At 40.5% G+C, this 109,622-nt stretch overlaps 2 protein-coding genes across 3 annotated transcripts; one reads left to right on the top strand and one right to left on the bottom strand.

Annotated features, from left to right (window-relative positions):
- Positions 1 to 20,246: 20,246 nt before the first annotated feature.
- c20h16orf89 (chromosome 20 C16orf89 homolog) lies at positions 20,247 to 46,485 on the top strand. The gene is made up of 7 exons (XM_055651901.1): positions 20,247 to 21,574; positions 22,717 to 22,979; positions 33,635 to 33,775; positions 36,822 to 36,969; positions 42,027 to 42,128; positions 42,966 to 43,055; positions 45,601 to 46,485. The coding sequence occupies exons 1-7, from the start codon at positions 21,412 to 21,414 to the stop codon at positions 45,702 to 45,704; spliced, it is 1,011 nt and encodes a 336-aa protein (XP_055507876.1). The 5' UTR covers positions 20,247 to 21,411; the 3' UTR covers positions 45,705 to 46,485.
- A 119-nt stretch (positions 46,486 to 46,604) lies between these two features.
- ift70 (intraflagellar transport 70) lies at positions 46,605 to 96,482 on the bottom strand. Of its 2 annotated transcripts, XM_055651224.1 has the most exons (19): positions 96,285 to 96,482; positions 92,651 to 92,716; positions 90,485 to 90,694; positions 88,439 to 88,495; positions 87,030 to 87,165; positions 85,880 to 85,984; positions 84,874 to 85,002; positions 84,329 to 84,378; positions 81,933 to 82,085; positions 78,470 to 78,535; positions 76,784 to 76,837; positions 74,100 to 74,165; positions 71,939 to 72,015; positions 69,742 to 69,952; positions 58,406 to 58,477; positions 57,117 to 57,220; positions 56,174 to 56,252; positions 50,379 to 50,508; positions 46,605 to 47,242 (listed from the first exon to the last, which is right to left on the bottom strand). In XM_055651224.1, the coding sequence occupies exons 1-19, from the start codon at positions 96,336 to 96,338 to the stop codon at positions 47,106 to 47,108; spliced, it is 1,956 nt and encodes a 651-aa protein (XP_055507199.1). In that variant the 5' UTR covers positions 96,339 to 96,482; the 3' UTR covers positions 46,605 to 47,105. The 2 variants fall into 2 exon arrangements, with proteins under 2 accessions (XP_055507199.1, XP_055507200.1); XM_055651225.1 differs by lacking the exon at positions 50,379 to 50,508.
- Positions 96,483 to 109,622: the final 13,140 nt, after the last annotated feature.

Here is a 109,622-nt window from a genome sequence, read left to right as displayed (position 1 = left end):
AAAATTACATCCAGTGCAAATCACTAAAGATGCGAAACAAATCAATCCAATATGTGTGAGGTTTAAACACCAAAAGTCTAGGTTTTGGCTCGAATGCACAGCCAGCAACCTTAATATGTTAGAAGTGCTGAATTTTTGGAGAAATCTTAGGGGAACCCTGCTAGATCCTTGCATAATCATAACTCAAAATAAATACATTATTACAATCATGTTTGTAATTAAGTACCTCAAATTAAAGAAAGTGGTCTTGGGTTTGCTCAAAGCGTTTCCCCTCACTTAGTCAAATACAAGGCATTTGATTGATTTAATTGTATGATTAACTAGACTAAGTGGGACCCGTTGGGTCCCATGTTCACACGGGAGGGCTGGTCCCCCGACACAATATTCCACCTCTCCACCAATTCCAATATTGGTGGCCAGTGGGGGGGCTTTCTGGAGTGCTGGTATGGGTTCTTGGGGTGGCAGCTCAGTCCCTCAAGCCTGATCTGCTGGCAGCTCACACACGGCTGGTGGGCTGGCAGTTGACTCATGATTATTCCTTGAAATTCCATTTCAAGCAGGGTGCAAGGCCACCAAATTCAAATCCATGTTCCTACCATTTCAAGCAGGGTGCAAGGCCACCAAATTCAAGTGCAGTTTCATACCACTTCAAGCTGGATCCAAGGCCGCCAAATTCAAGTGCAGTTTCATTCCATTTCAAGCAGGGTCGAAGGCCACCAAATTCAAATGCAGCTTCATACCATTTCATGCAGGGTGAAACCACCATAAAACCACGCAAAACACCAAACTCACAGTTCAGTAGACATTCAGTGTGTTCAGTTGATTCACAGCTCAGACAATGTCATGACCTCTCCCTCCCCCATCATGCTGAGACTGAGCCACACCCACACTTCCGGGTTTTATAACACCTCCCCCTCCCACCGGAAAAGGTGTGGCTTTCAGGGCGTGATTGACAGGAGAGAGATTCTCAACATTTTTTAAACACTAATAACACTTTTATTTTTCTTTGATGGGAAGAATTCTCTGCACCTGCTCAGCGGAGGGGGGACTGAGTAAGATGGCCAAAGATAACAGCCGTAAGTGGTAGCGTTTTATCTAAAATCAATATACAGTGCAAACAGGAAGTAAGTGCATTTGCAGTAGTGCCTCTTAACTTCAAGCCAAAGCACCCAAGCTGCCATTTGCAGTAAGTAGTGCCTTTCAACTTCAAGCCAAAGCACCCGTCACCATTTGCAGTTAGTGCCCTTTCAACTTCAAGCCAAAGCACCCAAGCCACCATTTGCAGTAAGTAGTGCCTTTCAACTTCAAGCAAATCACCCACCACCATTTAAGTAGTGCCTTTCAACTTCAAGCCAAAGCTCCCAAGCCACCATTTGCAGTAAGTAGCCTTTCAACTTCAAGCAATGCACCCAAGCCACCATTTGCAGTAAGTAGTGCCTTTCAACCTCAAGCCAAAGCACCCAAGCCACCATTTGCAGTAAGTAGTGCCTTTCAACTTCAAGCCAAAGCACCCAAGCCACCATTTGCAGTAGGTAGTGCCTTTCAACTTCAAGCCAAAGCACCCAAGCCACCATTTGCAGTAAGTAGTGCCTTTCAACTTCAAGCCAAATCACCCAAGCCATCATTTGCAGTAAGTAGTGCCTTTCAACTTCAAGCCAAAGCACCCAAGTCATCATTTGCAGTAAATAGTGCCTTTCAACTTCAAGCAAAGCACCCAAGCCACCATTTGCAGTAAGTAGTGCCTTTCAACCTCAAGCCAAAGCACCGAAGCCACCATTTGCAGTAAGTAGTGCCTTTCAACTTCATGCAAAGCATCCAAGCCACCATTTGCAGTAGGTAGTGCCTTTCAACTTCAAGCCAAAACACCCAAGCCACCCTTTGCAGTAAGTAGTGCCTTTCAACTTTAAACCAAAGCTCACAAGCCACCATGTGCAGTAAGTAGTGCCTTTTTACTTCAAACAAACCATATTTTCATTTTCAAACCACATTAAGGGTACTCACAGTTGTGTAGACATTTGTTCAGTGTTATTCAGAGCTCATAGAGACGTGACCCTTGGCTTCATCCATCTTGCAGAGACTGATTGAGGCACGCCACTTCCTGGTTTTATAGTCCCTCGCCCTCCCTCCAGCAGGGGCAGCAGAGAGAATGGTGAATTTTTAAAAAACATTAATATCTCTCTGTTTTGTCATCAATGGGAAAAATCCTCCACACCCGTAAGGCGGAGGGGGGCTCTGAGCGAGGTGGCCAAAAATGACGGCCGTAGGTCGCGGCGTTCTGTCGGAAATCGCAGCACAGTGGGCCAAAAGCGGTCAAGATCAGAGATTTAGTAATTTAGTAATACAGATTGTTTAGGAAGGAAGACCTTGATTAGGTCTGAAGAAGGGTCTCTACCTGAAACGTCACCCATTCCTTCTCACCCGAGATGCTGCCTGTCTTGCTGAGTCACTCCAGCATTTTGTGTCTGTGATTAATTGTTATTGGCTTTATTTAAATGCGGTTAAATATGTAAGAATTAATTGGAGCACTTTGGTGAGACATCACACTTATAAAAGGCATCACCCTTAAGATGTTGGTGAGGCCACATTTAGTGTATTGTGTTCAGGGAAGGAAAAAGGCAATGTTTCAGTCTGAAGAAGGGTTTCGTCCCGAAACGTTGCCTTTTTCCTTCGCTCCATAGATGCTGCTGCACCCGCTGAGTTCCTCCAGCTTTTTTGTGTACTTTCCAGATAAGGTAGTTGAGGCAGAGACTATCCCAACATTTAACAAGCAGTTAGACAGGTACATGGATAGGACAGGTTTGGATGGGATATGGTCCAAACGCAGGCAGGTGGGACTTGTGAAGCTGGGACATGTTTGGCAGGTGTGGGCAAGATGGACCGAAGGGCCTGTTTCCACGCTGTATCACACTATGACATAAATGGTGGCTAGTTTAGCCTTGGTCTTGAACGCACCGGGATAGCCGACAGCAGTGACACTGAAGGCGTGCCGGGCCAGCGACAGCGTGTGGCACAACATGCGGGGGCTGCGGCCCAGGTCGCCCATCACCAGCACACAGGCGGAGCGGCGGCTGCCTCCTCGGCCTCGCCGCCGGCGACTCCACACGCCCGGCACCAACAACAACAGTAGTAGTAGTAGTAGAGCCACGCTCGCACCTGCGAGGTAAAGACTGTAGAGGGAAACCGCCAGGAATAAAGTGGATAGAAACCATGACGGCAACGGCGGCGGTGGGAGGAGGAGCGGCGCACAGTCAGCGGAGCCGGGGCCCCTAGTGGAACCCCGGACCCTGCATTCACTGCAAAGCCTCTGTGCCAAAGATCCTAGAGGATCTTTGCTCTGTGCTGCTGCTGCTGCTGCTGCTGCTGAACCAGGAACATGCGCGCTGAAAGTCAAGAGCAAAGATACTAGAGGTATATAAAGATACTACTCTATAATCTTTGGTCAAGAGTGCTTTATTGTCATATGGCCCATATAGACCAATGAAATTCTTACTTGCAGCAGCACAACAGAATATGCAAACATAGTATGTAGGAACTGTAAACAATATAATAAACGAGATAAAAAGTTCAGTGTGTGTATATACATATCAATCTATCAGTTTTTATTCATCACATACACAATAAAGGGCAGCAGTACAATCAAAAAAGAACACACAATACACAATAACATGTTATATACATATGTGTGTGTGTGTATATATATATATATATGTGTATATATATATATATATATATATATATATATATATATATATATATATGAAAAAGTTGCTTATATAACTACTAAACAGGTTCGCTTCTTAATAAACAGACACCACACAAACTGTTTGGTAGACCAGTTCAAAACTTTACTTATTATCGGCCGATGGAAGGGAGGGAGAACTCCAGTCAAGTGACCAATACAGACACTTGACCGTCCTCCCCACTTTCCCTGAACAACAGAATTACATCGCATTTTATAGTGTTTCTTTGTCACCTTAGCACATTCCACAGACATTAGTCATGGTCAGAGGTACAGGAAAAGGCATCACATCAAAGGCATTTTGTCACTATCCATTAGATCAGTCTAGCTTCTCCTCTCTTGTCACCTCCTCCCTCATAAACATAGGACACTTGGTTTACGACATCTTACTTCAAAGAGATGACTCTAGCTCTCTCTTCCTCTCTGTCACCTCGTCACTTGGGAGACAATGTTATAGTATTTATTATCTCACACACCGCACCCGAGGCAAGCCTAATTTGAGACTAAATATAAGCTGTAAACTATCCCAGAAGCCAATTTAATATCTTCTTATATTTTTAACTAAAATTCGGCTTCATCATTTATATACACACACACACACATACTCACATATATATTTTTTGTGCATGTGTGAGTGCATATATACATACATATATATGCACTCACACATGCACAGAAAACAAACAAGCAAAATTAGTGCAATAATAACAATTATAGTCCATGTAGTTCAGAGCTCATTTGAAGGTTGTAGTATTGAATAGCCTAATGGTTGTAGGGAAGAAGCTGTTCCTGAACGTTAGTTTTTAGGGTCCTATACCTTACAATCTGTTCAGGTTTTGGCATGAAAGAAAACAACACTGCTGTTGCTCATTGCAAAAGGGAAAATGGCCTTATCATAGTGAATGTAGGAAGGAACTGCAGCTGCTGGTTTAAACTGAAGATAGACGGAAAACGCTGGAGCAACTCAGCGGGTCAGACAGCATCTCTGGAGAAAGGTAATAGGTGACGTTTTGGGTCATAGAAACATAGAAAAACAGGTGCAGGAGTAGGCCATTCAACCCTTTGAGCCAGCACCGCCATTTAATATGATCATGGCCTATCAGCTAAAATCAGTACCCCATTCCTGCTTTTTCCCTATATCCCAAGTCAGCTAACTCTGACTTGAAAACATCCAGTGAATTAGCCTCCACTGCCTTCCACAGATTCACAACTCTCTTGGTGAGACCCATCTTCAGACAGAGCCAGGGGACGGGGAAACAAGAGATAAAGACAGAGATATAAAACACATTAATGAAAGATATGCACAAAAGTAACAATGATAAAGGAAGCAGGCCATTGTTAACTGTGGGCTAGGTGAAAATGAGTTACAAAGTGAATGGCATGCTCTTGGAACAGACCGTGACAAAGACTTTAAAGTACAAACTATTGGAACCAGTTTTACTGTTGGGTAAAGAAAGATTTGTAGAGAGGCGATGGGGGTGTGCCGATGAGAACAAAGAGGGACCCAGTGGTGAGGTCGCTGAGATCAAAGGGGGTAGATGGCTGGAATAACTCAAGTGGGTCAGGCAGCATTTCTGGAGAAAAGGAATAGTTGACGTTTCGGGTCGAGACTCTTCCTCAGACTGTCAGGGGAAAGGGAAACAAGAGATCAAGGAAAGGTGGAGTCCACAATGGTCAAATGTTGACCAATGGGGGACAGTGGGGGAGTGGCTGCTGAGAAGAATGAGGAACCTGGCGCCACTGAGAACAAAGAGTACTTTTGTAACTTCATCGGCGCCAGAAACGTGGCAACTTTTTGCGTACTTTGTACACATGTATAGTCGTCGTTTTGGATCAGTGGAGATGCTGCCTGACCTGCTGAATGCTTTTAAGTAAACCTCATCCTTAATAATGGACTCTAAAATCTTACCTATAACTGAAGTCAGGCTAACTAGCCAATAGTTTCCCCTCTTTTGTCTCCCTCCCTTCTTGACCAATGGAGTAACATTTGCAATAGTTAGTTGGGCCGAAGGGCCTGTTTCCACGCTGCATGACGCTGCATGAATGTAAATAAAACTTCTGTAGAAGAACCAGCCTTGTAGCAGTGATTGCAGGGAACAAGTTACGTGTGAAAGACAGTTCCATAAGAAGCGCCACAAGCAGTTGATGGGCAAACTGCGGGAGAGACGAGTAAGCATGAAATCCATTCTGATCGCAATTACACTACTAAGTTCAGTTTTGGCAGATGAACAGAACATCGCAAATCTTGTTTCCGCACTGGAGGAGGCGACTACCTCTTTAGCAAATTCAACAGATCAACTTAATTTGAATGGAATACTAGGAACTGTTATTTTAAATGGTAAGTCGAATGACAGGTCCTGTCTATGGTGTGGCCAGGGTTGTCACCCTGTCAGTTATCCCTTGGCTGTAAACTAATGCTGGTTCTGAGACCTTGTAGGATTGTTAATGTAGAGTGAAGTACAGAGATGATGCGGTGGAATGGCCCAGATATTTCCACCCTGAACAGTTATGAGATGTCATTAATCCATTCAAGAAAGTTAAACATATTCTGTGTATATTAATTCTTGCACCAAGATAGAAAGAAGGATGTAGAAAGATAATTTAAAAAATATATAAATTTTCGAAATTGCTAAACTTGGAATAAACTAATACGGAAGAGGAAATCAAAGCTTACTCTCAGGTGCAAGCTGCTCACAATAACTTATATCCAGTTATAAAATTGTGAAGATTTTATATTTGGAGCCAAAGAATCAAGCATACAAAAAGTAAAGAGTAAAAAAACTAAAAAAAGTACTTGAAAAAAAGATGGTTTTTAAAAAGGCTGATTGTAAACGAAGACACAAGAACTGCAGATACTGGAATTCTGAGCTAAACACACAACTGGAGGAACTCAAGGGATCAGGCAGCACCAATGGAGGGAATGGACTGACAACTCTTTGGGTCCTTATATATTTATATTAGTTCAAATTTGCATCAGAATTCTTGTTGAATTTAAATGTGATTTTGCCATTTTGATTCTGCAGCTCAACTGCTAGGAGCCCTTAGTATTGATGTGGATAGAGAACTGGCTGGCAAACAGGAAGCAAAGAGTAGGAGTAAACGGGTCCTTTTCACAATGGCAGGCAGTGACTAGTGGGGTACCGCAAGGCTCAGTGCTGGGACCCCAGCTATTTACAATATATATTAATGATCTGGATGAGGGAATTGAAGGCAAGTTTGCGGATGACACTAATCTGGGGGACAGTGTTAGCTGTGAGAAGGATGCTAGGAGACTGCAAGGTGACTTGGATAGGCTGGGTGAGTGGGCAAATGTTTGGCAGATGCAGTATAATGTGGATAAATGTCAGGTTATCCATTTTGGTGGCAAAAACGGGAAAGCAGACTATTATCTAAATGGTGGCCGATTGGGAAAGGGGGAGATGCAGCGAGACCTGGGTGTCATGGTACACCAGTCATTGAAGGTAGGCATGCAGGTGCAGCAGGCAGTGAAGAAAGCGAATGGTATGTTAGCTTTCATTGCAAAAGGATTTGAGTATAGGAGCAGGGAGGTTCTACTGCAGTTGTACAGGGTCTTGGTGAGACCACACCTGGAGTATTGCGTACAGTTTTGGTCTCCAAATCTGAGGAAGGACATTATTGCCATAGAGGGAGTGCAGAGACGGTTCACCAGACTGATTCCTGGGATGTCAGGACTGTCTTATGAAGAAAGACTGGATAGACTTGGTTTATACTCTCTCTAGAATTTAGGAGATTGAGAAGGGATCTTATAGAAACTTACAAAATTCTTAAGGGGTTGGACAGGCTAGATGCAGGAAGATTGTTCCCGATGTTAGGGAAGTCCAGGACAAGGGGTCACAGCTTAAGGATAAGGGGGAAATCCTTTAAAACCGAGATGAGAAGAACTTTTTTCACACAGAGAGTGGTGAATCTCTGGAACTCTCTGCCACAGAGGGTAGTTGAGGCCAGTTCATTGGCTATATTTAAGAAGGAGTTAGATGTGGCCCTTGTGGCTAAGGGGATCAGGGGGTATGGAGAGAAGGCAGGTACGGGATACTGAGTTGGATGATCAGCCATGATCATATTGAATGGCGGTGCAGGCTCGAAGGGCCGAATGGCCTACTCCTGCACCTAATTTCTATGTTTCTATGTTTAGGGGATGGAATATTCCAGGAGCAGGTTCTGTTGCACTGCATGTAAGGCTGAAGGGTGTTGTGAAAAAAGTAAACATCGCAAGAAATGGTATGAAGGGACTAAGAATGAATGCGCCTAAAGATTCCAAAGGTAAACTTTAAGATTATGCAATTAATAAAATACCAATTTTCTGCCATTTTTTGAGTTTGCACTTTGATCTCTCTGTTGTACTTGAGTGACGATTGTATTCATGTATAGTATTATCTGATAGGATAGCATGCAAAATAAAGCTTTTCACTGTACCTTTGTAACTCTGACAATAATAAAACTAAACTTAAAACCTAAGTTTAATTTTCAAATCTGCTCTGCATTCATGGGCAAGGTGAAGCCTCACTCATTACCTGGTGTGTCTTCAATAATTGACAGATCATGACTCTAATGGTGCCAGTGAGTGAAGTCTGTAGTTATTAATATCGTTGAGGGTTAAATTAAAACAAAAGGTACTAGATAACAGGCAGCAACAGTTTGGCACGACAATATGGAGTTAATGTTTTGGGTACAGGTTTACAAACACTCATCTTATGTACAACCAATACACCGGCTGTATGGATTTGTTCGCTGCTGTGGATCTGTACGCATTTTCGGTTGTGTGGGGAGTCTGATTACTAAAACAAAACCCTGTCTTAACCTGGGGTGGACCTGCAATGAATGATGATTCTTCACCTTTACACTACACAGCAGTGACTAAGAAGCATTTAATTGATGGTATTGCACTTTCATAATTTAAATAAGAAATATTTTCTCCTTAGAAATGTTTCTCAGAAACTCATTACTGTGCATGTGTTTGCTGTCCAAATTGCACTGATTATAACTGACACCTAGGACCGTGTTCAAAGGATACCAACATGGAGACAGATTATCTAAGAATAGTTTAGAAGGCTGGTCATAGATTGCAAACAATTCCAAAATGACCATGACTAATGTCCATCCAACACGTCTACAAACTATTCAACAATATCTGTTAGTGCCACGTGTTTTGTTTTCTCCATAGTAAAATCCAAGCTCTCTGTGCAGCTTCCTTCTTATTTTTGTGGCTATCTTCTCTGCTTCCAATGTTTTTTGCTCTCTAATAAAAGTTCAATATCTGTGTACCCATTAGATTGTTTAACAAATTGCATTAACTCTGCCCATAGGAAAACATCACATGATTCTTCACTGGAGAGAATTGATCAAAAGTTTCTTTATTGAGTATTTGAGGAAGTTCTCGGGGGTAACAGATTGTAGAAACTTAGCGAGGGTGATCTTGAGCTTATGGTCTAGGTGGCTGAAGACATGACATCAGTGGTGTAGCAACAAAAAGTAGGGAGATGGCATAGAATTGGAGATAACAGCTTCTTCCCAGCATCCTACCACAACTAGATAGCTGTCCTGTTCTACTATCTACCTCATTGGTGACCCTCGGACTATCTTTGATCTGACTTTACTGACGTTATCTTGCACTAAACGTTATTCCCTTATCATGTATCTGTGCACTGTGAATGGCTCGATTGTAATCATGTGTTGTTTTTCTGCTAACTGGTTAGCCTGCAAAAAAGCTTTTCACTTGACCTGTGACACTGTACACGTGACAATAAAACTAAACTGAATGTTAGGATGCCATAGATTGGAGTTGCGCGTTTTCACACTTCTATACCTTTTGCCTGGTGGGCGAGGAAAGTAGAGGGAGAGGCCTGGGAGCGACTCGTCCTTGATTATGCTGGTAGCCTTGCATCATAATGTGGACAAGTGCTTTTCAATATTTTTACGAGTGCATGATTGGAGATACTATTGATTTTAAATGGTTAAGATTTAAGACATCTTAAAGGAAGGTTACTGTTCAAATTTATTTTTGCTTTCATTCAATTCCTAATTTTATCAACAAGAATTACAGTGAGATCTTGATCAATTGGGCAAATGGGCCAAAGAATTTCAAATAAAGTTTAATTCAGATAAATGTGAAGTTCTGCATTTTGGGAAGATGAATGAGAACAGGACCATTACAGACTCCCGGTAAGTATTGTATAGCATAGTGATTTAGTAGTAAAAATACCTGGTTCATTGAAAGTAGCACCACAGGAAGATTGACTCAAACCTGAGAATCATATTATTGGATAAGGTAATCTGAGATTTTATCACAAGAGTTTGCAGTTTAATATTGATTTTGCTAATAATTATTGATATTGGGATATTTTATTTCTTTGCCTAGTCTATCCAAAATTGCTAAATGTAAAATTGTGGACTCTAAGTGGTCGATGGAAAAAGACAAACAAAGCACAAGTTAAGGTTGAAGGGAAAGGCCCAGAGTGTCCTGACAATCCTTCCATGAAGCCATGCCTCACTCATTTAATGACTGCTTGGTATGTCCTGTCTTTGCTTCTATAAATTGTTTGTACTATACAACAGATAAAGGTCCACTCTAGTAGGGAAAATAAGTATCATAACTCTCCTAATAAAGGTCACAACAATGAAACACTTAACATAACTTTAACAATTCTTCAAACATCATATCAATATCTCTTTTCAATACAAAATGTAAATTTTCTCTAGGCTGAAACCAAGTAAACAATATGTTGTTCTATTAATCAGGGTTCAAGACTTTCAAGAATTTAATCACAGCTTAATGATTTTATGAATATTTTATATGAGGCATCAATTGTAATTTTAGCTTGGTGATGTATTTGTGAGAGATGTTTGAGGCTTAAGTTTTCATCCTGATATCTATCTATATTTAAAACTATGTGTGTGTCTGGCTGTGTGTGTTTCTGACTTGTGTCTGCCTGCCTTTGATTTGTTGCTATGCCAACACCCGACCCAGAAATGCTGAGATTTTTTCCATTTCGGTAGAGATTTCACTTTTCATTCCAAGTATCCACTCCTCATTAAATTTTGTCGTGTTTATGTACACATTTTAAATAAAATCTTTCTCCCCCCCCCCACTCACTCATTTTGTCGCCTCCTGCTGGCCAGCGGCCATAACGGCTGCTGGCGCCCGCATCTCGCCTCAAAGATGCCATTTAAAAACAGCCACACTGCTGATTCCTGAGCCGCTTGAGTTGGAAGACCACGTCTCCCGTGGGGGCTACGGGTAGGGAACGGCTGCGTTGGGGGAGCAGACCCAACGGGTCTGCACTTGGTCTAGTATCTGTTAAAAATGATAAACTGACAGCTCTGCTCTTATTTTACCATTCCTAGTTTCGATGGTTACTTTGTGAGATCAAAGAAAGATTAAAAAGTGGATGCTGGAGAAGGCCAATCAACCCAGTGAGAATTCTATACCATTTATATGTGATGATGGCTGAACATGAAAATTAAGTAACCTGTTCTGCCTTCACTCCCAATCCTTAGCCTTTTGAACCATATCTATCTCCGTCATGAATATATGTTATGAATTGACTTTGGCTTCCTTATGTGGCAGATAATTTCACAGGTGTACAATTCTTTTGGTCAGGAATGTTTTCCTTCAAGTGAATTAATTACTCTGTACCCTTGGGCTGTGGCCCGTGGAACTGAACTTCCCACTGTCCACCTGAGCTGCACAGTCTAGTCAGGACATAATAAGTCTCAACGAAGGTTCCTCTCATTCATCTATTCTAGCAAATATAAGCCCAATTGGCCAGGCTATTATTCATGCCAACATCAGTGGAATCGAACTGGTGATTCTTCAGTGCACTCTCCCCACAGCATGAACATCCTTCCTCAGATAAAGAGACCAAAACTGTACACCGATTAGCACGCAACAAAAGCTTTTCATTGTACCTTGGTACAAGTGGCAAAAAAGTTAATTAAACACTGAGCTCGAGATGTCAGTAAATTATCCCGGTTTTTGCACTCAATTCCACTTCCTATGAAGGCCAGCAACAAAATTTGCCTCGCTGATACCTGGTTTGTTTGCAAGATTGATTTGCATGTTATCCAATCAGATCAGTTACTACTACACATTAATACAATCAAGTTAAACTCAAGTACAATAAATAGGGCAAAGTACAATAGTGCAGAGTACAGTTATTGAGATCAGACAGGAAAATGGAGACGGCTGAATTCATCCATGATCTTACTATTCTAGCAGATTAGAGATGACAGATGGTACACGTGGGATGACAGATGGCACAATGGGCTAAGTGTTCGGCTGGCGACCGGAAGGTAGCCGGTTCGAATCCCGCTTGGAGTGCATACTGTCGTTGTGCCCTTAGGGCAAGACACTTTGCCCACCTTTGCCTGTGTGTAATGTAATGTAATTATGTGAAGCACTTTGGGGTCAATGCAAGTTGACTGAAAATGTGCTATATAAATAATATTATTATTATTATTATTATTACTGAATAGCACAGCAGGTTTAAATGTATGAAAGATGGCTCCTATTCCTATTTCACGTGTTCTTGTAGTTATGATTAAACATTTTTTTCCTACCGCTTCTTTGACAATTTCTCTAATCTGCTAGGGTTATTGCAAATTAATCCCATAATAGCAGTGTTTAAGAGGGAACTGCAGATGCTGGAGAATCGAAGGTTACACAAGAAAGCTGGAGAAACTCAGCGGGTGCAGCAGCATTTATGGAGCGAAGGAAATAGGCAACGTTTCGGGCCGAAACCCTTCTTCAGACCAGGTCTGAAGAAAGGTTTCGGCCCGAAACGTTGCCTATTTCCTTCGCTCCATAGATGCTGCTGCACCCGCTGAGTTTCTCCAGCTTTCTTGTTTAACCCATAATAGCAGGTTTGTTTGTGATCACTACAAATTTTATGAAAAACTGGGCAAGAGCTGGCCCACAATGAAGAATCTACTTCAAATTTCTCAAGGAACTGTACCTAATCTAAACATTTAGCTCCTGATTTTAAATCACTGAATTGCTTTTGGGGGAGGGAAGTATACTAAGTATGTGAATCCATTAAAGTCAGGTAAAATTGTACCTCAAACTATCAGGCAAATGATACAAAAGCTTGAAAGCACACACCTTCAGACTCGGGCACAGTTTCCTTGCCTTTGTTCTCAGGTTAAGAACAGTTCTCACACACTTTAGAGCTAATCCCGATCTTCCAACCATCCTTCGTAGCGACAATGGACTTTTTCTCTATAACGGTAACACTACAATGCTGTAAGGCAATATTTTACACTCTGTTATTGTTCCCTTTGTACTACCTGGCGTAGTTGTATATGATTTGATTGTACTCGTGTATAGTATGACATGATTTAATTGGATAGCACTCAAACAAAAGCTTTTTCACTGTATCTCGGTACACATAACAATAATATACCAATACCAAGAGAACAGCAAACACCGGCAGCTTCACTTGGGGATGACAGAACGGTAGCATTATCACCCCAGATAAATGCAGAAAAGTGTCAGAAACCATTCTTATTTCTATGTCAATCTGCATAGAAAATAAATGGGTGTGGAAACCTGGCTTTGAATGACAGACAGTAATAATTATTTTTACAGGGTAATTAGTTAATAATATAATTTCACATGAGCTGCTATTGACATAATCCACAAAAACATATGATGTGAATATATTTTTATTCTTTAAAAATTAAGGAAGAAATCTGATGCGGAGTGTACGGAAACATTGAAATGTAGGAAGTTGTCGGTAATACTAAGTTGCCCAACACACTCCATGTTACAACAGTTCCTGTACTTTACTGTTGCCGAGATGGTAAGGAAAATCATTGACTCAATAATAGCATTGATTGATAAAACAGTTGCATCTATTACTGTAATAATTCCTTGTATAGTGAATATAATGCCTGCCTCAATTTATAGGGCATTAGTTACGTACAGTCAGAAAAAACGAGTCTATCCCAAGGTTGACTCATGAAAATGAGAATGAAAAGTCTTTGAGCACTTTACTTCACAAACACTGCAATAAATCACCTGGACCAACCATCTTCCTGCCCAATCAGGGTTGAAATGCTGGTGACCAAAGCAAAGCTAATTACCTACTGAGATTCCCTAGAATCAGTCCATATGCTTTTACCTACAATTCCAATCACACAGAAAACGTCTTTGACTATTGCCACGTACTGTGTTTCTCAACTGAATAGCTTTGAGGTTCAGTTTCTGTATAACAGATGAAATCTTGGAAAGTTACTGGGTCAGAATGTACTGTGATACTAAAGTTAATCATCATCTTCCATCCCTTCATCAAATTAAAATATCCTCTATCAAAGGCACCATTATTTATCTGGAATATAGACATAAGGTGGCAGCATTTCTGTTAAGTTTACATTGCAGCAGGATGTTTCTGCATACTTTATCATTTACTTATTAAAAGTCTGATCTTGTTAGTGTGTATATGTGTGTGTATATGTGGTTGTCTTTACATCTTCGCAACAACGCTAGGCGGTAACGATTACATTTTTACATATTTCAATTGACATTTTCCCCGTCGAGGCGGAGATAACCTTATCTGAACATTTCATGTTTAAGAAGGAACTGCAGATGCTGGAAAATCAAAGGTACACAAAAAAATGCTGGAGAAACTCATCTGAGGAAGGGTTTCGGCTCGAAACGTTGCCTATTTCCTTTGCTCCATAGATGCTGCTGCACCCGCTGAGTTTCTCCAGCATTTTTTTTATGTACCTTCTGAACATTTCATGCTTTATTTCTCGACCTGTTCTCAACTCATTAGTGATTAAAAGTCTAAAAAAGGTCAAAAGACTTTGAAATTAAAACCACCAGCTTCAAATGATGACATCACAATGGCTCAGCTAGCAGAGACCAGCCTCAATGAAGATTTCATCCAATATTTGACACGTTATTCGCGATTAAAGTTTTAAAAATGGCAACTTTCACAAGAGTTTTTACATATTCTGATTCACATTTTCCCCCTCGAAGCAGAGATCACTTTCACTGATCATTTAATGCTTTATTTCTCGACTTATTACTGATTATAGTTTAAAAAAATCAATATACACCTAATTTCAAACTGAACAGCTTCAACTGATGACGTCACAATGGCTCGACTAGTGGGGGAGGGTGAATTGCTATTGCAACACACGCAGGACATTGCAATTGGAATTTCTTTTAAAGATCACTGCTGAGGAAGGCAAAGGGAGTGCTGGAATCTTATGTTCGGGATGGCTTGAGTTGGAGGATCAATCTTTTGTCCGTTTCTAAAAGCATGAATTATCCTTTGAAATGATCTATTTTTCAATTCAATTTATAGATGCGTTGCTCAAATGTTCAAGGATTTCAGCAGCCAGTGACAGATGCTCAAATGAGTTATAAGGAAGTCCTCTGCTTGAAAATGATGAAAGTAAACATGGAAATTGATAAGAATGGTTTTCCATCTGATCAACGTAATATATTTCTAGAAAACAGTAAGTGGCTTAAACTTAGGAAGAATTGTTAAGACAAAATTGAAAAATGAAAATGGGTGCATGATCTTATCAATGTTTGCAAAGTCGATCATTTTGTGCATGAGGGTCTCGAAATGTTAGTGCGTTCAACAGATCACGCTACAGTGGCACAGATATTTAGTCTTAAGGCTTGGCTTGCTTGAGGCAAGGGGAAAATGTGCTGCCCAGATTTTGTTTCCCAAGGCAGGATAGGGACATCGGAGTTGTTCTCACTGGAGACCTGCAATATTTCTCGGGGAGACTGGGATGGCAAAGACTGGAATTATTTATTGAGAATCCAGAGTTTGGGGGAAAGACTATTACTATTCGCAAGGGTTCGAAGGGGATGGTCATTAAGTCATATTGATTGAAAACAGATCATTTGGCCCATCACGTCCATACTGATCAGTGGGACCCATCCATCTTCTCTTATCTTTCACCACTTAGCCCAGAGTCTTCTACACCTGGGAGATTCAAGATACCCTCCAGACACTTCTTGAATGTTGTCAGCCACTCTACTGGAACTCTCTCTTGAATTATTTTCTAAGTACTCACTATTCTCTCAGTGACAAATGTCTCTCCCAGATCCCCTCTAACTATTTAAGGTAGACAAAAATGGCAGAGAAACTCAGCGGGTGAGGCAGCATCTATGGAGCGAAGGAATAGGTGACGATTCGGGTCGAGACCCTTCTTCAGACTGATGTGGGGGTGGGGCAGGAAAAAGAAAGGAAGAGGTGGAGAAAGTAGGCTGTGGGAGAGCTGGGAAGGGAAGGGGAAGGTGGGAGAAAGCAAGGACTAACTGAAATTGGAGAAGTCAATGTTCATACCGTTGGGATGTAAACTACCCAAGCGAAATATGAGGCGGTGTTCCTCCAATTTGCGGTGGGAATTGCCATGGAGGAGACCCAGGACAGAAGGGTTGAATTTTGAATGGGAGGGGGAGTTGAAGTGCTGAGCCACCGGGAAATCAGGTTGGTTAATGCGAACTGAGCGGAGGCGTTGGGCGAAGCGATCGCCAAGCCTACACCAATGTAGAGCAGTTGACACCTAGAACAGCGGCTGCAATAGATGAGGTTGGAGGAGGTGCAGGTGAACCTCTGCCTCACCTGGAAAGACTACTTGGGTCTTTGGATGGAGTCAAGGGGGGAGGTAAAGTGACAATGCCCGCTAAATATTTTGTCCCTTACCCTAAATCTATGTTCTCTAGTTTATTTACCTTTGATACGGGGAAAAGTTTCCAGCAGGCTTTTCTATGTGTGCCACTGATCATTTTAGGTACTTTCTTAACCTTCTTCGCTCCAGGGAAAATAGAGATAACCTCTCCAGTCTCTCCTCGTATCAGGATTAAACTTCACATCAAGTTCAAGTTCAAGTGAGTTTATTGTCATGTGTCCCTGTATAGGACAATTCTTGCTTTGCTTCAGCACACAGAACATAGTAGGCATTTACTACAAAACAGATAAGTGTGTCCATATACCATGATATAAATGTATACACACATGAATTAATAAACTGATAAAGTGCAAATAACAGAAAATGGGTTATTAATAATCAGAGTTTTGTCCGAGCCAGGTTTAATAGCCTGATGGCTGTGGGAAGTAGCTATTCCTGAACCTGGTTGTTGTAGTCTTCAGGCTCCTGTACCTTCTACCAGAAGGTAGCAGGGAGATGAGTGTGTGGCCAGGATGGCGTGGGTCTTTGATGATACTGCCAGCCTTTTTGAGGCAGCAACTGTGATAAATCCCCTCGATGGAAGGAAGGTCAGAGCCGATGATGGACTGGGCAGTGTTTACTACTTTTTGTAGTCTTTTCCTCTCCAGGGCGCTCAAATTGCCGAACCAAGCCACGATGCAACGGTCAGCATGCTCTCTGCTATGTACCTGTAGAAGTTAGAGAGAGTCTTCCTTGACAAACCGACTATCTGTAATCTTCTCAGGAAGTAGAGGTGCTGATGAGCTTTCTTGATAATTGCATTAGTGTTCTCGGACCAGGAAAGATCTTCAGAGATGTGCACACCCAGGAATTTGAAGCTCTTGACCCTTTCAACCATCGACCCGTTGATATAAATGAGGCTGTAGGTCCCCCTCCTACTCCTTCCAAAGTCCACAATCAGTTCCTTGGTTTTGCTGGTGTTGAGGGCCAGGTTATTGCGCTGGCACCATATGGACAGTTGTTCGATCTCTCTTCTATACTCTGACTCATCCCCATCAGTGATACGTCCCACAACAGTGGTGTCGTTAGCGAACTTGAAGATGGAGTTCGCACTGTGTCTGGCTACGCAGTCATGAGTATAGAGTGAGTACAGCAGGGGGCTGACCACGCAGCCTTGAGGTGCTCCCGTGCTGATTGTTATCGAGGCTGACACATTTCCACCAATACAAACAGACTGTGGTCTGTGAATGAGGAAGTTGAGGATCCAATTGCAGAGGGATGCGCAGAGACCCAGTTCTGCGAGTTTGGTAACCAGCTTGGAGGGGATGATTGTGTTAAATGCCGAGCTGTAATCGATGAATAACAGCCTGACATATGAGTTTTTGCCTATTGCCAATTCTCCACCCATTTCACTTGCACATCAAGATCATTTGTAGCCCACGACTCCCTTCCACACTGTCAACAACTGAAATAATCTTTGTGTCATCTGACAACTTGCTGATCATACCACCTTCATCCCCATGCTCATCACTTGGGTATGTGACCAATAACAAGGGTCTCAGCACTGATTCCTGCAGAACACTACTTATCATAGTTATAGAGTGATACAGTGTGGAAATAGGCCCTTCGGCCTAACTAGGCCACACTCGCCAACATGTCCCAACTATACTAGTCCCACCTGCCTGCATTTGGTCCATATCACTCTAAACTTGTCCTATCCATGTACCTGTCTAGCTGTTTCTTAAACATTGGGATAGACCCAGCCTTAACTACCTCCTCGGGCAGCTTGTTCCGTACACCCACCATTCAATGTCATTAGCATTCAATCACAATTTTTAAAGTGAAAATGCAGTGGAGATAAAGTCTGAACAGAGGATTCTGCAATGGCCTCGTCTAAAATCTCAAGCATATGTCCTACAAAGCCACACATCTTTGGGATGTGGAAGGAAACCGGAGTACCCAGACATAACCCATGCTGTCACAGGAAGAATGTGTAAACTTTGCAGACAGTACCTGAGGTCACGATTGGAGTTGGATCTTTGGCACAAAGTGGCTGTGCCTCCACCAGCTGCACTATTCAGCTGCACTGTACGTGTTCTTACTGAATACTTTCAGAAATTAGTATCCTTTTTGCTCATCCGAGTGTTCCATTTCACCAATAATGTTTACTATTATGTGAGATTTAAATGTAAAATATTTGTTAATATTTATTTTCACCTAATTGTCAGATGTTTAAAATACATCCTGTTTATACATTCTAGTGTTCCGTTTCACCAATAATGTTTACTATTATGTGAGATTTAAATGTAAAATATTTGTTAATATTTATTTTCACCTAATTGTCAGATGTTTAAAATAAATCCTGTATATACATCCTCATTTAATAAAAACACACACACAATGTGCAGCAGCAGATGGCAGTGTGGGGTCATGCGATAACTTCTTACATGCTAATAGTGATGCATGCTTTTTCTTGATGTGTATCTGATACACAGAAAGTGACACAAGTGGAGTCATAAGAGGCATACAGCGTGGAAACAGGTCCATCGAACCAACTTGCCCACATCGGCCAATATGTCCCATCTACACTTGTCCCACCTGCCTGCATTTGGTCCAAAATGCGTAGGAAAGAACTGCAGATGCTGGTTTAAATCAAAGGTAGACACAAAATGCTGGAATATCTCAGCAGAACAGCAGAACATCTTGGCCCACCTGCCTTGCATTTGGTCCATATCCCTCTAAACCAGTCCTATCCATGTACCTACATAAATGTCCATGTATCTGTCAATAGTAATTTAGTAATAAAATATAACTTGTCAATTTCCTTTATGGAGATGTGAGTATATAAGGGGAATCGAGGACCAGAGGACATAGGTTCAAGGTGAAGGGGAAAAGGTTTGCTAGGAATCCGAGGGGTGGCTTTTTCACACATGTGGGTGTGTGGAGCGTGCTGCCGGGGGAGGTGGTTGAAGCTGGGACTGTCCCATCGTTTGGGAAACAGTTGGACAAGTGCAAGGATGGGACAGGTATTGGAGGGTTATGGACCAGGCGTGGGCAGGTGGGACTGGGGTAGCTGGGACATTGTTTGCCAGTGTGGGCGAGTTGGGCCAAGGGGCCTGTTTCCACACTGTATTACTCTATGACTCAATAGTGAATGTCTAATCATTGATGCATTAGTTCCAAGGAGCTAATTCATCACTCCAGCAACAAACATACTTGCATTTTAGTTTGCAGTTGACATGAAAATTAGTGGAGTGATAATGAAGAAACTTTGTCTAAGGATACAATAGGACATAGATCAGCTGCAAAGTTGGGTGAAGTGGTGGCAGATGGACTTTAATCAAGCAATTGCGAGTTGATGCACATTAGCAAGTGAATTTCTTGCAGAACATATAGAGGAAATAATAGGGACCTAAGGTGCGTTGATGTACAGTAAGTCCTTGGGGTGCAAGTCAATAGGTCCTTGAAAGTAGCAGGTACATAGGGTAATGAGGAAGGTTGAGGTGTGGAGTATGAGGTGGGACATCACGTTGCAGCTTTTCAAAACATAGATTTAACAAAATGGTCTAACAATGATAACTAGGAAACATCACTATTCATCTTCCTTCAGTATGAAAATAAAATCACTGTAATCCTGTGTTCTCTGTTACTCAATGAACTTTGTATCTTTTCAATCAATGTCCCTTTCTTGCCCTGTCCGACTTTGCTGATAAGGCTAACATTTCACAAAAGTTCCCATCGCCCCTCTTAGATTAATTGTTATTGTGATTATTTTGTCATTAGCCTGATACCTACTGTTATTTACAAACCTGTACTTGTTGCATTAATTGTTATTGTGATTATTTTGTCATTAGCCTGATACCTACTGTTATTTACAAACCTGTACTTGTTGCAAGCATCTTGTTCTATTGCTTATTCTCCCTTTCTTTCATCACCAGGGGACCCAAATTTGTTTTTCTTTTTTCTTCTCAAGGGAATGCGCTTCTATTATACCTGAAAAGCAGCTGCCTGTTCTACGGTTTAATTGGGCCAGATTCACTTTCTAGCCATTCACATTAGCTTTCCTCCAGTCAATTATTTTTATCCTGGATTACTCCACTTTTTCTATACCGAATTAAATGCTGATTAAATGAACCCAGCTGGCTAAATTTAGCAAACATCGTGCAAAGCAGTGGTGAGCCTGATTTAATGGCACGGCTCAATAGGATTCAGTACAGTTATCCACTAAATATTAGGGAACTCATCCCTGCAAATATCCATTGCAAGTATAATGTGCACATTAATTCAATCAGAAAATGCTTACTGGGAAGAAAAGCAGAGATAGCATTTCGGGTTAATAACTTTTAATCAGAACTCATTCCCTCTTGGACATAAAGTGCTGGAGTAATTCAGCAGGACAGTCAGCATCTCTGGAGAACGTGGATAGGTGACGTTTCGGGTCCGAAACATCACCAATCCATGTTCTCCACATATGCTGCCAGACCTGCTGAGTTACTCCACCACTTTGTGTCCCTTTGTGCATTAACCAGCATCAGCAGTTCCTTGTTTCCTAATTTCCTTGTGGATACCTGTTGCAATGTTTTTTTCCCCTTATATTTTAACATAATCATTAGAAACTGTTAGCTTTTACTTACAGCACCCATTTGCAGAATCCTCCTAAGATAGACACAAAATGCTGGAGGAACTAACTCAGTGGGACAGGCAGCATCTCTGGAGAGAAGGGATGGGTGACGTTTCGGGTCGAGGCCCTTCTTCAGACTGAGTCAGGGTCTGAGTCTACAGATACGTGGAAGGGTATAGTTTGATAACGACAGATCAAAGCTGAATCCTCCTGATAATTTGTCCAAAAATCCGGTGAACAGATAACATTGTGAGTACAATTATTCTGCAAAACCTGCCCTGTAGCGGTCGCAGCAGGAAGCAAGTCACGTGTAAAGGCACATCTGTTTAATCCAAAGGGAAAGAACGATACACATACATACAAATTGACGGGTAAACAGCGGGAGGGACGAGGAAGCATGAATTTTGCTCTGATCGCGATTACTGTACTAGGTTTAGCTTCAGCAAATGAAGTCGAAACCAACAACATTATTTCCACACTGGAGAAGACAGTTCACTTCTTTGAAATTAATCATGAACAATTTAATCTCGACGGGACGACAGGGTTTTGTATATTACGAGGTAAGTCGAATGACACAAGTCCCAGTGACACAGTGGTTTGGGAGTCTGGAGTCTGAGCTGGAGTCGTGAAGGGGACTTGGAAATAGCCCAGATACATGAGTGGGTTTTGAGATCCCGTTATGCCGTTTAAAAATAATTAAATATATTCTGTGCATTTTAATTCTTGCATCCAGGCGCAAGGTTGTACGTGGAAGGATGATTGTATAGCTTTTTAATGTATTGCCATTCTGACACTGGTTTAACTCGGGGGTGGGGAAGGATTAGTAGGGAAGGCACCAACTGTTGGGAGTAGGATTCCGACCCGAAATGTCGTCTATCTATCGGCCACAGATGCTGCGCGACCTGCCCAGTTACTCCTGCACTTTGTGTCTTTTTTGTGTGTGTGTAAACCGCACCTGCAGTTCCTCGTTTCAAATATTAAAGAGTGCGCACGTCAAATATAAACTGTTCATGAACCACCATCTATCTATGCATTCTGTTGCTGGCTGCCTGTAGACATGGGAGTTTTGCAAGTGGAGACAAATACTCGGGCGTAATAAAAACACAAGTTAAAAAAAAACACTGAAAATTACTTGAAACCTAATAGGCGCAAAAAAACATATGTTTTAGGCGAATTCCACCTCTGATTAACAGTCACCGACCTGATCAAAAGGACACAAAGTGCTGGAATAACTCAGTGGGTCAGACAGCATTTCTGGAGAACATGGATAGGCGACGTTTTGGATCGGGACTCTGCTTTCAATCTAAAACAATGTTATGTTTTAATTTCCCTGGCCAGCATTTCCCCGAGGTAATTGTGGTGTGATTCATTTTCGGCGAATATCTCGACGTTCATGTTTCGCTCTGTAATTCTCAGACACTTCTGGTGAATGTGCTGAACATGAGGAAGTATTTAATTTACAATCACATTCAAGTTATCAGTCTAGAAATGGTAGATCACTTCCTGATGGAAACTCTGAACGCAATTAAATACTTCCTCATGTTCAGTACATTCACCAGAAGTGTCTGAGAATTACAGGTTTACCCATGTGAGAAAAACGTTTGTATCTATCTATATACATGGTTTTGATTATCTAATTGGTTAATATTCTCACCAGAATGGTCGTGGAGTGTGACCGTGGTTTGGTATTTTGTCCCCGCAGCGCTGCTGAAGGACACGTTGACTCGATGGTCTCCCTCAGGCCCTGGCGCCATCTCCCAACAAACAAAGCTGCAGGATCTCGTCGTAAAAACCGACGTCGCAGTAAGAAAAAGCACGAAAGAAATAATACTGCGAGAGCCTTCATATTTTGAAGGTAAATTTATAAAGATTGTACACAAATCCAACTGCATTTTCGGGCCTACTTTCCATTGCAGCCTGATGAAGCCTCACTCGCCACGAGGCGGGAGTTCTGTCATTGAAAGTGCACAGCTCTGATGGCGCCATTGGAGGACGTCTCCTGTTGTTAATTATTATTGTCGGAAGTTATATTTAAAACCAGAAGCGGCTAAATATCACACAACAGATCAGACAACAATAGTGAGGCGGGGCTGAGAGATGGCGTTAATATTTTGGATAATCATGATCCTTCGACGTTTAAACATCACAGCAGACACTACAGTGTAAGACCACACAATAAATGGGTAATAAAAAGATGCTGGCTTATAGGGTGATTTCACGAAAGGTCACTGGAGCGTAGATCCGCACCCACGTGACCGAAAATCTCAACTGGAGTACATGCTATACATCCGGTACATGTTAGTGAATGGGAAAACACGCACTTTCCCACCCGTTAAAAACATCGAAAACGGCCAGTTTTTGAGCTGCAATTTACTGTGCCAGTCGGGGTGACCGTGAGGCACAGCTACCTAGATTTACAGTCCAAAAAAAAGATAGAAACTAAGGTAAATTAAAGAGGGAGCTGAAGGTGCCAATCCAGCGGAAGTGAACGGTGGACATTTGCCGTGGAGATTTAAAGGTCCAAAATATCGGGAATTATCGCGTTTGCTCGCTGAATTTCATCAAAAGTAAGGCATTATTGACTTACTTTTGATGAAATTCAGCGAGCAAACGCTATAATTCCCGATATTTTGGACCTTTAAATCTCCACGGCAAATGTCCGCTGTTCACTTCTGCTGGATTGGCACCTTCAGCTCCCTCTTTAATTTACCTTAGTTTCTATCTTTTTTTTGGACTGTAAATCTAGGTAGCTGTGCCTCACGGTCACCCCGACTGGCACAGTAAATTGCAGCTCAAAAACTGGCCGTTTTCGATGTTTTTAACGGGTGGGAAAGTACGTGTTTTCCCATTCACTAACATGTACCGGATGTATAGCATGTACTCCAGTTGAGATTTTCGGTCACGTGGGTGCGGATCTACGCTCCAGTGACCTTTCGTGAAATCACCCTATACCAAAGCTAGATGCAATGTGTAGGAAGGAACTACAGCTGCTGGTTTGGCCCGAAGATAAACACAAAGTGCTGGAGCAATTTTGCTAGAGATGAAAAGATAGATACAAAATGCTGGAGAAGCTCTGGAGAAAATGGATAGGTGACATTTTTGGATCAGGACCCTCTTCTAAATGGGTACAATTTCTGTGCACCCATTAGAATATTTAGCTTAGTGCATTAACTGCCCATAATATAGGAAAACATAACATGATTCTTCACTGGCAAGAGTTGACCAAAAGCTTGTTTAAAGAGAGTAGTTGAGGACATTTTAGGAGGAAAGAGATAAAGGGTTGTCAAAGTTTAGGGAAGGAAATCTTGGTACAGCAAAAAAAAGACTCAAAGTGTTTTGTCATCTGTGGAGAATATGAATACTCCAGTGCTTTGTGTCTTTTTCTGTAAACCAACATCTGCAGTTCTTTGTGTCTGGGTCGTGCATAATCGTGACTTTAGTCATAGTCATTCAGCAAAAAAAGAAACTGGCCTTTCAGCTCCACTTGTCCATGCCAACAGATGCCCCTGGAGGATTCCCCACCCCCCTCCCTCTTGCCTGCATTTAGTCTATAGGGGGGGGGGGGTTGAACGCAAGGTCATCAGGTCAAAGGGCGTGACGCACAGAGAAGCTCAATCCTTCTAGAGTACAAGAGCTTCCGACATACACTAGTAACACACGAAACGCGTACGTTCATACTTGTTAAAAAACGCCAAATACCCCCCCCCCCCCCCATTCACCCCCGGACCCCCAACACTACATGGGGAGATTCACCCCTCCCCCCCCGAACCCTGACACACACCGGGGTGATTCACCCCCCGGACCCTGACCTCTGGACCCCCACCACCACCACACGGGGTGTTCCCCCCCCGGGAATCCCGACCCACAGAGGGGTGATTCGCCCCATGGGGTGATTTCCCCCCCGGGTGCCGAGTGTTTCAGCCGCCAAACACTGGCCGTGGGGATAAAAGGCCCGGGATCCGTGAGTGTGGACCAGTCAGCGTGGAGTCCGGATGCTGGGACAGGTGACTGGCCCGCTGTACTGGCAGCCATAGTAAGTGCTTACCTGACGTTCACCGTTTGTACTCCAGAAGGCGTTGCATGGCAACAGTACGGGTCACGGGTCGTGACCTCGACTGTCATGTATCCTCCCTATATCCCCCTAAACCTTTCCTATCCATCATAGTAATGCAAAATGTATTCTCATTAATAATGAGTTGCTGGCTATCATGTGTGGGTCAGTGTTCACTTTGAGATGCACATAATTTTTCTTTCACTGGAATTATCAATGTTGTTAACTGTACCGAAAATAATGTTTAACGGATATCAACATATAGATAGAATATGTTTAAACAAAAAGCATAGGTCTAGAAAACATTGTACAGTTTAATAGAACACAGTGCACTTTGTGAAGAAGGATCTCGACCTAAGACATCATCCATTCCTTCTCTCCATATATGCTGCCTCACCCGCTGAGTTACTCCAGCATTTTGTGTCTACATGCACTTTAGTTTACACAAAAAAGCTGGAGAAACTCAGCGGGTGCAGCAGCATCTATGGAGCGAAGGAAATAGGCAACGTTTCGGGCCGAAACCCTTCTTCAGACTGATCGGGGGCGGGGGTGGGTGGGGACAAGAAAGGGAAAAGGAGGAGTAGCCAGAAGGCTGGGGGGTGGGAGGAGACAGCAGGGGGGCTGAGGAAGGGGAGGAGACAGCAAGGACTAACAAAATTTGGAGAATTCGATGTTCATGCCCCGCGGGGTGCAGACTCCCCAAACGGAATATGAGGTGCTGTTCCTCCAATTTCCGGTGCTGCTCGCTGTAGCCATGGAGGAGACCCAGGACAGAGAGGTCGGAGACGGAGTGGGAGGGGGAGTTGAAGTGCTGAGCCACCGGGAGGTCAGCTTGGTTATTGCGGACCGAGCGGAGGTGTTCGGCGAAACGATCGCCCAACCTCCGCTTGGTCTCACCGATATAGATCTGCTGACATCTAGAGCAACGGACGCAATAGATGAGGTTGGAAGAGATGCAGGTAAACCTCTGTCGCACCTGGAACGATTGCTTGGGTTCTTGAACGGAGTCGAGGGGGGAGGTAAAGGGACAAGTGGTGCATCTCTTGCGGTTGCAAGGGAAAGTGCCCGGGGAGGGGGTGGACCGAGAGGGAAGGGAAGAATTGACAAGGGAGTTATGGAGGGAGCGGTCTTTGCGGAAGGCAGATATGGGGGGAGATGGGAAGATGTGGCGAGTAGTGGGGTCACGTTGGAGGTGGCGAAACTGACGGAGGATTACTTTTTGTATGTGACGGCTGGTGGGGTGAAAGGTGAGGACTAGGGGGACTCGGCCCTTGTTGCGAGTGCGGGGATGGGGAGAGAGCAGTGTGTTGCGGGGTATGGAAAGAGACCCTGTGTGCGAGCCTCATTTAAGGTGGAGGCAAGGGGAACCCCCGTTCCCTGAATAGTGAGGACATTTCAGATGTCCTGGTGTGGAACGCCTCATCCGTGGAGCAGATACGGCGTAGACGGAGGAATTGGGAGTAGGGGATGGAGTCCTTACAGGAAGCAGGGTGGGAAGAAGTGTAGTCCAGATAGCCATGGGAGTCAGTGGGTTTATAGTGTATGTCGGTTAGAAGTCTATCACCTGCAATGGAGATAGTGAGGTCAAGGAATGGTAGGGAAGTGTCGGAAATGGTCCAGGTGTATTTGAGTGCCGGATGGAAGTTAGGATGCACTTTAGTTTAGTTTGCACTTTAGGATGCACTTTAGTTTAGTTTGGTTTAGAGATTAAGTGCGGAAACAGGCCCTTCGGCCCACCAAGTCCACGCCGACAAGCGATCCCTGCACACTAACTGCATCCAGGCTTTTTCCCCATGCATCGACCACTTTCTAGCTGGTTGTTCAGCGGGCTCTTTCCCCCTCTCATTTCTCTGTATGCTCGGGTCTGGAAGAGTAACCCCAAATCAACCATTTCCTCACATACACAAACGCCTTAATTGAGGTAAAACTCTCACTCAGCGGAGTTTCTGCATTCAAGTAGACACCTCCACATGCAGCAAATCACAACACAGCTTGATAAAAAATTACGTAAAATTTTACAGTTCAAACACAGTATGGTTAATTATCCTCATTTTAAAATATGTTCCATGTGATGTAGGATGCTGTATCTTCATTACGCACCTGGGATTAGGTGTCAGCCCAAACTCGAGCACACTCATCTGAAGGTCAGGGTATCATAGCACACTCTGGAGTCTCGAACACAAACTTTAGACCGAGACTTTAAATGGAGATTTGTGAGAGTGAAGAGCAGTTAAATCTTTGGAATGATTAAGGAAGCTGATGGGAAAATTGAAAAGGAATAGACTGCAAAATCCATGAAACACACCATGGTGCAATTAGAAATTGGTGCCTTAATGTGAATACCAAGCCGTACCCCGGGGGTAGCTAAATGGAACTGGGCTATATGCATGCTTGATGTCAATTCTGGTAGAGGTCTCCAATTTGTTTCTGAATTCAGTCCGCTTCCTCAGATCTAAGCATTGTCAAGGGATTATTATCGTGACTGTATTCTATTCTACTGCGAAGTTATTCACTTAAAGCTTACGATATGATATGATAAAACTTTATTCATCCCCGGAGGGAAATAGGTACGCCAACAGTCTGCAGAGCCAAAAGAGATGGGGGAGATATTGAACAATTTTTTTTCTTCGGTATTCACCAAGGAGAAGGATATTGAATTATGTGAGGTAAGGGAAACTAGTAGAGTAGCTATGGATACTATGAGGTTCAAAGTAAAAGAAGTACTGACACTTTTGAAAAATATAAAAGTGGATAAGTCTCCAGGTCCTGACAGGATATTCCCTAGGACATTGAGGGAAGTTAGTGTAGAAATAGCCGGGGCTATGACAGAAATATTTCAAATGTCATTAGAAACGGGAATAGTCCCCGAGGATTGGCGTACTGCGCATGTTGTTCCATTGTTTAAAAAGGGTTCTAAGAGTAAACCTAGCAATTATAGACCTGTTAGTTTGACTTCAGTGGTGGGCAAATTAATGGAAAAGATACTTAGAGACAATATATATAAGCATCTACATAAACAGGGTCTGATTAGGAACAGTCAACATGGATTTGTGCCTGGAAGGTCATGTTTGACTAATCTTCTTGAATTTTTTGAAGAGGTTACTAGGGAAATTGACGAGGGTAAAGCAGTGGATGTGGTGTCTATATGGACTTTAGTAAGGCCTTTGACAAGGTTCCTCATGGAAGGTTGGTTAAGAAGGTTCAACTGTTGGGTCTAAATGCAGGAATAGCAAGAGGGATTCAACAGTGGCTGAATGGGAGAAGCCAGAGGGTAATGGTGGATGGCTGTTTATCAGGTTGGAGGCAGGTGACTAGTGGGGTGCCTCAGGGATCTGTGTTGGGTCCTCTGTTGTTTGTCATGTACATCAATGATCTGGATGAAGGTGTGGTAAATTGGATTAGTAAGTATGCAGATGATACCAAGATAGGGGTGTTGTGGATAATGAAGAGGATTTCCAAAGTCTACAGAGTGATTTAGGCCATTTGGAAAAATGGGCTGAAAGATGGCAGATGGAGTTTAATGCTGATAAATGTGAGGTGCTATACCTTGGCAGGACAAATCAAAATAGGAAGTACATGGTAAATGGTAGGGAATTGAAGAATACAGTTGAACAGAGGGATCTGGGTATAACCGTGCATAGTTCCTTGAAGGTGGAATCTCATATAGATAGGGTGGTAAAGAAAGCTTTTGGTATGCTAGCCTTTATAAATCAGAGCATTGAGTATAGAAGCTGGGATGTAATGTTAAAATTATACAAGGCATTGGTGAGGCCAAATCTGGAGTATGGTGTACAATTTTGGTCGCCAAATTATAGGAAGGATGTCAAAAAAATAGAGAGAGTACAGAGGAGATTTACTAGAATGTTGCCTGGGTTTCAACAACTAAGTTACAGAGATAGGTTGAATAAGTTAGGTCTTTATTCTCTGGAGCGCAGAAGGTTAAGGGGGACCTGATAGAGGTCTTTAAAATGATGAGAGGGATAGACAGAGTTGATGTGGACAAGCTTTTCCCTTTGAGAATAGGGAAGATTCAAACAAGAGGACATGACTTGAGAATTAAGGGACAGAAGTTTAGGGGTAATATGAGGGGGAACTTCTTTACGCAGAGAGTGGTGGCGGTGTGGAATGAGCTCCCAGTGGAAGTGGTGGAGGCAGGTTCATTGGTATCATTTAAAAATAAATTGGATAGGCATATGGATGAGAAGGGAATGGAGGGTTATGGTACGAGTGCAAGCAGGTGGGACTAAGGGGAAAAAAATTTGTTCGGCATGGACTTGTAGGGCCGAGATGGCCTGTTTCCGTGCTGTAATTGTTATATGGTTATATGGTTAACAGTCACAACACACAACAAGATACAAGAAAACTTGAAATTAATAGTGAAAAAAAAGAGGTAAAGCGACTGACTGTTGGCTGGCTGCCATGTGCACAGCGCCTTAACCGGATTGAACAATCAAACAAATAAATGAACGCAGGATTATCCCTGGGCTGAGGATTCTAAAACTAATGATTTCTTGATTGGTACAGGTGTCAGGTTATGGGGAGAAGACAGAAGAATGGATTTAGGAGGGAGAGATAGATCAGCCATGTTTGAATGGTGGAGTAGATTTGATAGGCCGAACGGCCTAATTGTACTCCTATTCCTTATGACTTTATGATACCAAAATGAGCATTGATTACTACAAAGGGTGACCAGAATTTTCCCTTTCAAATATTACTGGCAGAATGCACTGCTTTAAAATGAAGCAGTTTTGGCAGCTGCTTGATGATTAAGGTTTATCTTACATGATGCAGTGAGAATGATTGGTGGTGAACAGAGACTGGGAGCGGACATTGTCTCTGAACAAATGGTTACCTGCTGATAATGGTTGGGCACTCTGTCATTTTTGAACACCTGATAATCAAGGTCAGAATAACATGGTGTTTTGTGGCATTTCCCACAGAAATGCAGATTATATACAGACGGCATTAATTTTTGTTCAAAGCTACCCGAGTCTGTTCTAAAGACAAATTTTCTACTGCATGGCTTTGTGAACAAGTTGTTTTCTCTGGCGCCTCCTTAACTTCCCATCACCGAAGGCCAGCAAAATGTTGTTTGATTTTTACACCCAAATAAATATACTCGAACATTTTGTGTTCTACTCATGATTTCAGCATCTGCAGTTCCTTATGTCTCTAAATATACCCCTTGTTCTCCACCATTCATTACAGATGTAAGCATTGTCACGGGATCATTATTGAGACTGCATTCTACTGTGAAGTTATTCATGAAAAGCTTAATTTGAATAAAGGAAATTAGTTCATTTTGAAAGATGTGCCAATATCTTTCTGAAAACCTGCGGGAGGTTCTGGGCCCTGGGGGGAAATTTTGTCAAACCGGGGACAGATTTGAAAGGTCATAAATATTTTTGTACCATTTTATTCTGTTTATTCATGGTTCAGGTTTGTCAATTCTCAGTTTTGCTAATTCCCTGGCATTATGTGTATTTTGCATATAATTTTTCAATTGTAAGTTTACCTTGGTGATGTATTTGTATTTGGCGTGCAAGGGCTTTGAATTTTCATGCCAATGTTTCTATCAAAAATGATAGACCAGGCTGTTTGTAGCTCTTAGTTGTAATAATGTTAAAATTTTACTTTTGCAGAGATGTAGATGTTTACGTTTGTTAGATCCAAGAAACATAAAAAATGGGAATTTAAAAAAAACCTGTCAATGTTGGAAATCAGAAACAAAAGTAGAAAATGTCAGGAAAACAATAGCATCCATGGAAAGAGAAACAGTTAAGGGCCTGTCCTACTGCGGGGACCTAATTTGCGAGTTTAGAAGAGTTTGCGCTCGACTCAAACTTGCAGCATGGTCGACACGTGGTCCTAGAAGGTCTATGTAACTCTCCTCCATGCTCGAGAGAAGTTCCCGCATTCTCGCGACCTCAGTTTGGCCATATTTTAGCATGCTGCAAAATTGTCCGCGAGTAAAAATTGGTCGGCATAGAAAAAAATTGATATTTTTTTACTTGTAGGTTTAGTCGAAGAAGGCCGTAGTTGGTCGGCATGTTATTCGTAGGTGATCAAAGGTAGTCGTAGATCGTGTTGGCATAGTCAAAGGTAGTCGAATGTGGTCGTCTTCACTCTTCGGTGGTGTCCAATTTAACAGAGAACATTGGCGAGTAAATCGTAAATAGTCGAAGCTAGTCTTCAACATAGTCGAAGGAGGTCTTCGACATGGTCGTAGCAGGTCTTCTACATATTCGTAGGAGGTTCTCTACATAGTCGAAGGAGGTGTTCTACTTCGGCGATACAACAAGACCATGACACTATCCTTGACTCTCCTAAACACTTCTAAACTCACAAATTAGGTCCCCACAGTGGGACAGGCTCTTAAGTGTTTTGGTCCGTCATCATGAAAATGGGAGAATCTGCCCTTTGAGCCTTCTGTGCCACTCAGTATAGAGACGGCTGATTTTACTCCATTTCCCATCTTAATTAATATCTTGGACCTCCTTTCCAGAGTGAGGGACTGTTATTGTTCCTCCATTTTGCTGCTGTGCTGCTCTCCTTGAATTTATCACTAATAATTTTCCTTGTTAGCCACCTTTTTATATTTTTGTGCCAGGCAGGAATGAACATTTGTTGTTTTCCCTTTCCCATGTGATCCTTAAATATTTCCCACTTCTGAACCACCATCAACTCCTTAAGCAATGCTCTCCAATCTATCTTGGCCAACTCTCACCACATACCATAATAGTCACCTTTATTTAAATTGCAGGCTCCAGTAGCAGAATCAACTATGCTATGATCTATCTTTATCGAAGGATACTTATCGAAGGAGACTCCATATTATGGATGCCTTGCACAAGAAGTCTGAGTTTAATTATTTCACAGTGCACACTATCCAGTCTACAGTGCTCTGCTGTCCAGCTAGTTTTTTTTGATGTTTTGGAGCAGAAAACTAACCTGTACACAATCTAGTATTCCTTCTCCACAATACTGTTGCTAATTTGCATAGACAATCAATGTAGATTAAAGTTGCCCATCATTACTTTGGCACCTTTTATTTCTATATAATTTCTAATTTAATGCCACCCCAACATCACCAAGCCACAGAGTGTGTTCCACCGCCTGTACATCGGGCCGTCTGTAGCAGCGACAACAGAGGGTCTATGGCCCCGACCACGGGTGAACAAAGGAGGAGGACTGGCTGAACTTTGTTGCCTTCCACCACAGTGAAGAATGCTGTGGTGGATGTTTGTGTTAAATTCAGTGATGGAAATGGGTTTTAGGAACTAGGGGGCTCTAAGGTCCGTGAGGCTGAGGTTGGGAAGGAAGGGGGCGGGGGGGGATTTTTATGTGCGGTCATACCCATGTAAGAGTACAAGAATGCATAACTTGTTTATTGTGTATTTATAATATAATTTATTGTGTATTATATGTCATAGATGCTTTCTTGCATCTCTCTCTCTCAGACAGACGAAAGCAATGATCTTAGTGTGGAATAGATGACCTTTCGGGACCCTTGTTCAGATGCACAGTCAAGGGAAAGGGAAACGGGAGATATAGGTATATCTTCCATTCATATGTCCTTAGTACCGTCTTTATCGTTTGTTCCTCTTTCCCCTGATTCAGTCTGAAGAAGGGTCTCGACCCGAAATGCCATCTATTCCCCTCTATGATCGTTGCTTTCGGCTGTCTGTCCGCTTGTTCGATCGCCCTTGGATTAAGTAGTGCAGGATAAAGCTGTGAATTCATGCCATTCCCCTCCCATTCCTAATCTGACCATTCTGTCCTGGGCCTCGTCCATTGTCAGAGTGAGCCCCAGCGCAAATTGGAGGAACAGCACCTCATATTTTGCTTGGGTAGCTTACACCCCAGCGGTATGAACCATTGACATTTCTCTAACTTCAAATAGCCTTTGCTTTCCCTCTCTCCATCCCCTCCCCTTTCCCAGTTCTTACACCAGTCATACTGTCTCCGACTGCATTCTATCTCTTTCCCACTCATCCCTGACATCAGTATGAAAAAGGGTCTCGACCCGAAACGTCACCCACTCCTTCTATCCAGAGATGCTGCCTGTTCCGTTGAGTTATTCGAGCATTTTACATAGATGCATAGAAAATAGGTGCAGGAGTAGGCCATTCGGCCCTTCGAGCCATTCAATGTGATGGCTGATCATCCACAATCAGTACCCCATTCCTGCCTTCTCCCCATATCCCTTGATTCCACTAGCCCTAAGATCTCTATCTAACTCTCTTTTGAATGCATCCAATGAGTCGGCCTCCACTGCCTTCTGAGGCAGATAATTCCACAAATTCACAACACTCCAGGTGAAAAGATTTTTCCTCATCTCAGTTTTAAATGGCCCATCCCGTATTCTTAAACCGTGGTCCTTGGTTCTGGACTCCTCCAACATCGGAAACATGTTTCCTGCATCTTGTGTGTCCAGAGCTAAAGGAGATGTTTGAGAAGTGAGCCAAAGAGATTGAGATATTTGGGAAGACACCTAGAGAATAGTTTTCAATTTAATTTCAAATGAGTTGGTAATGTCATAGTCTACTAAATAAAAATTATGTAACTATTTGTTCATTCTTTAAAATCAAGGAAGGATTATAGAGTGCCTTGCCTGGATACAGCCAAATGTAGAAAAATGATGACCACAGTAAATTGCGCCGATTACTCCTTATCACATCAGTTACTGTACTTAATTATTGCTGAGATTGTAAGTAAAATTATTGCCTTATTAATACATTGAAAAGTAGTTATTTTTTATTATTGTAATACTTAAATTGTAAATGTAATCTTTGCTTCCAATTTTAAGGCTAAGTTATGATCATCATTTTTGCTCTGCTTTCTACACACTCCACTTCAGCATTCACCAATAACATTTATTTACAACGAAGGCTACATTTTTTCGTTATGCAGCCACTGCCAGTTTTGTACCTTTTTCCTATTGATCACTTCAGTACAATTCACAGGAATATACATCAATGATTTGGATGAAGGGATTCAAAGAAACATTAGCAAATTTGCAGATGACACAAAGCTCGTTGGCAGTGTGAACTGTGAGGATGCAATGAGAATGCAGGGTGACTTGGACATGTTGGGGGAGTGGGCAGATGCATGGCAGATGAAGTTTAATGTGGATTAATGCGAGGTTATCCACTTTGGTATAAAAAGCAGGAAGGCAGATTACTATCTAAATGGCGTCAAGTTGGGAAAAGGTGAAGTACAACAACATCTGGGGGTCCTTGTTCTTCACTGTGAAAGTAAGCATGCAGGTACAGCAGGCAGTGAAGAAAGCAAATGGCATGTTGGCCTTTATAACAAGAGGAGTCGAGTATAGGAGCAAAGAGGTCCTTCTGCAGTTGTACAGGGCCTTAGTGAGACCACACCAGGAGTATTGTGTGCAGTTTTGGTCCCCTAATTTGAGGAAGGACATTCTTGCTATTGAGGGAGTGTTGGGGGAGTCCAGAACCAGGGGTCACAGTTTAAGAATAAGGGGTAAGCCATTTAGAACGGAGACGAGGAAACACTTTTTCTCACAGAGAGTTGTGAGTCCCCATCTGCTTCAGAGGGCGGTGGAGGCCAGTTCTCTGGATACTTTCAAGAGAGAGCTAGATAGAGCTCTTAAAGGTAGCGGAGTCAGGGGTTATGGGGAGAAGGCTGGAACGGGGTACTGATTGGGGATGATCAGCCATGATCACATTGAATGGTGGTGCTAGCTCGAAGGGCCGAATGGCCTACTCCTGCACCTAAATTAAAAAATAAATGAATTAATTAAAAAAAAAACTCAGCATACAATGAGAAAAATTGCCCTATTCCAATGCTGACTCAAGACAATAAGAACATAGTCACTGCTTAAGAGCTGATTGGCACCTTACTTTATAAACACGGCCACAAAACATTTGGACCAGCCACCATCCTGCTCAGTCAGGCTGGAATACCCTTGAAGATATGGTGACCAAAGCAGATAACCTAGAATCTGTCCTTACACTTTTGCCTGTGATTACAACCACACAGTAAAACTTTTTGATTACTGCAATGTATTGTGTTTCTCAAATTAATAACTTTAGGCATACGGGAATCATTAATCTATATAATGGATGCAATCTTCTAAAATTACTGGGCCAGAATTTGTTGTGATAACAAAAAGAACGTTAGTCATCTTCTTTCATCCGTTCACTAAAACTGAATATCCTTCTATCAGCAGGGACAATTATTTCCTCAAGGATTTGGAACAATTTTGTAAAGTTACTTTATATTTTCAAAATTATTCTTGAACATAAATTTTCTTAGATCCTTTATTACCCACATATATAAATGAACAAAAATGTTTTGCTGCACAATATAAAGGTCACCATTTAAATACGAAAGCTTGGTACACTGACCGTCATCATTTAGGGCATTTAGTACAGAAGATAGGATGTCATATTAGAGTTGAACAATACATTGGCGAGGCTTGAATTAAAGCATTGTGCTTAGGTTCGGGTCACCTTGCCATTAAACTATCACAAAGTGTTCCGAAAATGTTACGATGATATTGCCAGGACTCGGTGAACTGAGTTGTGGGGAGAGGTTGGGCAGGCTAGAAATTTATTCCTTGGAGCTTAGGAGACTGAGGGGTGATTTTTATATTAGTGTATAAAACCACAAGGGGCATAGATAAGCTGAAAGCATTCAGTCTTTTCCCCAGGGTTGGGGAATCAAGAACTAAAGGGCCCAGGTTTAAGTTGAGAGGATGAAGATTTAATAGGAACTTGAGGAACTAATACCGCACATAAATGGTGGTGGGCATATACAATGAGTTATGAGTTGCCAGAGGAACTGGTTGAGGCAGGTATAATGACATCATTTAAAAGACGTTTGGTCAGATACAAGGCTAGGAAAGGTTTAGAGAGATATGGGTCGTATGTAGGCGAATGGGACTAGCTAAGGTGAACATCTTTGTTGGCATATGCTCCCTTCTGCTTTGAGACACCGTGTACAGTTAGTATGTTTTATCTTCAGTGACTTCCACACTACACCTAGTCGCACACATCAAGAGAAGGTGCAATGGGTTACAAGGTGTCCATGTGATATGTCTACTGCAACTAAATAGTTGGAAGTAGGAATATTTGCATGAATTTAATCAGTTTTTCGACTGAGGCACATGAAGTGTGCCTACTGATTAACTCTAACTTAGAGTTACTTGGATCACTCTAACAGACACACAAGCGTGTATGAGAGTGATCCAAAGGAGATTCTGTGGCCTTGCTTTCCCCACCTAGTGCATGGTCCTGGCTGAGAGTATGTGAACTCCCCAACTTTAGTGTGTGAACTAAATAAATGACGGGTCATCACTGAAGTTTATTGCTAATGGTGATCAGAGTACTGTTCATGGTCTTCAGCTCTTCCACCATTGAGCAATTGTACCTCGGATAGTTGCAGTCCGTTCCCAAGAGCTGGTTTTATTATTACTGTGGTCTATATTTCCATCGCGTGGGAATGATGACAGTGATTGTAGTCAGTGAGTACAGTTTTTTCAAAGAGTACCTCTTGATAAGGTGCAGGTGGGAGCTTCTAGCTTTGTTTTTACAGAGCCATTGCATTTCTAGTCTGTGATCCATCTGCATGGACTTTGGGGACCTCTAGACCATCATTTCAATGGGAAGGAGAAAGTTTGAGGAGTTGAGTCTTGAGGACCTCTGGGGAACATAGATCTTGTGTTAATTCTTAGAGGCATCATTTTCCTTCCTAACTAATCTACTTTTTAATTCCAATTGTAGAAAGATTGCACAGATATTGTAAAATTAGGAAAGGCAGTCAGCATTCAGCATCTTAAGAAAGTATACTGCACCAACATGATGAAAATAAACTTGGAAATTGAAGATGAAGACTTTCCATTACATCGGCGTGACTTATTTATGGAAAACAGTAAGTGGCTTAAAATTAAGATTAATTATTAGGATGAAACTGAAAATAGATGTATGATGTTGTCAGAGTTTATAAAGTAGATTGTTTTGTGCATAAGTTCTAGAGATTTGAGCGCACCAATTGATCATGCTGGAGTGGGCCAGATATCTTTTGATTGAAACAGACAGCATGGAAACAGGCCATTCAGTCTACTGAGTCCAAGCCAACCATTGATCACCTGTTCACATCTGTTTTATGTTATCTCACTTTGACATCTACTCCCTACACTTTCAGGGCAATTAACCTACAAACCTGCATCTCTTTGGGAAACCGGAGAACCAGCATGAAACCCACAGATCGCAGCGAAAATGTGCAAATTCCTCAATGACAGCACCTGAGGTCAAGATCGAACCCAGGACTTTGCTGCTGTGAGACAGCAGGACTACCAGTTACCAGCTGTACCACCCTCAAGGCTTAGGTTGCAACAGGCAAAGAGAAAATGTGCTGCCTGGTTCTTGTTTCCTGAGTTGGGCTCAAGATCAGGTCGATGGGAGATCGGAGTGGTTGATACTGGAATCCTGCAATATTTCTTGGGGGAATGGAATGTAAGAATGTAAGAGCATGGACCCAGACTGGGAAATTAGATGGTGGTCACGCTGATAGAAAGGCCTGGCCATAGTTCCGAGTGAGACAAAAAAGCCTGTAGATTGAAGTTATCATGTTTCTGAAGTGATAACCAATATGCAACTACATTTCCACTCGTGTAACTATAACAGAGTAGAGAATTATAGAGCAGTAACTATAACGGAGAAAAAAATCCAATTAAAATAATTTTTAATTTAAACTTCCTTATTTCCATTTATAAGGAGACTAGTAGGCATAGTATTGGGGTGAGAGCAGGAAACGTTTAAAGGAGTTGTGTTGGTTACGTTTTTTTTATTACACAGTTGTACATACCTGGTGATGGAATCAAATGTGATTATGAAGCGTTTAGATAGGCACATGAATATGCAGTGAATGGAGGGATATGGATCACGTGCAGGCAGAAGGGATTAGTATAATTTGTCGTCATGTTCAGCATAGACATTGTGGGCCAAAGGGCCTTTTCCTTTTCTTATGTTCTAAGAACTATATCACCAGTGTTGTCTGTAGGAATAAAACACTCCGGTCAGTTCCTTTACATTTAGGATTGTGGAGTGAAGTACCAGGAGTGTCGATTCAATTCAATAACTTAACATTAAGTCAATTACGGACCTTTTAAAATTATTTGTAAAGTTACTGGAAGGGATTCTGAAGGATAAGATATACATGCATTAGGACAGACAAGGGTTGATTAGGGATAGTCAGCAGGGCTTTGCGTGGGAGATCATGTCACACAAACATGATTCCGTTTTTTGAAGGTAACCAAGAAGGGTGATGAGGCTAGGGTCTTGGCTGTGGACTACATGGATTTCAGCAAGGCCTTTGATAAGATTCCGAATGGTTGGCAGCTCTGAGAGGATAGATCACAAGGGATCCAGAGAGAGCTAGTCGACTGGATAGATTGGCTTCATGATAGGAAGCAGAGGGTAGTGGACTTCAGGGTATAGAAGATGAGACATTATGCTACAGTTGTACAAGACATTGGCGAGGCAGTACTTGGAGTATTATGTACATAGTCACCATGTTATATAAAGATGCTATTAATCTGGAAAGGGTGCAGAGAAGACTTGTATGGATGTTACCAGGACTTGAGAGCCGGAGATTTAGGGAGACGTTGGGTAGGCTAAGCCATTATTCCTTTGAAGCTGAGAGGTGATTTATAAAGGTGTATAAAATCGTGAGGGGATTAATAGGGTGAATGAACAAAGGGTAGGGGAATCAAAAATCAGAGGGCATAGATTTAAGGTGGAAAGGGAAATATTTAATAGGAAACTGAGGGCAAAATGTTCACACAGAAAGTGATGGGTATATGGAACAAGCAGCATTTAAAAGACAATTGGACAAGTAAATGGATAGGAAAGATGTAGAGAGATATGGGCTAATTGTGGATTAATGGGTCTTGTGTAGATGGGGCATCTTTTTTGGCATGGATGAGTTAGGCTCAAGGGCCTATTACCATGTTGTATGACTATGATAACCTAATTTTAGCAAGATGTGAGCTATTATATTTTGGAGATGGTCTTGATATGAATTATGTAACTGCAACACTCGGCAGAGAACTTATCCACTCAACTACTGTGGATGAATCACATCCCTATATTACCTTGTTTTTTAAAACTATTCCATAGATGTTAACTGGAATTACCAGGGGGCGCCAACGATGGCTGCCTCGCCAACAGTCTGCTCGTCTTTTTCCTTCTTTATGTTTTTAGTTTATTGTAAAATGTTTGTTTTAATTCATCGTTAGTTTTGAATTATGTGGAGGGTGGGGGGGACTTTTTTTAATCTCTTTCCTCAATGGAGATGCGACTTTTCCGTGTTGTATCTCCGTCCGCACTACGGCCTAACATCGTGGAACTGGCGGCCCCTTGCTAGGACCTCAGAGCTCCAACATGCGGGAGCCTACGGACTTTGACACCATGAGCTGGCGGTCCCTTTGTCAGGGATCGACCTCTGAGCTCCAACCGGGGGAGACTGCGGACTTTAACAATGTGGAGCTCGCGATCCCTGGTAGAGAATGACTCCGGGAGTTCCAAGCCGCGGGAGCTTCGACCTCCTCGATCACGGGAGCTTCGATCGCCCCGACGCAGGAGCTTCGGTCGCCAGCGGCGGCAGCTTCAATCTCCCAGACAGCGGATGGTTCAACTCCCCCGACCGCGGGAGAAAAGGAGGAAAGAAGATAAAACTTTATTGCCTTCCATCACAGTGGGGAATGGGGAGGAGCCGCAGTGGTGGAAGTTTATGTCAAATTTTGAGGCAGTTTGTGTGTCCTGCTTTTTTGGTATGACTGGATTCCTCGTATGTTGCAAAACATACTTGGCTGATAAATTACAATTAATTATGATTATAAATTATATTTCATTTTTTCATCAGTCCGTGAGGAAGATCTTCCCGATATCACTCCAAAATGACTTGCGGCTGATTTGAAATTGTGTAACCTTGTTTTAATTCAAAGCACTATCTAGATCTTCCTTTAAATGGCCATTGCGTATAATTATGGAAACTTTATGCATTTCGTTGTCTCTGTAATTTTCTTTTTCTTTGCAACTGTTATTCTCTAAAATCACTCCGGGCTGTCTTACAGTTCTCTGATTATCTCAAAGGCATTAAGAGCTCTGTAACTGGAATTGGATGCAGGAACTGAGATGGAGTCTGAATAGAGCATTCTACCAGCCTAGTCTAAAATCTCAAGTCCTTATTCATGAAAATTGTCAGCCCTTTTAAATAATACTCCTTGAAAACACCTCCAGCTTGAGTGCCTAAACCACACCAATTAACTAATTTATATTTTGGATAACAACTGTAAATATTTCCCTCCCCACAGCTCGATAATTTGGAAACGCTGTGGGAACATTTGCCTTGTGGTGATGTTCCTCCACAATGATAACATGGGAAATGCAGACAAAAAAAAAAGTGGGGCTAATGAGAATTTTTTTTTGCAGTGAAATTTATTATGACCTGGAGCGTACTGTGTGAAAGTGTTGGAAATAGATTGAGCATTAACTGTCTAAAGAGAATTGAATATGTAATTAATAACTGTTCTCTTGAATGTACTGAAGCATTATTGCCCCACTCCCTTCATTCTCCTAATGACTCTTTTATCTTCTGAGAAGCCAAGCAACTTGATGGATAATCTACCTATGTGTAATTAATTGGTGGTGCTGTTAAAAGGCAATCATTTGGATTCCAGTTCTTTGTATTGTTTCTAATTCCATTCCATCAGCTGTTTCAATCTTCACCCTTCCCATATCTGGCACTATATGCTTCTCTTCCCCCCCCCCCCCCCCTCTTTTTCTCCGTTTTTGTTCTCTTCTGTCTGCCTCCATCCATCATCCATTTACCTCTGCCTTCGAACTACACCCCCTAGCTCCATATGCCAGTCATCGCTCGCCACTCCCTGTTCCACCAATCTCTTGGAGTTTCTGTCTCATCACTCCCCCTCATCTCTTAATACTGACTACATCCCCTCTCCACATTGAGTCCTGAGGCAGGATGCGGGCCTGAAATGTCAACCATTCGTTTCCACTCACAAATGCAGCTCAAATGTAGCAAATTATATCTTGCAACACTTCCTCACCTTTGCTCATGTTGCTGGAATGTTGGGGGACATATTCTTGATATTATTCTTGATATTACCTTGTTGGAAAAAATATTACCTAGTTAGTACAACCCCAACTACTCCTCTGGCACTGCAAATGAGCTACTTCAAGAATGGAGCTGTGGAATCATCAGCCAATTCAGTTTGTTCCCAGTACGGGGAAGGTCACCAAAGCAATAAAAGAGATTGGTGCATCACTGCTCTGTGCATCTCCTGCTGTGGCTCTGAGTTACATTTATATATAATTGCTCTCTAGAAATGCGCTGACAATTGTAATATTTTGATGTTCCTTAGTTGCACTGAGAGCTTTAATCCTGAACTGCTGCAGCTTTAGTGGCCATTGGTTCCATTTGAGATTTTTTTTTAACCAGTCAACCAGATAATGAAAGACTGAACTGGGTAAGAAGATGAGAACAATGAGCAGAATAAGCCTATTTGCTCTAACCTGCTCAGCAATTCGACAATTTTTATTTCACAAATAAATTCACAAATTTCATACACATTTTTAATCATTCGAAGAGTACAGCCAGTTAAGTGGTGTTGCCAATTTTTAAAGCAAAAGTTGTAATAATTTCCAGTCTGAAGAAGGGTCTCGACCCAAAACGTCACTCTTTCCTTCTTTCCAGAGATGCTGCCTGTCCTGCTTAGTTACTCCAGCTTTTTGTGTCTATCTTTGAAATAATAGTTAATTCTTCTTATGCTGTATCCAGAGACAACCAAGACTGCAAGGTGGTTAACAAATGTGTTATTTATGGTTGGGCTGAATGTGGTACCTGTATTAATGTTGGACTTTAGTTCTTCTGATCAAAGTTTCTCACTATATGTATAATTTATACAGTAATGCTTTGTGGGATGATTGGATATTCCGATTTCATCAAGACCCAGTGGCTTGAAGCTATTCTATCATGGCAGAACCCCACTGGTTGCTATCTGAGGATTGGTAAGTTCATTGATTAATATACATTGTTTAACATTAAAGCTGCTGTTCACATGCGCGATGAGTTATTTTGAAAAGGTCCTGATGGGGAAACAAGCTACTCGGCTAAATTCCAGAGGTGAGGTGAGAGTGATTGTCCTTAACATCAAGGCTGCATTTGTCCAGGTATGGCATCGTCATCATGGTCCTGCTTGCAACAAGACTTAGACAATATTAAGGATTAAGGGCTGATGAGTGGCAAGTATCTATGACTAAAATGCAAGGCAATGACCATCTCCAATAAGAGTTTTACCACTTACTTTTGAAGTCCAGTGACATTGATCAACCTATTCCTTTTCTCCGGAGATGCTGCCTGACCTGCTGAGTTACTCCAGCATTTAATGTTTCTTCGGTGTATACCAGCATCTGCAGTTCCTTCCTACACAAACTCTTGGAATAAGCCTGATCCTGCTTTTCCATCCTTTGTTATAATTTTCCAGAATTGGGCCGACGTGGAGAAAATCTTGGACTGGCTTGGAGTCTGACTCCCCCTCCTTATACCATCCAATACTTAACATCACCAAAGCAACATCACAGTGTTGAAACCCTACTCAATGGTTTCTTTTGCAGAAGCACGTCACTGTTTTTTTTTTAACATGTTTACATTTCATAATTATTTCATATTTAAAAGGCAGTTTTTTTCCACTCAGATTTTCCTTAAAGTTCAGCTATATCAATCTATTGAAATACATAAACTTTAAAATTAAAATATGTAATATGATTTTAAACATAGTGTCACGATTGTGCTCAGTTGAATATTGCAAATGTTCCTCCACATTTCATGTCTTATATTTCATACAGATTTAGGCAGGTCCGTGCAGCCAACAGAGAAGGAACGAAATGCATTCACAAAACACAAGAGAGTGAAGAGAAGAGATAGACTAATGAGTGGTAAAATATTTTAATTTTAAATATTTATTACATTTTCTTTTATTGATATCCGTACCAAATAATTCACTGGCACCAGAAATGAATAACATGTTAAATTTTGATGACATCTCAGTGGAGTCTATGTTCATCTTTTGATGTTTGAAAGCCTCAATGGAAGGAAATACATTGCAGCTGCTCCACAAACTGCAGCAAACAGTTGTAATCATGTTGGTATGTCTCGGGGATTTTTGGAGATGTGTTATCATTTTAATTTAACCATGCTGGGCAACACATAATAAGGGCAAGATGATTATGATCCACCCCAGCATTGTTGTTGTGCACTTCAATGTTCCATGAAATACACCCATTTTATCTTTAAGTACGATGCCAAAAAAAGGTCCATTAAATATATGTGGGATGTATGGATGATACCTGGTAATACTCAAACTGGCTTGAACAGGTTTGTAGGTTAATTGGCTTCTGTAAATTATCCCTAGTGTGGAGGAGAGTGTTAGTGTACGGGATAATCGCTGGTCAGCGCGGGCTTGGTGGGCCAAAAGGCCTGTTTCGACGCTGTATCTCTAAAAAAGGGTGGTGCAGCAGTAGAGTTGCTGCATTACAGCGAATGCAGAGCCAGAGACCCGGGTTCGATCCCGACTACGGGTGCTGTCTGTACGGAGTTTGTACGTTGTTCCCGTGACCTGCGTGGGTTTTCTCCGAGATCTTAGGTTTCCTCCCACACTCCAAAGATGTACAGGTTTGTAGCTTAATTGGCTTGGTATAAATGTAATATTGTCCCTAGTGTGTGTGTAGGGTAGAGTTAATGTGCGGGGATCGCTGGTCGGCGCAGATTCGGTGGGCTGACGGACCTGTTTCCGCGCTGTATCTTTAAACAAAACTAAACTTTGATCAGAACCAGGAAAGTGGTGAAACAGTGTTTTAAATTTATCCACAGTCATCAATTTGACTGCTATGACTTCAAGCCAGACGTTTTAAAACACTCACTTTAAACTAAACTGCATGAATGGCATAGACTCTACTTGAAATGCAGATTTATATACCAATTATATACTTTTATATTCTATGCTAGTTCCTCTAGCGAACATTCACTCCCACCTTGTTTCCCTTGAGACAATAAGCACACAGAATGCAGGGCTTACTAGAATTAAAGCTCATTTTACAATCACTAGTGATCAGTTTGTGGCTATTCTGAAAACATAACTGCCATAATAGTAACTTTTGTTATATGGTAACAAATTTTCATTTGAGCTTTATTGAGCTGGTTTATAGGGCTGGATATAATATGTTTCCTAAATTCTATTTGTAGTGCAAAGATAATGTATCATTCCAAAGATGAGACAGTCTGGTGACTAAAATTAGAGCACATGGTATCTGGTGACTAAAATTAGAGCACGTGGTATTGGGGGTAGGGTGTTGACGTAGATAGAAAATTGGTTGGCAGACAGGAAGCAAAGACTAGGAGTGAACGGGTCCTTTTCAGAATGGCAGGCAGTGGCAAAAGGCTCGGTGTTGGGGCCGCAACTGTTTACCATATATATTAATGATTTGGAACAGGCGATTAGGAGCAACACCAGCAAGTTTGCGGATGACACAAAACTGGGTGGCAGTGTGAACTGTGAAGAGGATGTTAGGAGGTTGCAGAGTGACCTGGACAGGTTGAGTGAGTGGGCAGATACGTGGCAGATGCAGTATAATATGTCCTTGTCCACCGATAAATGTGAGGTTATCCACTTTGGTGGAAAAAACAAGGTGGCAGATTATTATCTCAATGGGGTTAGGTAAGGGGGAGGGTGTCCTCTGTATGTCCACCGGTCACTGAAAGTTGGCGTGCAGGTACAGCAGGCATTGAAGAAAGCTAATGGAATGTTGGCCTACATAACAAGAGGATTTCAGTATAGGAGTAGAGAGGTTCTTCTGCAGTTGTATAGGGCTGTGGTATAGGCATCTGTATAGGGATCTTATAGAAACATATACAATTATAAAAGGACTGGACAAGCTAGATGCAGGAAAAATGTTCCCAATGTTGGGCAAGTCCAGAACCAGGGGACACAGTCTTAGAATAAAGGGGAGGCCATTTAAGACTGAGATGAGAAAAAACTTTTTCACCCAGAGAGTCGTGAATTTGTGGAATTCCCTGCCACAGAGGGCAGTGGAGGCCAAATCACTGGATGGATTTAAGAGAGTTAGATAGAGCTCTAGGGGCTAATGGAACCAAGGGATATGGGGAGAAGGCAAGCACGGGTTATTGATTGGGGACAATCAGCCATGATCTCAATGAATGGCTGTGCCCACACGAAGGGCCAAATGGCCTCCTCCTGCACCTATTTTCTATGTTTCTAAAATGTAGATACTTAATCAACAATTTAAACTATTATGGCTGTCCTTATTTCATGCAAAGGATAAACATGTTGATATTTCACCCCATCACTGTTCCACTTTAATTGTTACATTGACAATTTAGAGATCAGCAGTGCATAGTGTGGATTATAAAATCATTAACTTTTACCTGAAGAGATCTGATGAGCAAAATGTTTTTTTTCCCCAGATAATTGTACAAGTCATCTGACTGGTATTGCTGCAGGAGCTCTGGGCGTTTTCCTTCGCTTTTATGGCATAAGCCAGAATGTCAGAGAACCACAGAATATTTAACACCAAGCCACAGCTTTTCAATGTGATCATGCTGAATTAGTAATAGCCATTTATGTATTCTACAATTAGTTTTGTGCCTCATCCTGGTTCCCATGACTTAAGTTGTTTTTTGATGAAAATTTGTACGATTAGCTCAAGGCGACGGTGGAAAAGTGATAAAGTGTAAGATGTTCAGAATAATTATGTTCAGGCAGCAGTAGAATTTGTAGGAAAGAACTGCAGATGCTGGTTTAAATCGAAAGTAGACACAAAATGCTGGGGTAACTCGGCAGGACAGGCAGCATCAATGGACATAAGGAATGGGTGACGTTTCAGTTGAGATCCTTAGAAGAGATGCTGCCTGTCCCGCTGAGTTACTCCAGCATCTTGTGTCTACCAGCAGTAGAATTTGCTGTTTTCAAGAGGCGTGGTCCAAATTGAGACCATGTGGGTTTCTTCTGGGTGCTCTGGTTTCTTCCTCCTCTCCAAAGGCAGGTTTTGTAGGTCAATTAACTAAATAGCATAGTTGGGTGGTAGGAGAATCAGAGCGGAGTTGATGGGGAGAGAGGGTAAGTTACAGGGATGTGTTACAGGGAAATCTTATATTAGATTTCCTGAATTTACAGTTTTTTTCCTTTTCAATGTCAGATAAAGTTATTTCTCATCATAATGCATTTGTTATTCCATAGTTTAGGGATTTTATCTCCCCCCGTTGTTTATTTTAATCACTTTCTTCTTCATATTTTCTTGGAGAATTTTATGGAAATGACACATTCTTACCAGTCAGAGGACTTTGTCTTGGTCTTAGAAAATGAGAAATTGGAAGTGCATTCTTTAATTTGTGCACAAAAATATTGCTGTCTTGAACCATACTGTGGAATGTTAATGTAACTCGTAGATTAAACAATACAACATCATCTATAGATTTCATTATCTTCTTTATTCAGTAACATCTAAATCGGAATGCAAAGCTTTGGTCATCATATGATTTTAGAAACAAGTTTTAACAAGAGATTACATAAGAGACAAATATCTTACATTTGTTCTTCTAGAAATACACAGATCAGTGAAAGTTTAGAAGATACTGGTTTGGACTTCTTTCTCAGATCTGGTTATTAGAGACAGACAGATTTCAGTGAAATGTGTCTACATTTGTCGAACAAAAATGCCACAAATAAGATTTGAAGTAGTGTTTGCTTTATCCAGGGAATAGAAGTTGTATATATCAAGATAGGTAGAGGATACATTTGTGAAATTTGGTGCCTTTACAAAATATAACTTATATTAACATTGGCTGAGACTAAAATGCCAAAAAATATTTCAATGAAAAAACATTAAACATGAACCAGGGCTAAATTGTAAAATAATGTAACTTTAATAGATCAGCCAAGCATGTGTACTCTTTTACAAGATAAGTACTCGTTAGCTATTCCACCCGATGATCTCATAAATGAGTGATTTCAACAGCCGTGCCTGGTATGTAACTGTGTTCTTTCCTGTATGCAGTCTTTGTTCTTCTAAGGGTTGTTCAATCACTGCTAGGACACTCTTGCCATAAACTAAATGGGTCAGATTAAAAAGAGTATATTAAAATAAAACATAATGCTATTCACAAGCTTCAGATATCTCAAAGTGATTCAGTCAATTAATGTTGGAGTATCGTCACTTCTCTAAAGTAAACTCAGCTAAAGTATTCATACGTAAACCTACAAATAAACAATTCAAATGAAGACTTGCTCCATGTAAAAACATGAAAAAAACTCCTGAAAAGCGAAAGCACCACGTGTGGTTAAGCTGCTATGATCAATAAAACGAGGTGGGAAGCAGCATGCAATTATAATAAATCCAAGGAAAAGTGGAAATGCAACAAGTATCATCTCATAAAAGACAGAATATAAAGAGAGCATTTAAATGCAAAGGTTAATTGAAAAAAATAAGCAAGAATTATCTACAAATCTTCAGGAGCATATTGAGAGAATGTCTGAGCTAATGAAGAAATTAGATCACTCAAATGGAACCATAATGGAAGCTAAGGTTATGCTTCAGAATTGAATTAGCACTTTGCACAGGTTTTATAGGAAGATGCAAAATAAAGCTATCTCATGAAAACTATATATAAAATGGAGGTCGATGTATATAAAATGGAGGAACCAAATGGGCTAATACAAAGAAACAATTGTACAATCTAATTTTTGCACCTTGGTGGCCACTCAGCAAATGAATGCCCCTGCTCTTTCAAAGACAAATCCAGTAAGTCCATTGTTTAGTTTAGAGATACAGCGCTTAAACAGGTCCTTTGGCCCACCGAGTCTGCTCCGACCAGTAATCCCTGTACACTAACACTATCCTACACACACACACACTAGGGACAATTTTTTTACCAAAGCTATTTAATCTACAAACCTGTATGCTTTTGGAATGTGGGAGGTAACCGGGGCTCCCAGAGAAAACCCACACAGGTCACGGGGAGAACGTACAAACTCCGTACAAATAGCACCCGTGGTCAGGATCGAACCAGGGTCTCTGGCACTGTAATGCAGCAACTGCGCCAACATGACACGCCATTGTCTTGTATCTCTACATTTTGTCCACTCTCAAAGTAACTTTATGAATCATTATCTACCATCCAGTCAATGTAAGTAGATATTGCCTTGAATCTCTGCAGTTCATTTGCCAGTAATGTTACATCTGTGATCTCTGCTTTCTCAACCCTTCAGTTCGTGGAAGCAGTTACTTTTTATTCACTTGATCTAAAGCCTTCACGCACTTCTATCACGTTTCCACTTAATCCTCTGCTCCAAGGTCACCAATCCAAGTCTGATTTTATCACGAGAACCTAATCCGCATCACTGGAAACATTACTTTAAATCTCTGCTGCCCTCTGATGTGCCAGAACTGAACTATTTTACCCTGAAAAGGTCTGAAGAAGGTTTTTAACCCAAAACATCCCCTATCCATGTTCTCCAGAGATGTTGCCTAACCCACTGAGTTACCCCAGCAATTTGTGTCCTTTTGTGTATTTTACCCAAGGACAAACTAGCCTTCCATATTGGTTAATATAATTTTCTAGCTTTTGTACTCAATGCCTCTATTTATAAAATCTGAGGTCCCTTGATTTATTAACTTTTAATAGACCATTCTGTCACCTTCATAGATTTCTGCACAGCCATTCATAGGTATTTTTTAATTGCATTTCCATTAAGGTTATACCATTCAATATGCAAGGTTTCGCTGAACGTTTTGTATCAAAATGCAGCAGCATAATGAAGTAAATAAAAAGCATTAAGATACGTAGGTTAAAACGTTTCAAGCTACAGGGAATTATCAGGGAAGTGGTAGTGAGAGAACTATTGCCTCTCTGAGTCATTGTCCATCTTTGCTCTCTTCTTCCCAACACACTGGCTGCTATGCAGGACAGCCGTTTGCCATCAGTTCAACGTGCTCAGAATTCCACTGAAGGCAACAAGAGACAACTGCGTTGGATAGAATTTTGTTAGCTACAGGTATTATGGAATATGGGGAGAAGACAGGTCAAAGGAATTCAGTCACAGATCAACAATGCTGTCATGGAGTGATGAAACAGGCAAAATTAAGGCAAAATTAAATTATCTTATCAGCTGAACAAGGTACAATGATAATCTGTTATTCGGATCTTTTAATATCTGCCTATCTATATAATATTAAAACTGTGTGCGTTTCTGCCCGACTTGTGGGTGCCAGCCTTTGATTCATTGCTATGCCAACACCAGACCCAGAAACACTGAGATATTTCCCATTTCGGTAGAGATTTCACTTTTCATTCCAAGTATCCACTCATTAAATTTGGTCGTGTTTATGTACACATTTTTAATAAAATCCTTTCCCCCCCCACTCACTCATTTTGTCGCCTCCTGCTGGCCAGCGACCATAACGGCTGCTGGCGCCCGCCTCTCACCTCAAAGACGCCATTTAAAAACAGCCGCACTGCTGAGTGCTGGAATCTTATGTTCGGGAATGGCTTGAGTTGGAGGACCACGTCTCCCGTGAGGGCTACGGATAGGGAACGGCTGCGTTGAGAGAGCAGACCCAACGGGTCTGCACTTGGGCTAGTTAGAATATAAAAATATCATCTGAGCGACTGACAGCTGGGGCTCGGGTCGGCACCACAGAGGTGTGAAGTGGGGGCGTCGATAGCGGTGAGACCTCGGCGGCAGTAGCAGTGAAGCCTCGCGACGATGGGACTTCAGCAGTGGTGAAGCTTTGGGGGACCACTGTGAGGGGGGAGGAGGGGAGAACACTGGAGGACCTAGGACCTGGCACGGGGGACCACCCTGAAGGGGGTGGGAGAAGAACAATGGACAATTGGGGAAGGTGGGAGAAGAAAAGGAGGAGCTGGCGTGCTTTGTAACTAAGCGCCCTAGGTGGCTGCTATTTGTATACATTGGATAAGCAAGCAAAGAATTTCACTGTGCCTAGTCACATGTGACAATAAAGAATTCCAATAAAGTATTCAATTCCATTCCAAAATATATCCTTGCTTAGGAGAAATGTCTTGCTTAAGCTTTGTTCACAGATAATTTAGATCTCAATAGTGCTAACAACTTATTTCAAAGAGCATTTAAAAAAAAGATAACTTTTTTTAAAAGGTGATAATTTTTTTCATTTTTGAGTTAATGGCATTTCAGCTTTTGCAAATGTTTTAATTACTGTACTTACTTTCACAGTGCTCAAGGAACTGAATGCATTCCTGTATAACGGTGTCTCTTAGCATAATCATGTGTTTTGCCATATTTTCCAGTAAAGACAAGAAACACCGTTTGGCATAATACCATGTATCTGTTCCAAGCTGTAAAGGAGAAAATGAACTTTAAAAGTTTGGAAGCCAATTTCATTTTTATGTATACTAATATTTACTGAAATATCTGTTCTGTATTTATCAATGAGGGCAATTAAAAATGTTTTTTTTTCAAATTACTCATCCAAGCTTTAATTAAATATCTCCCTATCCTGAACAGAATGGTTTAAGATCTTCATTAAAGAAAATGAACTCAAGGTGGTTAAATCTAATTTTGATGAAAATGTTATTTTAATATTCGTGACTTTGACATACAATGAATTGCAAGGCTATTGACTGTCAAGAATATCATAATTGAAGTTGTTGAACATAAAATGTCAATAGATAGACAATAGGTGCAGGAGTAGGCCATTCGGCCCTTTGAGCCAGCACCACCATTCACTGTGATCATGGCTGATCATCCACATTCAGTACCCCGTTCCTAATAGACAATAGGTCATCACAATTACAGCTTCAAGATACTGATTTGACAAAAACAACAAATGAACTGCCATTGGTGGCATAAACTTAATTTAGTCCATTACAGGGAGATTCTGCTTTGATTGACAAATCAGAGTAAATATCAAAAAATGATCAATCAATTACCTCTACGATATGCATATAGTGCATGTATAGAATGCCGTGATTTCCCTATGCTCGTTAATAGAACAAAGTTACATTGTCACATCTTACTAGAAATATAACAGTGTATTAATGTATAACTCACCAAACAAGATTAAAAACATCAGAAAAATATCTAGTGTTAGAAGGAACTGCAGATGCTGGTTTAAACCGAAGATAGACACAAAAAGCTGGAGCAACTCAGCAGGACAGGCAGCATCTCTGGAGAAAAGCAATGGGTGACGTTTCGGGTCGAGACCCTTCTTCAGACTGATGAGTTTATGTTGCTCATTTTCCCAATCAAGCTCATCACCAAACTTGTAGAAATTGGAAGTCAGCATTTCCCTCTGCAACTGGATCCTTGACTTCCTGACCAAACAGACCACAATCAATGAGGATAGGTGACGAATCATCCTTTACGATAATCTTCAACACTGGTGCCCCGCAACAATGTATTCTCAGCCCCCTATTATCTTCCTTATGCATTAATGACTCCAGCCGAATACTTTCTTAGGCCCCATTCGGTCATGACTGTCCATGGGTGTGCACAGGGTGCTATTCCCTATATGGAGGACGCTTGTGCGTGACTTTGTTTTACGTGGGGAGACTGGTGCACAGACAGCCACCCCACAGTCCTTGACAGATCTGGGTCAGGATCCGGTGGCATGGAGTCCAAGACGACCGGAGACCCTTTTCTGCTGCAGCCTTCATTCGCCTTCCCAGCCGTTGTGATGCTCCACAAAGGTCAGCCATCATCCTCCGCCTGATCCAGGTTTTGGTTGGATTGCTCTTTGTCAGAGACCTCCCCCTCCACCTTACCGCCATGAGTGGCCCTACCAGGAGCATAGCTCCAGATGGCAACGCTCTCGGGATCTGAGGTCCACACAAGCTTCTCCACCACGACAAGGTGATAATCTTCAATACGAACCCAACTCAATTTATACGTTCACAGATGACACCACCGTAGTGGGCCGGGTATCAAATAATGATGAGTCTGAGTACAGGGAGGAGATGGAGAATCTCATAGCCTGCTGCCAAGACAACAACCTCTCACTCAATGACAGCAAGACAAAGGAGATTGTGATTGACTTCAGAAAACAAAGCAGCACACATAGAAACATTGAAAATAGTTGCAGGAGTAGGCCATTCGTCCTTCGAGCCTGCACCGCCATTCGATTTGATCATGGCTGATCATCCCTCAGTATCCCATCCCTGCCTTCTCTCCATACCCCCTGATCCCTTTAGCCACAAGGGCCACATCTAACTCCCTCTTAAATATAGCTAATGAACTGGCCTCAACTACCTTCTGTGGCAGAGAATTCCACAGATTCCCCACTCTGTGTAAAACATGATTTTCTCCTCTCTCTGTGTAAAAAATGATTTTCATTTTCACATACCCCAGTATACATTGATGGAACATCCAAAGCTTCAAATTTTTAGGAATAAATATCACTAGCAATTTGTCCTGGACTGGCTATATCTAGGCTATGGCCAAGCAAGAACACCAACACTATTTCCTTAGAAGGTTAAGGGATTCGGCATGTCCCCAACAACCCTCACTCAACTGCTACAGATGCACAATAGAAAACATTTTATAGTTTATATATACGTATATAGCATTTATTTATGTTAAACTCAACTGCATGCACAGTCTGTATCCCTTCATTCCCTGCCTGTTCATGTGCCTGTTGAAATGCCTCATCATCACTGAAAATTAGGGTGTTTAATGGATCATGAAAGTACCCTCGTAATGATATGATAATGAAATGCCAACTGATCACTCCAGCTTTCGAAGGGCTTAACCTAAACGATCATTATTTTGCATGTGTAAAAAAAATTCTAGAGATTAATCTTTTATCTTTTAATCTTATATTTTCCTTGGCTCTTTTTCTTTCTCCAATATTTTTTCTCTTTATCTGTGCCTGATTTAGTTCTAATGTACCACTGTAATCCATCCTCTTCAGTTATTCCCGTTTCTTTCTTAATCCTTCAATTTCATTGGCAAAAATGTTATACCATTGGTCCTGTTCACTGAGTTCCTCAATGCATCATTGCCAATTTCTATTTCCACTAAAGAATGTAGAACATTCAACAATACAGCACAGGAGCAGGTCCTTCAGCCCATGATGTCTGTGACAATCATGATGTGAAACTCACATCTCATCTCTATCTATCCAATCCCTTCCTATTCATGTACCTGTCTAAATACCTCTTAAATGTTACCATCATATCTGCTATCATATTGACTACTTTGTCTGGAAGTGGGTTCTAGGCATTTATCACTCTATGTAAGACACTTGTCTCCTAAATCTCTTTTAAACTTTCCCCCTCTCGCCTTAAAGCAATGCATTCTAGAATTTGACATTTCCATCCTAGGAAAAAATATCCTATTTCCCCTTTCTATGCTGTTCATAATTTTACATATTTGCCCCTCAGCCTTTGACACGCCAGGGAAAACAATCCAAGTTTGTGCAATCTTTCCTTACAGCTAATATTCTTTTAATTCAGGAACCTCTTGAATGAATGAATGAATAAGTTTATTTGCCAAGTATTCACATACAAGGAATTTGTCTTGGTGCTCCGCCCGCAAGTGCCAACATGACATACAATGAAAATGTATGGTGAACCTCTGAAGCCTCCACATCCTTCCTGTATTGCACACAGTAATCTGAATGTGGCCTAACCAAAGGTTTGTACAGCTGCATTGTAACGTGAACTTTTACATTCAGTGCTCTGATCAGTAAGCTTGGCATACATCTTCTTTACCACCCTATCAATTGTGTTGGCTCTTACAGAGAACTTTGGACTTACAGTATATCCCCAGATCCCTTAGTACATAAATGCTCCAAAGTGGACTGTCATTTACTGAATATTTTCTTCTTACATTTGACCTCCCAAAGTGCTCACACTTGTTCATATCTAACATAATCTGCCATATCTCAATCCATATTTCCAATCGATCTATATCCAGCTGCATCCTTATCCACAACTCAGCAAATGTTTGCGTTGTCTGCAGTCTTCTTATCAGCCCAGCTATATTTTCGTCAACATCATTTATATTTATCACAAACTATCAGATCTCAGTTCTAATAAGTTTTGGAACAATACATTTTGAGTTGAAATAGATTATGACTTGATATCAATAAGATTTGGTTCAGTATGTTTTAAGCTCCAAAATGACAAAGATGTAAACAAGGGATTGCAATAAACAGAAATGTTCATGATCTACGTGAGTGGAGTCATGACAAGGTCAAACATTGTTTCTGAGTTTCATTATTATAACAATGCAAGTGTCAAGTTAGTCAAGTTAGTCTGCATCAATGACTACTATACCAGAGGTTTTATAGAGGTGGCGGATATACGTGATATTCCTGATTACTTATTGTCCAAGTAAGTTGTGACTTGTGGACATTGCAAGCAGTCATAAATACCGAATGCAATAATTTTAAACAGATAAATGAAATTTCAGAAGTTTGTTAAAATGTTCTAAATTTAATCACTTTGTAGACTATCAATACTATCTGATTATTTTCCCCCCAAGGTGACATAATTGATAATTCTTCACGATACATATACCAGTGCCACAAGTCAGGTGCATAAATTAAGAACTCATGGTATTGGAGGAAGCATGTTAGCATGGATTGAAAAGTGGCTATCACATAGGAAAGAGGGTTTGAATCTTTTAATTTGGAAGGATCTAAAGGGGCTGTCCCACTTGGGCGACCTAATTGGTGAGTTTAGAAGAGTATGAGAAAATGACATGTTGAAGACCTCCTTCGACTATGTTGAAGACCAGCTTCGACTAGTGGACACCGAATTGTGGAGAGTGAAGATGGCCTCCTTTGATCTCCTTCGACCTCCCTTCGACTATGATGAAGACTATCTACGACTACCCTCGATTACCTACGACTAACCCTATGAGTAAAAAAAAGTATAGATTTTTTCCATGGGGGCCTTTTTTTACTCGCGGGCTTTTTTAACATATTTTTAAAAATGCCACGACCTAGCTGAGGCCTCGAGTACGCGGAGACCACTCTCGAGTATGAAGGAGAGTTATGCCCCTGACCCACTTAGAAAACCTGAACGGAAACCTCTGGAGACTTTGTGCCCCACCCAAGTTTTCCATGCGGTTCCCGGAGGTTGCCGGAGGTTGCAGGTAGTGGGAAGCAGGTAGGGAGACTGACAAAAACCTCCGGGAACCGCATGGAAACCTTGGGTGGGGCACAAAGTCTCCAGAGGTTTCCGTTCAGGTTTCCTAAGTGGGACGGGGCATAACAAAGACCTCCTACGACCTCGTGTCGACCATGCTGCGAGTATGAGTCAAGGGCAAACTTGCCAGAACTCTCGGATTAGGTCGCCCAAGTGGGACAGCCCCTTAACTAGGGAATGTCCAACGATTACTTTTTCCTCCTCCAGTTATTATTATGTAGATAAGTGACCAGGATGAGGAGGGGGTGAATGTATTTTACCAATGACACAAAAATAGGCAAAAGAGTATGTTGTGATAACGATAATGATAATTTAATAATGGGATATAGATAGATTGGATGATTGGATAAAAATTGGCAAATGAAGTTCAATGTGGGCAAGTGTGAAGTCATGCATTTTGGTAAGAGGAATCAAAAGGCAGATATTTATATAAATGAAGAGAGACTGTAAATGAGTGTCACAGAGGGTTCTAGGTGATCAGATGCATGGATCACAAAAGGTTAACAGGCAGGTGCAGCAGGTAGTTAAGATTGAAAAATGGCATATTTATTATAAAAGGATTGGAGGTTAGAAATAGGGGTTTTAGCACAATTAGTACAGGTGTAGGTGGCATAACCTTTACAAGGATTTGGAAGCATTGGAGCCAGTCAAAAAGGGATTGATAAAATGTTAAACAAGTTGGGGGTGGGGACTGTGGTCTGTATTCTTTGGAGATTGGAAGAATGAGGGATAACCTTGAGACATACAACATCCTGAGGAGGCAATGATAGGGTTGAGATGTTTTCACCAGTGGGACATTTTCAAAGAAGGGACAAGAGGTTGGTCTTGCATCCTTGTTTCTTCTTACCTTTTTGTTGTATGGTTCCAAGCTCTTTATTACTCTTGAAATGCCAAATTCATAATTTCCTTTAGCACAGTATAAAGTCCTAAGAGAATTGAGAAGGTAAAACACTAAAAATTACTAAGCATGATCTGTAGAAGTCAACATGGATGGCTTGATTTGCATCCTTTTGTTTCAATGCAACGGTTGGTGGAATTTTAGGAAGTTTGTTTTAGAGATTCTGCTCAGAGTAAACAAAGACTGAATCTGAAAACAACTATTTGCTAGTGAGAATTCTGAAACTGCTTGTTCTGAACCTTTTGATATGGTTCAAATGTCCTCACATCTAATTTTCAAGACTTAGTTTCAGTCAAACAACATCAGATAACATACCCTTAAACATAACTTTTAACACAGTGCCTTTACTTGATTCACTAATCTAGAACCAAAGCTCGCGCAAGTCCTAATTATCTTCCTTAAAAAAAAATCAAATGACTTGTTAAGAGTGAGCATTTACCTACCAATGCTACACGGAAATTAATTTGCAAACTCTAGGCAACTACATCATTCAATCCGTCGCACAGTAGAACTCCAATAATCCAGGTTTCTTGGGATTTTGTTGGTACTAGACTGGAAGATTTCACTGTCTTTTGGATGTTACTCCCATTAATCCCAAAATGCTTTGAATTTACTTTCTTGTGGATGATACACAGTAAAACAAGTTCTTCAGTGAATCGGGTGAGTTAAATAAAGTGCATAAAATGGGGCCCTGGTACATGTAAAGGGACCACTGAAAACATCACCCGGCAATCCAGATGCTAAACCATCGGGATTTCTGCGAAATCAGTTAATGGATTATCACAGTTTTGCTCCATTATTTATCCGTTTTTTGATACAATCCTCTGTATACGTGGAATAATTATATAACTCCAGTGTTTAATCTGCCACCATCAAATTAAATATTACCCACCCTATTACAAGATTAACAATGCAAAGATGATAAATCTTTTTATCTGGGTCATCGTATGCCAGCTGTTCCTCTTCCTTTTCAATCTTCCGCATCAATTCTTCTGCCTTTTAACAGAAATATTAAAATCTACATTAGTCCAAATAAAACTATCACGAACAATCTTTATTTAAAGATGAATACAAATTAAAGTTGGGAAGAAAATTAACAGATATTATAACAATGGAACTACTATTAAATAGAAGTAACATACTTAAAGTATTAAAATAATATTAAAATAATATTTCATAGAATACAACCCATAAGAAATGCTAATTTATATATTAATCACCTATGTAAAGGATATGATCATTTTTGCTATTTTATGGATGAAATACTTTGCAACATGTTTCATTGCAAAACTATAACTATATAAGACTATCTATATTACTAAAACTCTGTTCTTGACCGGTTTTGGCTTTCTGTGCTGCGGTTTCTGAGAGTACGCCGCCACCTACGGCCGTCATTTTTGGCCACCTCGCTCAGAGCCCCCCTCCGCCGCATGTGTGCCGAGGATTTTTCCCGTCGATGAAAATTGACAGAGATATTAATGTTTTTACAACATTCCCCATTCTCTCTGCTGCCCCTGAGGGGGAGGGACTATAAAACCAGGAAGGGTGGGACTATAAAACCAGGAAGTGGTGTGCCTCAATCAGTCTCTGCAAGTGGTGTGCCTCAATCAGAGCTTTGAATGACACTGACAAATGTCTACAGCACTTTAAACAATTTATCAAAACCTATCCTTTGGAATTCCGTACATAAGGTCATAAGCGATAGGAGTAGAAATAGGCCACTTGGCCTATCAAATCTACTTCAGCCATTCAAACATGGCTGATCCATCTCCCTCCTAACCCCATTCTCCTGCCTTCTCCCCATAACCTCCGCACCTGTACTATGGATTGCAAATTTGCACGGTGAAACTTCAGTTGACCATTAAGGGAAGGATAGAAATAAAACAACAATATACATATCAGTCTAAAGTCAACCGTGAAGAAATGACATACTTATTGACTAAACACTTGGATAATCATGAACTAAGTCATAATGGAGCATTGAGACAATAAGTCCACAAGGAGAACTATTGGGAAACCAGTAGGCTAGGATGTAGCTGAAATATGCAACTATGGATGAATAAAAGCCAAATTTAAACAGAACACGACAAGTAAAGAAGTATCTATGTAAAGTGGTTCAGTTCATACAATAAAATGACAAACATCATATTGTTATATGGATCCCCATTAATGTATGCTTACCTCTTCATTTTGACTGGTCATTATATAGGAAACACAGAGATTAGCAAGGACAATGGCACTCACATTTAAGATCTGAAAGAAGAGTAAAACGGATTGTAAGTACATGCCACATAAACGTTGTAATTCATTTAAAATCATGGAAAATAATGGTTGAATGGAACTCAAAAACAAAAGTATAGTGACACTTAAAGCAAGCACAAAGAATACAATGAACAATCTAAGTATTACAGTTAAATTAAAATACATTGCAAAGATGTCAACATATTCCTAGCAAATACATAATGTGCAGATTGTGATATCGTAAATCATTCTTGACATGTAAAAATTGTTTTCACGATAAAGTCTCAATCTAAATGATTAATGAAACATTCACTAACAGCATTATTTTATTTCCATATAAAATGTAGTGTAAACATATATTTAAAGACCAGTACGGACCCCGTAATGAGAAATCTAAACGATGGGAAATTGAATAAACATGAAGAAGCATGGGAAAACTGCCCAAAATTAATTGAGCAGAGTAAATCAATTGAGTGATTGTGTTATTGGTCTTCTGGGAGAATGTTGTTGGGCGGTGGTTAGGGAGAAAATGTACCAGGAAGCCTCAATCCAGATTGCAAGATTTCATAGATTATAGTTTGGTACAGACTGGTGCAAAATATCATAGTGTTGAGATGTGACCTAAAAAATAACAGTGGAATTAGGTTGGAAATTCTCGTTAATTTATCGGCCATAATAAAAAAAAATGGAGTTGAATTATTTTGAAACTAACATCTGATCAAACATATACTAATATTTGCCTTATTCTGTAATATTTTTAAATAAAATTCAACCATGAAATTCTCAACAATAGACTACTGAGTACTGTACTGAGTCAAAAATCCTTTTGTTATAAATTTTGAATTTAATATAAAATTATATAAGCAAAAAGAAAGAGAAGGGGGATTAGATTCGATGTCTCCCGTTGAAGAGTGTGCACTATTATAGTTACAATAAGTTAGTTGAACATCCTTTTTTGTACTGAGCTATATTTGGTTTTAAATGGAGATTGCTAATTGAACATTATGACACATTTTAATCATACAAGGGAAACAAGACGTTTCAGCTGCAGTAAGATTTGACTTTAGAATTTAAAATATGTACAACATAAAGAAAATACGGGAAGCTATAATTCCCTATTTTGCAAGATAATCTGTGAACTCCAACAAAAATTTCTCATTTAAATTACTGAACCAGGATGAAAACCTAAATAATTCATAACTGTTGGTAGTAGTTGCCATAATTTTGAATAAAGAACATTGTGTATCTCTTAAGAGGTTAGCAATGGTAGATGATCAATTAATAATTACAGCATGCACATGTTGCATTCCTAGAAATTGGTTGTATCACATATCAGATTTTACGGAACAGGAAGCCATGTTAGCTGTGCATGTGTCCAAGGAATGCAAGTCGAAAAAAATGATTTTTGATAATATATATAGTTTTTTCACATAAATTGTGTGAGAACGAATTTTATTCTGCATGTCAAAGTGATTTGGCAAATTTCTGTAACCTGAACGGCTGTCAAGGGGGAGTCTGTAATAGGTCGTTTTTCCTATTACAGGGCATTGGTGTTTCCGTTACTTAAATAAAATTAACTAGTTTCTTTGAAATAAAATTCCACAAAAAGGATAATTGTTTTGAATGATCAGTAAATGCTATCTTGCATCAGTCAGTAATGGACTTTGATAATTTTAAATTACAAATTTAAAATTGAATATAAAGTGTAATTTAAATTAAATTGGGTGAGAAGAACCATAGCTCGAACTAAGCAGGCATTCAATCCCTTAGTTTATAAAACCCTGATCTCTCACCATCAGAGCATTAAAATGATTCATGATGACCCTTGCTTTTACTGTTATAATAACATGTTTACATCCAAGATGGCAGTGACAGATTCTTCTGACATTCTGAGCAGCTTTAAGGTATGCCCTAGAGATAGATTGGAGCAAAACCAGTCATAGCAAGGAACACATTTACATTTGTGAGTTATGGATGGAGGTCCTACTAGATTTGCAAATCAAATCAGCATTTTGCCATTTGCAAGCAATTGAACTGCTGACATTGATCTGTTCTGATCTAATAGATGGACTAAGCCTTTTACTAATTTTCAACTATTAGACACTATTCCTTAGTCCATAAATGGATGGACATAGGTTAACTTTTTTCTTCTTGTTTTGAATAATTTTTAATTATGGATGACATGGTAAGAAAAGCAATCATCCAATTCTCCCAATATTAATTTCTATTGACTTTTTGTACAATTATATTATTTGGTTTAGTATTTAGGAAATAATGATCATTACATGAGGATTTATTTTATATATAGGAAAAGATAAAACGCAATTCGTTATTAAAATAGTTAACTGGAGGAAGAACAATTTCAATGGGACGGTACAAGTAATTTGAAAATGCATATTGACAATCACAACTGCAAACGTTTACAGCCTTTTGCGAAGAAATGATTCAGGTACAATTGAAGCACATTTCCAAGGGTGACAAGGGAAGAACATAATGAGATACAAAAGAAGATAAAGGTTAAAAAGGCTGTATATTACAATGTCAGGTGGTAATACCAGCATGAGCCTCACTGATTGCAAAAGCAGGCCATGTGAAATATAAGAGAGTCAAAGGGAGGGAATGTGAAAAGATGAACCACTAACTAATTATAAATAATTTCTTCCTTAAAGGCTCTAAATAGTTATAGTTGTGCCCATCAAGTTATAATTTCAAAAGACGTGCATCATCCCACTATAAATGCTTCTTCCAGTTATTTAATTTAATTGGGATATAAATACTAAAAGGGTATTACATGGAAAATTGTGCCTATCCAGGACAATATGGGAGCCTGCACATGAATGCTGTGCTAAATGAGTACATGGCATCTGTTTTGACCAGGACAGTGGATACTTCCACAGTAAAAGTGAAGACCCTTCTACTGGGATACTGCCTGGATATGTTAAACATTTTCAGCACAGAAATATTTAAAAAAGTTGTCTAAATTTAAAGGGCCTTTCCCACTGTACGAGGTAATTCAAGAGTCCTCCCGAGTTTCCCCTGATTCATACTCGGAGAATTACGGTAATAGCCACTTGTAGGTACTCGGGGCTCCCATGAGTTTGATTTTTTTTTTAAACCCGGGAGAGCTCTTGGGTAAACTAGTATAGTGGGACAGGCCCTTAAAGAAGGCAGAGCACAAGGACCAGAGAGCACTCATCCTAGGATTTTGAGAGAAGTACAAAATAAATTATGGGGGCACAGGTAAACATCTTTCAATGCACTTTCGATGTGGGGGACGGTAACAGAAGACTGAAGAATTGTGAATAGGGAATATCCTTGTTCAAAAAAGGATGATAAACCCAGTAACTACAAGCCAATAAGTTGAACTTCTGTGGTGGAGAAGCTTTTAAAAGCATTGATGAACAAGATTTATAGTCATCTGGAGGAAGATGGATTAGTTAAGGGTAAGCTTGTGCAAATTAGATAAAGACAAATTGAATTTCATCGATTTAAATTAAATTTTTGAATAGGTAACAGTTAGGGTTGATGAAATAATACAATTGAAACAGTATACAAGGAGTTCCACACGATTTTTGATAAGGTTTCATAAAAAAGGTTTGTTAGCAAAGTTGAAACAGAGGCATAAAAGGGAGATTGATAGCATGAACATGGTTGGCCAATTTTTCAGACTGGAGGACAATGAATATTGGCGTTTCTCAGCAATCAGTGGTGGGATCATTGCTCTTTTTAATCTATATTAATGATTTAAACCTGGAGTAGTAAGATACAATTTGTAAAGTTACAAATTACAAAACTTGACATTATTGTGAAATGCAAGGACAATTGTATTTAGCATCGATAGATTAAAATAAAAAATCCGAGATGACTATTGTTGGAAGGAAGAACGAGGAAAGGCTATAGAGAATAATGGATACTGTTTCAAAAGATGCAGGAGAGAGGATCCAGGGAAATGTGTTCACAAATCATTGATAGCAGCAGAGTAGTTTGAGAAAGTAGTTAATGAAGCATACAAAATGCAGATTCTCACCAAGTGAGACACAGAGTATAAAAATACAGAAGTTTTGTGAACCACTGCTCTGGCCTCAACTGGATAATTGCATTCAATTCTGGTTAGCACATTATAGGAAGGATGCAAAAGCACTAGAGAGGGTCAAGGGAAACTGTGTGAGAATAGTTCCTGCGGTGGGGATAAATTAGAGACATTGGGATTGTTTTCTTTGGAAAAGAGAAAAACGATGGGAGATTTGATGGAAATATATCAAATGACGAGGGGTCTGAACAGAATGGGTAATGGACGTTGCTCACTTTAGTGGAGGGGATGAGGCGTACAATCCATAAGTATAAAATAAGGGTGAAAATAAATAAAGAATGACATGGTTATGCACCATGTAGCTAGAATCTGGAATGCATTGTCTTCAGATATGTTGGAGCCATGATTCCATTGACCTTCAATGCAGAATTGGATTAAAAAAAAATATATATTAGCAAGGTGACAAAGTAAAGGCCGAGGAGAGGATGAGGGCTGGAATTCATGATTTGCCTTGGTAGAGAATCACTATGCACACAATGTGATGAATGGTATCCTTCTGTGCTGTAACTATCTGATTCTTTGGTCCTGACAATATACTTTACATGTTGCAGATATTTGGTGCAATGTTAATGCTTCCCAATGTCATCTCTCTGTCACCTTATCTCTTTGATGCTCAAGATCAATCTCACCACTAACTTCTGGGTTACCTCCATGGCTTGACTCTCTTCTCTGTAATCAGGTGATCAGAACTGCACAGTTGGTTCCATCAAGCTGCTAAAGGATTTGAGCAGAGTGCAGTGTTTGACTACTGCGAATCCCATGCTTATTAACAGGTTAAGGGCCTGTCCCACTTACGTGTCCTTGACACGCAAATTACGCGACCTCGTGGTCGCGATGGTCCTGCGAAGGTCGGGCGCGATTACATACATACTCACAGCCGTCTGGAGTGCATGACGTCGTTTGAAAATGGACACAAAGCCGGAGTAACTCAGCGGGACTGGCAGCATCTCTGGAGAGAAGGAATGGGTGACGTTTCGTGTCGAGACTCTTCTTCAGTCTGAAAAGAAGGGTCTTGACCCGAAACATCACCCATTGCTTCTCTCCAGAGGTGCTGCCGGTCCCGCTGAGTTACTCCTGCATTTTGTGTCTATCTTCAATTTTCTTGGCCCCGCTCTGGGAGTAGAAGTGGGGGCGGATCCGGACCGCAACGGCCGTGAGCCCCAGGCCGAGTTCGGCGATCGTTTGCCTGCTTCTGCTGCTGTTGAAGGTGAGACGTTGCATCGCGCCAGGGTCTTGGGCCTGTACCACTTTGGCCGTCAGTTGTTGGTGCGCGAAGATTTCATTCACTACAAAAATTTCGATGTCGCGCACAAGTACATACCCCTCCGCGCTTCTAAGTGGGACCGGCCCTGCGCGGTCATACGATGCTCGTACGCCTTAACGCGACGAGGTCGCATAATTTGCATGCCAAGGACATGTAATTGGGACAGGCCCTTTACAATGCTAAAACCTGTTCGTAAATCAGTACATGTTCTTAATATCACTGTTAAAGTAGTTTGAAATGGTAAGAAGAAATATTCTAGTGTAAATAACTGTAATAATATGATGCATTTTATTATTAGATATTTTATCTCAAAAATTGAGCATACTACCTAAACATTTTACATTTGCTTTAGCATCAATAAAACAATTGCAAGTGATGTGTACTGCAGTTAATAGCAAGAAATGAAGCCTGTGTCAACCATGCCTAGCTGCCGTTCTAGATGTAAGTCTTTGATGAACCTGTGATTTCAATGGCCAACACAGTTTGTAAGAATTAATAAAAGACAATGGTTCAATGATACAATGTAGAAATTGAAAATAAATTTTATGTGAAGAGTGGTTCTTACCTAAATCAATGACTCCCTCTGGCTCTACTTCCCAATACTTGTACAATAAACTGTGTATTTTAGACAGCTTAACAAAGTGGATCTTTGTAAGAATGGGCAGTGGTATATTGGGAAGGTAAGCATGCATCAAATCTGTTTTTTTTTTCTAATGCAGCCAAGCCTTTCTTATCTGCTTTATTTATTGAGTGATACTTTTCAGAGACTGTACTGTGAACAAAGATGCCTTAAAAGATGATTTCTCATCTTTGCAGTATCTTTATCACTTGTGAATACATTTTCTTTGCCCATTCATTAAATTCCTGCATTTAGTATTCCATATTTGCCTTTGTGAACCTACAGAGAATGGTTCTTCTAACCTCTTATGATTAATTTCATATTGAATTTAGAAGCTTTGTTTTGCAATATCTTTATCCATTACTGGGCACAAGTTGGTCTTGTTCTTAATACAAGACAAGTTTTGTATCACTAACCTGATTGCATATAGCGTTTGATTAAAAATATCAATTAGAATTTCCAATTTTTCCAGAATCCAGTAATTATCCTTAAGGTTACAGCATATGCTGTTGTGGAATTGTAGTATAATAATAATTTCAAGCAAAACTACCCATCCATGTAAAAACATAAGTTTTCTACAGCCATTTAAAAAAATAATTTAAACAGTTTTTATCTGAAATTGTTAAAATTTATAACCAGTAACTGGTAAAAATTCTAATAGGTCAATATAATTATATTGGTTAATCATGTTATTAATACTGAAGCAATAATAAGGAAATTCAATTTTTTGGAATGATGGCTGTATTTGCTACATTTCAGTCAGGCTTGGAGTTTATAGTGACAATTTAGTTTAAAAACGTTTAAAGAGCAATTAAAATGATTTAGAGGCCTCAACATAAATATTAACATAAGCTGTTGCCAATGTACGGTATATGTACGGTATAAAGACACACAACCAGAGTACTTACATTAAAACAAAACAGCAGTTCTTGCTGTCAGACTTCGCTCCATTAAATTGTCAATTGTCATAAAAACTCATTAATTATTGAGTATTTTAACATACTTCCCTTGCAGAGAAAGAATTTTGCTATTAGTGGCCTAACTACGCGGATGATAAAAAAATCTAAAGACAATATAGGTTTTGTTCAGTTAAGCAGAATAAATACATTTTAAATGCATTATTCTCTTCCTGAATTAATATTAGTGGCAACTCAGAAATTCATATACTATTTAACCACTATAGTGATTACTTAATAATGCCAGTTTAATGTTGGCATAATTCTAAAACAAATCTGACTACAATGGACTCTAAATTACCTGCAATTTTGCCATGTTCAAGTACAAATCCTGATGAAATATAGATGCAATATTTTAAGAACAATCCCCCTTAAAATGTGACAAGTAGAAATTACATTTTACCAAAATTAAGTATCTTTACGATATTTAAAGAAACATTTAAACTTCCTCTTTCCAAACAAGGTTTTACAATACTATCTTATTATGCAAACTTTTTAATATGTTAATTTCCCTATTGCTAAACTATGATAGCAAATAAACCTTTTCTAGTGAAGATATTAATAATCTGGTCCAATGCAGAATCTAGCACGACATAATAGTATTGTAAAGAGATGTCACATATTTGTGCTGACAAACTCTCGATGCTGAAATGCTCAGCTGTCTGGTATCAACTATATGGTTGTTGGTATATGGAATCTTTAAGTTTGCCATATTCAATCAGAAATTGCACTTCTGATAGGCAGACATAGGCATTTATTAAGACAAGGAAAATAATGACAATAACACAAGAATATTAGATTAGAGTAGGCATGAAGTAACTAAAGAGAGGTAAAATAGAAAATGATGAATAGAACTGCAGCTCAAGATAAGAAACAAATGACGATACTGCAAAATAAATATCCTTGAACAAAAAGACGACTTACTGATGGTAAGTGACTGAAAACCAATAAAGAATGGTAAAAAAAAAGCAGCTCGGGCCTGTAATGATATATAAAAAAGAAGAAAAAAAGTTGGCTTCCCTAAATTGCCTCAAGTGTGTGTAGGGACTGGATACATAAGTGGATAACATAGAACTAGTGTAAACGGATGATGGATGGTCAATGTAGTCTCCATGGGCCAAAGGGCCTGTTTCCATCCTGTATCTCTAAATTATAAACCAATATGTGAAAATAAGAAAAGGCTAAGAAAGGATTTGAAAGCCACCAGAAAACACAGAGTTTTAAAAATATATTAAAACAAATGCATTATCAAAAAATATTAATACAAAGCTGAAAGGTCAATTATCAAGGGAATCCAAGAGGCAATGAATGTAGACTAGAAATACTTCAACATGTTTTCCTTTCTCCTTGCTGTTTAGTGCAGAGGTGAAGTATCATATTCTACCCAAATTGCCATCCATAGTAGGATCATCAATTGTGTAGCAAGATCTTTCCTCTACAATCTCTGGTGCTGGATGTGGGTAGAGTTTGTGGCACGATGGGAGCAGATTGCTGTGGAATGGGATGATGACATTTGGTGGTGAGAAGAGGGCGGTGGGCAGTGTAAGAAGGAGGGCGATTATTATGGTTGGGAAGAGATTGCAAGGGTGGGAAGGGTTGAGACGGTACAAAGAGGAATGGGGAGCAAAGCCGAGTAGGTGGCAGAGATTGTTGCATATAACATTCAGAGGGGTTGAAAAGAAGTTTGAGACAGGCTAGGGGAGAAAATTTGGAGAGGTATGATCTAATGGGCAGTGGGTGAAAATGGCTAGTTTTGAGACTGATAGCAGGGAGGGGAGTAGGTAAAACTGGAAATTATCTTAAGGATGATCAGTGCATCCTCTAAATAGCTTCCCGAATTAGCGAAGGTAAGAACAAAGGTAACAACAGAGTAACTGGCCTTTGCTCTTCAGATTACATCTGCTCCATTATTCAAACCCGCTGTTTGCAAGTTGCATATGGATAGTAAATAAAGTGTGACATAGTTTTCATATGCATGCAGAACCAGATTCAAATTGAATAAAGTGTAATGCACTGGTATCATGTGACAGGGCTTCCAGATTAAAACTCAATATACAGTTAATCAACAGTGGATCAAAAAAATATTTACTGGACCAATGAATCAGTAGAGATAAGTAAAAGTTGAAAGTGATATGTAATTAGCAAGAAGGAACTGCAGACGCTGGTTTACACCGTAGACTCAAAAAACTGGAGTAACTCAGCGGGACAAAAGGGTTTCGACCCGAAACGTCACCCATTCCTTCTCTACAGAGATGCTGCTTGTCCCACTGAGTTACTCCAGCTTTTGTGTCTATCTTCATAATTATTTTGTTTCTGTTTTAAAAAATGATATGGAAGAAAAGAAAATTGTTTAAAAGAGGCATGACTAAACAGAATGGAAGGTGTTAGTTATGTTGGTTAAGTTAAAAGTATTCACAGTCCAGATCTAAACGATACATAGAAACATCGCTCCTTTCTGTATAGGACATTCAACCTTTTTTTGCAGACACTTTGAAAGAATTCTAATAAATCCCATGCGTTGGTCTTTTCCTGTAGCCCTACAATTTTTATCCCCAACAATTAATATCCGACACTTATTTGAACGTTTTCACTGAATCTACTTCCCTTTCAACAATGCATGCCACATTATTAACATAAAAACATTTGATCTTATCTCACACATTTTAATTTAAAACTATTTCCCCAAGTTGCTTCAATCAGGGATACAGCTTCTCCTTACGTGCTCTAACAAAACCTTTAATGGTTTTGAAAGCCACAAGCAACTGCGTAGCAGAGATCTCTGTGACCCACAGGCAGTTCAAAGGGGCATGTATTGAGACAAACATCAACCATTATTAGAAGATCACTAACAGGCTGAAGGTACAAAGTCTCGTCAAAAAGTACAGGTCTTCCATTGTAAGGAGAAATCAGTAAGTTATTGCTGCTGACTGGCACCATGCAACATTCCAGATGCAGGAGCAAACACTAAGGAACGCTTTGAAGCTAGGTGCAGTTATCCCAAAGGCTTTTGTGGGGAAAGATAGTCTAGGGTACTGCCACCGCCACTGGACACTGAGGCACTGCATCCTGCATTACAGACTCTCACTTTCATTGATGTATTGTAAGAGACTGTATTGATTAGATGGTACAATGGGGGTAAAGAATAATGTGCACTGACAGAATTTCCTGTATATGTCATTATCAATAAAGTATATATTTGAAATAAGCCTGTACATTTTGTACTTAATCCTCATTACAAGAGCAACAGTCCCTCTGAGCAATGATATTTATAATAATCCTTTCCATGTAATTAAAAAGATTTAATGTGCTTAATCAACCATTTTCTTATGGAGATGAATTCTAAATTTTATGGAATTTAGAATTCAAAAGCTCATAAGAAAACTAAAAGGCACATGTTTAAAAATAGATAATCAGATAACAATGAAGCTTTATGATAGGCAATTGTTTGAAAAAATGTGAAAAATTAATCTTATTTCTGAAAACACATTGAATTCCCATCACTGAAATTACAAGGTCGCAATATTAAGTCAAACCTTAAACAGCCTATTTATCTTTTTTAATCCACTTTTTTATGTATGTATTTCATTCCTTCCATTGAATCTATCAGAAATTATTCTATACTACTATTATCTACCAAATTTATTAGTCTCTAACTTTTTTAAGAATGTCATGGAATCTAAAAGGTCAGAGACTAATGCAATTCACATCCTGTAAAACGTACAGTCCTATTTGCAGTGAGTTGATTAAGAAGAAAACTGGCTTACTGCATTGTGAATTCAAGGCTACATATTAGCCATCCAATAACACTAGAACTAACTACGTACAATTTGTTATCAATGGAGAGAATTCAGCGTATGAAAATCATTCAATGATGATTATGCCTTGAATTCTCAGGTGGACCAAAAATCTTGACCACAGTTAAGAGGGACATTTCCAAAAAAATGAATCAAATTTACATAAGAAATGTTGTGGTGATTGTTGACCAACACCGTTCAAGTACTATGTTTGGTTTCTACTGAGTATTTTTCTATTTCATTTAAAAAAACTGAAATAAAGATTCAGTGTGAAGCACTGGGAGCAGGTAAACTCACATTATGAGCACCTATCAGCGTAGGATGCAGATATACTAAATAGCTCACAAAGGTTGATTAGCTACGAATTTAACTTCTAAATACTATTTGCAATGATATTCATAATCAACTATCAATACCTAAATTCATTTTTTTCAAAATTATGGTAGCATTAAAACTAAGCAGGTAATAAATGCAGGCAATAATAGTTATTGAGGATGCATGATGGCAGTTTACTATTGTTGTTAAAACAAGCATGCAAACATTGGTGTCTTACGTTATCGTAATGTTTTTTCACAATTGGTTCATAGAAGCCTATTGCCTCTTTATACTTGTTTTCTTGCATAAAGAGAACATGGGCAACATTCAGTTTCCAAACATCATGCTCATTGCAGAACTCCACTGACTTTCGGAAGATTTTCTCAACCATTTGGTAGTTTTCCAAGTTCCAATAGATTCGGGCCTGAGCCATAAGCACTGGAATGTACCTAAAAAAAAATCACTACATTAGCTTTATAATAATGAAGGTGCAAACTTAATACAAGGCATACATTTTTTTTTAAATCCAACAAATCACCACTATAGTATCCCTAGTCTGGTGGCTGTAGAAGTGTTGCCCAGGGATACTTGAGTTCTCATCCTGGGGAATGTCACCTTACATTGCTATCTTGCAGATGCATGTAGGGATGGCCTCTAATATGATCATGACCACATGTGAGAAATATAACTTACAATAATAATTCCATTTCATGCATTCACCCAATAATAATAATAATAATAATAATAATAATAATAATAAATTTTATTTATGGGCGCCTTTCAAGAGTCTCAAGGACACCTTACAAAAATTTAGCAGGTAGAGGAAAAACATGTAAAGGGAATGAAATAAATAGTAGAGACATGACTAGTGCACAAAGTAAAGACAGAATTCAATACAAAACACAATGAGGCAATTAATGCACAAATGAAAAGGGAGGGGGACGTGGGGCTAAGAATAGGCAGAGGTGAAGAGATGGGTCTTGAGGCGGGACTGGAAGATGGTGAGGGACACGGAATTGCGGATCAGTTGGGGGAGGGAGTTCCAGAGCCTGGGAGCTGCCCTGGAGAAGGCTCTGTCCCCAAGACTGCGGAGGTTGGACTTGTGGATGGAGAGGAGACCGGCTGATGTGGATCTGAGGGACCGTGAGGGTTGGTAGGGGGAGAGGAGGTCAGTGAGATATGGGGGGGGGGGCGGGGCAGATGGTGGTGGGCTTTGTAGTAGGTGAGGATCAGGATTTGTAGTTGATCCGGTGGGAGTTGGGAAGCCAGTGAAGTTGTTTGAGGACTGGAGTGATGTGATGTCAGGATTTGGTGTGGGTGATGAGTCGGGCGATTTTTATTCTTTTATTCTTTCCTTCCATTTTCACATTATCACCATTTCAAAATTGTTTTTTTATTTGTTTAGGGTCTGTTGGAAGGCTCTTGACTTTTAGTTTAGTTTAGAGATACTGTGTGGAAACAGGCCCTTTGGCCCATCGATTCCGTGCCGACCAGCGAACCCCACACATTTATACTCAGCCAATTAACCTGCAAACCTGTACATCTTTGGAGTGGGGGAGGACACAAAAGTCTCAGAGAAAATCCACGCAGGTCACGGGGAGAATGAAGAAACTCCGCACAGACAGCACCTGTAGTCAGGATCAAACCCGGGTCTTTGGCGCTGTAGGGCAGCAACTCTACCGCTGCGCCACCGTGCCGCCCTCGAGACATAAAATGATTTTCTCCCTCTCCTGAGTATTTCTCTTTAGTTGTGTCATAATTTGAGAAAATATGGCAGTGATCAGTAATACTTCTTTGTGTATGAAGAGGTTCAACCACCCATTCCTTCATGCAGCCCCTTCCCAGCCCTCAGTAGATGGGTCTAACTGAAGCAGTGGGCTTGTGCATCCTGAGCTCAACCTTGTCTTGTCAAAGAATCATACATCTGGAGTTCCTGCAAGAGTCACCATGCAGGAGCATTCTGAAACACAAACCACTTTTTTCCCCTCTTTGAATCTGATGTTTTAGAAGAAATAATTATACATGACACCTCCCAAGTATTTTTCCTGGTGTCTTGTGCAAGATAAGAAAATAAATTATGTGGAGTTAGAAATTTTAATTCAGGGATCTATTGAATGTGGATGGATGATGGAATGCTGGCAAGTGTCCAACATGGATCTGTTTGTAAATAGACGACAAACCAATTTTAGTTGTTACAAGAATTAGCTCCACATCATTACATACTATGAGGATGCCTTTACGACTTCCCTTAACGGCCTGGCAAAAAGTAAATTTATTAAACAATGGTTTTACAACCAAATAATCTACTTTTTAATTTTTTTTTTTTTAAACTGGATACCATGATATTTTAGTACTCACTAGAAACTGCCATCCCCTTCCCCCCCGTCAAATTTATAGTCTCAATCACTTATTTAGATTTTCTGAAAGCAACTCACTTCTCAAGTGCTTCATCATACTCATTTACAGCCTTTTTTACAGCTTCATCATCTCGATTATGTCTTGCTTCCTGTACCTGGATGGAAAATAAATGTTGCTGTGTTATGCATTCACCATAGTCTACCAAAACCTTTCATTTTTTCCTGCAAGATAAAGTGAAGTTAGCTTCATTTTTTAGATAATAATCATCCAGGCATGGATGCATGACTGATCATCTGCATACAGAAGAGTATCCAAAGATCACATTTAGTAATTGCTATTGTCAGAAGTGAGGGAAGATTGAGTAAAATAAAAATCTTTTATAATTATTTTGTACTTCTTGCAAATAAAATCACTATTGCATCTTGCGTGGCCCCATTCGGTGTGATGGCAGTTGAAATCACCTGAGTTTTGCCTTATAGCAATGATAAGGCTGAATGATGTTTAATATAAGAAAATATTAAATAGATTTCTGGCCAGTTTACAACTTAGATTTTAGTCTCAAAGCAGGCTTTGCTTCAGTAGATTGATACAGAAAGGCAAGTCTCAGCTTGGCTCAGGTTGCTGTGCATTGAGATAATGACCAATGACTTTAAAATGTATCTACCATTTGATGAGAGAGGAAGCCCAGATTAATCCCAGTAAGGGGTATTGAGTTAATGTCCAATGCCTTTAATATGTAAAATACCTTCTACCACATGATAGGATGCCTTTGATGCAACTGATGTAACGAGACAGCTCAGACACATCCTGTAGTAACGTGTATTCTCTGTACCTCTGACCACGACTAATGTTTGTGGAATGTGCTAAGGTGACAAAACAACAGTATATAATACCATGTAATTCTGTTGTTCAGGGCAAAGATCCTATAGCAGATCTTTGCTATAAGATCTTTGGTTCAGGGAAGTAGACCGAGGACAGCCAAGTGTCTGTGTTGCTCACTTGGCTGGGGTTTCCTAGCCACTTCCATCGGCCGATAATAATTAAAGTTTTGAACTGGTCGTAATGCGAGTTGTTTATTAAGAAGTGAACCTGTTTGTTTAATTAAAAGTAACTTTTTCAGCAATTCTGTATTAGTTAATGTTGCTTTCGAAGTCTAAGGCAAGTCAACTCGAAGTCTAAGGCACAATAAAGGCTTGTGTCTGTGGCTAAAAGACAAAAAAATATACATAAAGAATATGCTGTCTCTATAATTAGATGCAAAGATCCTATAGCAGATCTTTGCTATAAGATCTTTGGTTCAGGGAAGTGGACCGAGGACAGCCAAGTGTCTGTGTTGCTCACTTGGCTGGGGTTTCCTAGCCACTTCCATCGGCCGATAATAATTAAAGTTTTGAACTGGTCGTAATGTGAGTTGTTTATTAAGAAGTGAACCTGTTTGTTTAATTAAACGTAACTTTTTCAGCAATTCTGTATTAGTTAATGTTGCTTTCGAAGTCTAAGGCAAGTCAACTCGAAGTCTAAGGCACAATAAAGGCTTGTGTCTGTGGCTAAAAGACAAAAAAATAGAGGAGTTAAAGAATATGCTGTCTCTATAATTAGATGGAGTGTTCTGTGGTTCTGGTTTTATGATATATTCTTTTGGGCTTGTTTCAGTGTAGAAGTGCCATGAAGGAAATATATACACTTGAGATGTGGTAAGGAGAATGGGTCATACATTCGATTCAAAGTTTAAAACAATTCTCAGTACTTGTAAAGTGATGCTGAAATTTGAATTTATTTTCATGAGACTAAATTCAACCATAACTATTACCAATCTAAATGCAGCTTTGAATTATTGGACAGCCAGAAATCCAATATCTCCAAGAGTCCTATGAACTCTATTCCCTTTAAACCCCCTTATCAAGTTTATATTGCTGCGAGCTGCTGTTCGCAATCGTTCTTTAGAGAAGCATCACTGAGACTGGAATTTATCAAACTGAGAAAGAATGGTCAAACTTCTCCAAGTTGTCCTGAAACGGAATGAATAGCTGCTGATCACCAACAATGATAGATTTATCATCATTATAATAATAACATTATAAATCAAGAGTATTGTACCAGAAAAGCAGTGATTAAATTATAGGTTCATATATCATTGTGATATCGCTAAACTACTCATTTTTAAATTATAAATGGAAGTTATAAAACATACCAATATTTAATCTAAATTATGACCAATTATTATTTTTTAATATCTACCTGTTTTGTCAATTTCCGTAACTGTTCAGTGAGTTTACCAGCCATTTCATCAAATTTTCTGAATGCCTATAAAATGTATAGAATCAAAGTAAAGTTTTATTATTATTATTTCAAACTGTATTCTAACCATCAGTAATTCTGCTGTGTACAGGACTCTAGACTTTAAGCTAAATTCCTTCTGAATTTTTTCTACATTTCGAAGTTCTGCAGAAACTTGGGAATTGTTTTGTTTCAGAGTTGCATCTCTTTAGAAAGTTTTGTTGCCACTGGAAGATTGCTCTTGAATCATCTCTATTAATAATACTGAAAAAAAAATCTAGACCACTCAGCTGACTTACATTACAATAGTTGTAATATGTAACACCATATGTAAAACAGCGCCAGAGACTTGGTTCAATCCCAACCTCGTCCTGTCTGTGTGGAGTTTGCACGTTCCCCCTGTGACTGCGTGAATGTTCTCTGAATTCTCCAGTTTCCTCCCACATCCTAAAGATGTGTGGGTTTGCTGGTTAATTGGCCTCTATAAAAATTGCCCCTGATGTGTCAGGAGTGGATGACAGAGTGTAATAACACAGAACTGGTGCGAACGGGTGCTCGGTGGTCAGTGCGGACTCAATCAGCCAAAGGGCCTGTTTCTATGCTTTGTCTCTAAAACTAAACTACATAAGAAGTCCAACATTGGAGAGGAGCATCGGGGAACACCAGGAAGAGTGTGCACCAAGTTTGGGATTTCCATATTTGTTTAAAAGTCTGCCAGTGTCATTGTTTCATGGAAAATTATTGTCTGATCTGTGGAGCCCTTTCAGCATTTCATGGAAAATTATTGTCTGATCTGTGGAGCCCTTTCAGCATTTTTGCCATAAGATCTCATCCAAGGTCTTTCCACATCGTTCATTCATACTTTTGGTGTGCAGAGTGGCCATTGACAAATTCACACCTGACTCCTGAAGAGTGTTTCTGATCTGTCAGCCAGGTGTTTGGAGATTTTTCTTTATTATAGAGAGAATTCTTCTGTCATCAGCTGTGGAGGTCTTTCTAGGCCTGCCAGTCCCTTTGTGATTAGTAAGCTCATCAGTGCTCTCTTTCTTCTGAATGATGTTCCAAACAGTTGATTTTGGTAAGCCTAAGGTTTGGATGATGTCTCCAACAGTCTTATTCTTGTTTCTCCATCCCATTATGGATTCTTTGACTTTCATTGGCACAACTTTGGTCCTCATGTTGATAAACAGCAATAAAAGTTTCCAAAGGTGATGGAAAGACTGGAGGAGAGACTAGGTGCTGAGAGCTCTCTTATACCTGCATTGCGGAGGCAATTAAACACATCTGAGCAATTACAAACACCTGTGAAGCCATGTGTCCCAAACATTATGGTGCCCTGAAATGGTGGGACTATGTATAAACACAGCTGTAATTTCTACATTGTGAAACCAAAATGAATAAAAATACCCTTTGATGAAATCTGACAATGGGCACTTTAACCACATGTGATTTTTTTCTATTACAAATCTCAAATTGTGGAGTACAGAGGCAAATAAATAAATGATGGGTCTTTGTCCCAAACATTATGTAGGACAATGTACATGCCTAATGGATTTAGGATGGATTTTATGCTAATATTCTCATCGAGAGAGGAGGAGGAGCCATCTTGGGGAACGGCTGCTAACCAGCAGCAGTCCGTTTAATTCACTTTTTTTTGTAGTTCTAGTGAGTCCTGTGTTTTGTTTGTGGGTGAAATAGGCTTTTTAATGTGGGGGGAAGGGGGTAACTATATTTCTAGGTCCCTACCTGGTCGGTGAGGCAGCTTTTTCTCCGGGCTGCCCCGTCGACCCGTCCTCGTGGCCTACCAGCAGGCGTGGAGCGCCGTTTCCTGGCGGGGACCGCCCAGCACCTCGGCCTCGGTGGCGGCACAGCGCAGGAGCGCTATCGCGGAGTGGAGCGGGCGATGCTTTGCCTGGGTCACCGCGCTGGATCGACGCGCTGGAGCTCCGGTGAGCTGTGACCGCCGAGTTCAACACCTCTGGGCTGCGGGTTTGCGGAGCGGGCGGCGCCGACTTCAACATCGGGAGCCTCGGAGCTCCAAACCGGCACGGACTTGTCGGCTTCGGAAGCCGCGGTCTCCGGTAAGGAAGCGGCCGTTCCAGGTGGCCCAGCCGCTGAGTGGACTCTCCCGACGCCGGGGCAACAGCACCCGGCGAGAACGGCCAGGAACATCAAGCCTCCGTAGAGGCAATAGGCCTCAATAGGCCTGACTTTGGGAGAACTGGGGATGGGGACTGGACATTGTGCCTTCCCCCACAGTGGTAACCATTGTGGGGGAATGATTTTTGTGTGTAAGTGAGTATTTTAGTTTGTGTCCAAGATGGCTGTCGGAAGGGAGAGTGGACGCTAGCGCGGTTTAGCTGCCGCTGCTCTCTCTTCACATTGTGTTTTTGATTTTTTTGTCTTTGGATCGATTTCTGTCTTTAATTTGTGTATTGGCGATGTCTTTATTATTTATTTTACTCCGATTATATGTTTTTTACTCTTGTTAAATTCTGTAAGGTGTCCTTGAGACTTTTGAAAGGCGCCCACAAATAAAATTTATTATTATTATTATTATCTTATTGACCAAAGTTCAATTCTTTCCATAGTTGTTTAATAACAACTTATATAAGAAAAGTCAAGTAAAAAAAAAAATCTCTTACCTCTTCTGGTGCCGTCTGACAGGTTATCATGGCATCTAGGAATTCATACAAGTACTATACAATTAAAAGAAAAGATAAATATACAGATATCCTTGAAAAGTAGTAATGTAGTAGCGTCTCACACTTTACAGAGGATTCATATCAAAGTTCTATTTAAAACAATGCAAAGAAGTGTTAAATACTCCGGAAATATATTGGTGTATGATGCCACTTCAAATGAATCTAGATATTTTCATCAATATGAAGGGATTCCAGTTCAATCTATACCCAACTTTTTTCTGCAGTTCAGCACACTGAAATATTCTCAATACTCCTCGCAGCAGATCTAGTGGGACACTTTGTGGAATGTTGGTAGCTGCTCTACTTCTCCCCTGCCCCTGTACACTTGAGCCTCATGTCTCAGCGCATGCAAACTATTTGCATGCCTTGGCCTGGAATGTATAAACAGATTCACTTTCTTGTATGTGGGCGTGTAAGATGAGTGACAGTGGGCTAGAAATTCACCCTCAATCACCTGCACTACAAGCGGCTATATCGCTGTTGTGGGATGACACCGTTTCATTGAATTCACTATCTTTTCGGAAACTGGGGGAGTTCTTGGTAACCTGAAATGAGGAAAGGATTGAAATGTGGAGAGGGGAGCAAAGAAAGCAGATGCATGCTTCCATGAATGGATTCACCTGCAGCTTATAAGTCAAAATAAGGGCATGGATAAATGAGAACTGCTCCAACATAAAATATGGCACGCAGATTTCCTCATTATTCCCTCATCTCCAGCTCTGACAATGGCCACCGTCTCATTTCCACGGTGATATTCACTATCATGTTCCCTGGGGTTCAGTGAGCCCGACCTCCCTTTCCTTTTCCTGCTGTCTAATGCCATGCACTCCCTTTTACTACAAGAAAGGGAGTGTTGCTGCTGTTTGGAACATGTAGATATGATAGAAAAGCAAAAAGTGTGTATGAACTGCGAGTTGTGGGCATGAGGTGTGCGAGGGTGAGTTGGAACCTGTACATTTTCTGATTGAGTACAGATTGACAAAGATTGGAGTAGTTTGGCAGTGGATGTGGAGATAATTACTGGTAGAGTGGTGCATTTTGGGCACAAGCTGTGTTTTTTTTCCAAATGACGAGAAACTAGGAACTGAAGACATTCAGCTATCTTAGTACAAATGTTTACTAAAAGTTAGTGAAAGAGTACAAAGAGAAATTCAGTTCAGTGATCAGAGTAGGAAATGGAGCTCAATAGAGCACTGCATTCAGTTTATGGCAATTCATTTAAAGAAGGATATATTAATTTTGACGTGCTATAGTGCAGACTTATAAAAGTGATCCTGCGAATAAATGTTAAATTATGACTATGGAAAAAAAAAGGATTATATTATCCTGACTAAAGCACTGTGATACCTTAGAGTGCAAACTGAGCCACCGCACTTAAGAGATGTAGAAGGCAAACAAAAAGCTAGTCATATAGAATATGAAATAATTTACAAAAAATAATTATGTTCTCTACACATCCACGACTCTTTGCTAACTGGGGTTTATATAGATGCATAACTCTTTTTATCACTATTTTGAAATGCTGCTACATAATACCTTAACAAAACATTTGTGGTATGCATTTTTTTGTTGTAAGTAGAAGTAAACATGGCTTATTTGTGAAATTGATAAGCTCCACTATCTTACCGGTGTTAGAAACTTGTACGTAAGATGAGCATTTTCAGCCAAAACATCTGCAGCCAAGTCAAAATACTGGAAAAAGTAAAACAAAATAGTTCACCAGTTGTGTTTTCCCACTAAAACATTATTTGAAATCTTTCTACCAGAGTAAATATGCAAAACATATTTTATTACATTTTTCCATATTTCTCATTTGTCAAGACATAAAATTAATTCTATTTCACATAATACCTTAAAATCAATCATACGTTTCTATTTAAAAGAAAATATGCACTTAAATTGTACTAAAATACTAAAAGCATAATTTCACAGCAATATTGATACATTGAGAAACAATTAATCAACCCTTTTAATTTGTGCACATACATACACGCACTATGTATCATACATATTCTAACAGACTGCAAAATTTAATTTGCCAGATCTGATGCGGGTCAGAGTATAAGCAGTCTGTTTGTGCGTGATAGTCAACCATGTTTATTCTGTAAATCAACAACTGATTTTGCCCATGAAAATTGTATTCTTATCTTGTCAGCCTAGAAAATATTTGAGGATGCTACAAACTCTTCAATATCTACTGTCTTTAATAGATGGAAAAATGTCATTAAGATAGATTGCAAACGTAGACCTACATTGTTAATTATAATGTAATTATGTTATGAAAAAAAGTATTATTTAATATTTGAAATAACAATACAAATTATCACTAATAATTTAAAACTATTTTTGAACAACTAACAGAACATTTTATTATTCTCAGAAATTGATTCCTTAACATAAAACAGCCCAAAAAGGTTGTAAATGTAGTAGGTGATTCCTGGAAGGAGATGATCATGGCTTTTTCCGTAGTGCCCAGGAGGAAACCCAAAAAACATTCCCACTGCTCTTGGCTGTATATGGATGGAAAAGTAACAAGTGTATATTTTCCTGTTGCGAAGAAAAACCGGATCTGAGCTGCCTCAAATCCTGCTCCCTTCAGGATAATCCAAATTCCGATGAGTCAATTTGAGGTGATGATTAAAATTGCCATGATCTTGTTGTGTCACAGATGCATTAACTGTCTACTCTCACCCTTGCCGATCTCGATTTTGAATGTGAACACATTTGGATGCAAACCGGCATTCAAAAGGTTTTGAGGGAGAATCCATACCTCCACTAAAATTTATTTGATTAAACATTGAACAATTTTACTCACTAAACTGGAATAAACTCTATTGCCATTTGACTCATGATGAAAATCAATTACAAACCAGTATTGGTATGAATTCAGCATGGCTTCATTTTTACCATAATTCTATTATCAAACTTTGCTGGAGTGCAATTTAGATAACATTTTGACATTTTTACTATGTTAGTAATGATCTGAAAAATTTACCCTTCTTAAATGTATACCATCACTATTCAGCTTCACTTTATTTATTCACTTTGTCTAAATGACATATTCCTGTAGCTTTCCTAACATTGATATTAGATTAACTAGATTATACTTTATTTTTTCTGTTCCACTCTTTGCGTATACTAACAAGACATTGGCAATTCATCAAATTAATGTCATAGCTTCCAAGTCCAGAAATGTACAACATTTCTATTAACATGTCTGTAATTTCCTGACCTACTTTTAGTATCCTGGAGTTAAAACCATTAGGTTTGAGGCATCATTCATCTCGTCTTAATAGTTTCTCTATTTAACCATATAACAATTACAGCACGGAAACAGGCCATCTCGGCCCTTCTAGTCCGTGCCGAACACGTATTCTCCCCTAGTCCCAACTACCTGCACTCAGACCATAACCCTCCATTCCTTTCCCGTCCATATATCTATCCAATTTATTTTTAAATGATAAAATCGAACCTGCCTCCACCACCTTCACTGGAAGCTCATTCCACACAGCTACCACTCTCTGAGTAAAGAAGTTCCCTCTCATGTTACCCCTAAACTTCTGTCCCTTAATTCTCAATTCATGTCCTCTTGTTTGAATCTTCCCTACTCTCAGTGGGAAAAGCTTATCCACGTCAACTCTGTGTATCCCTCTCATCATTTTAAAGACCTCTATCAAGTTCCCCCTTAACCTTCTGCGCTCCAAAGAATAAAGACCTAACCTGTTCAACCTTTCTCTGTAACTTAGTTGCTGAAACCCAGGAAACATTCTAGTAAATATCCTCTGTACTCTCTCTATTTTGTTGACATCCTTCCTATAATTAGGCGACCAAAATTGTACACCATACTCCAGAATTGGCCTCACCAATGCCTTGTACAATTTTAACATTACATCCCAACTTCTATACTCAATGCTCTGATTTATAAAAGCTAGCACACCAAAAGCTTTCTTTACCACCCTATCTACATGAGATTCCACCTTCAGGGAACTGTGCACAGTTATTCCTAGATCCCTCTATTCAACTGCATTCCTCAATTCCCTACCATTTACCATGTGCGCCCTATTTTGATTTGTCCTGCCAAGATGTAGCACCTCACACTTATCAGCATTAAACTCCTTCTGCCATCTTTCAGCCCACTCTTCCAACTGGCCTAAATCTCTCTGTAGACTTTGAAAATCTACTTCATTATCCACAACACCACCTATCTTAATATCATCTGCATACTTACTAATTCAATTTACCACACCATCATCCAGATCATTGATGTACATGACAAACAACAGTGGACCCAACACAGATCCCTGTGGCACCCCACTAGTCACTGGCCTCCAACCTGACAAACAGCCATCCACCATTACTCTCTGGCATCTCCCATTCAGCCACTGTTGAATCCATCTTGCTACTACACCAGTAATACCCAACAATTGAACCTTCTTAACCAACCATTTTGCAATTAGTTTTATAAATGATGTCCAATACTGTCACCTTTTAGTTTTTGTTATACTCATTGAATTTCATAAATGGATCCACCGTATGAAACCAGGAAGTTAGCAGCAAACTGAATTCTTGTAAAGTTACTTTCACCTAAATAGTTTTCTGCTTTACATTTTTCCATCTTGCATCTCGCTCTTGTTTTCACTGCACTGAGAAAAATCGACATCAATGGCTACACAGTAGTGCATCGACCATTCAATTCAATCCTATGTTTTAAAATAATTTTAAATGAATGAAAGGGGACAATTGGCTGAACTGCATACATAGTTGACCTGGCAGATCGAGATGGAGGATGAGAATGTTTAAGATGCCATGTAAGCTACCAATCAAGTTGGCTGCTTTGTTTGGGATAGTTTTTAGTTTCTTGAGTGTTATTAGATCGACACACATCCAGACAAATACATCAGGCTCTTGTGATTTGTAGCTAATGGAAATACTATTTGGGTTAATAAAATTATTTCTCTTGCACAGAATTTATTGTGTCCCAACTTCAGAAAAAAAACTTAGTCTAATAAAACATAGACTGTAAACTGAAGAAAATAAAAGTAGAAATGCTTATTTTCAAATGATATAGAAAACATGCACATAAACACACTTCATATTTGCAGTACAAAAGAAGTAGGTTGCCAAAGGTTTCTGGTGGAAAAGGGTTCTGTTGGAGTAAGAACTGTAGTTTTTCAAAACCCTCGGTTGGTTTGGTGTCCATGTTCATCAGGGCTTGGTTATGAAGAGTGACTGGGTCAAGTTCCTATTGAGAAAGTACAGTAAATTACTGCAGGCTTGCTTATATCATTCAAATATAGGAGATAAATGTCTTACAAAGAAAGCTTGAGTACACGCTCAAGTTTCTTCTTGCATTTCATTGATTTAAAACGTTGCTGAACATCGGTTACTTCTTGAACACAAATATCTAGAGAAGCTTCCAATTAGATTCAGATTCTCAATATCTCTTTTATTCCCACCCTTCTTCAGTTGCTGTCTTTAGACTTTAGATTTTATAGATGCAGTGTGGAAACAGACCCTTTGGCCCACTGAGCCCACTATGACCAGCGATCTGCCTGTACACTAATACTATTCTACACAGAAGGGACAATTTACAATTTTTACCAAAGCTGATTAACCTACAATCCTGCACATCTTTGGTGTGTGGGAGGAAACCGGAGCACCTGGAGAAAACTCACACATTCACTGGGAGAATGTACAAACTCTGTACAGACAGCACCCATAGTCAAGATTGAACCCGGGTCTCTGGTGCTGTGAGGCAGCAATTCTACTGCTACACCACTGTGTCACCACTGTCAAAAGCCTTGTTTGCACTAATTTCATATCATACTCTATGTTCCTCTGTGTTGCTAACTCCACTTCTATTTCTAGGCATTATATTGTTTCCATCCTGCTATTTCTAAATCCAGCCACGGTACAATGCTCAGCTGGTCTTCAGGACTTTTCCCTCAACCATATATTTCAGATAAAAGCCAGCTATTTATCTGGCAGTCAAATCTTAGTCATGTCAGGCCCATGGCATTAATGGTTTCTGACTTTTGGACCAGAACTCGACAATAGGAAATCCTATCAGTTTGCACAGTGATTGTTTGATTGATTTTAATCATTCCCACTGAACAAAATAACTTTATCTTTCCTCAGCTATTCCCAGAGCTTCTATTGCACAGGTCTTTCCTCAGTCCCTTCATGATTGCACCTGTACCTGGCTGACAAAAAGGACGAGACTTGTTGGCTCTGACCTCTCAGGACCAAATCCTCTCAAACAATAGCCTCTGGTGATATGCCTAGCAAGATCCAATTTTTTAGATACCTTTTAAAAATTACAGAATTGTCTTGTTTTGAAAAACTGTAATTTATTTTGACTGTAATTCAGTATTAAACCATTGGAATAAATCCTTTCAACTATTACTTTGTTTACTTTCATGGTTGTTATGTTGGCCTTGGCTGTAAAACTAAAAGGCTACATGCATAACTACTGGATAATTGTAGAGCAATCTCTTTTAGCAACGTAATCATAAAGGAATCGTTTTTAGTTAACTTTGAGTCAAATATTCCACGTTTATTCCAAAGGAAAAAAATGCTGACACAGTTCCAATCATACTGAGCTGCCCACGACCTAATTAGTGATATCCTAAACAATATGACTCTCACTCTCACCAACTACTACAGATGTGTCGTAGAAAACATTTTATCAGGATCTATCACAGCACGATTTGGGAACAGCTACATCCAGGTCACCAGAATAATATAATCAAGGATCAGTCACACCCTGAACACTCCCTCTCTCCTCAGTCCCATCAAGCAAGAGGTGCAGAAGTGTGAAAACGCACACCTTTAAGTTCAGGGACAGTTTCTTCCCAGCTGTATCGAGACAACGGAACCATCCTATCACCAACCGGAGAACGGTCCTGACCTCCCATCTACCTCACTGGTGACCCTCAGATTGTTTTTAATCGGACTTAACTGGACATGATCCTGCACTAAATGTTATTCCCTTTATCCTGTTTCTTTACACTGTGGAGAGCTTGATTGTAATCATGTATAGTCCTTTCCTTGACTGTCTAGCACTGTACCTCGGTACTCGTGACAATTAAATAAACTACACATGAAGTACAGGAAAGATATTCCCAACAGCTGTTGCTGTCCAGACCAAAAAGGTCACAACTTAAGGATACTGGGATTTCTTTGCCCCACAGTAGGAAAGCTGTGAAATTCACTATTATGTAGGCATTGGAGGATATGTTTTTAAATATATAAAAAAATAGAAAGGTATATTTCGTAATTATTAAGGGAACAAAGTATATAGGGAGAAGCTGGGAACAGGGTACTAGGCGCATGATAAGCAATCATAGTGTTGAATGCTGAAACAAGCCTGAAGAACTGGATAGTCTGTGCCTGCTTCTATTCTCTATGCTCATCCACTTGGTTACTGGAATAATTGTGAGGATTTTAACAAGAAGTCATTATCACATCAGCAGGTGAACTTACCTCTTCAGACCTTGGCGGCATGTCTGTCAATGCCTCTTGAGCCGCTTCATCTGTTTAAAAGAGACAGAAGAGACATTCACATCTATAATATTCTATCATTTGAACAATATTTTCCTGTGTCAAATTAAACTTTTAAAATAGTACAGAATCAGGACAAGAAAATACCAGATATACTATAAGCAGAAATGTCCCTATTAAATGGGGTCCTATTAAATGGAACCAGTTCCCCAGGAGTGATCAACAACAGTGGCTGCTTCAAATAACATAGTCTAACATCCCAAGCAATACTGGGCATCCCTGCCACATCCTGGGTTACAAAAGATCTGCCTTATGACAATTCAATATCATGCAAGTTCTCCCAGACTCTACTCTCAGGTATAGCACACTGATCCCTTCACCAGGAAACAATACAGCGATCACCCCCAGAAAAATACCCAATGCATTTTCCAAAATCTCATTGAAGTAAGATCAAATATTTAACAAACTAAAAAGTTGGCTTAAGAAAGTACAAAACAGCTGCAATTATCTTTGTCTTATGCACTTACAGTTCTTAAGCTGGTATTCAATGGCTGCTTTTAGATTAAAAGCTTCAATCAATGCAGTTTCATGAAGCACCAATGTGTTACCAACACTTCTCACATCAATCCCTTCCGTTGTCATTCCAACACTGAGCTCTGAAAAACAAAAAAACAAAAAATAATAATCACAAAAACAAAGACCTAATGGCAAAGGGGGAAGCCATTCAGCGCATCGTGTGCATGCCGGCTAGAAAGGTAGTTACATAAGGTTTTCATCCAGCCTTGCTCTTATTCTGTCACCTTGTACGTTACTGCTCTTCAAGTGTTCAACATTTTAAATGAGATGATGGTTCTGCAACCTTTTCGAGAGACCCCCTATTATTCTTACAGTAAATACATTTTTGTTCTTCTCTCCTCTAATGCTTCTACTTTGGCAGTTTGTGACATCTCTAACACAAGGAAAATAGCACAGACATTGGGTATGCAAAATAAATAAAATCATGAAAGGAATAGATCAGGTAGATGTACAGTGCCTCTTGCCCAGAGTAGGTGAATCGAGGACATAGGTTTAAGGCGAAGGGGCAAAGATTTAATAGGAATCTGAGGGGTAACTGTTTCACACAAAGGGTGGTGAGTGTACGGTGTGTGGTTGAGCCTGGGACTATCCCAATGTTTAAGAAACAGTTAGACAGGTACATGGATAGGACAGGTTTGGAGAGATATGGGCCAAATGCAGGCAGGTGGGACATGTAGCTGGGATGTTTTGGGCGGTGTAGGCTTGTGGGGCCGAAGGGCATGTTTCCACGCTGTATCACTTTATGACTATGACTCTCTATGATAAAGGAATGAATGAAAAGATGTATTAATAAGGTACATGAAGAATACAAAGAGAATCATGCAGATTTTGCAAGTGGTGTAAACATTACAATCTGGAAATCCAAATGTAGGCAGGGGGTTTGGGGCTCAAACAAAGAATACTCATGTGTTTTCTTTATTTTTTTAAATAAAGGTAAAACCAGACTAATCAACTCACCTGGATGTTCCCTGATTCCACGTTCTATTATTTCTGCAATATACTTCAAAGCAGGCGCATACTGTTTCATGCTGTAGTAACACAGGGCGATGTTGTAGGTCAAATCTGAAAGAGAACAAGTAACAGAGTATATTTTATGTAAAACTGCAACATACTATGTGCTTTATAAATAGCCATTTGATGTACAATACCATGACTTCTCCGATTTTATGTGTGAGGATTCTATAAAAGAATGAGGTGGCTTTTGCCTTTTTCAGTATTAAATCAGCTATGCATAAATGTTATATTCTATTATACTATACATTTTTGTAATTTCAGGTAGTAATAATAGTTGCAATCTGCAAAGTATAAATAGTGCACGACAATTAAACTATAATCTTTAATTTTACTTTAAAGTTTACATACAGATTAGAAACTGATTTTTGGTAACCAGTAATTAACTGTTTCTGCTGAGGATGTTCAATATCTTCCTAATATTCAGTTCTATTGTGAAAAATGAGGGGGAAGGAAGAGAGATATGGAGATAAATTAGGATTTGGGTCAAAGGGTGTAGAATAATATTGCCTCGTGTTATTAGATGGCACAATATGGCACTGTGCCACCACTGGGCAACTAACACAATCATCAGGGATGACCACAGATGCACAGCATTGTTAGTTGGGGTGTGTGTCAGATCTTCATCAGTGCAGTTTGCCTGCAAGATGTCAGCACTTGTATAACAATGAAGGAAAGTCAACTGGTGTTAACTGAAGGATGATATCTGTGATATATTCCTTGCAATTCAAAAAGGAAAGTGGCAGCTCACGACCTTTTGATTCAATTTCTGCTCCCATCAGAATCACCACTGTCCTCAATGAAATACAGAGGGAAATTATAGTAGTATTAGTATGAAACATGACAAAAAGTGTCTGGTTCAATTTCTCCATTGGTGGGATTTCTTGCAGAAAATAGTGCAAATCCTTCACAACACAGGCAACATACCTTGTGTGATTTATGCATGAAACAAATGTTTTATTAATATAATTTCTAGGTTATGATTCAATGAGAGCCATAATAATCTGGTATGCAAGGCTTATAAAGATTTTCTTAAGAAACATTACATTTTATGACCAATACTTGGTTACATTTTAGATATTTTTAGACATTTTACCTGGTTTGTAGCCCACAACCTGCATGGCTGCGGTAAATTTCTTGCAGGCCTCTTCATTGTGTCCTTCCTTGTACAGCAAACATCCCAAATTAATCTCAGTGTCTGGGTCATCGGCTGTCTGCTGCTCCACAAGGCTCTAACATAAAAAAAACATTCTTATATTTTATTACATAATCATATAAGATAAACAATTTTCTAATAACATTAATTTAAATTACACATTACATGTTTTATCTGCTCTACTATAAAATCATAAAAGTATCAATTAAAAATATCAGTATGCAAAGTTGTTTCTGTCATAAACATTTTTAATAGTTCCTTTCCTCGGGCAGTCCAGGGTTATAACCACATCTGTTTGAATGTCATGGCACATGAATAGCCCAATCATCCCTGAATGTGCTGTATGTAATACCTTAACCCCATCATCCCTCTTTATCGCCAGCCCTATTGGACTGCTTATATCTATCATGACATAACAAGCAAACACATTGACTTAGTCCCTGTCTTTTTCTCAGCAGTAGTTCTAGTTTGTTGGTGAACAATCCAGGTGGTCAGCTTCCATCTGGGAGTAGCAGGTAGGTGTAGGTACTGTGTGAGTGTTCAGGTCTAAGGGAAAGTTGAAGGACAGAGGGATTATGGAGTATAAATCCATTGGCCTTTGAAGGGGCAGAGCAGGTAAACAACACGATTAGGATATGGGATACTGGCCTTCATAACTCATGGCATTGAATGGGGAAGTTGGGAGGTTATGTTCACAGCTTGGTCAAAATTCAGGTGGACTACTGCGTGCATTTTTGGGCACTAATGTGTAAGGTACGATAGCACTGGAGAGAATGCAGAGATTCTCCAGTCTGAAGAAGGGTTTCGGCCCGAAACATTGCCTATTTCCTTCACTCCATAGATGCTGCTGCACCCGCTGAGTTTCTCCAGCTTTTTTGTGTACCTTCACCAGGATATTGCCTGGGATGCAGCAATTCAGTTAGGGAGAGAAACTGGAGATGACAGGTTGTTCTCCCTGGAGCAGAGGAATTTGGAAGTATATGATTGAGGTGTATAAAATTATGAAGGGTATAGATTGGTGAGAAAACTTCTCTACAGATGAAGTGGTGCAGACACAGAGTAGAGAGAATCTGATGCAACAAAATTAAAAGTACAGGGTTTTGAAAGGAAATATAGCACTAGAAAAGTGGGAAAGGTTGAAATCCAATCATATAAGCATCGACTTTACTAGGCAAATTCATCATTTGATGTCTACTGTAGTTTAATGGGCAATATTTTTACAAATATTTTAATTATTTAAAATGTAAGTGCTAGTCATGCTAAAATCGTATTTATACATAGAATACTTTTATTTTTCTAGGTTTACATTAATGTTAAGTATCCAAAACTGAGAATTATGCAATTTTTACCTTTGCTCCTGTAAGGTCTTCTTCTCCGTATTTAATTGCAGATTGGAGTTTCAACACCTGATCAAGAAAATCACATTTTATTTATGCTTTCCTACTTCTTGGAGAAACCATCACAATCTACTGTAATATTTGAATTATTACTGAAAACAAAATTACCCATAATTTCTCATGTTCCATTTTTATTTGTTGTAGTCATTTGTTCAAAAATCAGTAAAACCAGGCCAGAACTACATAATTTCACGCAAATTCTGTTTGTATATAAAACAAGCATAATTGTGGCAAGAACAATGTGCCAGAAGTAGATCTAATTCAATAATCGCAAATATTTTAAACAATTATATAGAACAGCTAAAAAGAAATAGCAGTGCCTGAGCCGACTTATTTAGCAGCTCCTAGGATTACTTATCTAATCCTAAACTGTACATCTGCAGGAAGCAATGGCAACTCAAAGAAATTCAGCTCAACATTTTTGAGCAGTAGTTTGGGGAGCATGCATTGTGGACTTCAGGCATATTTAGATTTGGATTGAGGCTCAGACTAAATACAGTAGACAGCAGTTTTGATTGGTTAGTGGTAAGGATAAAGAGGGCATGAATGCAATTTAAATAGATATGGGAATGAGATGGAGTGAAAATGGAGCCCCATCCTTTGCTGTTATCCGTCAGGGACAAGAAAATTGCCACAAGTGTGGACATTGACTGCAGCACAAATTGCTCACAGCATCATGGTGCATTTGTTCATTCAAACTGGAGAGTTGAAAGATGTTTGCAGGTGGGCATAAAATAGTCAGGGAACCAACATTGTTCTTTCCACTATGAACTAACGTTCCAAAAGCTGTATTATCTGCCATAATGCCAAGTTTTTAAAAATCTCCTTGTTGCTAAAGAATTATTTTGAGATGGTTATTTAATTCAAGTCTAGAGTTTATTGTCATTTGTCCCAGATAGGACAATGAAATTCTTGCTTGCTGCAGCACAACAGAATATAGTAAGCATAAATACAGAACAGTTCAGTGTGTTTATATAGCATAGACCATACATATACACATAAATAAACAGATAAAGTGCAATAGACTGTTATAGTTCAGTTTGTTTGATGGCGAGTTTAATAGCCTGATGCCTATGGGGAAGAAGCTGTTCATGAACCTGGATGTACCAGATTTCTACCTTCTACCTCATGGCAGCGGAGAAATGAGTGTGTGGGCATTCTTGTTGTTATGGTTGATTTAACAGTGATTAATGTAGCTGGAACTAAAATGAGATTCTACTGACAAATGTTTCAAGGGCAAGGGTACAAGTTAAAGAAGCCAAATCTCAAAGGTATCTCAAGATTACCAAACAGGTCGTTTAAATGCTGGACGGATTATGTAGCGTGAGAGTTGGGGGTTTCAATTCATGGAAAGAGGGAGTTGTACAATTTGTATGAATACCACTTAAACTTAAAGGAAAGGAACAAATAACTGGTAAATCAAAAGAACTCGGCAGACACTTAGACTGATATGAAAATCAGAAGGGTTTCTTTATTGTTAGGCTAATAAACCTTATTTCTAAGGATCATCATACTCATATGTTTGATTATACGTGAATGGTACGGCAATGTCGTAAATATATAGAGTATAGCACGGAGCTGTGATGGCAGCCTTGCATTTACGGGATGCATGCAGTCCAATTTAACAAAGCTTGCACAAAGCTTGCATCGCCAGCTATCTACTCATGGCACACACACAACTCAAGTTGATTACTCTGCCTGGATCTTTTTTTCCAGAATAACTGCAAGAATCACAATAAACGTCCTTCTGAGGTTTTCTCACTAATTGATAACATCATATGATCTTAGTATAGAGAAGTCTTGAAATTATAGGTTATTGTTCTTCAGAGGAACAGAGCCTGACAATTTACATTTTTATTACATGGTTAATCACTACAATTCCAAGCCATGGCTGATATAAACTAAGTCACATAAATTAGGCAAAATGGACATACAAATCTCTCCATAACATAATGGGAAATACCAGATTTTCAGCAATAAATGTTCCAAGCATGTTACCTTAGTTTGATAAACTGGATTATCTATTAGAAAAGTTGCTTTCATGGCTTCTGTATACGTGCAAGCCTTGAAAAGAGATTGTGCATGGTAGAGTTTGTAATCATCTACTTCTGGGTGAATCTGTACCAATTGTTCATAGCAGTCTGCAGCATTCAAAAAGTCTTGCATTTGATAGTAACAATATCCCAAAAGAGAGAGTGCTGCCCGGGACTGGAGACAAATTGACATAAATTAGGAAGATTAGAGCATAGACCATTAATTAGAAATAATGTAACCATATTCTTAGATTCCAAAATATTTTCAAGCTAAAAGCAGTCACAAAGGGCCACATTTAAAAGTGTGCCATTAAAGAAAAATACATCTTCCATTAATTTCTACAGCAGTGCAATATAAAGTTTTTCTGCAGTGAAATCAGCCTCACTTCTTTAAGCAGATTTACAAAAAGTTTGAAACCTTTTTTTTTAAAGAGCCAAAATTCAAACTGTATTTAGTTTCCTCGGTGATCGATGTGAAGGGGTTAATACATTTTATTTAACAAAATATTAAGAAATGATCCTTCGGTCATTTTCTAACAGGAATTTGAGAAGTAGAAACTTTGTCTTAGTCTCTAGCTCTCTACTAACAACAATGTATATTTTATATGAGAAAGCATTGTTTAAAAGATGATGCTCGGTGCCTAATCTGTTATAATTTACAATTTTGCATAATCACAGTCCTAGAATCAAGGACAAGGCACATAACACCAGATAATAATGAATCAATGCTAGCATTTACACAAAATGGAGTTGGCTGTCCTTCTTTGTCTAGAAACGTAGTCCAGAAACTAAAATGAATGCATACACAGTAGAAACATGTGTAGATGCCCGAGCCAAGTTTGGAGAATACTGTTGACATTGCAAATATATCAATAACTTGTTATTGGTTTAAATTATATGTGGGTTCAGCCTCCCTTGCTTCCCTTAGGCTACAGACCTTTCAGTCAGATTTAGAAGTCGTGCTAAGTGATAAGAAATGACTATAACGTTACTAACTTTTCTTTGTTCGGAGAGTGTGCGACAGGGAAGTTAAGGTATATAGCTTTCAGCACACTCCCGCTAGCGAATAAAATAATTTTGCCTTATTTGGTGTTGTGACTTGTCTGTGATGAGTAAGAACCTTAACTTTAACATATGAACACTGACAAATGTAACTGTGTGTGCGTCTGTCCTACTTAACCTATGGAAGTCAAGTCCAAGATTGCTCTCAGCTTCCAAACCTCAGGATCATTCCAGGCTCCTCTGGCCGATTTCTGCCATTTTTCATGGTTTGCAATTCACTGATGGTTTAAGGAGATCACTCAAAATCTGTCTTCAAGGACAGACGACTGGAGTAGGCTGATGAGCATGAGCATTTGTGTAGGAAAGAACTGCAGGTGCTGATTTAAATCGAAGGGAGACACAAAATGCTGGAGTAACTCAGCAGGACAGGCAGCATCTCTGGAGACAAGAAATGGGTGATGTTTCAGGTCAAGACCCGTCTTCAGACTGATGTCAGGGGAGTGGGCGGTGCAGATAGAATGTAGTCGGAGACAATAAGACTGGTGGGAGAACTGGAAAGGGGAGGGGATGGAGAGAGAGGGAAAGCAAAGGCTACTTGAAGTAAAACTTGAAGGAGAATTTCAAGCAGCCCTTGCTTTCCCATCTCTCCATCCCATCCCCCTTCCCAGTTCTCCCACCTGTCTCCCACTCCCACAATTATTGCTGTTTTGGGCTAACATTTTCGGATAGAAGGCGCTGTTTGTTTTTAGAGTTGTGAAAATAATTTCTCAACCCATGCCTGCTCAGACCCCAGCATCCCTGTAGAGTGCACTCTGCCACAATGGTTCTGTAAACAGCAAACTACAATGCAAAAGCCAATAAAAGATTTGTGGGCAAACACAAGTGTTATGAAACGCCGCTGTAGTTTACTCATGGCTGACAATAAAATAAAGAGTTGTGATGAATTCCAACTGATCTGTCAGGACTAATAACAAAAAAAGTAAAAATCGTTTTAAAAAGAATAATTATCCTTCAGAGTAATAAAATATCTGCACAAACTGCACTGTTGGCAAAACCTCGCCATGCAGCTGTTTACATTGTATTTTATGGAAACTATATTTTCCCATTTAAAAGAAAATCAACAAATTACTTTTGCATGTTTCTGTAGTTCATTGTTGAGAACATGTATAGCCTCTCCATATCTCCCATCTCGGATCTGAAAAATTGAATACAAACTATTACAGACACAAATAGTGGCACTTCTCCTTCTTGATATTTAGTAGAATGTGCAAAACATAAAACAAAAACTGCTAATTAAATACCACCTTTAGTGCAGCATAAGGTTGCTTGGTATTTCACAGGTTTATTATCAAACAGAATATATTACTATCAGGGGATGTTAGTGCAGCTTACAAAGGGATAAGTTACGGAATAGGTTTTGGGGAAACTCTTTGGGGAACATCATGGAGAAAGACACATATTTAGTAAAGGAAATCCAGAACTTTCTGGATCCAGATAATTAATGGAACAAGATAGTGCCAGCAATGTTGTGACTCTTATGTACTGCCTCAACGTTACTGACCCCTACTATTCTTACATTCTTGTACGTGGGTATGATTGTGCTTATGTATAGCAACAATTTATTAAATTGTATGTAAAAAAATAATTTCAATGCACCAGGGTACACATGTCAATAAAGTACCATTGAACGATCCTTGATGGGGTGTGGTTCATTTTGAGACCGCTCATGAAGCCAACAATGAAGGAGTGCAAATATCTGGCATGGTTGTTTGGAAGGAAGAGGGGGAAGGAACAAAGCCATGGAGGGATTCAAAATCAAAGAGCCATGCACGTCAGTAAGCATACTGATGTGAGATGAATGGGATTTGTGTATATATATAAATGGCTAAGCGGTTACAGAGGATGGAACAAAATGGCTGCTGGCGCAACCAGATGAGGTGGAATCAGAAGACGTGAGAAGGGAGAAAAATGGGCAGTAGTAAGGATGATACAGATATTTGTGTGAAAGCTTATTTAGGATTAGATTTTAGATTGTAAATAACCTGGTTCAGTTTCAAATAGTTGCCATGAATGGAATATGTAATGCGGGAATGGAGCTTGCAATAAGGACCAAGGACAATGGGCTAATAGAATCAATGCTTTGGAATATTTCAGATGTGTCAATTAAAAACAAAAGTAACATTTTCATGCTGCTTTTTATTATTCTGTCAGAAATTACTTCAGGAAGCGAAGTGCGTTCAGGAAGTGAAACAGTACACACAACCCTGTCTACATTGATGGCGCAGAAGTAGAGATAGTCAAAAGCTTGAAGTCCTGGGAATAAATGTCACCAGCAATTTGTCCTCAACCAACCAGCCACATTTGAAGCTATGGCTAAGAAAGCACACCGATTTTCGAAGGCTTAGGAAGTTCAGCATGTCCTCAACAATCCTCACCAACTTCTACCGGTGTGCCATAGAAAGCATCACAGACTGGTTTGGGACAGCTATCCAAGACCAAAAGAAATTGCTATGAGTTGTGAACGTAGCCCAGATCATCACATTAACTCCATCTATACTTCAGGCTGCCTCGGTGAGGACACCAGTATCATCAAGGACCAGTCTCATCCTGGTCATTCCCTCTTCTCCTCTCTTTCATCAGGCACGTTGTTTGAAAACACACATTTGAAAACAAACACAGTGGCAGTTTCCTCCAGACTGTTATCAGGCAACTGAACAGTGTAGTCCTGACCTCCCATCCACCTCATTGGAGATCCTTGAACTATCTTTTATCGGACTTTCACAGACTTCAATGTTAAATCTTACACTGAAATATGTAACCTTCATCTGTGCACGGTGGATGATTTGATTGTATTCATGTATAATCTATTCTCTGACTGGAGAGCATGCAAAACAAATACTTTTCACTGTATTTTAGTACATGAGACAATAATAAACTAAACTAAAATAAAATAATACAATGCTTTCTTTACAAATAACATCAAGGGTCCCAACCCAAAATGTCATCTGTCCATTCCCTCTGCAGGTGCTGCCTGATCTGCTGAGGTCTTCCAGCAATCTGTTTTTTGTTCAAGATTCCACCGTCTGCAATCTGTTGTTTCTAGACCCAAATATATCTTGCATCCATTTTACAATTGTATTTTTTCATCAGCTGCATCATTACAGTTGTACATGAGCAACATAACAATGCCTCAATGTCAATTTTAGCTAAATGAAACACTTCTTCAATAAAGTTAACAGCAGCTACAAAATGATAATTGAAGTTGTAAGTCAGAAAAAAGACAAGATATATATTCAAAACATTCATACCAGATGGCAGTATAAAACAAAATGGATCAGGTAATAATGTACAAAATTTTCAAAATCATTTTTTCACATACCTTCTTCCAGATATCGCTCACTGAAATTACCTTACAGTAAGCGATATCTGGAAGAAGGTAGGTGAAAAAATGATTAGAAAATTATATACAGCTTGAAAATGATGGAATTACTTGCTGCTGCCATTCCATCAGACAATACATTCCAGATTGGAACCAGCGGAATGAAAACAATTCTTAACGCTTCCACGACTCTTTGCTTGTTATTATATATCTATTAAATGAACATTCTGCAAGTGTAGGTATTTACGCTGCCTCGGCAAGGCCACCAGCATCAGCTCCTTCAGAATATTTCCTAACTTTAAATACCCACATTAATTTCCTCTTAACTAACTCTGCTCTGCAGAGGTCAATTCCAGTTTTTTCCAGCCTCCAGTAATTCCATCATCCCTGGGACCATTTCAATAAATCTTTTCTGAAGTTCCTCCCTTAGCTTTGGTGTCAATTCTAAAGTGTTTTGCATGGAGCTGCACACATTATTTAGCCACTGTCTCTCCAGTAAGATTTCCCTTTGGGCCTACATTAGTATTGTGGATGGCGGGGGGGGGGGGTTAATTACTGACCAGAAACTCACATAATCAGATATATAAATGTAGTCCTGTCCCAACAATTCTAATGAAACCTGATTTCATCATGGTTAAAGCAACCTGTTTGACTGCCACTTCATCCAACACCCCAGCATACTACAGTTACTATCTTAGTTATCTCAACAACACTTCATTAACCCACAAACTCGACTAACACAGGAGCATCGCCAAGTTATCCTGGCTCCTGTCATCGTTCCTTCAATGTTGCTACCACTCTCCAGTCACAGTATTCCTTTTCCATAGCACTAGAACCAATGATGCACTTCAAGACGTTAGTAACCCACCAACTTCTCAAGAACAACTGGGGTTGAGCTTTGACAGTGACACCCCCTCCTGGAAAAAAATCGAAATGGATCATAAGGTCACAACAGTTATCCAAGATGCAGGATAGAACACCACAGGAGACCCTTCTTCCCTGTGGCTACCAAACTGTACTGCTCCCTCCCCCTTCTGTCGTGGGGTAGACAGACTTCACAATCTGTGCACATCTCTACTCCTTGACACTCCTCACTTTAATTTCATGTTTCATGTATTTTGTATTTTTATGACTGTTGGCAGATCAATTTCTCTCCTGGGATAAAGTTCTATCGTATCGTAAAAGACCATGGGCTTTGGGCAACTCATATGGTCCCTAATTACCAAATTATGCTTATATTGTCATTAAAATGTAACTGCAGTGTACAAATGTAGTACTATGTGATCTTGCTGTAACTTAAAAAACTCTCGAGGCGTATTAACCTGATAGGAAAACAGATGCCTACATCCTCGAGGCCCCGTCCACAACTTTTAACAGCACTCACCAGCTTATAAATGGTCGTTGTATATTCCCCGTCCTTTATCTGTACCAGTGTCATTTTGATTACAACGTGAGCGACATAAACAGCCTTTTAACAAAGACCTGTGTTGATTGACCGTACATTAGCTCCCACACATTATCCGTCACCTCGGGTAAAATTATCCTTCACCGCGTTCGCTGTGATCATGGAAACCGCCCGGAAGTACGAGAGGAAATTAAATCACTGGCTTGAACTCCGGGTGCCATCTTTACTACTGGCACAGTCGCCAGTGAATACACCGGCAGCGCGTAATGATCAGGTCGCCATCTTAACTACTGGCGAGAGGAGGAAGAAGTAGGGTTTCGGCCCGAAACATCGCCTATTTCCTTCGCTCCATAGATGCTGCTGCGCCCGCTGAGTTTCTCCAGCAATTTTGTGTACCTTTTAACTACTGGTGAAGTCGCTGGTGAATACACCGACTCTGCGTAATGATGAGGTCGCCATCTTAACTACTGGCAAAGTCGCTGGTGAATACACCGACTGAGGGAGGTGGCGATGGTGCTGACGCCATCTTTATTATTGACAATAATAATAATAATAATAATAAACTTTATTACGGACTCAAGGTCCAGACAAGGGGCAACATTACATTAAAAATGCATTGCATATTAAATATCATAAAATACATGTAAAATCTTGGGATATCACATAAAAACATCATAATTTATATTAAAAAAAACCCACAATACATGTTAAAAATCCAGATTAAAAGAATGATCAATGTCCTACAACGAGACAACGATACCAGTGTCAACAGCTCCCTGTGTGCCTGGGTCCTGGATTTTCTCATCGCCAGGCCCCAGGTAGTCAAGATGGGAGGGAATACATCGAAGTCCCTCACCCTGAGCACAGGATCGCCCCAGGGTTGCGTCCTCAGCCCCCTATTGTACTCCCTGTACATACATGACTGTGTGGCTAGGTTCAGCTCCAACTCAATAATTAAGTTTGCTGATGACACTGTGGTGGTGAGCCTGATCTCAGACAACGATGAGAAGGCCTACCGGGAGGAGGTGGCTGATCTAGCACTCTGGTGCCAGGATAACAGCCTCCTCTTGAACATCAAAAAAACGATGGAGCTGATCATGGACTTTAGGAGGACATATCATCCGAGGATGTACACTCCATTGAGGATAAATGGAGATCCTGTGGATAGGGTGAACTGTTTTAAATATCTGGGAGTCCACATCTCCGAGGATATGACATGGGCATCACACGCCTCAGCACTTGTGAGTAAGGCAACGCAGCGCCTTTACCACATCAGGCAATTGAGGAAATTCAGAGTGTCTCCGAGGATCCTCCAGTGCTTCTACGCAGCGGCGGTGGAAAGCATCTTGCCCGGGAACATTACCATCTGGTTTGGGAATTGCTCTGCCAAGGACAAGAAGGCTCTGCAGAGAGTAGTGCGTTCGGCCGAACACACTATGGGAACTTCACTTGCCCCCCTGCAGGAACTATACTTCAGGAGGTGCAACTCCAGAGCCAACAATATCATGAGAGACCCCTTCCACCCCTGCAATGGACTGTTCCAGCTGCTACAGTCAGGCAAATGCCTCCGTTGCCATGCGGTGAGAACAGAGAGGTTGAGAAGGAGTTTCTTCCCAGAGGCCATTCGGACTGTAAATGCCTATCTCACCAGTTAGGATATCATACAACAAGCACAATTTGCAGTTATAAATATTAGGTTTAATCCAAGTTTCCTTTGTTAGTCCAAATGAATCTTAATATAATTTAACGTAAACTTAATTTTGCCTGGATTAATCTTTCCAACAGTTCTCCTGTGATCAAAGCTAAACTGTCTGGCCTTTAGTTGCTGGCTTTATTCTTGCATCTTTTTTTTTACTGATGTTTGTATTTGGACTTCCCAAAGCCTTTGGCAGAATCTTCATCAATGGTAAAGACAGATTCAAAGTAGCTTTGCTAAGACCACTGCCTCAATATATAAATCTTCTTTTTGATCCCCATTTATACCATATCACCCTTGTTGACCTCTTGCCTTGTCATCTATATCCATGTAAACAGTTGTTACAGTATATCCACTTTTACATTAGCTCTTAATCTACCCCATATTGTCCCTTCCCCTCTTATTTGCTTATTCACTTCCCCATATATGGTTTTCTATTTAACATGGAGGCACAATAAACAGTATGACCACTTTGGCAGTTTCTTGTATCTCCAATTTAGTGCACCATTGAAAAATCTCCTCAAAGTATCTACATTGAAGATCTACACTCACACCCTATAGAGTTTCAAACCATGATGTTGAACTTTCTTTCTGTGACATCTGCCTCTGGGCCATGTTCTCTGGCAAGGAGGCCTCACCCGCCACTTCTCCCATATCTAACATTCTTCGTCCTCATGGACTCCCCTACAGGTCATCTACTGTCTCTGGACTATTTCCTTTCCAGCTACTGCCACAACATCAACAGCCTTGACTTCCCACTCCAATCTCACCCCCTCCAAACGAGCAGCCTTCCGTTCACTCAGTACCAATCCCAACATAGTCATCAAATCCACTGCCCAAGGAGGTGCCATTGTAGTCTGGCAGGCTGACCTCTACTGTGCTGAGGCCAGGTGTCATCTCACAGATACATGGGTCTGAAGAGAGGTCCTGACCTGAAAAGGTATCTGTCTGTTCCCTTCACTGACCCATTGAGCTTCCCCAGCACTTTGTGTTTTGATCAAGATTCCATCGTCTGCAGTTTCCTGTGTCACCACTAATATTGGCTTGCTTTCTGCAAAGATTTAAAAGTGATGGTTTTGGTAGTATCTCTCCAAGGATTTAAGGTGCCTATGGCAAAGATAGATCTTCCGAGTCAACGTATTATTGACATACTAAATCCCGGACAACAGAAACTGCAGAGTGCTCACGAATGTCTGGAGTGGCCTGAATCTATTGTAATTTGCATTTGTGAAGTGACTTTTGATCGCATTGCCAATAAACACTTGGGATTGTTTGCTGAGAATGGCCAGGAAATCCAGGATTAAATTAATTTCACATGCAAGACTTTTCTGGACTGGAAGCTACAACACGCCTCACGCAAGAAGAAAGAGTTCCACTAGGATCTGAAGGCTGTGGTTTAATTTAAAAAATCTGTGTCCTGAAGAACGGATGTGGATTGGAAAGGATGCAGGAAGCCCAACAACTGGCTGGCAGCCAAGATCGTCTTGGACTTTTCAGCACTGTCAATTCCAAGTCATAGGATAGCCAAGTCACATTCACGGCCCCACCCTGTTGAGAAGCAAAAGTGGGGACAACTCATTAATGGAGGGGGTCAACCAGTGGCTGCATTTCTGAACCTGCAAGATGGATCCATCTAATGGGAAGAACACTTAGTCGACCTCCACAACTGTGTCCTCTACTCCAATACACGGCAATCTATCTGATTCAACCTCACCGCCACCTTTGAATGATGAGAAAGCCGAATGCTAACTAACACAACAAGGCCTGAGGTTCAAATGGCACCATGCTGAGGTTGTAAAAATGTGGGCATCAAAATCTTCAATCTCATTGCCCACCTCTGTCTGTTTTCTCAACAGCACTCTTCAATATTACTTCATTTTCCTTGTGTATAACTCTATAATGAATTTGTGTGGCTCATACTGAAGAGCAGAATATTGTTGCATTATAATCATAACCATCTTCAAGAAAGGAGAGAGTATTGACAGAGGGATCTCCTCATGGTCTGTCACATCTGAATTCATTACCAAAGTCTTCCTCATCAACAGCTGAGGAACTGCTCCCAACTCACTGTGTGGATTCCTTCCACCTAAGGCAATGTGGAAAATCTCCATTGTGCAACAATATCAATAATAATAATGCTGTTTATATTCATTCAATTGGGCGTGTAAATTATCTGTAGCTTTTAATGCACCCTTGCCATTGTTACCATTTCTCTCTGTTGTAATAAATTTCCCTTTGCACACAAGCACGTCTTTGGAAGGTCAGGACTTCGATAGTTTCTGATCCCTGAGTTTCTGATAGCTACATGCGGGTAATCCTGCAATCCCACACATTTCTGAGGGAAATCTGTGTCTTTACTTAATTTCTGGAAAAATGCAAAAGGTGATGTAGGTGTGAGAGCTTGCGATGAATGGCAGCTGAAAGAATTTGTGAGAGGCCTCCAACTTGGTAAGAGAATGCAATCTTCGAGTTACAAAATGGGTCATTGTTAGGCTTTGTTGGACGTTGGGAACCCATTGAGGACACGTGCTGCACACTTGGCTGATGAGCGGAAGGTGCCAATGAAATTGAGAGATTTTTCATGTAAATATGGTGGGCCTTCTTTGTCCAGCAAAAGTACTTTGTAGAAACTACATGGAAGGTATGAGCTCAAGGCATGTGTAGTTTAGTTAAGGGCTCTACGCTGGCTGTCTACGGAATTGTCTACAAAACATTGTTGAAACCAGAGCGCAGTTAGCCAATCGGCACAATATTTAAAGGGGTAACAATCTTAAACAATTATTGTTCACAATTAATATCAGAGTAGCTTGGTATCATCACCTGCAATGTTTCAGAAAAGATTTACATAGATACAAAGACAATAGGTGCATGAGTAGGACATTCGGCCTTTCGAGCCAGCACCACCATTCAATGTGATCATGGCTGATCATCCACAATCAGTACCCCGTTCCTGCCTTCTTGCCATATCCCATGATTCCGCTAGCCCTAACAGCTCTACCTAACTCTTTTTTTTAATGCATCCAGTGAATCGGCCTCCACTTCCTTCTGAGGCAGAGAATTCCACAAATTCACAACTCTGTGTGAAAACGTTTTTCCTCATCTCAGTTCAGGCAGGCAGATGGGTCTATTCTAGGTGGGGCATTTTGAACGACATGTGTAAGTTGGGCCGAAAGGCCCGTTTCCATGCTGTATGACCCTCTGACTCTACGACTTAAACCTTGAGTTTCTCAGACAAGTTGACCCATTTAGTAACTTGAAGATTCCTTTATCACATCAAGCCTGATGACCGTGCATATATCACGCTAAGCATGCAGGTACAGCAGGCAGTGAAGATAAGCAAAAATGCTGGAGAAACTCAGACAGTGCAGCAGCATCTATGGAGCGAAGGAAATAGGCGATGTTTCGGGCCGAAATCCTTCTTCAGACTGATCGAAGGAAATAGGGGACGTTTCGGGCCGAAACATCACCTATTTCCTTCGCTCCATAGATGCTGCTGCACCCTCTGAGTTTCTCCAGCATTTTTGTGTACCTTTGATCTTCCAGCATCTGCAGTTCCTTCTTGAACACAGTGAATGCAGGTATGAGTGAAAGAGGCATGCAGGTACAGCAGGCAGTGAAGAAAGCGAATGGCATGTTGGCCCTTATAACAAGAGGAATTGAATATAGGAGCAAAGAGGCCCTTCTGAAGTTGTACAGAGCCCTAGTGAGACCATACCTGGAGTTTGTGTGCAGTTTTGGTCCCCTAATTTGCGGAAGGACATTCTTGCTATTGAGGGAGTACAGCGTAGGTTTACAAGGTTAATTCCCGGGATGGCAGGACTGTCATATGCTGAGAGAATGGAGCAGCTGGGCTTGTACACTCTGGAGTTTAGAAGGATGAGAGGGGATCTCATTGAAACATGTAAGATTGTTAAGGAATCTATCGTAGTCGCTGCCTCAAAAAGGCAGCCCATATTGTCCCTTCCCCTCTTATTTGCTTATTTACTTCCGCATATATGGTTCTCAAACCCTTAATAATCTTAAGATTATCTTGAAGATCGTCTGAAGAAGGGTTTCGGCCCGAAACGTTGCCTATTTCCTTCGCTCCATAGATGCTGCTGCACCCGCTGAGTTTCTCCAGCTTTTCTGTGTAACCTTAATAATCTTATATGTTTCAATAAGATCCCCTCAACCCGTTCCCCCAACTCTCGGGAGGGGGTGTAGGGGAGGGGTGTGTGGGGGGGAGGGGATGGGGGGGGGTTGTGGGGGGGGGAGGTGGGAAAAGGGGGGGTGGGGGAGGGAGGGGGGGGGGGGGGCATGTAGGAAAGGAGGAAGCTGTAGGGGAGGGGGAACCTTCAAAACCTTCATAACTTTTGTACTATTTCACCGATCGGAACAAAACTTATTTGACTTGCAGCAGAGGAGAATGGCGAGTAAGGTGGTGAAAAATCATAGCGCTATGGGGGCTCGTTTTTGCGCAAATTTAATTACACCACAGACAGGAAGTGGTCAAGGATAGATAGATAGATAGATAGATAGATAGATAGATAGATAGATAGATAGATAGATAGATAGATAGATAGATAGATAGATAGATAGATAGATAGATAGATAGATAGATGATTGTACCACATAACCTATTTTTTATCTTTCTTTATAGCCAAAAAAAAGCTATTCTCTGAATTTTCCTAGGCTGATTGATGGCATTCTTAACTTTTAATCAGGTTTGTAGGTTCAAGTTCGTCCCAGCCTGAGCACCAATCTATGCTGATGCCTCACTGCTGTGTTTTCAGATAGTATAATTTTCGATTGTATTAAACTGAGGCCTCCATCTCCAGTCCTAAATGATCCCAAGGCACTGTTTGAAGACGAGCAGCCTGTGTCTTTGCCAATATTTAACCATCAGTCAATACGCTGAAACAGATCATTACGCTGTGCAAATTGTCTGCTGTGCTTCCTACACTGCAACATTAATTGAATATAAAGCATTTGGCAAGTTCTAAGGTCATTGTCTATCAAGTGCTTTGGGATTTCCATCTGATCAGGAAGAGGAATATTTATTTCAAATATAATTTCACCTCTCTTTGTCTTTGTCTTTAATCACTTCCCGTCGTGGCATAGTTTTCTGAAACCTTTCTCATCACAGCTTCTGTTACATTAGCCCAAATGTTTTTAGCACACTGTTGTAGCTCTTTTCTCTCTGTCTTTTCTTTCCCTCATGCATGGCTTCAGTTTCTCTGTGTGATCATCGATATATTACTAAAAGTCTGTTCTTGACCGGTTTTGGCTTTCTGTGCTCCGATTTCCGAGAGTACGCCGCCATCTTCAGCCGTCATTTTTGGCCACCTCGCTCAGAGCCCCCCTCCACCGCATGTGTGCCGAGGATTTTTCCCCCGTCGATGACAATTGACAGAGATATTAATGTTTTTACAAAATTCCCCATTCTCTCTGCTGCCCCTGCTGGAGGGAGGGGGAGGGACTATAAAACCAGGAAGTGGTGTGCCTCAATCAGTCTCCGCAAGTGGTGTGCCTCAATCAGAGCTCTGAATGACACTGACAAATGTCTACAGTATTGTGAGTACCCTTAATTTGGTTTGAAAATGAAAATATGGTTAGAGGTAAAAAAAAAACTGCTGCCTGCAAATGGTTGTTGGGTTTGGGTTGAAGTAAAAAGGGCACTCTCTCTCTCCCCCCCCCCTCTCCTCTCCTCTCCCCCCCCCCTCCCTCTTCTCTTCTCCTCTCTCCCCCCTCTCCTCCTCTCCCCCCTCTCCTCCTCTCCCCCCCTCCTCCTCTCCCCCCTCTCCTCTCCCCCCTCCCCTCCCCCCCTCTCCCCCCCTCTCCCCCCATCCCAATCTCCCCCCTCCTCACTCCCCCCCTCCACCCCCTCCCCCCCTCTATCCCTCTCTCTCCCCTCTCCTCCCCCCTCCCCCCTCCCCTCTCCCCCTCCCTCTCCTCTCCCCCTCTCCTCTCCCCCCATCTCCTCTCCCCCCCCTCTCCTCCTCCCCCCCCTCTCCTTTCCCTCCTCCCCCCCCTCTCCTCTCCCCCCCCCCCTCCACTCCCCCCTCTCCTCCCCCCCCTCTCCTCTCCCCCCTCCCACCATCTCTCTATCTCTCTCCCCTCTTTTTCTCCCCCTCCTCCCCTCCATCCCCTCCCCACCATCCCTCCCCTAAACCCCCCTCCCCTCCACACACCCCTTACCCCTTCCCTCCACCCTCCCACTCCCTCCCTGCTCCCCAACTCTCCCCTGCCCCTCATCTCACCCCCCTCTCAGCACTCCCTCTGTCTCCCCTTCTGTCCTCCCCCCCTCCCCCCCCTCTCTCTCGCTCTCTCCCCCCTCCATTAGCGTGAGTGCGGGGGGGTAGTTAGTGTGTGACGCTGCATGCTGCCTCCCCCCCCCACAACCGACGTTGGGGGAACAGACCCAACGGGTCTGTACTTGGTCTAGTTACGTAATATATTGATGAACAGAATATCTGTTTATTAATGTAAGAGTTTGAGGAGGAAGCGTGTACTGACTTTAAGGCGGAGACAGGTTAGGATGTGAGGGGAGACGTCAGTTTTGCTGGAAAAGATCTTGTGAACAGTAGCTTGATTGACTCAGAGGTAAGTAAATGTCAAAGTTTATCCCGAGCAGCTGTGTAACGAAGGATTCCCTGGTTTACGGACTGTTCCCAAGGACACGCTTGGAGACGGACATCTAGTGCTGCTGGAAGACCAATTCGTGAAAGACGCGTAGAAAGATGTCCGTAAGCGAATATCGTTGTCCGGCCCATTCCAAACTACAGGAGTACATGCTGAGAAACGCGCTGAAGCTTGGTGCAGCCAACGGCAAGGCTCTGTGAGGGAGGACCACAGTCTGATGTCCTTCCCTGCTGGACATTGAGGGCAGAGTCTGGTGGGGGACATCCCTCAAATAAGGGAAGGGAAGGGCCATCACCCCAGGAGGCCACGAATGTGTCAAGGGTGTATTGAGGAAAGACTGGTGTGAACACCACTGAGTAAGCCACTATTGAATGTATAGAGACTGAGAATGTGTGAAGAGGTTTAGCACAGTTTTTGTTTTGTATATTTATTTTTAGTACAAATAAAGTTTATTTTTAAAATATAAAAATAAATGAGAATCGAAGAATGGGATTCTCTAAGTGTTGGGGTGGGGAAAAAAAGTTATGAAAGTACAGGAGATAATGCACTAAAAGAGGCTGTTGCTGTTGATGCACATCGGGAGAGGGAGAGAGTAGATATTTCAAGTTAATAAAAATACCAAGAGATAAAAGGGGGGCTGATTACCGAGAGGAGGTCCTGGAACTTCGAGGAAGAAGTGTGGGCATGGAGGCACCCCAAGACACATGGAGAAGCCTGTGCATTGGAAAATTTAGGTTCTGAGGCTGTGGGCACAAGCAGTCCCATAAATGGGAGCAGATCCCAAGTGAGAGTACAACGTGGCAGATTCATTGGCAGTGGTGAGAAGCAGGAACAGCAGCCAAGAGACACAGAAGAGGCAGTGGAATCTTTCAGATGGGAAGAATGCTGAAAATGTCATTAGGGAGCACACATTTCTCTCAACAACATCCTGAAAAATAATTTGTTATAAATTCTGAAGTTAGTCTCCTCTCGCAGCTCATAAAAGCAATCACATTTTCAATCTTAATAATAAATGTCTTACTAACCATTCAATTATGCAGTTGTTAAACTTGTTTTTAAATTAAATCCCAGAGACAAAATTCACATTCTGATACTCTTATTCAAAGATACAGAGGTGCTGTTGAGACATTTGTTTTTCATTTCTTCATTTTGTTACTCTTTCTATGATTCCTCCGTCTCTGTATCTCTTTATTTTCTCTTTCTCCTCCCTGCCTTTGTCCTCAATGGGGCAATAAGGTGATGATATATCTGAACCGATGTAGCCGTAGAAATGGAAGGTCATCCTTTTCTGGCTGACGTTGTAGGCAATAGGATTGGATGTCAAATTATGTGAAGGATGTAGAGTAATATCAGGAAACGCTCTCCTTTGGTTACACAAATGTAATGCTGCAACATGGATTGGTATGGCGGGGTGATTATGAACATGGGTTGCAAAGTTTATACAGCCAAAGAGGTTAGAGGATGATAGGAGGATAGTAAATGCAGAGAAGAAAGACCATGTTGAGTTGTAATGCAGTTTGAAATGCATCTGAATATGTGGGCGAATGAAAATAGCTTAGATAGGACATCTCAGTTGGCATGGACGAGTTGGGCAGAAAGGCCTATTTTTTCACCGTATGACTCCATGACTGACATTTATACACCATTTGGTGCAGTGGAAAGAAATGAAGATACCATGGTGTGAAATTTTGCTGGCACCTGAGTGAAGAATGTCGGATGAGAATTTTGATTTGTTCAAGTTCAAGTTCACATTTATTGTCACATGCACCGATTCAGGTACAGTGAAATTTGAGTTACCATGCAGCCACACAATTAAAGGAACACAATACACGATAGAACTTAACATAAATATCCACCACAGTGATCACTGTGACGGAAGGCAATAAAGTTCAGTCAGTCTACCTCCTTTTGGAGATAAGAATTGGGAAATCAAGGAACATCTAAGGTTGGGTAAAAGGACAGAGCACCTGAGAAGGTTCGGAAAGAGAAAAGTGCAGAGGTGCAGAAAGAAGACAAAATCATTCAGTTGATGGAAATCTGCAATTAAAGGAGAAGATGCTGGTGGGCAGGTCGGGCAGCATCTGTGCAGAGATGCTGCTTTTTAAAAAAAATGCTGTATTTTTCCCTTTTTCCTTCTGCCCACAATATTTAATATGTAAAAGAATATGTGACTCTCTTCCATTCTGTTTGTAGTTTGTTTGGTTGTTTGTTTGTTTGTTTGTCATTTTGCACAAAGTCTGCGAGCATTGTCACTTTTCATTTCACGGCACATCTCGTATGTGTATGTGACGAATAAACTTGACTTGACTTGAGAGAAACAATGAATTCTGCCTTCTCTACATCCATACCCAGACCTCCCAAAGCCCATTGCCTGTAATGTGCAATCATTGAATGGAATGGGTGACAAATTGGGTCGGAAGTGATTTTTGATATTAGCTGGGTTTGTTGAAGAGATCTTCAAACAAGGACACTATCTTTGAATCAAAATTACTGGGAGCAGGAAAACAAACAGAGGCTTTATAATATGTGTAAGAAATAGAAACAAGGCAAGCCTATAAAAGATGGCAGTTTACAGAGGAATAAGTGACTTGGCAGGACGCGAATGGGATGAACCCAATTTTGTTTGATTTCACGGAAAGGAAACTATAAAAGACTTAGTTATTTTTGCAACGGATGGCATGCTCTGCCCAGTATGCGAATTCCATATGGAATCTAAATCAAGCACTTGGCGCTGTTTTTTTTGTATTTAAGTTATATTTAAGTATTGCTCTAACACATGCCATCCTGGATCTTTGGAGGTTGGTCCGTTCCACTTTGGCAGTCAGTCCAGTTCTGGAGAGGTTGGATTCAGAAGGAAATGTTCCACGTTGTGATGTCCAGCTGCACACCTCAACATATGCTACCTGACCTGTTGAGCTCCTCCAGTACTGTGGTTTGCTAAATACATTTTAATTAACTTACATAAATCGCAACTGTAAATTACCTTAGTCCCTTGGAGCTATTCCTCTCCATTGGAAATGAATAACCATTGAATCTGTTCATTGGGCAGATTCCCCAGTGGTAAATCTGTATGCTCATCTGCAGGACTACTGTACATGATGGACTGATGATCTGCAGAGATGTGAGACTTCCATGTCTCCGCATTCTTTCACAGGAATCGAGCAGAGTAGGCTTTTTAATGGAAATCTAAGATCAATAATTTCCTCTGAAATTGTTTTAACTGCAGAAACCATGCAATAGGTTAGGCAGTGTCTGCAGACAGAGACAAATGGATTCAAGGTGTAAGGTTGATAACTTTGCAATTGTTCAAACGTCATTAGCCTGAAGTATTGACTCAAAAGAGAGCTGTTGTTGGAATCTTGAGCAAAACACAAAGTACTGAAGGAATTCAGAGAGTTGGACATTCCATCCAATCCTCAAGTGAAATTACATTTCATTTCTCTTCTCTCCTTATTTCACACCCCTTTGTCTCCTTTTCAACTCCAGCCTTTGTCACTTATTCCACCATCTGCTATTCACCCCTCCCCCCCTTTTTACCTGTATCCACCTATCACTTCCATTTTGTTTTTGTTGGACTTCCAACTAACTCTTCCAACTTTTTCCCCCCCAACTATAATCTGTCTGAAGACACAAAAAAGCTGGAGAAACTCAGCGGGTGCAGCAGCATCTATGGAGCGAAGGAAATAGGCAACGTTTCGGGCCGAAACCCTGCAGAAGGGTTTCGGCCCGATTGTGTTTCTCTCTCCATGCTTCACTTCTCTTCCAGATTGCAATCCAACTGCTTTTGCAATGTTCCTGAATTCTATTGATTATTTAATAGAGTTGCAAAAAGCATCTGGAAGAGTTTTGGCTTTCAGGTCTATCCTGACTTATGAAAAGGTTCATTGTGAGAGAAATTATGAAGCCAGAACCGATTTGTGATTTACCAGGGAATTTAACGCGATAAAAGATTCTGTCATTAATAATTCAAATTCATTCGGCACAGCGATGCAGCTGATAGAGCTGCTACCTCAGGGCACCAGAGTCCCAGGTTCAATCCTGACTTCAGGTGCTGTCTGTGTGAAGTTTGCACGTTCTCCTTGTTTCCTTTCTCTGGGTGCTCCAGTTTCCTCCCACCTCCCATAGACGTGTGGGTTTGTGGATTAAATGGCTTTTATGAAATTTCCCCTAGTGTGTAGGGAGTGTATGCAAAGGTATGATAACATAGAATTAATGTGAATGGGTCATCGATGGTCGGCGTGGACTCGGTGGGCCAAAGGACATGATTTCATGCTGTATCTCTAAACTACGACAAACTAATCATAGGCAGTGCTGTAAAAAGTAAAAACCATTGCAATTGACTCAAAGTACTGCTGGTCTCCAACTTCCTCTGTTAAAAGGCTGGTGGGACCCTTAGGACAACTGAAGAGATTGGTTTTAACAGTGCCTATGTTTTCAATGGAGAACGGCACAATGGTGGCACAGTGGTGCAGCGGTAGAGTTGCTGACTTACAGCATCAGAGACCCGAGTTCGATCCTGACTGCTTGTCTGTATGGAGTTTGCACTTTCTTCCTGGGACCGGGTGGGATTTCTCCGGGTGCTCTGATTTCCTCCCACATTCCAAAGACGTGTGGTTTTGTAGTTTAATTAGCTTCGGTAAATTGTCCCAAGTGTGTAGGATAGAACTAGTTTATGGGAGGACACTGGTCGGCGCTGACTCGGTGGGCCAATGGGCCTCTTTCCACGCTCTGTCTCTAAACTAAACTAAACTAAAAGCTGCCAGTTATAACAGGAGACCACTGACACTGTGGTAACATTTTACAGCCAAATATTATTAGTACTGCTCAATATATTATTTAAACCATTATATTGCTTCTGTGAAGATAGCTCATCCCATATGACAAAAACAGTAATGAAAAATTGGAAAAGAATACTCATTGGTTTCCTGAGAAAAATATTTCAGTCCGTGCGGACCAAGCCAGGAAAGAACAGTTCATCTGGAACCAGCAACAGAAATTTT

The sequence above is a fragment of the Leucoraja erinacea genome, chromosome 20 (assembly GCF_028641065.1).
Source record: "Leucoraja erinacea ecotype New England chromosome 20, Leri_hhj_1, whole genome shotgun sequence".
Lineage (NCBI taxonomy): Eukaryota > Metazoa > Chordata > Chondrichthyes > Rajiformes > Rajidae > Leucoraja > Leucoraja erinaceus.
This window is presented reverse-complemented; position numbering and strand designations above follow the sequence as displayed.

Excerpts from the sequence above, each read along its gene's own strand:
- c20h16orf89 (XM_055651901.1), top strand. The coding sequence starts at position 21,412 with ATGAATTTTGCTCTGATCGCGATTACTGTACTAGGTTTAGCTTCAGCA. Across the intron at positions 22,980-33,634 it reads GGAGTTCTGTCATTGAAAGT|TTTGTTCATTCTTTAAAATC; the intron begins GCACAGCTCTGA and ends ATTATGTAACTA. Across the intron at positions 33,776-36,821 it reads ACTTAATTATTGCTGAGATT|AAAGATTGCACAGATATTGT; the intron begins GTAAGTAAAATT and ends TTCCAATTGTAG.
- ift70 (XM_055651224.1), bottom strand. The coding sequence starts at position 96,338 with ATGACACTGGTACAGATAAAGGACGGGGAATATACAACGACCATTTAT. Across the intron at positions 85,985-87,029 it reads GGTTGTGGGCTACAAACCAG|ATTTGACCTACAACATCGCC; the intron begins GTAAAATGTCTA and ends GTTCTCTTTCAG. Across the intron at positions 76,838-78,469 it reads CGTACAAGTTTCTAACACCG|TACTTGTATGAATTCCTAGA; the intron begins GTAAGATAGTGG and ends TTAATTGTATAG.